The 118,054-nt window shown below is 36.9% G+C and overlaps 3 protein-coding genes and 1 pseudogene across 3 annotated transcripts; 1 reads left to right on the top strand and 3 right to left on the bottom strand.

The window, feature by feature from the left end:
- Positions 1 to 16,928: 16,928 nt before the first annotated feature.
- Positions 16,929 to 19,679, bottom strand: LOC131161746 (auxin-responsive protein IAA13-like; annotated as a pseudogene).
- Positions 19,680 to 19,806: 127 nt separating this feature from the next.
- LOC131162345 (GEM-like protein 1) lies at positions 19,807 to 43,457 on the top strand. Its single transcript, XM_058118711.1, has 4 exons — positions 19,807 to 20,145; positions 20,306 to 20,407; positions 21,418 to 21,692; positions 43,015 to 43,457. The coding sequence occupies exons 1-4, from the start codon at positions 20,082 to 20,084 to the stop codon at positions 43,222 to 43,224; spliced, it is 651 nt and encodes a 216-aa protein (XP_057974694.1). The 5' UTR covers positions 19,807 to 20,081; the 3' UTR covers positions 43,225 to 43,457.
- A 182-nt stretch (positions 43,458 to 43,639) lies between these two features.
- LOC131162344 (chlorophyll a-b binding protein CP26, chloroplastic) lies at positions 43,640 to 46,575 on the bottom strand. The gene is made up of 5 exons (XM_058118710.1): positions 46,045 to 46,575; positions 45,803 to 45,887; positions 45,605 to 45,655; positions 45,302 to 45,422; positions 43,640 to 44,210 (listed from the first exon to the last, which is right to left on the bottom strand). The coding sequence occupies exons 1-5, from the start codon at positions 46,280 to 46,282 to the stop codon at positions 43,815 to 43,817; spliced, it is 891 nt and encodes a 296-aa protein (XP_057974693.1). The 5' UTR covers positions 46,283 to 46,575; the 3' UTR covers positions 43,640 to 43,814.
- A 223-nt stretch (positions 46,576 to 46,798) lies between these two features.
- Positions 46,799 to 89,518, bottom strand: LOC131162347 (glycine-rich cell wall structural protein 1). Its single transcript, XM_058118712.1, has 3 exons — positions 89,170 to 89,518; positions 48,109 to 48,283; positions 46,799 to 47,085 (listed from the first exon to the last, which is right to left on the bottom strand). Exons 1-3 carry the CDS (start codon positions 89,315 to 89,317, stop codon positions 46,989 to 46,991), a joined length of 420 nt encoding a protein of 139 aa, XP_057974695.1. The 5' UTR covers positions 89,318 to 89,518; the 3' UTR covers positions 46,799 to 46,988.
- Positions 89,519 to 118,054: the final 28,536 nt, after the last annotated feature.

The raw sequence follows: 118,054 nt of genomic DNA, 5'->3' as shown, positions 1-118,054 counted from the left end.
TACTCAATAAGCCCTCAAGTGATAGATGAATCTCGTACTCACACAGTTCATACAAAAGTTTACCAGCGAAGGCCCCAAGGATAAGGAAATCTACCCGCCCATACAAATAGTTTCCCTCTGCCCTAGTACGTTATGCAACCTACTACTACATCTAATACTTACTAGGGCACTTGCCTTTCTTAGCAAGCCCTCGAACGAAGAGTCTGCCCACCCAAACGTAACATGTTCTACTAGTAGAAATACTAATAATACCATAATACATTATTCTATCTGTCATTTCTCTATAATTCTCATCTGTTCATGTTCTCAGCTTTGTCATTTCGAAGCGTTTCACTTTAGGTGGCTCTTTTCCATTTTCCATTGTTCATATTTCACATTTCATTTTTGTTTCATTCATTTCCATTTTCATTTCATTTCATAACATACCCAACATCTTTCAACTATTTTACCCAGCATCTTTTAATTGTTTTATCCAGCATCTTTCAACTATTTTACCCAACATTTTTTAGCTGTTTTACCCAGCATTTTTAGTTATTTTATTCAACATCTTTCAGCTGTTTTACCCAACATCTTTCAACTATTTTACCCAATATCTTTCAACTGTTTTACATTGTTACATTAACACTCACATGCAACATATTTCATATTACATTTTCATACTCAATTCATTTCCTATATATCCTGCATCTCATACATCTAACATATTTCCACACAGAATTCTTATTTACTAATGTCACACTATTTAGCAGTAAAATTTATATATATTTCCTATAAAATAAACCAACCTACATTTAACATTTATATGTTGAAAATATACTTTTCATTTCTTACATAATTATTTTGAAAATATCTTTCACTTCCATCAGTTCAAATTCACATATACGTATCTAATAAAACAACCCTAGGCTCAGAAAGCATAATTTAAACGACTGACATTTTAAACTCATATAAAAACATATACACGTATATTCATAACATATTTTATTTCTCAATTAATTCATAAAAATCTAGTTTAATATATATATATTCTCCCTTATCTGATTTCTTGAACTACGCCAACAGGAACCCTAAAAAGATACTTGCGGCTCTCACTCGAGCTCTGAATAAAAAAATCTTAATTTCATTAAATCTACCCTAAATAAAATACTATTTTAATATTTCCTAAACCCATAAATTCCAAATAAATAATTATACCTTCAAATATAACAAATTTACTTAATTCCCCAAATCTCACTCTCGCTTTGGAGTGGTGCCTAGGAAACCCAAATTGAAAATTTACTCCACCCAAATTGATGACGATCGTGACTGGGACCCCGTGGTGGTGCTCGATCATTGATTTAGCGGCAGATTTAAGGAGAAATTGAGAAAATAGGAAAATGTTACCTTACCCCAAGAATGGTGTCTACGCCATTCCCACGACAAATTTGCTCTAGTAAAAATGTCAGTGGCGGAGTTAGGAACCCAATGGTACCTTCCGTTTCCCGATCAGCTGAGTATCCACCGAGAAATGAAGAAAGAGAGAGAGGAGGACGGAGGAGTGGCGTGAGAAATTTCAAAGGGGGACGCACCTCTCTATTCTTGAAGGATCTTTTAGATCCTTCAGGTAACTAACCTTTATATAAAATATAGTATATTATAATATTATATTATATTATTTAATTAATAATAATTATTAATTTTAATTTTAATTTTTTGGATCACTACACCTTAGGCGGTCATCATGGACTTATTCGGGCTCTACTTACCACCAAAGAACCCGTTGAACCTATTTTGGAGGTCCTTCCATATAAATTTCAATGGTATTTTCCCCTTTAATCTCTCTAAAATGATTTTCTCTCTAATATACTCTTCCTAATCTCTCTAATGAGACTTTCTACTGGTCTCCTAAAGATCACCTAACCACAATTTATTTAGGATTAGGGTGTCTCATAAAATCACATACTTCCAAACATACTCCTAGAGACAAGGAAAACTTTTCACAATTATCCTAGAGGGTATTTGGAGTCTATTCTAAGCAAGAAATGCTTAGAATAAGTTAAAAACACTAAATTAAATCCACAAAATTGGTCTTTAATCCTACAAACATGGAATTAAAGCCCACAATTGACACAAATGTGCTTTGGTTCTCCCATAAACAAAGGAATATATGTTATTCCCAAAATTTGAGGAGAATACCAAAGCAAAAGAGTGCACGGTAAATTAGATATCAACACTAATCTTAATTTTAATTTTTTTGGTGAGACACAAATAGAATGGATGTGATCTTGGTCTTGACATCTCAAACATGCGAGCTCATCCCTAAAGCTTCATTTTCTTTAATGCCATAATAATAATAATAATAATAATAATAATAATAATAATAATAATAATAATAATAATAATAAAATAAGAGAAAAATACTAATTATAATAATTATAATTATCATTATTAAAGGTAAGAGATTAAGTGGACGATGCATTGTGGATCCCATACTATATGGATTTGTGTCATTATGGGAGGTATAGCACAACTCTCTTTATTGATGAACGTGACACGCTCGCACTAGATACAACAATGTAGGATGGTTTTTTATGGGACAAGTTCACTTGGTAGACTCTCATTGAGCCCACACTAAAAAGGAAATTGTGTTCTTGGTCTAATATATGTAAGCCTATTTGTGAGGGTGGTTTAGGTATTAGGGATTTTGAGGAAGTGAAAAAATCATTACATATGAAGTTTGTGTGAAGATTGCTAACTATGGATAATCTGTGAACTCAATTCTTTAAAACCAAGTATTTGTATAATAAACACCATTTGAGAGAAATGAAACCAGATTTTGGAGATCGATTGTTCGTGTGATACCTGAAGTACTAGAGCATGTTCGTGTTCAAATTAAAGAAGGGACAGCCTCTTTCTGGTTTGATGGATAGTTAGCCTTTGGTCCCCTTTGTGCTAAGGTTCAGGAAATCAGAAACCATAAGCTATGAACACGAGATTGTTGGGATAGATATGGGTGGAATGTTGATTTATTAATGGATCTGTTGGGTGAAGATCAGGCTAAGGACGTAATGAACTCTACTATTTTTTGCAAGGAGGGTTCAGATATAGTAATTTGGGAACCTTCAACAGATGGGAAATTTACCACGGCAAGTGCTTGGGAAATTATAAGGGAGCGTAAAGAGGAATTCTTAGTTGAAAAATGGATTTGGCATCCTATGTTGCCAAAAAAGGGTGTCAATTTGTATGTAGAAGTCTTGGTTTGCTTGTCTTCTGATTGATACTCGTATTAAAGAAGTAGGTGTTCAGATGGCCTCTCGGTGTGATTGTTGTTCAAATTCCAAGATTTAATCTCTAGACCATGTGTTTTGCACAGGATCTTTTGCTCAGGAGGTATGGAAACAATCAATAGTTTCGTTGGGTGTTTGTTGTATGGCAATGAATACATGGAAAGTCAGAGTTAATGTCTGATTTAGTTATGTAAGATGGGTCTCACAGTTAGGCATTTTGGTAGGTCTCATACCTAGTCTCATTATTTGGAGACTTTGGACTCATCGATGTAGAGTCAAGATGGAATCAATTCATGATTCGGTGAGAACTGTGTGGCTTGATATTAAATATTGGTTGAGATCCATTCTGGACAAGTTAACTAAATGTGCACCTACTTCTTGCACGGATATTGCAGTCCTTCGTGCTTTGGATATTCAAGTAAAAAATGTGAGGGTTCGTCTTCCTTTCGTAGTTAGATGGTGTAAACCTAGGATAGCTTGGGTTAAGTTGAATGTGGATGGAAGCTGTAGAGATAACCGAGGTATTTGTCATGGTGGAGGCATGATAAGAGATAAAAGAGGTTTATTTAAAGCAACTTTTTCCTCATTACTGGGTTATGGAACCAATAATATGACTGAATTGAAGGCGATTATTATAGGGATTAATTTGTGCAAAGATCTCGGATTTGATCAAGTGGAGATTGCATGTGACTCTGCTTTGTTGGTTCAGGGGATAAATGCTGGGAAGTGTTCGGCTTAGAACTTATGGGAATTGTGGGAAGAGCTTGTGCTAGCATTGAGAGACATATAGTACAAAGTGGAACATGTCTACAGGAAGACAAATAAAAGTGCGGGTTTCTTTGCCAAGCAAGGTGAATCTGGTATATCTCAATCATATAGTTGCCAGGATGATCTTCCACTGCAAGTTAGGGAATGATTCGATTAAATTTGTTGGGATTTCCTTCCTTGTGCTCGTGATGCTTTGTGCTATCTTCCGAAGTTTTGTTTGTTTTCCACTTATAGTTGTTTAGTTCTTATTTGTTTGTTTGATTGCTAGTCATTGGTTTATTGGTTGGAGTTTGATTTTGTTGTCCCCAACTCCCAAGGTTGGAACCACGATATTCTTTCGTCATAAGTGAGGGGTTTTCTAATAAAGATAGGAGGTGACGTCCTCCTTTTCCAAAAATTAAAAAATTAAAAAATTAAAAAGGCCCACACTACTATTCCCAGTAATAGTCCGCCACATGAGCCCGTATCATCGTGGTGGTGGCTCTGAGCATAACTCCTCTTTACTAGGTTACAACGTAAGCCGTAATTGTCACGGGGCTCAAGAAAGAATAGGATTGCTCTTGCCCGTATGCACACATTGTCGCTCAATATTTTTGAGTTTTTTCCCAGTTTAACGTTTTTTTTAAATATATTAAATAATATCCTATTTTGGAAAGTATTTCCCAAAATGACTCTGACGTAATCTCGCTACTTGGAGTAGCGAGATTTAAACAAATCTTACAACTCCAAGTAGCGAGATTTTCCTGGGAAAGATGGGCGTGTGGAAAATCTCGCTAATTCATCCAGCGAGTTTTGCTTCTGAATAATAATGGCTCTCCACTCACCGTTGGACGCGTGGCAAATCTTGCTGGATGAACCAGCGAGAATTGCTTCGGAATAATAAGTGCTCATCCACCCGCCGTTGGACGCATGGCAAATCTTGCTGATTCATCCAGTGAGATTTGTTTCGTCCCTTACATAGCCGTTTCTTCTTTCTTCTGTGCGCGAACAGAGAGGCTGACATTGCAGAGAGACAAAGAGGAGGAGGTGCAGGTGACTGTTGTGTTGCTGAGGCAGAGGGTAGAGGCCGGACACGTTGCAGGTGACTGTTGCCAAAGTGAGTCTGCTTGAGGAGTTCCTATATAAACAGAGGATGGGGTAAGACTTCCACCCATAAGTATTTGTTTACAAAATTAAATTTAAATTTGCTAGGCATTGATGGTGAAACCCTAGGAGAGAGACGAAAATAGAGAAAGAGAGAGGGCTCAAATTTTGCTTCAGTTGCATTGTATTCAATGGCAACAATCTTCAAAAGAATTAGTTTATTAGGCTTTTGTTTTGTCAATGTGAAATTTTTTTTTTCTCTCAGATTTTGTTTGTATTTGTGTATGCCTTTCACTGCTTGGTTTGCTGCTTAAATGTCCACTGATTTGTTTGGTTGCTGAGAAAATGTGCAAAAGAAAAGTGGCTTATCTGTTCATTGTTGTTTAAGAAAATAGGCTAATAATACTATGAGCTGAAACACATATATAATCTCATTAAATTAGTTTATTTGTGGAATAAAAGATTTGGAGGCTCTATCAATCTCATTTCCAATATTTCAATTTGATATACTGATTTCAAATTTTTTATGTTATCACCGATTTACAAATGAAATCTTTACAATTGTTATTAGTATTATTGCTATTATCAATTTGAGTGGTTATAAAATTTGAAAACCCCCATTGACATTTTATTACTTTTTCCCACATAAAATGGCGAATTCGTTGCAAAAAAATCAAAAGCTATTTTATATTATAAGAGTTGAAAACAATATTGTCAAAGTTGTTTATTAGCATATTTCTAAAAGATTGTTTTAGTCACACAATGCTAATATTTTTAATTATACAAATATTACTATTTAATTTTTCAAATTTGGAAATAAACTCAAATTCAATTGATTGTATGCTTGTAATTAAATTTGAGTTTGACTTCAGTACAAATTTTTAAGTCGCACATTTAACTTGAACTTAACTAATACTATTGTTGTTGTTACTATTGTGACTAACTAAATCCGAGCTATAAAATAGAAAATAACTCATTTTTCATCTTATGTATAAATATATATTTTGCATATTCAACCAAAAATTTTCAAAAATCCCCATTAATTTATGGAGACTTTCACTTACTTTTATACTTGCTTGGGGGAGTAAGGAAATTTGGATTTGGATTTTGGTGAATTTGAACAAATTTTAATATATTTTGACATTATATTTTATTCAAATCCAACACAACTCCAAATTCATACCTTTTCCAAACACAGGATTAGTTTATATTTTATAAATGAACGTCCATTCTTAGGAACAATATATTTTTTAATTTTTATAGTTGATATTTTATGTGTTAAGTAAATCTTTAGTATTCTATTTATATGCATACACTGCACAAAAATATTATTTTCAGAATTTTATTTCCTATGTAATTTAATAAAATAGAAAATAACGTAATATTTTTTTAATTATCTAAATTTTATTCAAATTAAAAATAAAATATTTGCCTCAACTAAACAAATTCAGTTTTTTTGATATTTAATATACATTTTAAAAACATTTAAAGGCCATATTTTTATAAATCATTACATAAATAAAAGCAAAAAATAATTTTTTTAGGTCAACATAAAAGTCAAATTTACTCATTAAATGACATATTTGTATAAAAAGCAATGTCCAGCCATTTATCATTAAGCATAGGAATATATAAGATTAATTACTTCATGACGTATTTTGATTAAATGCCGGCATGAGAGACCAAGTGAATGGTGGAAAAGTGATTGCAGCAGTTCTTCGACAGTAGAGGCAGTGGAGCACGAAGTGTTCAAGGCTAGTTCTATTAATCATGAGACATGTACATATACATGAACATGACACATGAATAATTGAGAATTTTTTTGACCAAATTACCATAATGAGCCTAATAAATATACACACATCTAGTAATTGATCGTTTGTTGTTGATCTTAGTTAGATTTGAGTGGATTTGAACAAGATTTAATATGATTTTATATTATATTTTCTCCAAACAATTAATATAATGTTCGCGAACATAAATTGTAGATTATATAAATTTCAATAAATTTGAATGTAAAAGCATATATAATTTCACTTGAAGATACACAATTATAAATTGATGCATGGTAATAAATTTATGTTGCAAAAATATATTAATACTTATTTTATTTTATTTTTTTTGGGGCAAAAATTAATAAGTTTGTTATATAATTATAATTTTATTTAACTCACCCATTTGAATAGGATAATTGTTTTATACCAATTATTTAATAACACCCTATCTCTATTCCTTATTTAAATGTTGAGTATTCAGATTGTTAACCTAAGCAATCACCACAACTTATGAAGTAAAAAAAAGATCCTGGGTATATTTTAAAAGTTCAAGAATTTTCCTAACTTATGAAGTGATATAACATTCTGACATGTATATATAAATTATATATTTTTATGATAAAAAATATTATTACCTTATCTTTCGAGAGACCTCGGATTTGAATGTGAATTTGCATTGAATTTAAATAAAATGTAATGTAAAATTATATTAAAAATTATCCAATAACATCCAAATCCAAATGTAAGGTCTGAAATTTTTTTAACGAAATAAAGACACTCTAAAATCTATATACTAAAAAATTTAAAAGCTATAAAAGAGTTTAATGATCATAATAGAGTTATAAGATGACTAAACTTAGTGAAATTAATTCTTGATTACTATAAGTAACACATATCACTTATATATACAATTTTGTTTTGCGTAGGTCTTTTTTAATTTTTCGAGCGCCGATCTAAATGGCAGGAAGTTCAAGCAGTGCTCTGGTGACGATGTTGTTGTATATAGGGGGGGACATCATAACCGGAGCAGATGATATTAGTTATAGTAGTCTGCCAGTTCAATCAATTCGAATTGGCCATAAGTGTAAATTAAATAAATTATATACGAAGATATATAAATATTTGCATATTGATCCAGATCATGCATTGCGGGTGACCGCAAAATACCCATTGCGAGGGTTCAATAATATAGTCATCTACAAGGTTGTTCCCATATCTGATGATTATGGTCTACGCATTGTGTTGGACGCATATTACATAGGTTCGACATATTTAACGGTGCTATGTCGAAATCATTCCTCAAATGGGTGTAATCGCGACTAGGCAGCCAGAGGCGCCTGCCGAGTATTTGGATGAAGTCGAGGAAGACACTCAAAAAACACGTCATATTGATGTGAGCGCGGAGGTTGGTGGTCTGCCTAGTGTCGATTTTAACGAATATCCGGGATCGTCGTTTGAGCCGTCGGCGTACGAAGCACCTGTTCCTGACACGTATCCGCAGGGAGGATGCAAAGAAGTCCCGATAGAGGGTCCAACATGGTTGTTCGCCATTGCGAACGACGCATTGGACGAGGGCATAAACATTACGAACGATGTTCATCTTGAAGATGAAGACACGTATGTGCAGGAAATGAGTGAAGGGTTAAATAAGGCCCCCAGTGATGTGAACCCACCTCCCCGTGACACGGATGACGCAACGTTCGACGCCCAATTCATGGACGAGCCTCCGATGTATGATCATATGGACTTAGAAGGTGCAGATTTAACTGCGGTGGATGAGCTTCCTATACACGTTACTTGTTGGGATGAATCCTCTGAGCTGAGTGGGGGGATGCTCTTCGGGTCGAAGGATCAGTTGATCGTGGCAGTGCGAATGTATCACGCTCGAACCCACCATAGCTTCCACGTCGTGCGATCTATCCCAGATTTATGGGTTGCTAGTTGTAAGGACCACGATTACGGATGGAGATTGCATGCAATGTATCGGATGAAACAATGATTATTCGAAATCACTCAATATGGTGGTCCGCACACGTGTCTGAATAAACTTCTCTCGTAGGACCATAACCAAATCACATCGTCCCTCATTGCTAGGGAGATAGTGAATATAATAAAGGGAGATGTGTCGACGTCCATCGCCACATTGAAGGAGTTTATAGATCGTCGCTTCGGTTATTCGATCTCGTATAAGAAGATTTGGTTGGGCAAACAGAAGGCAATTGCCCAAGTATTCGACGATTGGGAGAAATCCTATCAAATGTTGCCGAAGTGGATGGAAGCAATATGCGCATACAATCCGACGACTATAGTCAGGTGTAGGTGGACTCTTGTTCCAAGTTGCGAGAACACCACAACCTTCGTATCCATATTTTGGTCGTTTGCAGCATTTATTCAGGGTTTTCGTCACTGCCCTCCCATCATATGTGTGGATGGGACACACTTGTACAGTAAGTACAAGGACAAACTCTTAATTGCGACGTGCCTGGATGCAAATAGGCAAATATTTCCCTTTGCATTCGCTATTGTGCAAGAGGAAAGCTTGGACACATGGAATTGGTTTCTGTGTTGTCTTCGTTCCATTACCGACAGGGACGAAATTTGCCTTATATCAAATCGACTTTCAAGAATTCTCGCTACAGTGCAGCGCAATCCTGATTGGCGACCACCACGTGCCCACCACCGATTCTGCCTTCGACACGTGGTGAGCAACTTTAATACGAAAGTACGAAGTGTCAATCTTAAGCGAATGGCTGGGCGAGCGGGAAGGGAGCATTAGGTGAGAAAATTTGACATGTGGATTGAGAGGATATTGGATGAGGGTGGGGAGCTAGCGAAGTCGTTCTTCGATTAGATCCCTCCTTATATGTGGACTCAGTGCCACGATGGTGGAAAAAGGTATAGGAACATGACCACTAACCTTGTCGAATGTTTCAATGCCAACCTGAAAGGCGCTCCTAGCCTTCCCATAACGACCCTTGTGCAACTAACATTTTATCATGTTGCACATTATTTTAATAGCTGATGGGAGGCTGCTTGTAATGCAATATGTGGAGGAAATGCATTCACTCCACATATATTGCTAGCGATGGAAAGAAGGAAGCTGAAGGCGATCGGACATCGAGTCACGGCGTTCAACTAGTTGAAGGGTAGTTTTAGCATCACAACTGCGCAATTGGGACCACAAAAGGGAATAATGTCCAAACTTTGAGCATCCAGAGACGTGAATGTTTGTGCGAGAAGTGGCAAGCTTTACACTTTCTCTACTCCCACCTTCTCGCCGCCTGTGCGGAGACACGGCTAAACGCAAACCAGTATGTTGAGCCATGTTGGAGCACTGCGGAGCATTATGTAACATATGCTGCGGATTTTCATCCGATTATGCATGAGGCATATTGGCCAGCATCCTCATTATAGAATTTGCAGACAAATCCTGCATATGCTCGACATAAAGGTCAGCTTAGGAGCTCACGTATACACAACGAGATGAACGCACGGGAAGGTAGGAAGAATATCATGTGCAGCATATGTCGTCAAGAATGACATAACCACACGAGGTGTCCGAGAAGGACACAACCCGGGGATGCAGCTGAACCTTTGCACTGACCTATCACTTATAAGTTAATGTAGAGTCCTATTATTACCTTTAATTGCCATAAAAATGGCGAAGGAATGATTCGGGCTGCTGCCATATGTCCACACTTCATGCCTTATTGCATCCCACATACTGACCCCATTCAGAAAAAATAAAGATTCTATGTAATGACCCGAAATTTAAAATGAAATTTAAATAATAAAAGAAAGGGGAAATTGAAGTCGGAAACAGAAGGAAGCAGTCGACGACATTGAACTTTGGAAGGAATAACGGAAAGGGGATTTGCAGGGCTTCATCGACGAATACAGGGGATTCGTCGATGAAGACTGAATTTTGTCGACGAAGGAATACCGAGAGGGGGTTTCGAGCCGACTGAATTTCATCGATGAAGACTGAATTTCATCGATGAAGACTGAATTTTGTCGATGAAATTAATGAGAATTCATCGACGAAGGACGGGCTCGTCAACGAAATCCCCTGTTCTATAAATATGAAAATCTGGGTTTTAAGCTTCTTTAAGAAGCTAACTCTCTCCTCTCTCTCTCTCTCTCTCTCTCTCTCTCTCTCTCTCTCTCTCTCTCTCTCTCCCCTTCGGTTCTCCCTCTTTCTTTCGTCGATTTCGAGCTAGATTTACGCCGGATCGACAATTCGAAGTCACCACGACGCTCCTGGGGAAGGTCTCTCCAAATCTGCTGGAGCGGATCGTTGGTGAAAGCGAGTTGGAAATCATCCCTAAGTTGAGGTAAGGCTTTTTAAGCCAAATTTGTAGTTGTGACAGTTGTGGAAAGTGTTATACGCTTAGAAATACTAAAGTTTAATACTGAGAGTTTTCATTTTCAGGGGTATTGTGCTGAGAACCCTGTGGGTGCGGGAAAGATTTTCTTAGGGGCTTTTTAGGAATCAGGTAAGGGGATAAATTAAGTTAGTTCGTTTTGAGAAAACGTATGTAAATATATATATATAGCATCTGGTTTCAGAAAAAATGAATATGTTTATATATATGATTTATATTTGGAAAATACTGTGAAATGATCGTATGTTGTATATGTGAAAATCTGTTAGTGTGGCATGAGTATAAAAATATATGAGATACTGTTTTCTGGAAATGTGATTATGATACGGGTTTTTATGATGGAAAAATTGGCGTACGTGCCGAGATATTTTTATATATATATGATTTACCGGCGTACGGGCCGTACTATGTGGATATGTTTGCCGGCGTACGAGTTGTGCTATGTGGATGAGATTTACCAACGTACGGGCTATGCTATGTGATTTGATGGCATATGGGCCGAGCTATGTGATTTGCCAGCGTACAAGCAGTGCTATGTGATTTGCCGGCGTACGGACCGAGCTATGATAAAATGTGTAATACCGGCGTACGGGTCGATGATTTTCATGATACACGTATATATGCAAAATGATATGATTGATGTGGAAATAAATAGTATGAGATATCTATGTATCACAGTTTTAGTATATATTATATGATATCAGAACCTAGTTGGTTTGGTCTAAGCTAGCACTTGCACGGTACCGTTGCTATGTGTCCATGGTCTTCGTGATCATGATATCTGCGTTAACGCCGTTGTACAGAGTGGTATGAGATTGGATGGTCGATATGATTATTTTAGAGAAGTGTGCTATTATCGCCCCTAGTGTATGGACCAGGTCTAGCAGACCCATCGGACCTACAGACTACTGTTTGACTTGGTAGTGGTCGGCCAACCATTGTCAGGTCCCGCCTTCGGGTCACACAACCTAGTCATGTGGGGATAATACATGACAATAGCCAGCTAACCTACCAGAGATGTTTTTATATTATTATTATGATATGAGATGAGATATGCTTATGAAATGCAGTATGTTCTGTCATGTTTTGATATACATATGTTTTTCATAGATTTGATAAACAGTACTGAATATGATATGTATGGTATATGTAGAACAAAAAATACTCATGTTGCCAGGTATTAGTTTATTTCCCTTACTGAGAGGTGTCTTACTCCTTCATCTTATAAATTTTTTAGGAGCCCCTGATAGGAGAGCGGGAAAAGCCCCGCTGACCTAGTGCTGGATATTTGCCATTTTTGAAGGGTAAGTTTCTTTTTGTAAGGATAGTTAGATTTGGTGGGAAATGTCCCTAGATTCATTTTGGGATGTATATATGGAAATATTGTGGATTATAGCAACTCTGGTATATTGTAATATATGGTATTGAGATGTACATTATTGTATGTTTTCTGCTGCTAAGGCTTCTGTTGTATGTTCTAATTTATCCCTGGTACCCACGGGTCCAGGTGGATTGTGACCTACTGAACTGGAATATTGGAAATGTGTTATTGATATTATTATAAAAAAAAAATGTGGAAAAATGAGCAGGTCGTGACATTCTGAATGTTCCAAAGAGGCCTTGTACAAAAGGCTATGTTCAAAGGATAATAAATTAATTTATTCAACCAATTCGACGCGGCTAAGGGGAAGTTTTAGCATCACAGTATGGATAGTCCATAATTTGGAACTCAGTAATCTCTCTGAGTTCCCTCATGTCCCTATTATTGTTATAGTGATTATTTAACACTGCTGCCTTTTTGCAGGATTGATCTAGGGCCGTCCGATTCCAGTGTATTGATGATGGGCGATCGTCACCGATCCAGTCGGGCGTTGACCAATTCGCACACTGACGTCTTATATTGCCGAGGGGGCACACAGGTCGTACACGATAGGATAGGCGCGGACCCCCGCATTGTTGATTGGATGCGAAAGGCGGGCTTCTATGGGATATGCCAGATTGGCCATATCCAGTTGGATTGGCATCTCGTGACCGCCTTGGTGGAGCGATGGAAGCCGGAGACACACACGTTCATCCTACCACACGAGGAGGCGACTATCACCCTCGAGGATGTGGCGGTGTTGTTCGGGCTACCGATTAATGGGAGGCCCGTCACTGGTCGTACTACTGGACCAGTACAAGAGGGGGGCACCGGTCAGGGGGGAGCATTGTGCCGCATGTGTGAGAGATTGTTAGGGGTGGTGCCTCCCAAGGGTGAGATGATTGGTGCCTGCATCGGCATGCCATTTCTTGAGGGTGAGATGTTTCGCTAGCTCCTGACAGCTGCAGATGATCATACAGTAGCATGCCACGCATGTGCCCACTTGCTGCGATTGATATGTGGGACGCTATTCTGCGACCTCTCGAGGAGTTATGCACACTTGATGTTTCTTCCACTCCTTTCGGAGCGAGCAAAGATATGCCAGTACAGTTGGGGCTCTGCAACGTTAGCGTGGCTTTACTGGGAGATGTGTCGCGCTACTGACGTGTCTCACTCACAGATCAGAGGAGCACTCCGCTTATTACAGGTTTGGGCGTGGGAGAGATTCACGTCTGTAGCTCCTACGCGCCGGGGTGTCCAGCGTCTTATTAAGAGGGACCAAGACGGTCACTCGATTGACTCAGCCTCACTCACATGGAGGTAAGTAACTTCATTCACAAAGCATTCGTCGTATGAGTACTACGAATATTAATTCGCAGTACGTACTAGTCATCACACCTGTTCACTTACGTATTATTTTGTACAAGTGGAGGGATCAATTGTTGGCACCAAATGTTGCGCAACATACGCTGCCTTGGTACAGGTTCGAGTTGGATATGCACCGGGAGCATGAGGTATAGTCTCATTCAAGTGTATTCATCAGATATCCCTACACACCTCTCAAATTTTGCATATGTTTACGCGCAGTTCATATGGACGCCCTATACGGATGACATTTTTGTCGACCTACCGGTTGATTATGCAATTGGGAGGGACCTCTGGGTAGCCCGAGTGTCACTCATATGTTTTCATATTATCGAGTGGCATATCCTTGACCGAGTGATGCGTCATTTCGGCTTTCAGCAGGGCATTCCAGACCACTTTTAGACGTAGGGGGTCAATGTATGTGGGGACGACCTACACGAGATTGATGGCCGTGGTCGGCGGAACACGGATTGGGCTGCCGAGCACGTGATGTATGTGACTATGTGGGGGCATCGACGGGAGTATATCATACAAGGAGTGGAGGCGGACGGTCCAATGGGTCCGGGGGACCCATATTATACGTGGTATAGGTCCATCACACAACGCTTCATAAATAGGACGACGGTGGTTTACATGAGCCTCGTAAGAATACTTTAACACATACCTAATTTTTTACCGTTTATGTTAGGTTGTCAATGTGGTAACCACTTTTTTCGTATACTGCAGGCGGACGTACTACACCAGGTCGACCTACTCTCTTCAGACCCCGCTATGAGCGATTTAGCGAGAGTAGGTTTGGACATTGTCTACGAGGACGGGCGATAGGTCCTTACACCATGCTAGGCCCTGATACCACGAGGAGGTCGAGCAGATATCTCCAGTCGTCCGTCGAGTCCGGCCTTCTCGCCGCCCGTTGTACAGGCGGAGTACGTATTTGGGTTGTCCGTACCGTATACCCTATTAATAGCCATAAATATTGCTGGCCCGTCCAATAGACAGGCGGACGCCCCGTCTGACTCTGCTGCCATCCCGTTGATATCATACCTACTAGACGACCCTCTCGATAAGGAGGAGGTGGATGCACCCGCGTTTCCACCTCGGACTCATCTAGAGACTTCATACTACTTAGCTCCCCGTCCGCTTCGCATGGAGATAGATGATCCAATACCTATGGGTGGAGATGATGGACATGTAGCACATCGATGAGCCCGGACGCTAGACACGGAGGAGCAGCCAGGAGAGGGCAAACATAGACGGTAGCCACCCCGACACCGAAGACGACCTCCCTGCAGCACCGAGTAGGAGATCATCGTCGTATTATTTCACTTGTACATCATGTATATGTTCATTCTTTCATTTGTACATCATATATTTGTTCATTACTTCATTTGTACATCATGTATTTGTTCATAATTTCATTTGTATAGAGGACCCATATGTAAAGTGGCAAGCATCTATTTGTTCATTTTTTAGCTTGTATAGATTGTTGTATTAATTCTTATGTACAGCATTAGGATGTCCATTATTTTAAATGTATAGATGATTGTTCTATTATTTCATTTGTACAACATTATATTTTCTCCTTTTCTTCCCATCTAAAGAGCATCGTTGTATTATTTATCTATAATTACAAATATTTATTCATTTCTCACAGGATGAATATGTGAATGAAATTTGGTTATGACTGGTGTTAATGAACATTTCGTATTGTTTCCCACAGATGTATACATGAAACTGGTGAATGTAATGTTGTGAACATACTGGTATCAATTGTGTTAGATGAATGTTTTCTTTGAACAAGTGCGTGGATGGATATGCTCAATTTTTAAAGGGGACTCTGCCGAAATTTTTATAGTAATTTGATAGGTTGAATGTGTACGAAACTGGTGAATGTAACATTGTGAACATACTGATATCAATTGTGTATGATGAATGTTTTCTTTGAACAGGTGCGTGGATGGATATACTCAATTTTTAAAGAGAACTCTGTCGAAATTTTTTATAGTAATTTGATGGGTTAAATGTGTACAAAACTGGTGAATGTAATTTTTATATGCTCAATCTTCTTAAAAGATATATTACTTTTGTAATAGAGCTCCTAAGTATAAAACTAAATTGATTTTTTGAAACCTTAGCTTCTAACCTTAATCTTTGTTCAACTATCCTTCACCGCAGTTCCATTGCATGACTTATAAGCTTAATTGCACAGTAATTATTATAATTGTAAATATCCTCTTTATTTTTGTTTATAGGTATTGAAGTGTTTTTTCTCTATTCATTTGACATTTTCTTGATTTTTATAATTGTGTTAAATAAATTAGTTAACATATAATTTCGTATCATCTAGGCATATCCAAACTTTAATTAAGATACTATCCAATCCTATAATTTTTCCACTTTCCATTTTTTTTATTGCAAACTTAACTTCGTTAACACTAGTTTTATGAATAAATCTCATATTTTAACATTTTCATCATTTCTTAATTCCAAGTTTAAGTTTTCTACTTGAGTTTCATTAAATAGCTTAGAAAAAATAACTTCTTCATCCTTTTTTTAATGTCTTTTTTTTCCCCTTAACTAACACACTATTGTCCTCACTTTTTATACATTTTACATCACCTAAGTTCTACTCTTTCTTTCTCTTATTCTGAAAAATTTAAATATGTCTTGTATCCATAATTTTGTGTCTAATCTAGTATATAAATTATTAAATAATCTATGTTTAACTTCACTAGTGACTTTTTGCATCTTTTTCTCGCCTTTTAATACTTGTGTAATTTGCAAACCCAACACTATGATTAATTATCATTTCCTTTTATAACTGCAGTGAGATGTGCTCTCTCCCAATCCCCCAACTTTAGGGTAAAAGCTATAATGATATTTGATATGACCCAGAGCCTATTTAATACAGTTTTGGAGCTAGCGAAATAGAAGTATTCCCATTTTGGGGTAAAAGTAATTTCATACATGAAAATTACTGATAAGCTAGTCGATAACAAACTAGTTAAAAAAAATAAAAAGGGTAAAGGAAGATAAAGAAAACCACACAAGCTTCTTTGCTTTGCCGACCATCAGTTTCTTGGAATCTTGGAGCTGAAAATTAACAAATAAGCAGACAGAAGGTGGGGGTCAGTGTCCATACAAAATTTTGAATGCCAGATGCCAGTGTAATTAAAAATTTTAGGTACCAAGTCCATTAGCTTCCGATGTCTTCATGATTCTAAGCCTCTTCACTGTGTTGAGGAACATCCTATATACAAACCAAAAAACAAAAAAAAAATATATATATATTGTCAGCATTTACAAAACATCTAAATTTCCAACTACAATATTGTCTTTTCTTATGATGTTCTATTTGAAATGCACTACCCATAGGTCTCTACTTGTCCAAAGTACCTAGGAACTTGAATGAAACAGGCCTTAAAAGCATGGTCCAAAATGTTTAACATTAGGTTACTAGTAGTGCAGCTAGTGCTCCCACACCTAGAAATGTTGCTCGAAATAGACTATTCAATTCTTCCACGGGGCTAGCCTTGTCATTTGATATCATTCCATTTGGGGCTTAGTAGTGCATATACAAACATCAGGCATAAATATGTGCATATATACACACAAAGACACATTCACAAAAACATATATACATAAGTGTATATATATATATATATATATATATATATATATATTGCACTAGTATAATCATTTAGAATGAAATGAAAGGTGCATACTTCCAAGGAACATCTCATACGAGCATCCAGTCCCCCTCCTTATCTTCATAAGTGAGCACAAATTCGGATGATCCATCAAAAAGCTTGGAGGCCTTTCTTGCTTGCTCATCCTCTCCGCTTGAACCTAGTTACACAATCATAATTACATTTTAAAACTATAACAAAATTATCTATGCAACTCATTACTGTCCTAGTCCTACTAGTTTGACTTTGAGGTCAAAATGTTTATATCATCTTAAACCACTTGGTTCTAAAAGCTAGTCATTAGATTGAGGTGCAACAATGATTTAACAATAGTCTCACATCAAAATTTTTAAGATCGAATTAATAGAAAATAAGTAAATTACACATTACTGATATAAAATATAGAAAATAAAGATTAAGCTCACGAATGGAAGTGATGCCCGTGGTGGGATTAAAAAACATGTCCTCCAGTGCTTGGGCTAAAGTCTCATAGCAAGCATGAGCATTGAGTTCCACTTTCCTCCATATTGGCAATCCATTCATGTTAACCTTAACAAACCCAAGATGTCATTTTTTAATATTATTGTTCTTATTGCTACCATTGTATACTTTTTTCTTTGAAGTATCCTTAAATTTATCATCCTCGCATGTCTCATCTTCTTCAGAGGTCAAAGTCTTTACCTGGTTAACCAAGTTGTTCATCCTATAAGCCCTTATAGGCGGTCATCCCACAACCTGACTGCTCCCAAGGAACAAAATTAATTATAGTAATGACTAATGAGTAATATATTAGTTAAGACATGAAGAGAGAGAATAAACAGTGACATGAAGCAGCAATTATCCCAATCTTTTGGTTTTAGCCATTATCTCAATCTTTTAACAATCCAAATTAATGGTGGCAGATCCTCATGAGTTACCCTTTTGAAAGTTAACTAAATTTGAATGATTTCACAGTAGCAAGAAAGAGACGGTGTAGGAGAGAGGGACAATTTCTCAATTACACGAAACTCCACATAAAAAATAACTCTAGATGATTAGTTGATATATGTTGTGACTGGTTGCCGAGAAGATTAATTTTGCAACAAAAATGGATTAATATTTTAATAAATGGGTTTTTCTTTGCAGGTTTTGAAATCTGGGAAAATTAGAAACTTTACTTCGGTATTTTACATATGAAAATAATCAAGATTTTATCCTTTACTCTTTATCATTTCAATTTTCTCTACAATTTAAAAAAGGACGGTTAACCCTTAATAGAAGAAAATCGAAACACCCATATCAGTAAAATAAAAATGATATTAGAATTTATAGGGAAAATGGTAGAACAGAAACAGAGAGAGAGAGAGAGAGAGAGAGAGAGAGAGAGAGAGAGAGAGAGAGAGAGAGAGGATAATAGACGAACAAATCCAAAATAGGAAATGTCAGAAATGCGGAAATTAAAATCTTAACTCCATCAAAGGGAACAGGATCACTAAATCTCATTGTCAGAGAAAAACAAATGAATAATGGAAAAAGAAAACATGAGAACGAAAAGAGAACCAAAAGAGAAGAAAAGAAGCGTTATGCTTCTATAAATATTTATGCTGACAATGCCAGCAGCAGTAACAACTTCTTGGGCAACAGAATCAGCAGCTCTTTTTGTACCAAAAATAGTGGCAATAGAAGAAGCAGAAGCTCTGTTTGGAACATGTTAAACTATTTATATATTAATTATTTTTAATTAATATTTAAATATTTCTTAAAATAATAGAAGATTTTCCTATTTTATATATATAATTAGTGTATATTTATAGTGTATGACTAAGGTGTACTGAAAATCTTGCTAGTCCAAGTAGCGAGATTTAAATAAATATGGCTACTTGAAGTGGCGAAATTTAAGCAAATCTTGCTACATCGTGTAGCGAGATTTAAATGCCAGCCTCAATCTGGTACAAACACGCGGCAACCAAATTTCACTACTTCAAGTAGCGAAATTTGCATAAGGTCATATACGTCGGAAATCTCGCTACTCCAATATTTTTTGTATATATATTTTTTTAAAAGTAAAACTGGGAAAAAACTCAAATATTTTTTTTTTCCGGTTGCTCAAAGCAAACTACTCGCTTTTGAGGATTTGTCTTTTGTCTTTTGGGGATTCTATTCGTATTCTGTTATGTGCTGGTGGTGGCTTTGGCTTTGGGAACTGGCATCCACCGACGGCCGGCCAATTTATGTTCGGTGGGAGGGAAGGAGGGAGGGGTTCTTTTCACACTTCGGCCGGCGCAGAGACTTGATTCGATTTTAGCTGCGAATTTTAATTTGAAGAGTTCTGAAGATAGAAACACATAACTGATGAGCTTCAGCTTTCTCTGAGTCCTTGTCACTCCTCCGTCTGCTCCTACTCCGACAATATGAGCTCCTCCTCCGCCACCACCAACCCTTATGTCTACATTTCCCCTGTTCCCTCCGGAAACCGTCCGTAGTTTTCTTCCTTCCTTCCTTCTGTCTTCAATCATATAAGCTGTTGTACTTGCAAATAAATTACTTCTTCATTTTATTAGTTTAATTTAATTTAGTGATGTAACTGGGTTAAAGAGAATTTCAATTTTCTGAACGACTCTTATTGATGTTGCAGCTCCTGTGGACACCCTGTGTAATGTGATGGGTCGGTTAGGGAAGAGGGTGGAAGGTGCTACCCGGAGAGCCGAGGGCCTTTTTGACAACGTCTGGCTTCATCGTATGCTCTCTCTCTCTCTCTCTCTCTCTCTCTCTCTCTCTCTCTCTCCAATGAAGGGTTAATTACGTCCTTCTGTTTTTGTTGTTTATGCGAGGTTCTCATTCTTTTATTTTATTTGTTCCTCTTATACTTTGAATTATCGGTCTTTTATCTCAAGTTGCACTTCAGATGCTTCCAGTCATTAATCCCCAAAGCCTAATAAAATCCTCAATCTTGATTCTTGAGCAATGGTAATCTTATGAGGCTGCTCCTATCATTTTTGTACCCTGTTTTTTTATTTTCATTGGGCCGCATAAACAAAACATGTGGTTGTAACTTGTAACTGCAACCCTCGCTGGTTCTCAGGTTATTTTGTGGGTCTTCAACTTTTGGCAGCCTATTGCCGCAATACTTTACTAAAACATTTTCATACTTTCTTAACCTTAATATCTGATGGGATGATTCTTGGAGTATAAGTCTGAATATATCTGTGTAACTATTGAGTAATTTAAAAAATAAAAATAAAAAATCATAATCTCTTTTCCTTTGTATCAATTATAAATATTCTGTGATTTGAACTTGTGACCCTCAGGTTTGGATATAATGTGGTTACCATTGACTTGCTGGGTCAGTCTCACCCTTTGAGTAATTTTAATTTGATCAAAGGACAAAATGAACATGGATTCACTAGAGTTTTCAGCTTGTATTCAGTTTTGGGAATATAACTAAACAAGTTCCTATTTTTTAGCATTTTATTTTATTTTTCCTGATTTTCAGAATGTCACTGGATAACCAGAGTAGCTTCATGCCCCTTTTCTTTTCTAAAGTAATCTAGCAGTTTAAAACAATGGCATAGGCTTAATTGGCTAACACCATAGCGTGCATGTCACTCATTGATTGTTGTTGTTTCTATTCCTCTATGGGATTATCTGTTTGAGACTTCTACAAGATTTTGATTCCCAAACTCAATTGTGATTATTTTTTTGGGGGTGGGGCTGGGTGCCCCGGGGGGGGATGATGTTTCAATACAGTCAAAACAAGTCCTAGCTTGACAGACGCTGCAATGGCAAGGCTTGCTCAGGGGACAAAGGTCCTTACAGAAGGAGGCCATGACAAGGTCTTCCAGCAGACATTTGGTATCTTGCCAGCAGAGAAGCTTTTAAAGTCATATGCCTGCTACTTCTCAACTTCATCTGGGCCTGTGATTGGGACACTGTACATTACTACTAAAAGAATTGCCTTCTGCAGTGATAATCCCCTCTGCCATGATTCATTCCTCGGATGGAAGGATTGGACGTATTACAAGGTATTCTATCATCTGCTTTTACCCTTGCTAATTGCATAAATTAGTGAAATCTTGCGAGCCAGCACCAGCACCAGCCTCCGCATGCTAATTTATTATTCAAGGCACACAACACAATTTTTATGAATTAATTAAAGCCACCCCCAAGCTTTCAAATTTAAAATGCCATGTTAGAATTTTTTTTTTTTTGAAATATTCGAACAGCAGATCATGGGATTTAAACTTTGTATCTGCTTTGCAAGAGAAGGTATTTGCTCCTTATATTAAAGAGAATATTACTCAATAAAATCATCATAAGCTTGGCACACACTTGCTCCAAATACTAGATATTGTCTCCAATTTGAAAATCTTCAAAACTATATTAGTCCAAACTCATTTTTCCCCTAATTGTTTGCTACTCTAAATCTGTAAAATAATTTTGGGTATACAATGGGGAGGTGGCCCATCCACCATCCCAGACTTCTCCTGACCTGTCGCAAATGTTTGAACTTGAGATCTGGACTCTGTTAATACATCAAGTAACATGATAGAGTTATCTGTTTCTTGAAAATAGGTAAAAAGAATATATTTACTCAAAGGGGAAAATACATCAAGAGTGTATGAAAAATAAAAATACATGATAAAGTGCAGCATTCTGAATCAGCTTTTTGAGAATGGGAGAGTGAGGCAGCCTAAAGAAGATATACAGGAAACCTCCTCATTCCAACTAGAGAAAGGCTGTGCAGCAATTGAAAGATTCTTTAACTTGCTGATAGATCTCTCCAGAAACAGGACAACTGAAAAAACTAAGCTTGCATCTCTCCTAGGCCAGCACCAGCAGCCATTCAAATTAGAAACTGTAGCTGTTTTAGGCAATCTAAGCTCCATATCAAGAGAAGGGTCATTCTAGGACAGCGGAGGACTCTTTGGGTGCCAGTTATCATATTAGATGGAGGTGGTTTTTCCATTACCATAGATGTGTTTAACGCATGCATACATTAAATTTCTTGCTCTTAAGATATTCTTCCGTGCCCAGGAACAATTTGGAGAAGGCTCAACACCCCAAATGCTCCTATCCTTTAACATAAAACTGTGCCTCTAGGAAACACAAAGCAAGGATTTATAAGTACATGTATGCCAAACGAACAACAACAAACCAAGCCTTATATCTTCTTCAATTTCTCCTTCAGCTTGCATAATGGATCCAAGACATCAAAATCTACTATTGCTATTACTTTATTAACCATCAAGTTTAATCTTTTCTCCAATATTCCCCCTAGTATGACAGAAATAGCATTTCATATATTCTATCTTATTTCTACTTATCCTAAAGCCTCTAGATTCTAAAGCTTTTCTCCATAATTCTAGCTTAGATTCTACTCCACCCCTAGTTTCATTAATCAAGGCAACATAATGCAGTAGCATCACTCCATTCTACTATCAATGTTAGATCAAGGCTGCCTTCAATGAAAGGTTTACATTGGACCAGCTGACCTTGTAGCTTCTTGGATTCCGGATTTTAATCTGTTTATTCTCATTGACAACTTTTCTTGGCGAAACAGAGCTGAACCTCAGTATCTTTGTATACTCAAAGACAGACTTTATTAGCTTGGGATGACCTGCAATGAAAGGTATCTACAAGTCCCAGATGAATTCTTGAAGATATTTTTTCCACAAGAAATGTGCAGTCGATTTTTATTCCTTTTTAGTAACCAAGGGAGCCCTAGATACTGAACTGAAAAAACCCTTCTAAAACTCTAGGAATGTCCAGAATTTTCTGCTTCTCAGCTTCTGAAATCCCTGAAGTAAAGATCTCAGACTTTGAAGGATTGGATTGCAGGCCAGAGAGAATAAAAAAAGGAATCACAAGCATTTTTAACAATCCTTACACGACCAGAGTCACCACAAGCAAAGATAGGAAAATCTTCTGCAAGACACAGAATGGTGATTCTTTGCTTGCTGCATTGTCTGTGATACTTGAGCTCACTATGAGAAGCAACCCTTTGCAAGATTCTTGTAAAGACCTCTGTCGCCATAAAGAACAAATAGAATGTTTGGATTCCCAAATCAATTGGGATTTCTAATTAATGTGTTAAGATTCACAAATGATTTGGGATTTTTATTTAAGATTCAACAAAAGATTATTACAAGGGCTTTTAAATTACATGAAAAACTAAATGTTCAACAACATTTTATTTAACCATTAATGTCTAAATTATCTTTATTTGTACAATAAATAATATTTAATTGATTTATGAATTTCATTTATATTAACCTAATATGTTTAATACACATATTATATTAGTACTATAGCACCTCATAGACAAAATAGATCTATTTAATTTATAATATATTAGTCTATGAGGTGCTATAGTACTAATATAAGCTGATTATTAGAGCAGATATTTAGGCACCAACCCAGACAACTACATTATAATGCTGGCCTCATCTTCACTAAGCACATTCCTACCCACAATCAGCTTACCGATATCTTCACCAAAGCTTTGGGTCGTGAACCCTTCCAAGACTTATCAGTTATCACGCAAGTTGGGCATTACGGATCTCCATGCTCCAACTTGAGGAGGAGTATTAGAGAAATATCTTCACCTTCCATCTATAGATTATTGTACAATTATTAGAGCAGATATTTAGGCACCAACCCAGACAACTACATTACAATGCTGTTGTACGTGTTCTGCGGTACATTAAGGAATCTCCAGCCCGTAACTTTTCACGAACAACATGACAATCAATTTCTATATGTTTTGTACATTCGTGGAAAACAAAATTCTGGGCAATGTGAAGAGCTTCTTGCTTGTCACAATATAATAGCATAGGCTGGGAATGTGGTACACCAAGATCATTTAAAAGAGTTTTGAGCCATGTAAGTTCACAGGTAGTGGAAACAAGTGCTCGATACTGAGTTTCGGCGGAGGAGCGAGAGATTGTAGTTTGTTTCTTAGTGTGTCAGGAAATGGGGCTAGTGCCCAACTGAATGAAGAAATCGGTGGTGGAGCGGTGAGTGAGTGGACAACTAGTCCAGTCCGAATCAGAATAGGTTGAGACTTGAAGAGTGTTGGCAGTAGAAGAAAATAAGCCTTGGCCTGGAGATTCCTTAATGTACCGTAGAACACGTACAACAGCATTATAATGTAGTTGTCTGGGTTGGTGCATAAATTGGCTTAGAATGTTGACTGGAAACACAATGTCGGGATGAGTGATGGCAAGATATATCAAACGCCCAATGAGTCATCGAAACGAGCTTGGATTAGAGAGAAGATCACCATCAGTATTATTGAGCTTGAGGTTTTGTTCCATGGGAAAGTTGGCAGGACGAGCACTAAGATGACCGCTATTAGTAAGGATGTCCAGAGCATATTTTCGTTGATTAAGAAATATGCCAGTGGGAGAGCGGGGAACTTCGAGGCCAAGGAAATATTTCAATTTGCCAAGATCCTTGAGTTTGAATTTTTTAGCAAGCATGGCCTTGAAATTGCTATCAGAGAGATCATTGCCCGTTATGAAAATGTCATCAACATAAACAAGTAGAGAGTAAAATACTGACCTCGAGAGCGGGTGAAGAGAGAGTGATTGGCCTGAGATTGGGTGAAACCTTAGCAAGTTAAACAAAAGATAATTTAGAGAACCAATTGCGAGAGGCTTGCTTAAGACCATAGAGTGATTTCTGAAGACGACAAACACGAGTCTCCCCCTGTGTGCAATAACCCAGTGGAGGGGTCATATAAACCTCCTCATCGAGGTCACCGTGGAGAAAAGCTTTGTTGACATCCAATTAAGGAGATGTCAATTCCGAGCTGCAGCCACTGCAAGAACACACCTAACAGTAGCTAGTTTAGCAACAGGAGCAAAAGTGTAATGATAATCCAAACCTTCTATCTGAGTGTAGCCCTTGGCCACCAAGCAAGCTTTGTGTCACTCTATGGATCCATCAGCCCAAATTTTTGTTTTGAACACCCACTTACAGCCAATTGGTTTTTTTTTGCTAGATGGAAGGGGTTGAAGAAACCAAGTATGATTGGTTTCTAAGGCTTGGATTTCAGCAGTCATGGCATCACGCCAATGTAGGTGGTGCACGGCTTGAGAATATGAGGTGGGGTCGGGATGTTAGGACATAATAGAAAGAAAAGCCAAATGATGATTAGAAAAATGATGATAAGATAAAAAAGAGGAGAGACAATGAACCGTACCTGAGGAAGATCTTGAAACTTGTGAAGTTGTGGAAGACTTTGGTAAAAGAGGGCAGATATAATCGTCCAAGTAAAGGGGATGTGTGACAGCTCGTTTTGCCCGTGAAGAGATCGGTGGAGGGGGTGGTGGGGAAGAGGGCCAGGGTGAGGGTGATGATACCAAGGGAGAAAGAGGGAGAGATGAGGGACTTGGGATAGGTATGTTTGGTTGGGGAGGTAAAGTGTAGGAAGGGTGGATATCAAGAATAGGAAGGGGAAGGATTGGATAAGATGTAGGATTTTGAGGTATGATTTCTTCAAAAGTAACATCACAGGAGATGAATTTTTTTTTTTTTTTTTCAAGATCGTATACACAATAAGCCTTATGATGGCCAGGATAGCCTAAGAAAACACATCGAAGAGCACGAGGACAAAATTTATCGCGATGTTGGCGAGCGGTTTGGGCATAGCACAAACACCCAAACACTCGCAAGTGTGTATACGATGGTGGTTTTTGAAAAAGGAGCTCATAAGGTGACTTATGAGTGAGGCTGGGTGAAGGAGTGCGGTTAGTTAATTAAATAAGTGGTTATGAGAATGCATTCACCTCAAAAAGAGATGGGAAGATTGGCTTGAAAACATAAACACCGAGCCACATTAAGAAGATGGTGATTTTTACGCTCGGCAATGCCATTATGTTGAGGTGTATCCACACATGTGCACTCGTGAAAAATGCCTTGATCGTGAAAAAAGGTTTGAAGTTTATTGGATAGAAGTTCTTGACCATTATTTGGCGCACATGCTTAATAGTGCAATTGAATTGATTTTTAATCATACAACAACAACAACAAAACCAAGCCTTAGTCCCACTAAGTGGGATCGGCTATATGAATCCTTTTCCGCCAATTTATGCGATCATGGACCATTTCTTTGATAGATTCAAAGATATTAAATCCTTGCTCACTATTTCCTCCTAAGTTATTTTAGGTCTACCCCTACCCCTTCTACTACCCTTCACAGTAATTAAGTCACTCTTCCTCACAAGTGCACTATGTGGCCCACGTTGTAAGTGTCTATACCATCTGAGTCGTCCCTCCCTTATCTTATCTTCTATAGGAGATAAATTAAGGAATTGATTTTTAATCGTGGCGCAAAAATTTTTAAGGCTAGTGAAAGTATCAAATTTCATGTACATAAGATAGACCCATGTAGTAAGTGGGTAGTCATCTACGATTGTTAAAAAATAATGTGCACCAGAATGTGAAGCTGTAGGATAACCGCCCCAAATGTCACAGTAAGTCCGATTAAAACAAAATGTGCTTTATTTGTATTCAAAGAAAAAGGTAAACGAGTGTGCTTTGCTCTAGCACAAACATCACAAGCCAAATGAGAACAAGAAATATTTAAAGTTTTTGGAATACTTGAAATAAAAGGGTAACCAAGACGTTGATGCCAAAAAGTAGGGTCAGGAACACGTTGAGAGTGGAAAACTGAGGTGGAGAAAGGTTTATAGTGGTAAAGTTCATCCTGTACTTCACCCGTTCCAATCAGCCTCCTTGTTGATAGGTCCTGAAAAACACAAAAGGTAGAAAAAAATATAGCAATACAATTGAGAACAGTGGTGAGTTTGCTGATGGACAATAAATTAAATTTAAATGAAGGCACATAAATAACATTAGAAAGAGAGAGATTAGGAGAAAAACGCAGAGTGCCAGTATGAGTTATAGGAACAATGTCACCATTTGGAACCTTAATGGGGCATGACTAATTAAGAAGTTGAATATTATCAAGAGAAGACAAATTGGAAGTCATATGATTTAAGGCACTTGAATCAACAATCCATTCAGTATTAGAAAAAGAAGCAGAATGACAAGAGGCAAGGTTACTGGCAAAATTGGCAAGGTTGGTGTTCGAGGGCGATAAAAGATCCAAGAGTTGACGGTAGTGTTCGCTGGTGAGGCCAGGGACAGCAATCTCATAAGAAGTTGAAGAACCTGTGATAGTGTTTGCAGCCATTGAAGAACCATATTTTCCTTCGGGTGTTCTACGAGATTGAGACTTGTTGCTGGGATAACCGTGCAGCCTATAATAGTGGGCTTTCCAATGACCATCACGACCACAGTGGTCACATTTTGGACAACCACGCCCTCACCCCTTGCTATCAGGAGGATGAGAAAAATTACGAGGAACCGCCATGGCTGCAGATTTTGTTGGAACACTAGAGATATGAAGAAGGCGCTGCTTCTTTTCTTGATGCAAAATTGAATAGAGCTTGTTAACAGGAGGTAAAGGATCCATGGCCAAAATTTGGTTACGAATTAAAGCATATGAGTCATGTAACCCCATCAAAAAATGAAAAACACGCTCAGTGTCTTGCATTCGGGTTAATTCTTTTAAGACACCACTAGTGCACTGTGGTGTGGAGGCAAGCATGGCGAGTTCATCCTAATGACCTTTAAGTGTTGTAAAATACACAGAGATGATCATGGAGCCTTGGGTGAGAGTAGCAATGTCACGCTTCAACTTGAAAATTCTAGGATTGTTGCTTTGAGAGAAATGATCCTCAAGATCCAGTCATACATCACGGGGGCAGTCATGATAGATTAGACTGTGAACAATGAATTTATCAATGGAATTGAGGATCCATGATAAGATCATATCACTGCAACGTTCCTACAATTGAGTTTTTGTTGAGGAAGACGCTGGTTTGGGGAGTGTACCATTAACAAAACCAAACTTATTTTTGGCATTCAAGGCCATTTTCATGGCCCTCTTCCAAGTAGGATAATTGTCATCATTGAGAAGGGTGGAGAGAGACTAGGATGGCACCTGGGTGATCGGCAGAATGGAGAAAATATGGAGAAGACACATTCGGAATTGATGGGGATGTTGGATTGGAGGAGACCTCTGGAGATGTGATGTTGGACATGATTGCAGAAAAAAAAAAAAATTCAAACGGCATTGAAAAAAAAAATATACGTAGAGAACCTGCTCTGATACCATGTCAAAGTTGAAGGACTCTTTTCTATCTCAAATATTCAATGTTACAGTTTGTATATAATAAATGAGAAAGGGAACAAGATCCCAAGAATAATTCCTAGAATAATGCCTAAATATCTACTCTAATAACTGTACAATAATCTATAGATGGAAGGTGAAGATATTTCTCTAATAAGAGCAGTAACTCTTAGGAGTTTTAATCTTTTTTTCACAAATATAAAGTAGACGGAGAATTTTGAATTTTACTTAGGTCTCTAACTGCCTGCTGCTTACAGAGATCATTAACATCCAGCATCCAGAGTTCAATAGATTCATGGGATAGTTTTAGGATTTTTACTATCCCTAAGCTTAACTTGGACATTAGATGGCCAGCCCTTTTTCTTCCCTTTCTTGGTAGCTTGAGAGCTCTCTCCTCAAATACAACAATAGCACAAGAACCAGTCTCAGGACAAAAGACTGAGGCTTAAGGTGAGGGGTTTTAACCCTTAAGAGGGGAGGTGTAAGCCTTTAAGCCTTTTTAGAATTTTATTTCTAGATAAAAATATGTAAACAAATTATATATATTTTAAAATAAGAAAAATTAGGAATAAAATGTAAGAAAAAAATCACATATAATTTGAAAAACTTGTTAGCCATTCAAAAAAAGTACTAACTTGGGTTCATTAAGTAAATCATGCCAAGAGAGAGGTATAACATTACAAAGTTCAAATTATTTTTTTTCCAAAATCTAAGATGCAACTCTTCATCCTTTTTGGACGGGTTGAGGTTCAAGAGTTTTAGAGATTAACCCATGTTATGACATTCCTTTATTTTCCTAACCAATTCTTAGTTGAGATTCGCTTGCCTTAAATGCGTAGGCATCCCTTTTTGGGATTTGGTATTTTAAATTGAGCCTCAAGGAGTTTTAGGCATGCCTTGTCTTGAGTTGACTCTTAAGGCAAGTCTCAGCCTTTTAGAACATTTCTCAACACTAATAGGCTTTGCTTTAAGCCCCTTAACTGAACATTCAGAAGCATTGTCATTTGCAGCAGCCTTAATTCTTCCAACAATTCCTACAAAACTATCAAAAGCAGATTTATCTTTGTTGCTAGTTTAGCAATGGGAGTAGATTTCTCTAGAGTCTGTACCAGCAGAGGCCCAGCAGCATCCTTTTTTTTATCAATTGCCTGTACCAGCAGAAGGCTCAACATCGTTATCACCCTATCTTTGGGAGCTTGGCTTTCAAGCCTTGGATTTAGATTTGTGTGGATTTGAACAAAACATAGTATAAATTGCATTGACTGTCTTCCAAATCCACTCATATTCAAATCCAATGTGTGAAATCCATGCTCCCAAACACTATCTCAGTTGAATCTATACCAGCAGAAGGCTCAACATCTTTAGTATCTGTTAGTGGTTGTTTAGTATGTTAATAAGTGTGAGTAAGGGTATTATGGTAATTTGTATTGTACTTGACATATATTATAAATAGAGTGAGAGACCTACCATTGAGGTAAGTTCTTCCATTTTACATAATTATTCAACATGGTATCAAAGCAAGATCTGACCTAAACCCTAATTGCATTACCGCTGCCAAATCAAACCCTAAACATCATAATACCACGCAGCCTGCTGCAGTAGAAAGGTCATCGGCATCACCAAAGTCCAGGAACAGCTTCAGCAGTTGCGACAAAATACTGCAGTAGCAGAAAAAATCCTGGATGCTGCTGTCCTCTTCAACACCTCAAGAAATACGTCATATTTTGCAAAACTAACCACATAGCAAGCCACAGGACCTGCCGATCTTCCAGCCCTCAAAATTTCATAGCCAGAGGCTACCCCATGCGCCCCCCTGCGCCGGCAGAAAGCCAGCAGTGCCTACCCAATGCGCTGGCGCGTGAGACTTTTTTGAGCAGCCATTTTGCTCTGATTCCCTCCCTAATGCCTTGAATCCTTCCTCACACCATAATACCAAGTTGTTTGTCATCTTTTTTGTCCAAAGGTATCACCCTTTTCAGTTGTTCATGTGCGGCATTCCAGAAATGTTTGCTTGCTGATGCCTGAAGCTGTTGTTCAGTAATTATAGAGTTCATTGAGGCCTGAAATAGTTATATTGCTGTGTTCTTGATTCGTTTTTTATCTTGTTCATTTTGTGTGCTTGTGGTTTGCTCCAGTTGTCAAATGTTGTGTGTTGGGATGGTGTCCATGAATTCCAGGAAAATGTTGTTCGCTGTGTACTTCAGCTATTCTACTGTATAGAAGCTGTTTGGTACTGTTACAGCTGCATGCTGGTTTCTTGGGGATCTGCTTAAGTCTCTTGGAGCAAGGGCAGCATTTATACATTGATTTTGTAGGGTTGTGGCACTGCTATATCCAGTTGTTTGTGACTCATTCGTGGTTGAATCAACAGTTGTCGTTTGTGTTTGGTTCAGTTGGTCTGAAAATTCACTTGTAGTTTGTTTTGGTTGGTCCAGAAGTTCACTTTTGGAATCCCAAGAGCATTTTGTTTGCTGTGTATTTCTGATTTGCTATTGTATCAAGGTTGTGTGTGTGTTGGGATGGCATCCTCAATTCCCAAATGCGTGTTTCCATTGTTAGGCATTTGTTCAGGTGAACAACGTACTATAAATATCTCGGAGGAAGAGAATTCAAGGTTTTTACAGTATCAAACATCCCAACAAGCATCTCATCACACTGCATCTTTTGCTCAGAAGGGTAATCCTACTTCTCTGGTATCTCTCCCAATAGTCCTTTGATTATCAACTCTGCTGCTGCTGACCATGTGATAGGTGTAACCAACTTCTTTTTTTGCCCTCCAATGTTCTAAAAATCTACCTCAAGTTACCCTTGTTGATGGGTCCACGACTTTAGTAAAAGGGATAGGAACAGTAAATCCTACTCCCTCCATCTATTGTTCTTTTATTTTATACATTCCTAAGTCCCCATTCAATCTTATGTCAGTTAGTAGGCTTACAAGGACAATAAATTGCTCTGTAACCTTCTTTCTCGATTCTGTGATTATTCGGGATCTGAAGACGAGGAAGACAATTGGTACAGGACGTGAGGCTCGTGGACTCTACTACTTTGAGTCGTTGTCTTCTCCCATTGCCTGCACAGTTGCTGCTACACTGCTTCAAATCCATTATCGCCTTTGCCATCCACCCTTGGACAAATTAAAACAACTAGTTCCAACCTTGAGTTCTGTGTCTAGTCTTGAGTGTGAGTCTTGTCAGTTCGCAAAACATCATCATGTTCCTTTTTCCTCCCGAGTCAACATTTGGCAGATAATCCTTTCATGCTCGTCCATTCTGATGATTGGGGTCCGAGTCGTGTCACGTCGAAATTCGGTACTTTGTTACATTTGTCGATGACTACTCTAGGATGACTTGATTGTTTTTAATGAAAGATCGTTCTAAGTTGTTTAATATCTTTTGTGCTTTTTGTTCTCAAATAAAGACTCAGTTTGCTATGCTAGTCAAGATACCATGTAGTGATAATCCTGAGTACTTCAGTATCCAATTTAGTACCTATATGACTAATTTTGGTTTGATCCATTAGTCTTCTTGTGCCCATACTCTACAACAAAATGGAGTTGTAGAACAAAAAAACAAACATATTTTCAAAGTCACTCGTACGTTATTGTATCAAATGAATGCCCCCAAATTTTTTTGGAGCGCTGTTGTGCTCACTGCTTGCTCTCTTATTAATAAAATGTCATCCTCTGTCCTTGGTGGTAAAATCCCATATTCAGTTATCTTCCCTAAGGCTCCTTTGTTCTCCCTTCCTCCTTGTATATTTGGTTGTGTGTCTTTTGTCCATCAGTTAACTCCAGGAATGAATAAGTTGGATCCTCATTCTATCAAATGCATTTCTAGGGTATTCCTATACCCAAAAGGGATATCAATGTTATAGCCCTACTTTACATCAGTTTTTGTCTCTGTTGATGTCACCTTTCTTGATTCCTTGAGTTTTGATGACCTTAATGAGTCCCTCCCTCTACCTTGTCTTCTAGATCCTAATCTAATATCTATACCCAATCCTCCAACATCTTCATCTAGTTTGAGTTCTTCTTATTGCTTGGATCATCCCAATTTGTAGGTATACACATGGCAACTCAAGGGAAGAGAGCCTCCTCTAGCTTCCACATCTAAGCCTTCAGTTCCCTTGTCAGATGATGCTATTTCACAAGATGTTGACCTGCCCATTGCTGTTTGAAAAGGTAAACGTAGTTATACCCAACATTCAATCTCTAATTTTGTTTGTTATGATTTCTTGTCACTCATATTAATTTTTTTTTAGTACTTTGTCTTTTGTTGGTCTACCAATATCTATATCTGAAGCCCTGTCCCTGGGTGGAGGAATGCAATGATATAAGAGATGCATGCTCTACAGGATAATGATACTTGGGACTTAGTGCATTTTCCTCCTAATAAATTTGTGGTTGGTTGTCGTTGGGTGTACATTGTGAAGGTTAATTGAGATGGTTCCTTGGCTCGATTGAAGGCCTCCCTTGTTGCTAAGGGATATACTTAGGTGTGTGGCTTGGACTATTTAGATACGTTCTCCTTTGTAGCCAAACTTACCTCCGTACGTTCGTTCGTCTCCTTAACCACTGCCTATAATTGGCTTCTACACCAGTTAGATGTGAAGAATGCTTTCCTATATGGTGATCTTCAAGAAGAGCTCTATATGGAGGAACCACATGGGTTTGTTGCTCAAGGGGAGTCAAGCTTAGTGTGTTGGCTCAAGAAGTCACTATATGATTTAAAATAGTCTACAAGCACATGGTTTGGTCGCTTCAGTACTGTAGTACTTGAATTTGGCCTTCAACGATGTGTAGTAGATCATGTTGTATTTTAGCGTCATACTCCATTCAGAAGGATTTTGCTTATAGTGTATGTGGTTAATATTGTGATTACTGGTGATGATGATCAAGATATTCAAAGCCCAAGGCATTTCTTGCAGATTAAGTTTTAGACCAAGGATTTGGGACCATTGAAGTACTTCTTGGGTATAGAAGTATCAAGATCTTGTACAGGAATTGTCTTGTCTTAGAGGAAGTATGTTCTTGATCTTTTAGATGAGACGGGGCTATTAGGATTTGAACTTGTTGATACACCCATGGATCCTAATAATAAGTTACTGCCAAATATGGATGATTTGTTGCCTAACCCAAGACGGTACCGAAGACTTGCTAGAGAGTGGAATTATCTTACAGTCGCTTAACCTGATATGTCCTTCACAACAAATGTTGAGTCAGTTTCTTGATTCCGGAGAACAAGTCACTGGGATGCAATAATTTGCATTTTGGGATATCTCAAAGGTGCACTAGGGAGAGGTCTCTTATATCATGATCGGGGCCACACTCATATTCATGGATATACAGATGCAAACTTCCAATAGAAGATCCCCAACTCGCTACTATATCTTTGTTGGTAGTAATTTAGTGTCTTGAAAAAGTAAGAAACAAACTATGGTGGCTAGGTTAAGCGCTGAGTCAGAGTATAGGGCTATGACACACACTACATGTGAACTTGTTTGGTTGAAGAACATGTTGAAAGAACTACGTTTTCCACATTCTCAGCCTATGGAGTTAATGTGCGATAATCGAGTTGCTATTCATATTGCCTTTAACTCGATCTTCCATGAGTGGATAAATCACATTAAAGTTGATTGCCACTTTATTCGGGAGGAATTTGTACAGAAGCTCATAACAATTGCTTTTGTGAAATCTGAGTTTCAACTTGTTGATTTATTCACTAAAGCCTTGGGAAGTGCTCGTGTGAAATTCATTTGTAACAAGCTAGGAGCATATGACATATATGCTCTAGTTTGAGGGGGGTGTTAATAAGCGTGAGTTAGTAAGGTTATTATGGTCATTAGCATTGTACTTGACATATATTATAAATAAAGGGAGAGAGCTATCATTGAGGTAAGGTCTTCCATTTTACCTAATTATTCAATAGTATCAATTGAATCTGTGCTTGTAGAAGGCTCAGTATCTTTATTTTCTATTGAGACATTAATGGTGATGCCAATATCACTAGAAGATTTAACTTCTATGTTATTAAATTCAATGTCGGCAACATCAGCATTGATAACAAAAGATCTAAATCAATATTACTTCCACAACAATAAAAATATCCTTCTAGAGATTCCTTTGCAATACCAATCCCAGCTAAGTCATAATCATCATCTCGCTCTCATCATCTTCATTTGATATTGAGAATGTATTAGAAATAGATATTGATGGAGCATGTCGTTTCTTTACTATCCATTTATGCTTACTCCTACACTTGTCCAAATGCTCAAAGATAGGACTACACTTGGATCATTTCGAAGTTTTCCAGGCATACTCAAAATCAATAGTAGTTGTATCTTTCTCTGGATTCATCAACTCAATTTGATTAGGCATATTCTCATTGATATCAACTTCTACATAGATCTTTGCACTTGTGAGATTTTTTTTTTTTCATTTGCCTAGTATATGCATCCACATACAAAGGATTTCCAACTGAACTAGCTACATAGCTTAATCCATTTGTAGTCTAGTATATTGAAGGAAACTTCTAAAACCAACCCATACATGAGCCTTTTTCAGTTGCAATTTCTCCCTTCAGCTAAGGATGCCGGTTTGACTGAAAAATAGTAGTGCTACCAATAAACTTAGGGCCATTCACTAAAATCCACTCCTTATCTTCAAACTTCAACATTTAAGCATTTAAGAGCCATGTGATAGTTGATAAAGAATAAATCTCCACTATTCCTACTTCCAAAATTTTTTCACAATGTTCTTTACTTTTAGCAGGGGGTTTATGGGGACCTTCCAGAATTCTACCATTCAATTTTATAGGCTGGAAAAACTGCATTTCAGATTTCTTTTGTTTTTCATTATCAAATAGATTGCTTCAAGTTATAACCTTACCCTTTGATTGGAAGATGAGTATGGTTAAAATGGATAGGGTCATTTATGACCTATTTATATAAAATATTTGGCCCATTTATAGTTGTACCTATTTAGGCATAAGTTAACCTATTTACCTATTTAATTTTAAAGCATGTGAAACCAATTGTTGACTATTAGATGAAACTTATAACTATCTTCAAATATTATTATTGCCACATCTTTTCGCCATCTTTTGAAGGTTGTTCGATCCATTACTTGATTGAAAAATATATAAGTAATTATGTATATGCATGCATATTAATTGGTTTGCATAATCGAATCAAATCAATTGAGTACACTGATAATTGCTTAACTATGTATATGTTTGAACCTATGTGTCAATAATTACAAAAATTATATATGTATAAATTTACAATTTATACTATTAATTATTATTATTATTATTATTATTATTATTATTATTTTAAAAAAAACGCAATCTTTATTGATATGCCCTCACTTTTGGCGGAGGAATACCATGGTTACAAGACAAGCATTGGGAGATTACAAATAAAGAAATTAAAGTCTTCCCAAAAACAACACCAACAACCAATCAAACCAGGACTACAAATCCAAACAATGCTAAATAAGAAACAAATCTAAACACGCTTATTAAAGAAATAATAATAATAAAATAAAATAAAATCAAAAAATCAAAACCCACCAAACAAAAATCGAGAGGTTGAACTAATGACGAAAGGAAGTGAGACCCAACCTATCCATTCGAAGGATACCTTTCAGAGAACGTGGTAAAAGATGTTGTTCTTCATAGATGACATTGTTTCTCATTTCTCCTTCTCTAGCAAGAAAACCAGCTGCACTATTGTCTTCCCTATATTTGTGGATCACCATAGAGTTCACTCCTAGCTCCGTCACGAGGTCCTCCCAAAAATCCCAAAGATACCACAAGGTACATCTACCTTTCTGAAACCAATCAATAACAATTTGCGAGTCACTTTCAATAATCACATTAAAATAATGAAGTCGTTTGCATAAACGAATTCCTTCCAGATTTGCTTTTAATTCTGCACTATTGTTCGTACCATTGCCAAAATAGCTTGAAAAAACCACTTTCACCATGCCATGGCAGTTCCGAATAATTCCTCCACCTCCTGAAGTACCCGGATTGCTCCTACAGCTCCCATCACAATTAAGTTTTATCCACCCTATTAAGGGTTTAACCCACGAAATAATTTTTCCAAGCTTGGTGCAAATTGCCTGATGCTGAATTTGAAACTCCTTCAAAATCGTAATGTCCGACATCTTCAATTTTCGAAAAGAATTAGAGCTCTCAGCTAAAGAACTAACCCAGTATCGAATACTTCTCCACGTCTAATCCGCACTTTAATAAACTCCTTCCATTCTCATTTTGCATCTTCAATTCCAGAGGCACCACGTAATCAAACACAGAATCAGTCTGATTAAAATATCTTTAATAGACGATTTTTGAGTATAGTGGAACCAGTTTGCATTTCTGTTTTTCCAAGGAAGGAACCGTTGGAAAGGAAGCTCCAGCACCATACTAGCCCGACACCAAACCTCTGAAGCCACCTCGCCTAAAGAAAAAATGTGATCAGTGTTTTCCTGACTTCTCTGCACGCAGCAATCACAAGTTGAAGCCATCGATATTCTTTTGGCCTGAATTCTATCATCTATTGCCAAGCTTCTGAATCAGGCTTTCGATAAACACATTGAGATTCTTTTAGGCAATAAAGAATGTCAAAACTAGTCATTTCATTCAAAATTATCACTTCTGCTCCTCATTGCCTCCCATGCCATTTTTGTAGAGAAATTACCATTAGGGGCAGGCTTCGAGATGAATATATCCTGATCACTTTTACCAGCTGGCACATAATGCAAGATTTCCATTGTTCTGTCGGCCCCAATCAATTCCAGTAATAAATCAGAGTTCCAATTATACTATTAATTATGTAATAATTATATAATTTAATTTCAAAATGGTAGCTATGCAAATATTATAATTACGTATCTGTATTATTATAGACATATCTTACCCATTCAGTTACGTAATTATGTACATGCATGCATTCATATTAATTTGTTTGCATAACCAAATCTAACCAATCATATACACTCGTAATTGCATAATTATGTATACATAATTTACAAAATTATGTATATAGATTTCCAAATTATAATGTTGATTTCGTTATTAATTATATAGTTTAATTTCAAAAGGTAGTTGTACCCAATACTATAATCACGTGCCTATCTATAAATTACAAACATATCTTAATCATCCAATTACGTAATTACGTACATGCATGCATATTAATTAGTTTGCAAAAACGAACCTAACCAATTGTGTACACTTATAATTACATAATTACATACACTAATAAGCAAAATGAACCAATTATGTACATATAATTACGTAATTAACAAAACTATCAATATATTACAAAATTGTGTACATAGATATCTGAGTTATATAATTCATTACATAAATATGAATTTTAATTTCAAATGATATATGTGACTAATACAATAGTTACATATATATCTATATAATTATGAACATATCTAAACGAATAGCATTCATTACATAAATATGAATTTTAATTTCAAATGATATATGTGACTAATACATTATTTACATATATATCTATATAATTATGAACATATCTAAACAAAATTAGTTACGTAATTACATACATGCATACATATTAATTAGTTTGGAAAATCAAACCAAATCAATGCGTACATATTCAAATGGAATTTTCCATGATTATAAAATTATGTCCATATGTTTTAAAATTATAATATTAACTACGTAATTATGTTGTTTAATTACATAACTACATAACTACAGACCCATTGTGGTCCGCCCCTTCCCCAAACCCCGCATACACGGGAGCTTTGTGCACCAGGCTGCCCATTTTAATTACGTAACTACATAATTTCATACGTATTTAAACCCAACTAGTTATGTATGCATATGAACCAAGCCAATTAGATGTTGGGCATGTGTTTTGCTCAAAGATCCAAATTTTTTTTTTTTTACCATGCGCTCGTGGTAATCTATTAGTTGTTTGATGTTAGTAAAGGCCATTGGTTAGTATCTTGAAGCTGTTTTTGTGAGGCTGTGGCAGTGGTATATGAGTTTGTTGATGGTTTATCCGTGGTAGTTCGATGGTTCATCTTGTTTGTGGTTGCTCCATTTGTTCTAGTGCTATGTAATGTGTACTGGTTTCTTGGGATTGTGTCCAAGTTTCTTGGTGTTGTGGCAGCCTTGTATTGATTTATTTGCGACTCGTTCATGGTGGGTCATGTTATTTGTGGTTGTTTTGATTGTTCCAACAATTAATCTTGTTATCATTGGTCTAAGTTTGTGAGTGTAGGGATGGAGTTTGCAAATCCCAAAAGCATGGTTCCCCTGTTAGTCACTTGTTTGAGTGAACAATGTACTGTGACTATATCAGAGTAGGATTATTCAAGATTTCTACAATATCAATCGTTTCAACAAGCATCTTCCGTCCTTGGTGGTATAATTCCATCTTTAGTTATCTTCCCTAAGGCTCTTTTGTTCTCCCTTCCTCATATATTCGATTGTGTGTCCTTTGTCCATAAGTTGACTCCAGGAATTATTAACTTGGATCCTCGTGCTATCAAATGTATTTTTCTAGGCTATTCCTATACTTAGAATAGATATCGATGTTGTAGGCCTACTTTACATCGATTCTTTGTCTCTGCTGATGTCACTTTTTTTGAGTCTACACCATACTGTCCTAATTTCTTGAGTTTTGTTGACCTTGATGTGTTCCTTCCTTTGCCTTTCCTTCCAAATTACAACCTATTATATATATTCAATCCTCCTAACTCTTCATCCAATTTGAGTCCTCATCGCTTGGATCATCCCAATTTGCAAGTATACACACGGTGACTCAAGGGAGGATAGCCTCCTTGAGCTTTTGCTATTGCGCCTCTAGTTCCATTGTCAGATGATCTTACTTCCCATGATGTTGATCCTCCTATAGCTATTTAGAAAGGAAAACACACTTGTATCCAACGTCCAATCTCTAATTTTTTTTGTTATGATTTATTGTCACCCTCGTATTATTGTTTCATTAGTATTCAGTCTTCTATTACTCTTCAACTATCTATTTTTGAAGCCCTATTGCATTCTAGGTGGAGGATTGCAATAGTTGAAGAGACGTGTGCGCTACATGATAATGATATTTGGGATTTGGTACTTCGTCCTCTTGATTAGTCTGTGATTGGTTTTTGTTGGGTGTGCAATTTGAAAGTCAATCCTAATGGTTTTCTAGCTCATTTGAAGGCCTGCCTTGTTGCCAAGGGATATGCTCAGGTGTACGGTTTGGATTATTCAGAGACATTCTCGCTAGTTGCTATACTTGCATCAATACGTCTATTCATTTCAATATCCTAAAGCATGATTTGACTGATTTAGTGTTGTAGTACTTTAATTTGGCCTTTAAGTGTGTAGTAGATCATTTTGTATTTTATCATCATACCCACCCAGAAGGATTTTGCTTACTGTGTATGTGGATGACATTGTGATCTCTAGTGACAATGATGGAGGCATTCAGGACCTAAAGCTTTCCTATAAAGTTTTAGACCAAGGACTTGGAAACATTGAAGTACTTCTTAGGTATAGAAGTATAGAGGTCTTGTATAAGAATTGTTTTATTATAGAGGAAGTATGCTTTTGATCTTTTAGATGAGACGAGGTTGTTCAGATCTAAACCTATTGATACACCCATGGATCCCAATAGAAAGTGCCAAATATGGGTGATTTGTTGCCTAACCTATGAAGGTACCAAAGACTTGTTGGAAAGTTGAATTATCTCATAGTCAGTTGACCATATATATCGTTCACAACAAGTGTTGAGTCTGTTTGTTGATTCCCCTAGAACGAGACATTGGGATGCAGTAATTCGCATTTTGAGATATCTTAATGTGCACCAGGGAGAGGTCTCTTATATTAAGATCAGGGTCACATATTCATATTCAGGAATATGCAAATGTAGATTGGGTCGGGTCACCTTCTGACCGAGTATTTACAATCGAGTATTGTATCTTTGTCGATGGTAATATGTTGTCGTGGAAAAGTAAGAAACCAATTGTGGTGTCAAGTGAAGTGTTGAGTCAAAATATAGGGCTATGACACACACTCTATGTGAACTTGTGTAGTTGAGGAACATGTTGAAAGAACTAGGTTTTTCACATTCTCCACCTATGTAGTTGCTATGTGATAATTGAGTTGCTATTCCTATTGCCTTCAACCTGGTTTTCCATGAATGAACAAAACACATTGAAGTTTGTTGCCACTTTATTCAGGAGAAATTTGTATAGAAGCTCATTACAACCACTTATGTGATGTCTAAGTTTTAGCTTGCTTTGTTTACTAAAGTCTTGGGAGATGCTTGTATGAAATTCATTTGTAGCAAGTTAGGTGTGATACCCCGTGGAAGAAAGGCTTAAAAAGATTAGATGTTACTACCCATATCAATAAGGTACACCTTTCTTTTCGGGAGCCTTCCCATAAGAACTCCACGGTTAAACATGCTCGACTTGGAGTAATCTTGAAATGGGTGACCTTCTGGGAAGTTTTCTCAAGAAGTGTGTGAGTGAGGAAAAAAACACACTGAAAAGGATACGTGTTGGTTTGTGGGGCCAGTCATTAGTCCGATAAGGCTCGCTCCCTCTGTTGTCTGGTCCAGGTAGAGGAGGAGAGACGCAGTGCTCCCTGACAGACCCAGGTTGGGGCGTTACAAAATAATATCAGAGCAATTACTCAGTCGGAAGTGTGATGAGATTCACATCATCTGAATTTGGAAATGTGGGTTCGCAATGAGGACATTGCGTTCTGTGAGTGGGGGAGAATGTGATACCCCGTGGAAGAAAGACTTAAAAGGATTAGATATACTATCCATATCAACAAGATGCACATTTTTTTTTCGGGAGCCTTCCCATAAGAACTTCACGGTTAAGCGTGATTGACTTGGAGTAATCTTGGGATCGGTGACCTTTTGGGAAGTATTCTCAGAAAATGTGTGTGAGTGAGGACAAAACACACTGAAAATAACACGTGTTGGTCTGTGGGGCCAGTCATTAGTATAGTCCAGGTAGAGAAGGAGAGACGCAGTACTCCCTAACGGACCCAAATTGGGACGTTACATTAGGAGTATATGATATATATGCTCAAGGTAGTGTTAATGGTTATTTAGTCATTTAGCATTATTATTATATGTGAGAGTTTTGTTAGTAAATTTGAGTTAGTTGGGGTATTATGGTCATTGGTATAGTATTTGACACATATTATAAATAGAGAGGGGGAGACCTATCATTGAGGTTTGGTTTTCCATTTTATCCAATTATTCAACAATAGCAAATGGTTCGTAGAATGCTTAGATAGAAACCAACTTTGTTGCCTAGTGATCAAATTTTCATTTGTTATTTGTGATTGATATATCTTTTGTTTGAGGCAAATTGACTTTTTAAAATTATGTACTTGTATCATTTCCCAATGATCAAATTTTTCATTTGTTACTCATGATTGATATTTCTTTTGTTCGAGACAAATTGACTTTTTTAAATTGTGTGCTTGCACCCTAGTTTAAATTTTCAATTTGTAACAGAAACTAACTATATACTTGCTAAGACGACAAGCCACTGTTTTAATGGCAATTTAGCAAAATAGTAAATATTCTTTGCTATTAGAAGTTATAAACAACAAATGCACAAAGAATCGAGTTTTCTCCATATGCTATTGACAATGACCATTGATGAATGAGGCGTGCTGAAACAAATTAAAAATTTGAGAGCGAGACAGTACAGGTGGAAGTTTGTTTCAGTCCCTTTAAAGCACATATATATATATATATATATGTGTGTGTGTGTGTGTGTGCCTCCAAAAGTTGGTGCCTTTTTGTAGTGGGCACATTTAACAATTTCGGGCAATGATTTTTGGATAGTTGAGTTTGTTTTATCCATTCTCATTTGAAAATTTTAGAAATTTTTATGTATGCTGTACTTTACTGGCATGCTCTCCTACTTCTGTTTTGGGGTATGGGGGAATTTATAAGTGGTGTAGGCACGGGAACAGTATGTGGAAAGCTGAAATTTATAATTGGTCCAAGGAGTGGTTTGTAGGCGTGGGTTTTGTGTAGATATCCTTTTGCGAAGTTATTGCTTTTAAGCTCTTATCTGGATTTGCAGCAGACTTCTGAAATGCATCATTAATGTGTAGGTCCTGGTACAACTTGATCAGTTGAGAGCAGTGAATCCTTTGACAAATAGGTTGAACCCTTCGGAAAAGTACATTCAGATTGTGACAAAAGACGGCCATGAACTTTGGTTTATGGGGTTTATATCCTACAAGAAGGCAGTTGAGAATTTAAGCAGAGCTCTACAATATAGCACTGGTGGTGAACCTGCTGGGAGAATGCGGCAGCACTAAGCTTCAGACCCAATCCATGTTCAATTTATTTCCCGGATTAGCAGTTAAACATCAGGTTTATGGATCATGGGGTTCCAATGGTCAGGCATATCTCTCTCTCTTTGAAATGACCTAGACAGACCATAGCGCTAGTATTGGACTGTAATATTTGCCAACAATAGGATTGGTTAATACTCTGTTTGGACAAACCATATATATTTAAATATATAATAGCATATATATTTTTGAGTAAATGTTTATGGCAGTGCTCCCTAGGTAGCTAATCCCATATAATTTTTTTTGTGTCAGCTCTGCAAATTTGAATTGACTGATGATTGAATGTGGTTCTAAAATATCATACAATCTACGGTTGGCTTGTGATAGGAAATAAACGCTCATGCAGACACACCATGTGTTTCGTGCAGTTGGGATTTCATTTTCATGATGGATGAAGTGCAGATTAATTATAATTAAGAGTTACTGAGAAGTTTACAGGTTTACATGCATACCTAGATAGGTAGCTAGCTTCAAATTAAATGAAAGGAAAAGTTCATGGATGGAGGTCTTTTGAGAGATCTGATAAAAAAGGAGAATGGATGAGATGAGAGAGTTCAGAGGGTGGGAGCCCTCTCGACGGATCCAGAAATAACAGTGAGCAAGTTGTTGGCAAAAGGATCGGATAGATGCTTGGCCAAGTTTTCAACAGGACCTTCACCAGTGACGTAAGCTTGAAGAAAGAAACCGAGCATGGCGAACATTGCGAGCCTCCCATTCTTGATCTCCTTCACCTTGAGAATAGCAGCTTGGTCAGGGTCCTTGGCCAGCCCCAGCGGATCAAACGGACCTCCTGGGTGAAGCTTGTCCTCCAGATCCAACCCATTGGTGATTCTATAGTACTCGGCCCCCCCAACCAGAACAATCTCCGCCGCCACTGCCACTACCAGATTGATTGGGATGTTCTTTCCGAAGTAATTCAGCGTGTTTCCATCTAACAGTAAGGCTCCAGTCTGCACCCATGAGTTTTATTTTTAACATATACATATAAATATATTCATACATGCATGAATCTTTCTATATATATATATATCCACAAGGACGCACGCTCAACTAAATATACATACAAACACACATATATCAATTATATTAAAATCCTGCCATTTCTAACTTAATACTAATACATATGTTACTTGAACCTAATTGGTAACATGGTTTGAAAGTTTTTGCAAATAAATTGAGTGCTATCATAGATTATAAGCAAAAGGATTGTTCGGTATATAACCTATTTCAGGCAGCAATGTGTTACTCGTGCAACATGATGGAAGGATGGAAAATTGATGATGGTTTGTGCTCAGGCGTGATATTGCTACTGTTTTTTTTTTTTTTGCAAGTTTGAGTTAAATGTCACGATTTAAAGTTCATGCAGTAAATTGCAATTTAGTAAATTTCAAGAATTACATGTATAATTCATTCTATGTGAAATGAATTAATCTTTTTGAGATATACGAAGGTAAATCTTTCCATGTACAATTTGAAATCCATCAATTAGAGATTGCTATATTAGTGTTTGGACTAGGTGCGGATCCATATATGCCTCATAATGGTCCATGGTCCTCACTCAATTAACAAAAGACTTACATATATGAAATTAGGCTCAGAGTAGCAAGTTTTTACAATTGTCCACTCAACTTGCTGTTATATAGGGTATTAAGTACGATAAACAAAATTTGTGGTCTATTTCAAAATTTGTGAGAGAGAGAGAGAGAGAGAGAGAGAGAGAGAGAGAAATCCAATGGTAAGTAGATACTTTTTCAAAATGAATATAGTGAAAAATTGATTCTTTTTTGAATATATGTTTGGATTAATAATGATTTGAGTAAATTAATACTAAAAATAAATAACTGTAAAAATTTAATCTTACAAAATATAAAATGAAAAATGCATTATGCACGAGTGCCTCACGCCCCACTAAATGCATCTCCATAGAGTGGGTTTACGAGGGTTGTGTTATATAATGCATGGGTTCAAGTGTTACTCATGTTACTGTTTCTTGCAAAGAAGTTGAATTGGAATGATTTAGAGCGGGGAGTGGGAGGGGTACCTTGAACCAGACTGCTTCGGGACCGCAGTTGGCGCCATATTTGTTGAAGGCCTCTGGGATGATGAAACCAGCTGCTCCCAGCATTGCCCACCGAGCATGAATCAGTTCATATGCCTGATACCTGCATTCATTTTTTCATTCATACTTTGTATTTTTTATTTGGAGTTAATATAATATATATATATATATATATATATATATATATATATATATATCCCCCCCCCCCCCCCCAACACACACACACACACACACACACTAATCAAGAGATGGACGACCATGTTTATGTGTAGCTAGCTTACTCACTTGGCGAAGTCATCTGGTTTCTTGCTAAGCCCAAATGGATCGTAACCGTAACTATACAATTCTCACACACATACAAAATTAATTAAGCAGGTAACTTAGTTCATGAGACGATCAATACCATAATTAATTAATCATGTAATTAATTAATATGGAATAATCTTCAGTTAATGTACGCAGCGTTGTGCGTATATATCTTACTCTCCGGGTACTTCTCCGGTTAGGTACTCTGGAATCTCCGACCGATCCAACAGTCCTTCCGGCAAGAAAATCCTTCTGTCGGGACCTGGATTTATTAAAAAATCAATTAATTAATTAATTAGTTAATTAAAATTACTTAATTTTAAAAAACGGCTGTGAATATGTATCATGTGAAGATGAATTAGAGTTAATAATAATAATAATATTGAGTTATGGGGGGATGGGGTGACGGGAGTACGTACCATACCACTTGGCGAGCTCGTCATCAATGGCAGGAGAGGCGGCGGCGCCAGGTTTCGTCTTGGGAGGAGGTGGGGGCGCTTTCTTCCTAGAGAAAAGTGCTTGGACTTGCAGGGTGGTCTTTGGGTGGGCATGGGGGCTGCTGCAGCCACCGTTGAAGTAATTGAAGTTGAGAGGGTTTCCCATCATTTCCGACACGCCGATGGCGGCAGCCGCCCTCGATGCTGCCAGGGAAGCCATCTAATCTAATCTAATCTTATCTTAGTTTAATTGATAGATGAATGCAACGTTAGTCTGGAGGGGGAGAGGGTACTCGCGCAGCGGTGGTGAGAATTGGAGAGTGTAGCGTGTGGTGCGTGTGTGTGGGGCTATATATATATATATATATATGAATTAATAAATGTGTAATCTGATAGTGGTGTTCTATAGGGCAGGGAGTATGAGGTGGCGGATGATGTGCTGACGTGGGAGATTTCAACACTCCTGCTCAGGTATTGTGGGTTTGGAATTCGGATAGCCCAATCTCTCCCAATCATCCATTATCCCCTTTTTCCATTCATTCCCCATATATAATATTAACGTCCACATGCTCCTGCATGTTTAAAATTATTACATTTTTCACATATCCAACACTCGAACACTACTTATAATTTGCTTTCAGTTTTACACACACACACACACACACACACACATCTGTGGGTCATTGGAGCAACATAAGTGGCAAACCTTAATTCCAAAATACGCCCCTAATCAAAATTTAGTAACACCCGAGCATCTGAATTGAATAAACCCTAGACCCATCCATAATCCATAATAAAATTAATTAAAACAACGTACAGTTTCTGCAGTTCCTGCCTGCACACAAACATATTATATATGTATACATATAAATACTGCATCACGCCTTTTTTTCTTCTCTGAATTAATAAAGCAAATTGCTACATCATCATCTTCTCCAGTACTTGTCAATCTCTCTTGAAGTTGCTCGTAGCAGCTTCCTCGTATTAATGACAATCTCATCAACCACAGCACTCATCTCCTCCCTGACACCATTCAAAATTCAATATTCAACCAAACAAAATCAACAATGCAATTCTATGAATTTTTGTGTACTACATATCATACTGGAGATGTTGATCAACAACGCCTAAACATTTTTTTAAAAGTTAGGTCTGTTGACAGTTAGATCCCTTCACTGGGGTTTCATAATAATAATAATAATAATATTATTATTATTATTGGACCAATGTCCCTCCCACCTGAATAATACTTGTTGGAATAATGTGCCCTCTTGAGGATTTTTTTTTTTTTTTTTTTTTTAAAAACTGAAAAATTTGCAGCATACTTTATAATTCAGTCCACTCAGCCCCTATCAATGCTTTCGCCTTCAGGATGATTAGTCTATGCATCAACAATCTGAACTGCCTTTCCACCCGCTGCCCTATTTTACCAAAACGATTGTACAGCCTAAGCCTCTCTATTCTCCAACATAAACAGAGGAAACCACCAACCAAAGTTCCCCAAGCATAGTTTATAGAAGATATGGGCATTGATTGTGAAGGGGGCAATTTACTCCATTTAAAAGATATGGCCCTTTTCACAAAACCCCAATAAGATTGGCTTACCGTGGCTAGCATATAATTGGAAGTTCTTTTTTTTTTCGCGAGGCATGAATAAAGAATCAAAATTTCCACAAATCATGTATCATAATCAGGATGTGTGATAGAAAAAGGATTATCTATAGTAGTCAAAAAATTCACTGTAGGATAACATATTTGTATTTGTTTCTAACTATAAATTTTTTTTGTAATTAGCATAAGATAATTCCTAATGTGGCTTATACAATCTTTAAAAGAATGTGTTTCATTTTTTCTGCATTTGTTTCTTCATTGCCAGTGACTGATAAAATATTTATAAATTTTTAAAAATATGTGCATTATTTCATGTCATTTTTGCTAATCTCTCCAGTATCTGATTCCTGAACTTCAACACTAGGATGCAATGATGTGCAGAAAACCTTTGAACGCAAAGAACCAATGCAAACATAAATTTAAATGTTCACTTACTGGGAAGGGAGATTTCCTGGTCCATGAAAAAACTTCCCAACATTGGAGTGCCTCTTATGCTCATCATGTGCGACGCCCTTCCCCAAACCATAACCAAATCCCAGTCCAACCCCACATCCAGCACCAAGTCCAAACCCAAATTGCAGTCCTGGAATCCCAGGACCAAAACCTATACCTGGTTTAAAGAGCCACTTCAGCATCACAGTTCTACTAGCAAACTGTATTTTCATCAAATATTACATTAAAAATTATCCAATATACAACAAAAGCCATGGTATCAATACCAATCTAATACAACAATTCCACAATATTGAGATGAGGCCCTTGTATGTGTATCATATTTCTTCCTGCCATTTTAAAAGTTTTCTATTCATACAAAATTTCCAACTGGGGAAAAAGGAACAAAAACAAGAGAAAGAGAGAGAAAAAAAACTGTTAGGCCTGGTATGCATTATTGGCCCACATCCTAACAACTTTTAAACTTTTAGCTTAAGTGGTAATCTAACATGGGATCAGAGCTGGTTGTCAGGAGGTTTTGGGTTCTAATCTTGTCGTCTGCATTTGTTATTTGCTTGTTAAGAATATCTTATTCAATACAATAGCCGTTGTTTATCATTTGTTTGTCCCTCCATGTACTGTTGGGCTGCACGTGCAGCCAAGTGCTAAGGCTTGATATAGATTGTTAGGCAACATCCTAACAGCTTAAACTTTTAGATAAAATGGTAATCTAACAAAACATTCAATGTAATTTAGAGTGAGAGTGAAAATATAGAGAGGACCTGTTAAGAGTGCAAATTGAAGAGTGGTAACCAACCCACAAAGAAGGTGGGACCACGGAGGAGACCCCGTGTGACTCTCTCACTATGCCAACATGGCCCTGATGAGAAAAAACTGAAGGTTACCATGACAGGAATGGAAAACTGGAGTAGGCACTATGGAACTCCCCACTATCCTCTTGAACCACCACCTGCCTATGAATCATCAAGAGGCCCAATATTTTACGGCGATGGTTTTTGGTTTTCTAGTGATATTTTCTGGTTTTCCGGCGATGTTTCTGGTTTTCCAGTGACGAAGTCTGGTTTTCTGGTGATGATTTAGAAAGTGTTAAATCTGATTTTGCATCGTGGTTTTCCATCGTTAATGCATTTTTTTATTTATTCCGGCAACGGTTTTGGTCAACATGGTTTTCTTTCCGGCGTTGGTTGAGTTGCTATAAAGGTACCTTTTAGTGCTTTTGTTGAGTTACCTTTTGATGTCATTTGATTTTTTATTAGAATTGATGGTCTTTCCGCCAAACCGTTTAAAATTTCATAACTAAAAGTCTAAAACCTTAAGGCCTCAAGCCCAGCAGCCCATAAAAGCAGTGCCCAGCCCACTGCACACGACCCGGCCCACGCTCACCAGACACGCACGGTCCGCACGGAGAAGCGGCAGAAGCAGAACTGCAGAAGCCCACATGCCAGCCACAGCTGCCACACGGCCCACACGGTCCACACGGCCACAACTCACAAGCAGCCCCTGCCCCCCTCGCCCCTCTCAAGTCTCAAATCCTCACTTAGGGTTTCATTTTCATCCTTTCCATTTCCAGCTACGCAGGACGCAGACGCAGCCACATCCCAGTGATCGGTGATCCCACGACGTCGAGTCGACGGTGATTCCCATTGCCGTCGCTGACTGCCACCCACAGCTGAGCCACGGCCACGACTCACGAGCGGTGTAGACCAGGTCTAGAGCCACCATTCCCTCGCGCTCGCGGCCTCACCGACGCCCGGTTATCTTCGTCTCTCGCCAGCCACTTGGCCTCGGCGGCTCAGCCCTGCCCCTCGCCCAGTCTTCCTTAGTTCCTTTGCAGTTTGCACTTGCAAGCCTCGCCCAGTTGTCCCCTTTGCGGCTTGCAGGTACTTATCATTTTTTATTAAAAGTTATGGTACTAATTACTAAAGATTACTATCTTTCTTGATATGATCCAATAAAAAAAAATTTAAAAATTCTTTGATGCACTCACTAATAAATGCACAAATATGTATGAATTGCATTTATGTCATATAGGCAATCATCAATTAGTGACCTTTAGAATGAAAAATATACTAATTTGAATTTTAGCAGGTAAGGGTGAAATAAACAACAAGTGCCTTATAAGAGTTTTTGAGATCAAGTTAATGAGTTAAAAATTATATTTTCTTTTCTTTCTTAAAATAAAATCCAAGTTAAAATGCGTTAATAATAAACCCCAAGGGTTGAATAAGTGAATATAATTTTAGATATCAATAGTTTTTGGGAGCATATATTTCTAGGCCTTGAATTTGAATTTGTGTTGATTTGTAAGAAATTTAATACAATTTTGCATTATATTTTGTCTAAGTTTACACAAATTCAAATCTAAGACCCGAAACTCATAGTCTCAAACGTAAGATAAATTCTTGGGAATTTAATTGGCACATTTTTTTAAAGATTTATTAAAGCCTAATCTTTTCTTTTTAAAAAAAAAAAATGATTGTTGGATAGTTGACATATATCTACGAAGATTTGAGTTTGTTAGAAACTTAATTTATATATTTATGAAAGGGCAAGCTTACCAACTTTGATTAATTGACATCTAAAGGTAATTTTGTCCAAAAATTTTTGTACCATGTGCATGGTTAATTTCATTAAAAGTTTAGCATTATTTCTTAACTGAAAAGTTTTAGTGTCAACTAAAACATTTAATCTCATTTCATAATTTTTTGCAGTGCATTACAAGGATTTGGGAAAAAAATGTCTCAGTCAATAGTGAATTCAATTGATCAAAATGATGAAATGAGTGAAGAAGAAGTTCAGTTGCCAGATTCATCAAACACAGAACCTACAAAAGAAACAACTCCATAAGTAAAAAGAGCTAGGAAAAAAACATCTAGTATTTGGACAGATTTTGAGTTGATTGAAAGTGGAGATAAACAATATGCCCAATGTAAGTATTGTCCTAAGAAATATTTCTACCATAGTAAGAACTTTGGGACATCAAACTTACATTGTCATACAAAAAAATGCATGGGAAAGAAAAATAATGATTTGAAACAAATGCTAATGAGTCAAGGTGATGGAAAGTTGTCTCTGCATACACGAAAACTTGATCAAGTTGTACAACGTAGGAAGTTGGCAATGGCAATTGTGAGACATAATTTGCCATTTTCTTTTGTTGAGTATGAAGGAATTCATGAATGGGCTTTAGAATTAAATCTAGAGACAAAATTTGTGACACGAAATACTGCAAAAGCTGATGTTATGAGGGTTTTTTTCAAGGAAAAAGAGCACATTCGTGAGCTTTTATTAAATAATTCTAGTAGAATTTCTCTTACTTCGGACTTATGGACTTCGTTAAATACTGATGGCTATTTATGTTTAACTACACATTTTGTGGATAAAAATTGGAAGCTTCAGAAGAAAGTATTGAGTTTTTCAAACATGCCTCCTCCACACACTGGTTTAGCACTTAGTAACAAAGTCATGGACTTATTGGTGAATTGGGGTATAGACAAGAAGCTATTTTCCATAACATTGGACAATGCTACATCCAATGATTGTTTTGTAGAGTATTTGAAGTCTAATCTGAACTTGAAAAATGCTTTGGTAAGGGAAGGAAAATTTTTCATGTTCGCTGTTGCACTCACATATTGAATCTCATTGTCCAAGATGGCCTAAAATTATCTCATTTCGCTGTGGACAAAATACGAGATTATGTCAAATATGTGAAGCATTCACAACATCGAAAGTTTAGATTTCATGAATGTTGTGAAAAGGTGAGTGCCACGTGTGAGAGGATTTCGCCAAGATTGTCCTACTAGGTGGAATTCTACATATATAATGCTTGAAAGTGCTTTATACTATAGAGATGCTATTTGCCAATTCAGGTTTAGTGAGGAGAATTTCAAGTTTTGCCCTAACGATGATGAATGGAAGGAAATTGAGAAAATTGCTAGTTTCTTGAAGGTTTTTTATGACTTGACAAATTTTTTTTCTGGGACATCTTATCCAACTGCAAATTTATACTTTCAAGGAGTATGGAAGGTACAAGTAACTTTACTTAATGCGGCATTGGGTGATGATGTCTTTTTAAGGAATGTGGCTACTCAAATGCAAGGGAAATTTGACAAATACTGGTCAGATTATAGTAAAATTTTGGCAATGGCTGTTATTTTGGATCCTCGTTTCAAGATACAATTTGTATCTTTTTGTTTAAAAGAAGTGCAACCAATGTCTTGGAAAGATCGAGTAAACGACATCCAGCGTGAGATGCATTCACTTTTTGATGAGTATGTGAAGCACCACTCCCCTTCAACTTCTAAGAAAATGCCTTCCTTTGAAGCAACTATTAGTCATGATCGTGGTCATATGACACCTATTGCAACATCAGTTGATATGACACTAAAAGTAAGATTTTTTTTTAAGTACAAATTTTATTTTACTTTTATTATACATCTATAGAATTTTTATATTTCTATTGTTATATACTTGTTTTTAGGGTTTTAAAACTTTTTCTAAAGAAGATGAAGAAGCTCCAATGTCAGAACTAGAAATGTTTTTTAGAGAGAGGATGGTAGATTGTGATAAAGAATTGGATATTTTGGACTTTTGGAGGAGTCATGAATATAGGTATCCAATTCTTTCTCGAATGGCAAGAGATATCTTATCAATTCCAATATCAACTGTTGCATCGGAATCAGCATTTAGTATTGGAGGAAAAGTGATAAATATGTCACGTAGTTCTCTTACGCCTGATAATGCTGAAACTATCATTTTAACTCGTGATTGGCTGTATAGTCGAGGAGGTATGCTTATTTACTTATATTATAATTACTATGTATTATGCAATATTTATTTATTTATTTATATTTTGAATTTTGAATGCAGTTGAAGATTTTGTAGATAAGGAAGAACTTGCTGAAGATATTGCTCAAGCTGAAAGAGCAGGTCGTACCTCATCTAGTGTATCATCTTGCTCTGTTTGACTTTATTTGAATATTACTACACTGGCACAGGCTGTGCAGCTAGTGCTTCTATTTATCTTTGAAAATTATGTAGTCAATAAATTATTGTTTGTTTGTTGTTTTAACTTGTAGTGTTGAATAAATTATTTGTAAATTTTTTTCCCAGTTTGATAACTTGTAACTTTTGAGATGCTAATTAATAAGTTCAATTTATGTTATTTGATTCATAACTTAAATTATATTTTGAATTCTTTCATGATAGGCACACGAGGAGAAGAAGATGAAAGCTTTGATGTCACAAATGAAAGCATTTCAATTAATTCAATGCATTCAAATGATTTTGAAGCTATTTGAAGGATGGATTGAGATTTTTTTTTAGTTTGTTGATTGTTTTATTTTGGGAGATTCACACGATTTGACAATAGTTGTATTTAAAGAAACTCACATGCTATAAGAACAATTATAATGTTTAGATTTTAGACTCACACGAGTCACACAGTTTGAGTTTTTATTTTGAGTTGGATTGAGATTAATTTATTATGTTTTATTGCTTATAGTTTTACTTGCATGAATTAGGAGTTGTTAATTAGTATAAATGATTGAATGATTGATATAGTTACTAAAAAAGTTAATACACAAACTAATTGCAAGTTATCATATACAATTTAAATTATTATGACAAAAATAAATTATTAATAAAATTATATTTGAGAATGGCGGATTATCCGCCCATCCGCCATGAATTATCCGACCCAAAACCGCCTAATCCGCCATTTAAACAAGTCAAATATGGATTATGATTTTTTCACCTGATAATCCGCCTTATCCGTCATGGATAAACCGACCCGATCTGCTTTGCCAGGTCTAATTAGTCTTCCTTCTCTCAGGTATGCTCAAAGTTTCTGTACATATCCATTTTGATCAATATAATTTACATTTACTGATTTAAAAAAAAAAAAAACACAAGAGGCCCAATATTCAAGGTAGAGCAATTAGGGGAAGAGGAATCACCAATTGAAATGGCACTCAAGTGAATTAAAAGTCCATTCAACAAAAAAAAAATACACTACTTTTATACCTTTGCTTTACTCCTAGTCACAATCATCAAAGGGTTCTTTCAAAGATTGGTCAACTCTCACCTTGTTTTGCAAGAGCCCAATATTTGTATAGTTTGAACCCAGTACCAAGCACTACATGAGACAGAGAGACTTGTAGGTATGAAAATCCAATTTGAGTGCCAGTAGATTGGCGCTGTCTAAGGGAAATGTGAACCAAAAGTAGGAGTTTTCATGGGCTAGGTTGGGTCAGGTTAAACCTAAAATTCCTGTTAATCTGATCTTGCTGGTTTGGCAAGAAGCTAATCCTAAGTCGAGCTATTAAGGATGTAGTTGGTTCATTTTGGATTAACTTGAATATTGGGCGGTTTGGTTTGAATGGCGGTTTAACTTATTTTAAGGCAAAGTAGAAAAAGGGAAAAAAGAAAAGAAAAGAAAGGAATATTTTTTTTTAAGGCATCCCCAGATATAATAGTCTTGTGCCCAACTCCGATGAGGTATTCTTCACTTTTGCCCACTGGTCTCATGAGTTTGTACTATAAAAGGCGTCTCACATAGTTGGAGCCCAAACCCTCCATTAAAACCCAAGATCTCCCTAGTTCACATCCGATATGGGATCGTGACAGACTCTCCCTTCCAATCTCTAACATCATCATTAGCATGATTTCCCTAGTACACATCTGATGTGAGATCATGACAGACTCTTCCGTCCAATTTTTGATGTTCTCTTTAGTGTGATTTTCCTAGTACACATTTGATGTAAGACCGTGATAGAATCTCTCATCTGATCTCCGACGTCTTCGTCAAAGTGGCTTAGACCTCTGTGTAGGATCCACTCACATGATAGTATCCCCAGGGCGGCTCTGATACCAACTGTAACGGTCCTAGACCCAACTCGGGCAAAATATTATTCTCTTTGGCCCACTAGCCTCACAAGTTTGTCCTATAAAAGGCGCTTCACATAGTTGGAGCTTAAACCCTCCTTGCAAACCCAAGATCTCCCTAGTACACATGCGATATGGGACTGTGACACCAGGCCACAAGGCTCCGCGCGCACAACGGTCTTGGACCTAACTCGAGTAAGGTATTGTTCTCTTTGGCCCACTGACCTCACAAGTTTGTCTTATAAAAGGCACTTCACATAGTAGGAGCTTAAACCCTCCTTGCAAACCCAAGATCTCCCTAGTACACAAGCGATATGGGACTGTGACACTGGGCCAGCGCACGCACGCGCGCACACACACACACACACACACACACCCACACACGCACACACACACCCACACACGCACACATAAAGAGGTAGTCCAACTTGGATTGGGCGCACGCACACACACACACATAAAGAGGTGGTCCGGGTTGGATTGGGTTGGGTTGGGTGGATTTGACGCTAAACCAACAAACTGAACTATACAATCGTGTTATACAAAATGGGAAATCGCCGACCAACCCATAAACCATTTTATCAGTTTTTAATCAGTTTGGTCTTGGCTAAAACTTATGACTTCAGCAATGTCCACAGTTTTAAAATTCATGAATTGATGTCGAGTTGCGAAGTGATGATCTAGTCAAACTATAATTTAATGGTTTGATTTGGTTATTTTACCTAATTTTATACTTTTAAACTGCTATTCAACATGTTTTGTTCACATGAACCACCAACGCTTAGAGATTAGTTGATGAAAGTCTCAATAGGCCTAGAGCCATGTTGCTAACATAAGTTAAGAACTCAGTCCATGACAAGCAACAAATGTGAGTTGAAGTGGCCTAATGGGCTTTTGAAAAGAGGGGTGGGCTCCCCCATCTTTCATGCAAACAATATGCGACAAATCCACTCACAAGTGACAATGGGTGTTGGTGACTTGGTGTTACATAGTTGCATTATTGTAGCAGTGTATTTCCAATTGTCTCACATTGTTTAGGAGAAATCAGTACATCAATCCTCTTTTATAAAATGTATACATCACCAAAGGAAAGAGGAAGTTCAATAATCTACCTACTTAGCCATGGCACGTAATTGTTTATCTGTATTAACTATATAGGGGATAATTGGTCAGTTTTAGCCAATACCAATTATTGAACCGCAAAGTTTGGTTTCTTAGATTACTGAACCGAAACCAAACTATAACCAACGATTTTCTTCTAATTGGTTTAACAATTCTTCGGTTCGATTTGAATAATTAATCGATAATCAAAATCCTCCAAAATTTTTCTAAAAGTTCGAAGGGCTCAACTACAAATGGAGAGTCAACTTGACACACTACATGAAAACGTGTAAGTTGAAACATTGGAAGACTCAACCACACTATGGGAGTCAAATGTGGGCCACGCATAATAAATGCAAGCCTAGCTAGTGGTTGTGTTGGTAATAAAGGGAAGGGGAGAACTGATATTTATAGATGAGGGAGAGAATTCAAATCTCCAGCACATCCGATATAGGACAAGTATAGATGGGGAGGTTGGGAGCATTGAGCAATGAGTAAGTCGTTAGCCCGTCAGCATGAGAGTTTTTCCTGTTGTTGTTGTCCCACATCAAAAATTTGTGAAAGAGGGGAGTCTGTCCATGTTTATAAAAGCTAACTGTTTATTATTATTATTATTATTATTTTAGATTTCTATTCTTATAATTAAATTTAAAAAAAAAGTTAAGAAAGTGAAGATGTATTTGTTTATTCAAAATTGAATTTACAAGGAAATTATTAATAAATATAAGATATATTAATTTTAGTTAAACATTATATTGTAAGATAGTATTAACACTTAATAAGAGAGAAGAACACTTAATAACCTTTAAAAATGGACAAAAATAGAAGTCCAATAGATTTTTTTAAACTAAAGGGGTACACCGTTTATCATGCAAAGATTGTAAAGTTATTTTAGGTGAAAGTCAACCACACAACATAGAGTCTTGATATTAGATATATATATTAAAAAATAGAAGAAAAGGGATAAAATAAACTAGTGTATGAAAACTAGGTGGTGGAACCTAAAGAGAGAAAATATAATAAAATTTAAAGATAAAATGAACAAAGATGGGGATTGGACTATAGAGGATATGATAGATACAAATACTCCTTAGAGTAGATTAGCTAGCTCTATTAAAAAGATAGCAAAAGAGATTTTAGGTGAATCAAGAAGAAAATTCTCAAATAGCAAATAAATTTGGTGGTGTGATAAAGATGTCCAAAAATCCGAAAAGACAAAGAATTTGGTATAAAACGTTGCAAAAGTGTAGAAACATGGATAACTTTGAAAAGAATAGAAAGGCGAGAAAAGATGCAAAAAAAGCTATTAGTGAAGCTAAACACAGATCATTTAATAGTTTTTATGATAGATTAGATACAAAAGAAGGGGAAAGAGATATATTTAAACTTGCTAAAGTTAGAGAAATGAAGAGTAAGGACTTATGAAATGTAAAATATATAAAAAGCGAGAATGATATTGTCTTGGTTAAGTACAAAGACATAAAAGAGAGATGATGAAATTATTTTAGTAAGTTGTTTAATCAAAATCAAATAGAATGCTTGAACTTAGAATTGACAAATGAGGAAAAGACTAAAAATATGAGATTTATTCACAAAATTAGAGTTAACGAAGTTAAGGTTGCACTAAAAATGATGAAAAATGGAAAAACTATAAGACCGGATAACATCTCAATTGAAGTTTGGAAATACTTGGGTGGTAACATAATTATATGATCAACTAATTTATTTAACACAATTATAAAAACTAAGAAAATGTCAGATGAATGAAGGAAAAACACTTTAATACCTATATACAAAAATAAAGGAGATATTCAAAATTATAATAACTATTGTGGAATTAAACTTATGAGTCATAGGATGAAACTGTGGGAAAGGACAGTTGAACAAAGATTAAGGCTAGAAACAAAGGTCTCAAAAAATAAATTTGATTTTATGTCTGGAATATCTACCACAGAAGCTATATATATTTTAAGAAGATTAATGGAAAAGTTTAGGGAAAAGACGGGAGACTTGTATATGGTATTTATAAACTTAGAGAAAGCATATGATAGGATACCTAGGGAAGTTCTATGGTGAGTTTTTTTTTAAAAAAAAATATGGAGTAGGTATACTAATGTCATTAAGGATATGTACGATGGAGTATCGATGGAGAAACTAGAGAATTTCCAATCATCATAGGTGTACATCAAAGATCTACTTCGAGCCCTTATCTTTTTGCTTTAGTGAGGACCGGCTGACTAAGAGCATTCAAAATGAGGTTCCATGGTGTATGTTGTTTGCAGATGATAGTGTATTAATTGATGAAACTAGGGGTGGAGTAGAGACTAAGTTAGAATTATGGAGAGAAGCTTTGGAATCTATAGACTTTAGGATAAATAGAAATAAGACAGAATATATGAAATGTAATTTCAATAATAGTAGAAGGAATATTGGAGATAAAGTTAAACTTGATGAAGAAATAGAGCACTTGTAGATTTCGATATCTTGGATCAATTATGCAAGCTGAAGGAGAAATTGAAGATGATGTAATGCATAGAGTTAAAGCTAGTTGGGTAAAATAGAAAAGTGCTTCAAGTGTGCTTTATGATCATAGAATACCATTAAAATTTTAAAAAAAAGTTTTATAGGATGACTATAAGACCAGCTATGCTATATGGATCAGAATGTTGGGCGAAAAAGAAATAGAATATCCAAAAAGTAAATGTTGTCAAGATGAGAAAGCTTAGATGGATGAGTGGTATAACACTGAAAGATAAATTCAGGAATTAACATATTCACGGTAAGTTAGGTGTAGCTCCTTTAGAAAATAAGATAAGGAAGGGACAACTTAGATGGTTTGGGCACTTGCAACATAGGTCACATAATGCGCCAGTGTCGAAGAGTGAGTTAGTTACTAGGGTGGCTAGTAAAAGGAGTAGGGCTAGACCTAAAACAACTTGAAATGAGATAATAAGGATAAAATCGCCCTGAACTTGTCAAAGAAATGGTGCATGATCACATAAATTGGCGAAAAAGGATTCAAACAGCCGACTCCACCTAGTGGTAAGGCTTGGTTTTATTGTTGTGTTGTTGTACAGTATTACTATATATTTTTATAAGATATTTTGATTTTTTGGTTTTCGATTCAGTTTTGGGTTGGAAACCGGAATCGAACTGAGAATTGAAATTTTCCATTTTCAAGAACTGAAATTAAAACCGAAAATCGAAAGATCGAACCGAAACTTATCTCAGTCCGATTTCGGGTCAATTTTGCGGTAAATTTTGTACACCCCTACAACTATATATTCTTAAAATCAAAATTTTTAAATAATTAACAAATAAATGTTGACATAATATCTACATTTTAATTAATCGAAATATAAATCAATTCTTTTGGTATTTTTTGGTCCTCTAAAACCAAAAAATAAAAAATAAAAAAAAAATGTAAAACTATAAGGTTATAATCTTGTTTACAATTTTTTGATGATTTTTGTACACCCTTAGTTGAGACACATTTTTGTGTTCTCCTGCCTTCACAATCCTTCCTAGATCATCCTAGCAAGGAGTTATCACCCCTAGTCCCGCCAAGGCATGTGCTTCTCACCCAAAAAAAATTCCAGACGATGTATGATCATATGAGAGCTTTGGTGGAGAATGTTCAAGACTTTCTTGAGCACCAGCCCTTCAATGAAAGAGAAGGTAGCTCATGGCCTTCAAAATATCCACCAATGAGAAGTGGAAAATTTCGTGCCGCCGAAATCCCACAGTAGGTACACGCCAATCAACCTAAATAGCCACCTCGAAAATGGAGCCTGAGGAATGCAAATGGAGAGCCACAAAAAAAGCCTTGAGATTTACTTAGAATCAAAGAAGAAGATGAATGGAACCCCTTTTCTAGGGAAATAATTGAAGCACCCGTCCCTACATGATTCCAAATGCCGGTCATAGAATCCTACAATGGTACTACTAACCATGTAGATTATTTGGAGACATTCAAAGCCATAATGGCCTTCCATGAGGCATCGGATGCCATCATATGTCAAGTGTTATACATTAGGCATGTACTAGGGAGATCTTGGCTATATAAGGATGGTTAAAGATTAAACGTTGTGAGGCACCTTTTTATGAGGCAAAACCGTGAGGCTTATTGGTCCAAGGCATACAAGAGTTGTATTTGGCATCAAAGGCACCATAAGTAATGTGGGTAGATCTTAGATGCAAGTGCAAGCCCCACATAGAGGTATGGGCTAGTCTAATGAAGGCATCAGAGATCGAACGTGGGAGAGTCTATAATGATCCCACATCGGGCCTATACTTGGTACTGCAGACTAAAACCAATGTCAATGACAAACTTCAAAGATTTTAGCTCCCTATTCTTGGGGTCATTTCATGAGTAGTATGCAAATGAAGAAAACTTCCTTGAGTTTAATGGAGATCAGTCAAAAACCTAGACAATCTTTACAAGATTACCTAACGCACTTCAATTTTTAAGAACTCAAAATACCAGTGAGAGTAATTGTGGCTACCTTAATGTACAATTTAATTTCGACCAAGTGTAGTTTTGCCCTATCAAAGAAGCAACATAAAATGTGCCTACACTCTTGAAAGAAGCAAAAATATATTGTAACGCAGAAAAGGTATAACAAGCTCGAAAGGAGATCGAGCTTGATAAAGAAGATGCGAAAACAAAGAGCTAGGGACCTGCCGAAGCAACCGTAGACGAAGAATAAAAGAGAAACAATGAGGTCTCCATGTAAGGAAAGACCACTAGAGAAGAGGTTTGAACACTATATTATTCTTAATACCTTTTGGGGTCCAATCCTAGTGTACACTTGCAATGATCCTATAATTCGGTGGCTAGGCCCCCCAAGCTCAAGGTCCCAAGAAGGTCGCTATTAGTTCAACCATGACCACGACTAGAATACAGAGGAGTGTCATCACCTCCATGATCTGGAGGCCTACATCCAAAATGGGACCTTGGCTCACTTTGCCTAAGGAGAAAAGCCACCTGGGGATTGACCTGAAGATTGGATCAAAACCTCAAGGACCTCTCTCACCCCCAGTAGGTGCCTAGGTGTTGGTTGCTACTATCACCAACTACAACGTGATGAGGGCCCTAATTGAAAATTAGAGTTTTACCGACACATTTTGTAGCGACCCAAAAATTCGCACAGCGGAAGATCTCAAATATATTTACCAGAGTACTAAAGACCTTTATACCATAATATCTCCAATATAAAATATTATCATCCTTAAAATTCTAAAACATTAAAAATACAGCTAATTTAAGATCTATTCTAAATAACTCTTACTATCCCACCCACGCTTCCGCTACGCTACTCTGATTTCAGCTAGACTCCTCAAGGTATTTGAAATGTATGAAAATGATTAGGTGAGACACCTCTCAGTAAGTATGGACTAGATTATTATTAGTGTGTGACTAATATGAGCTTCACAATATAAAAATAATTTAATAATATTATTTTAATAATAATTGCTTTATAAACCGTAGGTCACATATATAATTGAATATACGAACTCTTCTCCAAAACATCATTTAATCCTATTAATTGTCCACAATCACATAAATATATAAATATGCATAAAAGGGCTCCTTTTTGGTCATGTCATGTTTAACCCCCATGACCAGGTTGTGCAGTCCGAAGACTAGACTTAACTGGCTAGCCAATCAACCAATCAGACTAAATCAAATATTATGTCTGTAAGATCAGTTTGACTACCACATCCTAGTCCAGAAACAGACGGGTACAACCCTACTCATGCCAAACTAACTATCCACTGCCAACACTTCCACAACAGTGTGGCTGCACTAATATTCATCTGTAACTACGACCACCAGGGTTCTTAAGACATATAATACAATTTATGCAATTAAACAGAATAATATTCTGACCATTTCCCTAAGATCAAATTTCTTAATAAAATCATATCAATATTTTCTATAAATCACATAACAAGTATAATCCTGAAAAAAAAAAAATCCCGAATTTACTCAAATATGCAATAAAATAAAATAAACTCAGGTTACACAATTTGAATAATAATTATAATTTCATATGATCAATTCCACATATTTAATTTAATTCCAATATACTCAAAAAATCCGATATAATCAAATCCCCGCAGTTTAATCTAACCCAGACATATATTTAAATAACATACATATAATTAAATTCATGTACTTAAATTTAATCGAAAATATTTTAAAATAAACCTTTCATAATCTAGTCCACTTACAAATATACTTAAATATATACATTTTATGAAAATCTGACATAAGGTAAATCCACTTAAAAATACACTTAAATATATATACATTATATGAAAATCTGATATAATCTAGACCACTTACACTAGCTTTGGATTGGTTCCTACGATGTACAAACGATAAAATTTTCTCAGTCAAATTCTTGGTGGGCGAAATTGGAACCCTGGGATGTTTTCTGCTCTTCAATTGATGCAGGTTTTGCTGAGAAAATTGAGGAGAGAGAGCGCACGAAGGGGGAGAGAGAGAGAGAGAGAGAGATCTAAGAGACGTGAGAAGGGGGGGTTCTCAGGAAATCAATTTCTCCTGAAACTTCCTAAAGCTTCAAGAGAACTTATATATATTATATTATAATCTTATAATATTATATTATATTATATTATATTAATATATTATTATATTATATTATATTATTTAATTTAGATCTCTCAAGTAGCCAAGTAGGTTAAGGCCTATTTACTAGCTTTTTGTCACGGTCCCACATCAAATGTGTACTAGGGGGATATTGGGCTTATATGGAGGGTTTGTGCTCCAACTAAGTGAGGCGCCTTTTATAGGATAAACCCTTGAAGCCAATTGGCAAAAGCAATCAATATTTTATCGGAGTTGGGCCCAAGACCATTACATTTGGTATTAGAGTCACCCTAGGGGTATTATCATGTGAGTGGATCTGTCCTGGGAGTACTATCATGTGAGTAGATCCTACACAAAGGTGTAAGCCACTTTGACCAGGATGTCAGAGATCATATGAGAGAACCTATCACAGTCTCATATTAGATGTGTACTAAGGAGATCATGCTGACAAGAACGTCAGACTTTAAACAAAAGAGTCTATCACAGTCTTACATCAAATGTGTACTAAGGAAATCATGTTGACATGGACGTCAGAGATTGGATGGGAGAGCTTGTCACGATCCTACATCGGATGTGTACTAGGAAGATCTTGAGCTTATAAGGAGGTTTGGACTCCAACTAAGTGAGGCGCCTTATATAAAATAAACCCGTGAGGCCAGTGGGCCAAAGCAAACAGTACCTCACGTAAGTTGGGCCCAAGACCGTTACACTTTTGTACACGAGATAATAGAGAGCCATAGCTTTAGTAATCTCATTAGGATTCAGTCCTGCAAAGCCACTTCCATGGTTGACTTCTTGGTAATGAAAATTTCTTGGGCATATAACTTGACTTTATGAGACCATCTCTGAACCAGGTGAGAATTGTGACCTCCATTTATCACCTAATGATGAAGATCCTAATCCCCAAAGGTGGGGAGAACTTGGAGGGGGGGGGGGGGGACAAGGCCATGGGTCGCCAATGGCACTTCATGGAACTAAAGGGAAAGGGAGCCCCGATGTGGCAATGACAATAGAAGAACTCAAGACACCATGGAGGGTAGATGACCTTCAAAACGCAAAGGAACTTGAGGAAGTTATGCTTGATGTTGTAGACCCAAGAAAGATTTGTACAAATAGAGACATTAAGGCTAAAGATAAAAGGAAAATTAATTAGTTTTTCATAGAACAGTACTGATGTCTTTGTGTGTTTCCCAGATGAAATGCTTAGGGTGAATTTGTCAATCATTACTCATGGTTTGAAATAGCGGTAGCATGTAGTGTTGCATAACAACGTGTACCAGGCTGGAGTAGTGGTGCTACATAAAGAAAAGTGAGTGTAATGACCATGAATTTTTTTTTCAAGCTTACACAATCTTATGTATGTTGGTATATTTGCATGTTTCAAGGTCCTAAACCTTCTTTAAAAGAGTCATAGTGTATTTTGGGACCTTGAGTTCAACTTACTAATATTTTTTAGTAAGGGCAAAAAAATTCTACATTTTCTATATTTCCACATCATCATTAATCATACACATTGTGAATTAATTAATAAAACAAAATACAATTACACACTCCATTAACCTATTAGGCACATAAAAACATTCAAATAGACAATAAATTAAACAAATTCTATAGAATCGCATGATCCTACAATCTAGATCGCGATCCATGGCTATGATGGAATAGTGGTTGTTACAAAATGGTCATATGATCCATAATGGCTGCTACAACTATGATTTTTTTTCTTCCCACTAATTTAGCAATGTGCAACGATATCAAAAACCCAAAATATTGTTACAAAATTATCACAACCACTATTCAAAACCATAGTCATTACACAATAGTTAGGAATAGATCCAATGGCTAGTGAAATAGGAAAACATATTTTTGCTCAAGAAAGGAACTAAGCCATCACCAAAGAAGTCTAGAAGGTCCTCAGTGCAAGGCTAGTTAGGGAAGTTAACTACTTGGGGTAGCTCTCTAACAATGTCTCAGTAAAGAAGGCCAATGGAAAATGGCAGATGTGTATTGACTTCACCTATTCAAATGAGGCATCTCCCAAGAATTGGTTCCCACTACCAAAGATCAACTTGGTCAATGCAACCTCATAAAATTGCTTCCTACAATTCATGGATGGCTACTATGAGTACAATCAAATCCAAATGGCACGTGAACACAAGGAGAAGACGTCTTTCGTGGCTAAGCAAGGAACATACTGCTGTGGAGCGATGCCTTTTGGCCTCAAGAATGTCAACGCAACATTCCTAAGGATGGTGTCCCGTACTTTGCAACACTAAATTGGGTGAAACATGGAAGTTTATGAAGATGACTTGTTGTCGAAAAGCCTTACCCCGAAAAATCACATCTTATACCTAGCCAAGATCTTCGATCTTGAGGCAGTACCAATCGAATTTAAAATTTTGATAACTGTGTCTTTAGGGCATCCTTGGGCAAGTTTTTAGGCTTCCTAGTTATCCACTGAAGCATTAAGGCCAACTTGGAAAAGATTTAAGCATTATTGGACATGAAACCACCTCGAAACCTACATGAGGTTCAAAAAATCTACATTCAGTCTCCATTTTATAGTGAAGATGTATGATCTCAAACTCTTTCCTATGTACGGCTCATCCACTATGTGAAGTAACTTCGGTTGCTGGCCTATAACAAGCTCTTGAGAACTCTTGTTGGTTGTTGAGCTCTTTTAGGCATTGAAGTAGAACTGAATCACGTCAAGTAGCTACGCCCAATTTATTTTTTAATTGGCGGTGACGAAACCACGCAAATATTCCTCTAGTAATTTGTTGAACATCTTTGTCTGTCCACATGTCTATAGGTGGTCGCTCAAAAAGATATCAAGTTGTGAACCGAGGATTCTGAAATTTTTTGTCCAAAACTTGGCAATGCAGCTTGAATCTTGGTCACTGATTATGTCTTGGGGAACAACCCAATATTGAACCATATGTTTGAAAATAAGTGGGTTGTCTCCTCTTCCAAATAGTACTTTGGTGTGGGTATAAATGTAATGTACTTTGAAAATCTGTTTATAACCACGATTATAGACCCAACTTCTCAAACTCTCAACAGGTTGTGATGAATTCAAGTGAGACACTTTCCCACGATGTCATTGGTACTAAAAAGATATCCAGTAGCCCTGCAATCTTCTTCCACTACACTGCCTTGCTAGTAAGTGACACAAGTTTAGGTATGCCCAACCACCTCGTCATGCATGAATAGCTAGTAATACCTCTACTCTAACAATGTCAAACTGCAACGCCATCCTGGATGGCTTGCCCACATGATGTCATGACAGTCTCTTAACAGTTCTTCCTCAAATCTCCAACTTAAGGCACAAAGGGTCAGTTACCATGTGACATCAACAATCTATCTTCTAACCAAAATTGGCGTACTTTACCCTCTTGCACCAACTTCAAGAGGTTTTGGGTAATTGGATCGTTGATAAGGTTCTTAATGCACTCTTGCAATGTCATGGTAACCTTACTGTCAAGTGTGTTGCCATCTTTAAGGCAGCAAACTCAGCCTTCCAACTCAATGCATCTTCGACTTGATTCATCCACCCCGCCTTGTTCTCAAATAATAAATCAAACTCCACTAGGCATTCTTGCCAATAAGCCTGCTTGGGTGACAATCAAGGCTGTGTAAAGAAGTGACAGATAGCCAAACTATCTATTTTCACCACAAACTTCAACCCAAGTAGGTAACTCCACCACACATGAAAGCAATGTATTACCACTAGCATCTCCTTCTCTTGAGTTGTGTACTTTCACTCCAATTCACTAAGCTTCCCACTTTTGTATGCAGCAATGTGTCCATCTTGTAATAGGACTCCACCAATTAGTTCGATGCATCTGTCTATACCTCAAAGGGCTTTACGATGTTCAGAAAAGCAAGTACCAAATCTAGCATCATGGCTTTCTTCAAGTTGTCAAAGGCTCCCTAGCACTTGTCCAATTTCATCTAAAAACCTTCTTTAGTAGTTCTCCTAATACGGCAATTATCCTTTAGTACACCTCCACGAACTTGCGAGAGTAATTGGTGAGTCCAAAAGAAGAAAGTAGCTCCTTCACTGTTGTTGGGATTTTCCACTCTTGAATAGCTCTCACCTTCTCCATATCCCTCTAGATACGACATTGCAATTGCTCAATCACAAGACCAAGGAATTTGATGCTACTCTGTGCAAAGGAGCACTTCTTTTATTAACATAAAGGTTGTTCTCCTTCTGCCGGTTGAACACCTTCCATAGATAATATTCATGCTCTCCAAATTGGAACTATAGACAACAATGTCATCTGAGTATACCATGCCAAACTTGTCGTGGTACTCATGACATACCTAGTTCATTAGTGTACAAAATGTTGCTAACGCATTCGTTAACTTGAAGGGCATCACCGAGAATTCATATACCCCATAACACGTTATACAAGTAGTCTTCGACTCATCACCATCTGCTGTCCTTACCTAATAATAGCCTGACCACAAGTAAAGTTTAGTGAAGTACTTGGCATGACTTAACTAATCAAACAAATTATCTATCGGTGGAATAGAATACTTGTTGCAAGCAATCACCTTGTTGAGGATGTAGTAGCCCACACACATCCACATGTTCCCATCATGTTTCCTTTGAAACATCGGTGCTCCAAACTGTGCTCTACAAGGACGTATATGGCTTACTTCCAGTAACTTATCAAGTTATTTTCTTAACTTTGCTAACTCCAAAGGCACCATTTGGTATTGGCCCTTTAGTAGGAGGCTTCACTCCAAGTAACAACTCGATCTCATGCTCCACACTACATTGTGGAGGCAAGTTGTTCAGTAGCTTGTCTAGCATCACAACTTTGTATTCATCCAATGCAGCTTCGATGGCAGTAAACAGCATGCCTGCTCACCCCTTCTCAAAATCTTGGTCTACTTCTTCATCTACCACCAATGGGGCAAAGAATGTCTGCTCGTCCCTTCTCAAACCCTTCTTCAGTTGCATGGCTGAAAGAAACTTCTCCTCGTCCCCTTTCCCTGCAACAGCTTGCACCATGCAATAGTGATCTCCTCTTAGACAGAGGGAACTAGGAAATAGCACGGTATCGCCTTATTCTCCCTCAAGATTTCCATTCCAAGTATCATTTGGAAATCATCCATCAACATCGTTGTGAGACTATTATTGGTAACCTTGATATCCACCATAGCGCAGATGCTCTTCCCATTGATTTGTAGATCCACAAACATGAACCCTTTTGCTTAAGTAACTTTAGGATTTAGGTTCTTTTGTTTGCCACTCTTAATGCGTTGAGTAACCGCATTGCACCTATTCTTAGGGTTTCCTCCTCATCCTCATCATCCTTTTGTGCCCCCTCCTTAATGGAAGCTTGCAGGACATTGAGTGATGACTTGTGAGGGCATTTAGCGACCTTGTGAGGGCCTTGACAACATGTCATCTTACCCTTACCATTGGATGTGTTAAACGATCAAGAGTACGAAATTTCTTTTGAAGTTGAGGCCTTCGCATGGGCTCCCTAACTTTTTGGTTTGCCCTTCTTGAAAGACTTTTATTGTTAAGTGCCACTCTTTTTGGACATTATTGAACTTTCTCCAATGTAGTTAGTCAAGCATGGCAACTTGTGCGAGAGGCAAGTCTTAAATTCTTTGTTGGTGAAGTTCTACCCTTGCCCATGGTTTCAACCCATCAAGAAAATGGAACAATTTGTCTTTCTATGACATGTCTCGAATATCCAACATCAAAGCAAAGAATTTTTTCACATACTTCGTGATTGTGCCAGTGTGCTTAAGGTTTCATAGTTTATGTAGAGCATTGTACCCAACATTCTTAAAAAAGAATTGTTCCTTGAGTTCTCTCTCTTCAAATATGCCCAACAATCAATCATAATGTCCATTTTGTATCTCATCATATTTGATATGCCACCATAGCTTAGCTTCACCACTCAAGTACATTGTAGCCACCAATACTTTCGCTTCACTAAGTCGATTCTTGCTACACAAAATTATTGTTCCATGTCAAATAAGAAGTTTTCCAACTCCTTTGCATCACATGCAGCCCTATACACTTAGGGCTCTGGCACCTTTGTTCTTCCATACTTTATCCCCATAGAAATGGAATTTCCCATAGCATGAACCATCAGGTTCATCTTGATTTTCAAATCTCCCAATTGGATCTATAAAGTTTTTGAAGTCCTCTCATATTTCCATAATAGGACCTTGTTGATGTTTTTGTGATCCCTCCAATGCATCAATAAGGTCAGCAAATTTTACCATTTGCATGGCCACATTGTTGATTGTCTTAGCCTGCGCCTCTAGGGCCTCAATTCTCTCGGTATTGATTGGAATGGTCTCTTACCGTTGCTTTACACAATCCCATAAGAAGGCAACTAAATTTATGAAGCAATTAACTAGCCTTTGATACCAATGATCACGAACCAAACACTTCACACCTTGTGAAGGGTTGTGCACTTGTGCATCACTAGCTAAAGCATTCTTCCTTCAGAGATTTCTTCCTTGTGGCATAAAGTTATAAAAAGTAAATTTGGACTTGATGGGAATGGGTGGGATACCAATTTGGGTATTAGATGTTCTTTGGAGAGTCCTTGGAAAGCCATTTCTCATATTTATTCCCTTTTTATTCCCTATACTAAATTTATATAGGGTAGGGGTTATAATATTCATTTTTGGAAAGACCTGTAGTTAGGGAATATTGTTTTGTCCACCTCTTTTCCTCGCCTATTTCGATTAAGCTCAGAATAGGATGGATCTTTTCTTCTTTCATTGTGGAACCAAGTGGTCCTTTAATTTCTTGGGATTTTCACTTTAGGAGACCATTGAATGATAGAGAGTTGGAGGAGTTATCGTCCTTGTCAATCTTGCTAAATAATTGTCGAGTTTATTTGGAAACTGATGGTCGTTCTTGGTCCTTGGATCCCTCAGGGTTCTATTCTTGCAAATCTTTCTATGGGTTTTTGACTAGCTCTGGTTTTCTTTTCATCTCTATAAAACTATCTGGAAGGCCAAAGTTCCCTTTAAAATCAAAGCTTTTATCTAACTAGTTGTGCTTAATAGGATTAACACCAATACTTGCCATAGATAAGAAGACCTTTAAAGGCTCTATCTCTGGACACATGTGTGCATTGTTTTAAATTGCTTTGAAACTACTTTACATCTTTTTTTATACTATGATTTTTCTTGGAGGATTTGGAACAAGTTATTTAATTATCTTGGGGAATGTCAGGTTTGCCTAAAGATAGTGGAGTTTTTGGCAATTCAGCTTGTTGGTTTTGGCAGGAAAATGGAGGGTAATGAGTTAAGGAATTGTGCCTTATTTGCTGTCCATTGGGGTTTGCGGAAGGAACGAAAAACGCGCATTTTTATTGGGAAGATGTTGTCTCTTTTATTGCTTTGGGAGAAGATTCAACATTTGGCTTCTCTTTGGTGTGTGGGTAATGGGAACTTCATGGGGATGCATTTTTGGGATGTTCAACATAATTGGCTTTCCTTGTTGAATTGATAGAGCCTGCTGATTTTTTTGGGTTGTTTCTAATGTTCCTTCTTGTTTTTTTTTTCTTTATTTTCCTGAGGTTACCCAAAATTTTGAAAGGAGAAGCTTTACTCTCTCCTTGTACATTCCTATTCTATCAATGAAATTCTTTTGTTAGTTAAAAAAAAAAATTGAAGGATTCTTTAGAAGAAGAATAACCATTCTTATTGAATTTCAAGAGACACAATTACAAGATAAATAGAAGAGGAAGGCCACAAAATCAGCAAATCAAATCACCACAAAATCAGCAAATCACTGAAACTACTAGAAACTGAAATAGTAATTTCAAATTTTAAAAAATAGAATTTCCTAGTTTATTCCCTAGAAATCCGACAACCCCCCCCCCCCCCCTCTCTCAAGTTGGAGCGTAGATATCTATCATGCCCAACTTGTTTACAAAGAGCTCAAAACTAGGTCTGAAAAGTCCTTTGGTGAAGATATTGGCTATTTGTTGAGTAGTATGAACAAAAGGAATGCAAACAGCTCCACTATCAATCTTTTCTTTTACAAAGTGTCTATCAATCTTTACATGCTTCGTGCGATCATGTTGTACTAGATTTTGACCAATACTTATGGCAGCTTTGTTGTCACAATACAACTCCATTAGCATGTTCACCAACATCCACAACTCTTCAAGAATTCTCTTCAGCCATAGCATCTCACAAACTCCATTAGCCATAGCCCTATATTTTGCCTCGGCACCGCTCCTTGCAACCCCATTTTGTTTCTTGCTTCGCCATGTAACCATATTTCCCCAAACATAAGTACAGTATCCTTACATGGATCTCCTGTCAATAACTGAGCCTGCCCAATCTGCATCAGTGTATGCCTTTATGTTCTGCTGTGTGGTCTTCTGGAAGAGTAAACCCTTGCTTGGTGTAATTTTCAAGTATCTAAGAATTTGATAAACTGCCTTAAGATGTTTCTTGTAGGGTGAATGCATAAACTGGCTTACCAAACTCACAGCAAAAGCAATATCGGGCCGTGTATATGATAAGTAAATTAACTTTCCCACCTACTTTTGATATCAAGTTGTATTCACTGGATCACCTTCCTTGTCATCTCCAAGTTTCTAATTGGGATCTATTGAGTGTCTGCTAGCCTACAACCGCTCATCCTAGTCTCCTTTAGGAGGTCAAGGACATACTTCCGATGGCAGACAACAATCCCTTTCTTCAATCGAGCAACCTCGACTCCAAGGAAATACCTCAGAGATCCTAAGTCCTTGATCTCAAATGTTGAAAGAAGGGAGGTCTTCAATCGGTTCATCTCAAGTACTTCATCTCCGGTGAGAATTATATCGTCTGCATACACAATCAATATCGCTATCTTCCCATCCTATGAATGTCTTATTAACATCGTATGATCACCTTGCCCTTGAGTATACCCCCGACTTTTAACAAACTGAGTGAATTTCTCAAACCAGGCTCTTGGTGACTGTTTTAACCCATATAAGGACTTCTTCAACTTACACACCTTTGTGTCAAACTTTTCACCAAATCCTAAAGAGGCATCCATGTACACTTCTTTGTCCAGGTCTCCATTAAGAAATACATTTTTTACGTCCAACTGTTGCAGAGGCTAGTCACGATCAACTGCAAGTGACAAAAGAACTCTTACAGAGTTTAGCTTTGTGACTGGGGTGAATGTTAATCAATGTCATGGGTCTAAGTGAATCCCTTGGCAACCAATCGAGCTTTATACCATTCTAGAGAACCATCAGATTTATACTTGACTGTAAAGACCCATTTGCACCCTACAGTTATCTTTCCTCTTGGTAGATCAACTAACTCCCACATGCCATTTTTTTTCAAGAGCTTTCATCTCCTCGAAGACAGCCTTCTTCCCCTCGGGAACTTTCAGAGCATCCTGCACAGTATTAGGAATCTCCATACAAGACAATTGTAAGGTAAAAGCATGAAAAACGGGTGAGAGATTTTCATATGACACATAATTGGACAATGGATGTTGGGTGCAAGACCTCACACCCTTCCGGACAAGTAATGGGAAGTTCAGAATCATTGAACTAAGTACTGGAACCAGACTCGGGTTTAGAACTAGTGGACTCAAAACTCGAAGATGAAATGGACTGAACATGAGGTAAAGACTCGATGAGGACATTACCTGGAGGGTTTACGGATTCTGGACAATGTAAAGGATTGGAAAACCCTTTCTTTCGAGTTGTCCTCAGTCGCAAGTAGACAATGTCAAATGGTACCAACGTTGTGGTGTTTTTTTCTGTTTCTCCTTCGTTAGTCATTATAGGATCATGAACATCATGAGATGGCACTATAGGAAGACCTGCCTTTTCAGTATCTAAAAAGCTCAACTCACTTTCTCCTGGTATAATAAAGCTTGGGTTTTTAGGTTGAATAATCAAAGTTGGAGAAGGATCATTTTACGAGTCTTTAGTTTGGAAAAATTCATGAAACATATCCGAATCTTTGTTTTGGTTTCCCCCCTGAAGATGAGGCGTAAAATAGGGATGTAATTCAAAGAATGTAACATCCGTGGTAACAAATATTTTTTTGGAAATGAGTTCGAAACATTTATACCCCTTTTGAGTGGGAGCATAAGCAACAAACACACATTTTGTGGCTTAAGGTTCAAGTTTTCCTCGATTATGACTATGAACAAAAAAACCAAATATTTTTAGTGGTAAAGAAGAAGACAGCCGATTTGTTGGATAAAACTTATGAAAAACATTAAAAGGTGTTTCAAAGCTTTAAACCTTATTAGGCGTTCTATTTATGAGATATGTAGCAGTAAGAACCGCTTCACCCCAAAGATACTTAGGTACCTGATTGGTAAAAATCAATGCTTGAGCTACTTCCAATAAGTGTTTGTGTTTTTCTTTCAGCCAAACCATTTTGTTGCGAAGTGTCAACACGACTTTGATGAACAATTCCTTTTTCAAGAAAAAATTGACCCAAAATGTTTTTGAAATATTCTCGACCATTATCACTCCACAATATTTAAATATTTTTTTTGAATTGTGTTTGTACCATGGTGAAATTTTTTTTGAAAATTGTTTCCACTTCAGATTTTTCCTTTATCAAATAAACCCAACTTAATCTCGTGTGATCATCAATAAAAGTCACAAAACCATTTTTTGCCAGAATACGTAGATGTTCTACATGGGTCCCAGATATCACTGTGAATCACAGCAAATGGTGTAGTTGGTTTGTAGAGTTGGGTGGAAAAGGATGCACGATGATGTTTAGCAAACTGACAAACTTCACATTGAAAAGAAGATGGACTTTTATTTCGAAATAAATTGGGAAACAAGTATTTTAAATATTGAAAACTAGGATGGCCTAACCTATAATGCCATAACATAATATCATTATATTTGAAAACAAAAACAGAATTTAAGCAAGTACTTTGACATTGTGTACTCAAGTTAGGTCCATCGTCAAAATAATAGAGTCCATCTTTTTCCTTAGCACTGCCAGTCACCCTCCCCATGGTCAATTCCTGAAACTCACAATAAGAAGAGTAGAAATTAGCTTGACATTGATGATCAGAGGAAATTTTACTCATGGACAACAAATTGCAAGACAAATTTGGAACGTGGAGCACATCATGGAGAGTTAACAACGAAGTGAGTTTGATAGTTCCTATCCCGGCAATTACCGAGAGTGAACCATCTGCAATTTTGACCTTTTTATTGCCTGCACACGGACTATAGGATGAGAACAATTTGGCGAAACCAGTCATATGATCAGTTGCGCCAGAATCAATTATCCAAGAATGAACAGAATTAGGAATAACACCTAAATATGCAATAGCAAGAAAGTTACCCTTCTTTACCAAAGAACAAGAAGGAGTTAAGGACAGTTTTGGAGATTGAAACAATTTGTATTGGTGCTCTAATTGCTCGCTGGAAAAAGGGACTGCATCCGAGTTGGTAGAAGGCTCCTGAGTCTCTTCAGCAATGGCTTGGTAGGCGTGACTGTCATGTTTGGATTTTGGCTTCCAATTTGCTGGTTTACCAAGAAGCTTCCAACACGTCTCCTTCATATGCCACGGTTTTTTGCAATGCTCGCACCATGGTTTCTTACGCCCATTGAGTTTTGTAACCGTGAGATAAAGGGCTGAAGTAATCAGCAGATACGGACTTGGGTGGAATAATGGGATTGAGTGGAATGGTTTCGGAAGTACCGGAAGAGCTGGTAGGATTTCTTTGGGTGCCAATCATCGCCAACTTATACAACATCATTATAAGAAAAGAGCACAAGGCTCTGATACCATGAAGGATTTTTTAGAAGAAGAATCACCATTCTTATTTAATTTCAAGAGACACGATTACAAGATAAATAGTGTAGAGGAAGGCCACAAAATTAAGGCGGCCACAAAATCAGCAAATCAAATCAGTAGATCTCTAGGCTAGAAAACAGGAAACTGAAACTACTAGAAACTGAAATAGTAACTTCAGATTTTAAAAAATAGAATTTCCTAATTTATTCCCTAGAAATCAGACAAAAATTATATTGTGATTTACCACGAGAATGCATTCACAACAATTGAATGCAAAGTAAGCAGAAACAGTAAACAATTCATGTGAGCAAATGACAATCACGCAGTAAACCTTGAGGCAACATAATTCATTAACACCACCTCTGTAGGCAAAGTGTGTTTAGTGAGGGAGGCAAGTAGGCTAAACACGTTTACAAGTGAGTTTTACCATGATTGAGGAACATTCACCCTCCCCTAAAGAGCTTTCTATGCTATTCTAGCTCTCGCACTAGGAAACATACAACTAAGTGAGCATTCATGCTCCCATTTTACATTAAGGCATTGACATACTCAATAAACAAAATATATACTACTACTTACATAACAATAACTCATCCCATGTACACAAGAGAAGTACTCAAAGGCAAGCTTTATGCCCTGAATAAGCTTGGCTCATGACACTTGGCCATTTGTCTATGGAATCTTTTCAAACCCACCATGGAGCAAAGGAAGCATCTAGTGGTCTTTGTAGACTATTTCACTTAATGGGTAGAGGAAAAGCATTGGCCTGAATATCCAAGCAAGCTTATGAAACCTTTATTTTGAGATTTGTGATTTGTAGGTTTGCATAACACATACCATCCTCATGGACAACAGGAAGCAATTCAACTGTCCTTGGCTCAAGAAATTCTGCATAAAGTTGAGCATCTGCACCTTACGCACATTAGCAAATTATAAGGCAAGCTAACACGACCAATAAAGCAACCTCTATGCATTGAAGAGAAGGATAAGAAGTACATCGAGAAATAGGCAGAGGAGCTGCCCATAATCCTTTGGTCTCATTGAACAACCAGCCATAGAGGAGACACCTTTGAGTTTGTCATTGGGTACTAAGGCAGTTATACCAGTGGAGATTGATGTTTCATCCCCAAGGACCCAGACTTATAATGCAGAACACAACAATGATTTGAGGGGGAACATAAACCTCCTCAATGAAGCATGTGAAGCTGCAATTAAAACCATGACATATTAGTGAAGGATTGCACATTATCACAAGGAAAGACTCCAAAGAGAAGGCTTGGTGCTCAAAAATTCACAGGCATTGCAGACTAGAGTGGAAGATGGAAAGCTCAAGGCAAATTGGGAAGGCCTTTATTGGGTTCTAAAGATAATCCACCCAAGAACATACCAACTTGGTACCTTAAGGGCAGGCTTATGACTTGGAATTCTGAAAATTGGAACAATATTTCTGGTGAGCATTGAGTGTTGAATGACGATCAAGGAGAGAATCCTAGATGAAAATACATAGAAGCTCTTGAGTGTAATTCGCTATATGGTTGATCAATAGTCGAAACTTCTATCTTCTTTTTCAGTATCTTCCTGGACAAATTAAGTTGTGGTTCATAGTCAGAATTAGCTACAATCAATTGAATAGTTGATCGTGATTTATTATATAAATCCTACCAAGGGTCTACAGCCCTATTTTGGAGTTGATCAATCTTTTTTTTCTGTATCTTCCTATACAAATTGATTTGTAATTCATCGTCGGAATCAGCTACAGTCAATTAAATAGTTGATTGTGAGCCATTATATAGAACCTCCAAATGGCCTACAGCCAGCTTTTGGAGTCGATCATCATTTATTATTGAATCTTCCTACAGGCCTGATTGAATTGGAAGTTGACTATGATTTGTTATTAAATGCTCCCAAGGGTCTGCAACCCAGTTTGGGACTTAATCGTGATTTATTCCTAAATCCTCCCAATGGTATCTAACCCAATTTGGGAGTTGATCAAGAATTATTACAAATTTGATTGTGATTTGTTATTGAATTAGCCCAAGGGCCAACAACCCAATTCGGAGTTGATTGTGATTTATTATTGAATCCTCCCAAGGGTCTATAGCCTGGTTTGAGAGTTGATTGTTAATTTGTTATTAAATCCTCCCACGGGTCTGCAGCCCGGTTTGGAGGTTGATCATAATTTATTATTGAATCCTCCAAAAGGTTCTCAAAATCTCCTAAGGGCTTGCACCCCAATTAGGGAGATGATCATGATTTTTTATTGAATCATCCAGAACCTACAACCTAGTTTAGGAGTTGATTATAATTTGTTAAATGAATCCTCCTAAAGGTCTGCAGCCTGGTTTGGGAGTTTATCGTGATTTATTATTCTTTGATGCAAGAAATGGGCAACATTATTAAATCTGAAAAGTGGAGTACATCATTCAGAGGACAAAGAGTCCTCCCCAACTAGCTGGAAAAGCTGAAGAAAAACCATAAAGGATGAGGAAAATAACAAAATGGGGAAAAGAAAAAAAAACGCACACGCACACACACACACACACACTATAAAAAAATTCATTACAAGAGCGCTGCCTTCTAATTGCTAGCAAGGTCAGACAGCGGTAGACCCCTAAAGAAACCCAAGGAGTGCACCCACATGGAGGCTAGGAAAAATGCTCTTATCTCGCTTAAGTTGTGGACAAGTAGAAATTTCTGAAAATCCTAGCATTCCTCATCCACAAGGTCCAAAGGATGGCAAAAACAGCAGCACACCATACAGCTTTGCCAGTTCGCCATTACTATTTTTTCCAAATCCCCTGAAATTAACCAAAAGCATATCGTGAATTATTATCAAATCCTTCCAAGGGATTCGCAGCCCAGTTTGGGAGTGGATTGTGATTTGTTACTAAATTCTCCCAAGGGTCTACAACCCAATTTGGGAGTTGATTGTGATTTGTTATTAAATTTTCCCAAAGGCCTATAACCAAGTTTGGGAGTAGTTGATTTATTATATGCAATCATGATTCATTTTGAATCCTCTCAATGGTATGAAGCCTAATTCGGGAATTGATTGTTGTCTGTTATTAAAACCTCCCAAGGGTCCGCAGCTCAGTTAGGGAGTTTGACTATGGTTGTTGTAAGAAACCTCCCAAGGATCTGAAGCCTGATTTGAGAATTAATTTGACTATGGTTTTTATAAGAATCCTCCCAAGGATCTGAAGCCTGATTTGGGAATTGATTGTTATTTACTGGAGTATTCTCCCAGAAGGCTGCAACGCAGGTTGGGAGAAGGTCCAATTATGAAGATCACATGTATAAATTTTTATTCTTATATACAAGGGAAGGGAACAGAGCAACACCTCTTCATTAATTGAAAATATATAGATATAATATATATATATATATATATATTGCAGTAGGAGGTTGTAAAAAAAAAGGCATAAAAATATCCATAAAGCTACTCCTGAGGAAGCAACTCCCTGATTTTGATTGTGTCCTTGTTGTAAATAGAGATGACACCCTGGACCTCAGAACCACCACCAAAGGAGTCTGAAAGGCCCTTAGCCTCAGACCAGTCTCAAAAGCTTTAGCAAATTAGTCACGGATGGAGCATCCAAGCCCTACAAGAACTCCTTAGAGATTGCCCCTGAATCCAATGAAAGAAGGGCTGGTCTCGTGCACAGATCAAACCATTCAATCCAGTATTCCATGGAAAAGTTCCCAAGTTCATAAAGATACTCTTGGTTTTCTTGAACTGCTCCACCACAGCCTTGTCAGATTTTACTGGAGCTGCCTTAGCCTTAACCAGCTACTCCCTCACAGCGCTATCTCCTTACTCACCTTTATTGGCCTCTGGCGGAGGTCAGCGAAAGCTGCAGACTCATGATCCAACTTGTATGCTAGCTTTTATCTCACAGAGAGAGCTTCTCAACCATTCCCATGAGCTTAGCATTGTCAGAGAACTGGAATTTCTTTCGGAGGTCATCCCTCTCCTTCTCCACCTTAACCATGCACTTGAGGATGATGGAGAGGACTGGATTGACCTACAAAGGAAGACACGTCTTGTGTTAGAACAAACAAACCTTCCCAAAGAAAAGACAGAGATAAAGAGAAATGGAAGCCTAATAACAGTGAAAAGGTATTGGCAACATGGAACTTAAACCTCTCAAAGGTTCGAGTCAGAGAAGCTCGAAGAGGCATGGCAAACCACCCTTTCAGTCGAATTCGTTGGTTTGCAGAGATGCAGCAGCAGAGGTGGCAGGAGTTGAGTTGGGTGAAAGTGCACCAAGTTGGGAGAATCCACCTTGGCTCAAGGCCTCCTAATCATCCTTAAAACAAGCGGGAACCAAGCTCCCGAGCTTGACCTGCCAACTGCTCCTGATGCCTTCTAATGAGCAGCCACCTCTTGGAGGATGGCAGCTTGTGTGGCACTGTCAAGCAGCTGGTTTCACTATCTCCTTTTGAAGATCAATTGCAAGAAGGAGATTTAGACCTCAAAAGGAGAGAACTTGACGTCATCGATGGGCTCCTTCCAAATGTCACTCACCAGCCACTCTTCTCAAAAATAAGGAAATGTTTGGCCTTAGAAAAACAAAGTTGAAAGCAGAAGAAAATACCTTAGACCATGTGGAGGGCACAAGACTGAGCATGCCTACGCTGCTCAATGAAGAGGACCTCAAAAGAGAAAAGGAGCAACTGTCTCTTCTAACATCACCTTAGCCCTTCCAGTCATGGATAGACCTCTGGCATGAATTTCCTTCCCGACTACAAAATTACCACCACCCCGTGATTTGGAGTAGCATTTAAGGAGAAAAAAATAACAAAAACATTTCACAATGAGGTCAAACTTGTACTCATGGCAGAGGAGGGGAACCCATCCAGGGTTCCAAAGTGATAGGAAACATCATAAAAGTTGCAAACATCTATAAGCAAAGGATAAAGTTGGAAGTGAAGACCTACCTAGAGAGCATCTTCATATACACCGCTTTCCCCAGGGGATAGCAAGCTCTCTCCTTAGGCTCAGATAAATGATTAAGGAGTTGAGAAGGGACATGGGAATCTTTGGTTGGCTGTGGGATATCCTTGGCTTCCAAGGCACAAGGTTGGTAGAGAGGACCACTCAATTCCTCCTTAGAGAGTCCCTTAGCTACTGGAGATTGGAGTCTCTACCTCAAGCTCCAAAAGGATCTTCCTAAAAGGAACCATGGCCTTCTTGCTCTTGTCCTTCCCAAGGCAATTCCCATATGTAGTGGGATTCCCCCTTAAAGGAGGAGTGGCAGTAGAATGCCCCTTTTTGGTGATGGCCATACAAAACAAAGGAAAGAGAGGAAAGGAAAAGAAAGGTGTCGTAAAGGGATTGATACTGGACCTAAGGAGTAGACCATCCAAAAGAACACTAAAAAGAACACCAAGGAAATACTTGAGAGAGAGAATCTGGGAGAAAGAGGATCATCGAAAAAGATGGCAACGACGCAAAGGAGTACTAGTGATAGAAGATTTGGAGGACGATGATACACTAAAGGGACTGAGGAGGTGGAGCAATGAGAAAATCTTAAAGGATATAGAACTTAGCCTATGTATACTTAGCAAAGGGAAAAACAACATCACTATCCCTCACACACATAGCGCAAACCGAGCACCTAGGGATTGCCAAAGGCAATCAACATCCTAAACATGTGCACTCTAATGGTCATAAAAAGCATATATGACATGATCGGATCCTTGAGACATACCCTACCAAAATGAACAGACCTAATTCCACCATATGTAGCACACAAATAAGAGGATCAAAAACCCCGTGCAGAAAACCCATGTAACTCCAATTCTCGATCTCAGCACCCCAGAACCAGGTTATCTCAACTTAAAGGTATGTCGCCTTGGCTCCAAAAGTCGAGTTACCTCTAACTTGGAATATGCTAAACTCGAAATATGCTGACCTCAACAACTAGAAAGACAATCGAGGAGACCCCTAATATTCATGAGAAGGTAGTTAATGGGAAAGGAACCACCAATAAATGCACTCAAGTGAGGTAAATCCAATCAACACAACAACTGAAAAAAAAAAGAACACACACACACACTACTCCTTTTATACCTTCTCTCTATTTCCATATCACAAGCATCAGACGGTTCTTTCAGAGATCCATTCCAGTAACATTTTTATCTTGTTTTGCAAGTTTGTTGAACCCAACATCTGCACAATACAAACTTGGTACCAAGCAATGTGTGAGGAGGCACTATAGGTACAAGAAGCCAACTCAAGCACCACCAAGACGTATTTTCTGCTCTGATAGCAAAGACCAAACAAAGTCATCTATCAAGAAACCAACACGTCATTCTTTTAACTAAAGGGACTAAATCCTATTTTGTCATTTATTCAATTAGTCATATCAATAACCAAATATATGTTCAAAATTGGACGTCATGTCGTTCATTAACTCAGTCCATATCATCAATCTTTTCCATGTTATTATAGTCGATAACGTAACGTATTATACATAACTAAGTAATCAAAATAGCAAAGTTATAGATTTAGGTCAGGATTGCATTCTGAAAGTCTGCCAATGGATGACAATATCCATTCAAATAAAAAAGTGGCCCGGTGCATGAGGCTCTTGGCAGTAAGGGGTCTAGGGAAGACAATTTGTTGTATACAACTTTAACCTCCCATGTGAAGAGGCTGTTTTGGCAACTCAAATCCATGAGATCTAAGTCATTTTACCTGCATGCTAAAGCACTGCCACAATTCAATCCAAAACTGAAGTTCAAGCTCGGTGCATAAAGTTCGGAGAATCCCAAAAGGATGAAGGTGCTAGATGCAGCAAGTAAAAGTAATTGACAAATTCATTAATGGAGGGAACTTGAAAAAAAATGGGATGTTGCATGTCTAGATTGCTCGATTTCCAATCATATGGGTTTATTTGAAAAAAAATAAAAACAAAACGTTTCGAACACCTTTTTTTATAGCAAAAGAAATTCATTAGATAGAGAAAGAATGTACAATCAAGAGAAAAACATCTTAACAAAATCTAAGAACCCCCAGAGGAAAAAAAAAAGAAAAAGAAAACCAAAATGTGTAAATAGCAGCAAAAGAAAATCAGCACGAAGAAGAGAATGTCAATGAGCTGAACATTTGAAAAACACAAACCCCTTGAAGTTTCCATTACCCACACACCATAAAGAAGCAAGAAAATGAACCTTCTCCTACACCAACAAATATGATTTCTTCTTCCTTGAAAAAACATGCAAGTTACGTTCCTTCCACAAAGCCCAAAAAACTGCAAATAAAGCACAATTCCATAATGCAATTCCTTCTTTCTTCCTACCAAACCCAACAAAAGACATTGCCAAAAAGTCCTCCACATTCCTTGGACAAACCCAACTCTTTCCAAATAATAATTGAATAGTTTGTACCAAACCTTCCTTGCAGAATCACAATGCAAGAAAAGATGCAGAGCAGATTCTGAGCAATCAAAACAAAGCACGCATAATCGGGAGAGAGAGCCTCTAAAGAGGATGTCTTGCTCTCCACTTCGTACGTTCCTGATCATAATGAAACTTCTTTCACTATCAAAAAAGATAAACCTAGTGGTACCAGGAAGATGATTACTGACATCAGCAAGCCATGCTGCTGAAGTCAGCACTATACAATAAATTAGAAAGCTCTAAGTTAACTCCATCTGCTAAATGAAAGTGTGATATTTTAGGGTTAGAAGCCCTAAGCCAGCCCACAAACCCTATTCTCAGGTATGTTGCAAATATGAATGGTTTGCATCTGGGGTCATTCCATTATCTGTCTGCTGTTTTTGTTGTAATTTTTCTTTTTCCAAATTGAAAGTTTCTTTGTTTTCAGTTCTAAAGATAAGAAGCAACATACAGTGGGTTTATCCTTTCTTGGAAAAGGAAGAAAGTTTTTGCTGCCTTATATACAGAGTCATGTTTGTCTTTAGGTAAATGGCGGGCCTCACATGGCTGCAATCCAATAATGAAGATGCTTAGCACTGTCCGCTTGCACATGTGCATGTAGCACTGTCAGTGTACAGCTCTTGATGACACTCTTATCCCTTCACATGTAAACTCTCTTAGTCAACTGGACCAACTATTCAGTAGGTCAAACTACTGCAAGTCTTGCACAGAGGCCAGCAAGTATGATCCAATGGGTGTCTTCAAAAGGTGCAATCTAGGCCATTTAAAGGTAACTGTCAAATGGGATGGTGCAGATTTAAACTTGGCCAACTGATATAACCATGTGAGGATGCATAATTAGGCTTATAACTAGGCAACAAAATCAGCATTGTAAAACTAATAAAATTCTGCAAATAGAGATAAATACTGCAATTGTTCTTTTCTAGCAAATTCTTCTTATTTTCTTCTGTAGACATTCCCAAATTATTGTTCGCTGCTATGATAATTAATTTGGAATTGCATCTTGATTCTCCTCAAATCTTTGCGGGTCAATTCCATCTGTTCAAACAAGTGGACAATAATTCATTGTATCCTGGATCTAGAGAAAATCTGTTTGAACCTGGTGCACACTGCTTATGGTGGTGGAGAATTAACTCTTAAAGAATGAGACATACTTAACAAGCTTTGAACCCACTTTCTGCTATGGAAAAATTTTCTAGTAATTCATCTTTCCCCATACCATTGTAGTAAGAAGATGACTCTTCTTACTACACTCAAATTGGCAATCTTATCAAATTGGTAATTTTGAGGGAGGAAACTTTTAGCCTTCACAAAATATGCATATCCTTCCTCCAACATTGAAAATGGTTTATGTTCTCATGAATATTCAAGCTGAATGAAGCAGAGGAAGAGAGTTTACAACCCACACACAACTAACAAATAGAAAAATGATAATCTCATGTGTCATGCTCATATTCACAACTCTATGTCGGATGATCTATTTCACACGTATCAACACATTGCTACTGCACAAGAACTTTGGCATGCATTTGAAGAAAACCTTATTCATAAGCAAACCACAAGAAAGAAGCATAAATAAATATAATAATTTCAAATTGTTGACTCTTGATCCTCAATTGAACAAAACATGAACAGAGTTAGTAGAGGATTAGTGTAATGGTCTTGGGCCCAACTCCGATGAGCCATTGTCTGCTAGCCCACTGGCCTCAAGGTTTTGAGCCAAAATCATCCTTACAAGCCCATGATCTACCTACTACACATCCAATGTGGGGCCTAACATGCTCTACCATCCGATCTCTGATGTCCTCTTCAGAGTAGTCCACACCTCTATATAGGATCCACCACATGATAGTACGCCAAGGGTGGATAAGGTCTCAGACCCAACTCCAACAGGGTATTATCTACTCTAACCCACTAGCATCACAATTTTATCCTATAAAAGGCGTCTCAAATAGCTAGAGCCCGAATCATCCTTATAAGCCCAAGACCTCCCTAGTACATAACCGATTGGGGGTGTGATAGCTAGCAAGGAGCTTATAAAGAGCAAATATGAAGCATTCTTTGGCATTGCCTCTGCAATACATGAATGGAAATGAGACAATAGATTAAAAAGACTAATATGAGTTCTATTGAAATTGACAAATAACAAATCACTAACCATTGAGATGTGCTACTGTTGCGGCTGGTACTACTAATACATGGAAAGATTAGATTAAAAAGACTAATATGACTTCTATTGAAATTGACAAATAACAAATCACTAATCATTGAGATGTGCTACTGTTGCGGCTGGTACTACTAATACATGGAAAGATTGCTCCAATACCATTAAAAATTATTGATTTTATGGCCGTATTCGAAAAACTGAAGAACAATCATTAACTACTGAGTGTTGGTGCTGCTACAACTACTAATAATAATAACAATAATTATTATTATTGTTGAGATGATTGAAAATTGAGGGTGCATGAAATGACCCTATTTGTATCTCTTACCCCCTCTCTCTCCCCCTCGTGATACTATTCCTCGCCCCCCCCCCCCCCCCACTTTGTGCGTTTGCTACAAAGAAGATTGGTTAGGTTATGACGAGCTAAACGATTCAAATTGAAGGAAAATCCTTCAATCTGCATCTAAACAAGGGCAAGGGGAGATCATCTTTGCTCGTGGTGGAGAAGAAATATGTTCGGAACACATAGGTTAGATTATCGAAAGAGGTTGTTTCCTAGCTTGTCCAAGGATTGTTGGTTTTAGGTCAAACGAAGGGGGTTTTTGAAGTTTTCGTAAGGGTGTTACAAATTATGGGTCGTTGATTAAGGGGACGAAGGTGGGAAAGTTCCCAGAGTTAGGGTTGGGTTGGAATCGTGGAGGCAGATCATGCTGGAAGGTAATATAGATGGAGGCATGGGTTGCAATCGTCAAGCCCTCTCCAGAGATCGAATTATGGCAGCCATTAAGGAGGATAGGTGTTGTAGGTGTTGCGGTGTAGTTCAGATGAACTAGGCTAAGCTTCCAAAGTCAGCACCAATTGCCGTTAATCTGCCGGAACCAACAATGGACAACCAATCATCAAACAGTCAGCAACCTCCGAAGGTTGCAATCTTCGTCAACCAGTTGGATTTGCTTAAGAAGGTAGCTAGGGTTTCGATAGAGCAGTCATTCATTTCAAAGGCTACTACGCTACATTCTGGGGGAGGAAGCAAAGAGGTATGGACCTAGAGATATGATTCTTGTTTTGGACCTAGCCCAACTAATTGATAAGAAGGGTATTTCTTTTTTATGTAAGCTGAGTCATTTACTTGAGCAAGCCTAAGTTGGGCTCTAATAAGGAGTCTAGGGCAAGTCCTCATTCCTTGGGTCCTATTCAAAAGGTAAATGGTGAAGGTCAGGATGCTGGACGGGGAAACGAGGTATCAGACAAGTTAGAGCCAAATTTCAAGAATGGGAAGGACAACATTTCAGTCTTTAGTGCTCAGGAAACAAGAAGTGGGAGGAACAAGGTTAAACTTCACATTCAGATTCTAGCACTCCAAACTTTAAGTTGGGCTGATCAAACTCTGGTACATACCCAATCTATTAATCATTCGGAGCTAAAACTAGATTATGGTATTAAAAATGTAAAAAGGGCGGAAGAGTGCTCAAAAAATGGAGAGGTAAGATGTAAAACTCCAAGAGCAATCATGGGGTAGATTGATATCTTGTGTCCGAATTTTGATAGATTTGAGGGTAGTAAGGTTTATCCTCACTTTTGACAGATTTGAGGGCAGTAAGGTGTATGCTCACTGGAAGTTAGATTGTATGGGCATTGAGATGAGGAAGGTGTTTGATGAGAAGAGAGAAAATTTTGGTGCGGCAAGGACAAAGCTTTAAAGGAGAGACTCTAGAGGAGAAATTAGCATAGTGGAAGACTCTCTTACAAAGAAGGAGGCCGGGTCCAGCAATGGAGAAAGGAAAGAAAGAGAGGTTAAGAAATGGGGTCAAATTTCAAATTCATAAAGTGATGATTCGAGTGAATTTGCCTGTGATAGGGGGTTATTGTTGGATGAGATTGAGAAACAATATGGGTGCACTTCTGATTCTTGTGACGAAGTAGTGGATTTATCTTATCTTCATCCTACCCTGCAGAAGGTTTGGAGGGAGTGTCTAATTTTGAAAATGATAGTTTATTCAACAATTCATAGCATGTGGATGGAATGTTGCCTAATGTGGAGGAAATTCCTAAGGAGGATTTAGAAGCTCAAGATCTTTTGGATAATTCGAATTTAAAGTTATGTGATATTGGAGGAAATGAGGTTCACTTGGATGGTGGCAAAATTTGTAAAATGAAGGGTTGAATAGAATTAGAAAATTTGAAGAGTTCAGTAAATTATGATAGAAAGGGCATGAAAAGGGGTTTCTTGGTTAATTTTATCTAGTTTCATGCTGTGATCTTTGGTTTTTTTTTTTTTTATTTCTTTCTTTTCAAATTTTTTGGCGAACTCCTTGTCCCCACATGCTGTATCTTCTTTTTTCCCTATCTAATATACTTTCTTTTATAATAAATAATAATAATCATTATTATTTCGCACTAAGGTCATGATTGGTTCCTAAAATACTTATTCCTAGGAATAAAATCAAATATAATGATAATGTAGTGAAAATAGTGTAAGGATGCAATAATTTATAAAGATGTCACTCAAGAAAAATTATTTGTTATTCTATCAAACATGGAATAGAAATGCGATAGACATTTCCATAGTGAAACCTGGAAATAGTATTTCTTATCAATTCCTTGTTATGAATTCATAAAAATTTTGCATTGTTATTTTTGTGATAACATTTTTTTTTTTTTTTTGCATAAAGCTACTATCAAATTCTCCTATTATAACCACTCTAAACTTCATAACAGGGTTTTGATTAACAGCCATTCATTTTCATCTTTTTTCTCATTGTAATAATTTTCAAGTAAGTATTGTTGATAAACAAAGAATTGTATTAGAAGAGAGAAGAATGTAGAAAAGAAAATGAAAAGAAGAAAAAGCAACAATAATAAGAAATCCTCCCTTTAGATCAGTAAAAACTACTCAAACTAGTGACAATGATCACAGAAAAAATTGAAAACAAATCAATGAAGGAGAGCCAACCAATCCTGCTGCAAGTCTTCCAAAGAAACATGACAAAAATATCCATTTGCCAACACCCACAACAAGGCAAGATGAACCACTCTACTCCAAAGCAAATTGTTAGTGGTAGCCACACCTTTGAAAATTCTGCCATTCCTCTCCAACCAAACACACCAAATAATAGCCATAAAAACCACAAAGCTCTCCTTTCCTTTTCCTTGCCAAAACCCCTAAATGTAATAATACAAAAAGCCTTCAACCTAGAGGGGCCACCAGATTTCACCAAATATACCAAATAATTTATCCAAACAACCAAAGTGAAAGAACAATGAAGAAACAGATGTAAGCAAAGTCTCTTCACTCCTCAAAAAAATGACACAAACATGGGGTAACACAATCTTATTAGGCATTCTCTTCTGAAGCAAAACATTGGCATTGATTCTTTCAAGTATCACGGTCTAAACAAAAGCTTTTATTTTCTGAGGAGCTTTAGCTTTTCAAATCAAAGAATAAAAGGGAAAAGGATCCATAGTACAGTCACGAGTCAAATATGAGAAAAAATTCCCTAGAAAGATCTAAGCTCCAAACCCCTTTTATCACTCCCCAAATGAGCATGGGAAGAGTCAAGCAAACTGGGGTAACACAATCTTATTAGGCATTCTCTTCTGAAGCAAAACATTGGCATTGATTCTTTCAAGTATCACGGTCTAAACAAAAGCTTTTATTTTCTGAGGAGCTTTAGCTTTTCAAATCAAAGAATAAAAGGGAAAAGGATCCATAGTACAGTCACGAGTCAAATATGAGAAAAAATTCCCTAGAAAGATCTAAGCTCCAAACCCCTTTTATCACTCCCCAAATGAGCATGGGAAGAGTCAAGCAAACTGGTCAAATGAGCCAACTCATGAATCTCTCTTTCATTATTTCTCCCAAAATGGAAGCAGGAAGAATACCCATCCTCTTGCTAAAAAGGAAAAGCAAAAACAAGGGTATCATGAAGATTAGATAACCAAAATAGACAGGCAATGCAATAGCCAAAGGCATCTCCCCACCCAATGGTCCTCCCAAAAATGAATTCACTCCCCATTACCCACCAAGTACTAGACTTTAGGAAGGAAATATCAAAGATATGAGACACAAACTTTCAAGGACTCAAATAAGTAATATTGACTTTAGCTTTAGCTCATTCATTTTCTAGTAGATCAAATTTAATGCACATTACCTTATGCCGAAGAGAATTAGGTTCAAAAAGAAAGTGCCGCAACCATTTCCCCCACCAAAGAAACATCTGGACACCAAATAACCAAGACCCAAATCTCCCTCCCTTTTAGACCTACAAAAAGTCTCCAAACCTACAAGATGATCTCTACAACCCTTGCCCCCACTTGACCACAAGAAATCTCTCATTAATTTCTCAAGCCTCTGCACGAAGAGAAAGAAAATACAAAGGGATGGAGGGAAAATATGTATGGATATTGGATAAGAGTAATATGACCCCCTAATGTGAAAAACGCTTGTTTCCACCCATCCACCCTCCTAGCCAAACTCAAAACTAGGATCCCATAAAGAGTCAACATTGGGATTACCACCTTGGGGGACACCTAAATAGGTAATAAACGAAGTATGCGATATTTTTAAACTTTTTTTGTGCGGGTATTACATATTGTGGGCTGGCGTATATGGTGTACTAGTAACTTCAGAGTAATATTGGAAGGATGTACCATTGGCATTTCTATTAATTTCACGTGAAATTCATGCTTAGTTTTCGTTTAAGAATTACCAAACATCCTTTCTGTCTCTGTTAGAAGATTATTCTGAAAGCAGGAAGGATAATCAAACACGTTTCATGTTTTTAGGATTATGGAAACAGAAACATTCGGAAACTAAAACAAAAGAAACTAGAACATGAATGGGCAAGGTTGCTAAAAGTCGGCGAGTCCACCCACTTCAGCTGAACCAAACTATTTCGAATATTTCATTTATGCAGAAGAAGAAAGAGGGAGGATTGCGGGCAGAAAGAGGTTTGAGGTTGTTCTTTTCTTCTTCTTTTTTTGTAAGTTCTGAACACCAGAGTTTCCATTTTCAAAGCAACCAAACACATGTAAGAAAGAAAGTGGGAAACGATTAAATAAGCTGGATACCTCCAAGTAGGCCGGCGCCGAAACCGACACCGCAGCCCGCGCCGAAACCGAAAGCAGGGCCGAGCTTCCCCAGTTGCTTGGACTTCACTACCGGAAACTTCCACAGCAACCCCTTCCCCTCCCCATCTCCCCCGTTTCTGCCCTCCATCTCTCTCTCTCTCTCTCTTCTGGGTTTTGGCCCTTCCTGTTTCCGGCCTGCTTTCCTCAGCTTGGCTGGAGTGAAGGAGCTTTAACCTTTCAACATGCTTCGTCTTTTCTGTCTAATTTCTGAATATATTCTTTTCTTCAAACAATCACTTGATCTGCCCCCACCCCCACCTTAGGTAGCGCTATTTTAAATTTAGCTTCCGTATGAATTTCCTCAATTTCCTTTTTTTATACATATATATTTTTTTGTTTTTCTTTCTTTTTTCAGGAAAAAAAATTAGTACAATAAAAAAAATTAGTACAATACGAAACCAAATATCTGATATCATGAACTTTTCACCTTTTAATTTTTAAACATTTCTTCAAAAATACATATAATAAATTAGGTTATACTATTATGATATATTCCAATTTTAAAAAATGACACATATATTGCAAATATGCTTGTATTATTTCAGGTAGGCCTCCCCAAAAATAAAGTTGAAGCTCTGTCACTACTTTCATTCTAATTTTATATTCCCATTATTACAAATGAATGTCACATTTTATGTGAGAAAACTCCAGCAATTTTTTACTTACTAAAGTTTTTGAAGTCAAGTTCATTACATTTCAAAATTTGTAATACCATAAGTGAATATCTTGATTCTATAATACAATTGTTAAATATTTTTCCATTGAAAGAGAATGATTTGAAGTTCATTGGCTCCATGTAATTTTTTTAAAAAGAAAGATATCTTATGTGGATTTAGGGTGTTACTTTTTATAAATAATTTACGGTGAAAGTAAATAAATCTCAAATATTTTATATATCAAAGTACTAAACAACTTTATAATAACAATATCTCCAATATCAAAATTAGCATCTTTAAAAATTTCAAAACATTAAAAATATAACCAATTTAATATTTATTCTAAATAACTCTTTCTAATCTCGCTCGCACTTTGCTACGCCACTCTGATTTCCAGTATGGTCATCAATGTATCTGTAATGTTTGATAATAATTGGCATGAGACGAAGTTCAGTAAGTAAGAGAGATTATATCAGTGTATAGCTAAGATGAGATTTATTGTATCATAATTTTGTAATAAATATTATTTAAAACTATAGCTTCAAATCTACATTTAATATATATATATATATATATATATATTCTTTCAAAATTATCATTTAAGCCTATTAAATGACTCTGTTCACATAAATATATAATGATCTATAAAAAAAAACTCCTTTTAGCCTATTAACTATAGGCCCTATTCTTATATATAAATAAATATATACATATATATGTATATATAAATACTTTCTCTTATACCTGCTTTATAAACATCTTTCTTTACTCTAATACCACAATTGAAACTTTTCCTCTGGGGCTTACACTCGTGGCAACAACAGGCACCTATCAGAGCACTCGCTGTGAGTGGGGGTTGACTGTCCTAAACCAGCAAGCCCCCGAGCAGAAAGCCCTACTTCGCCACAATCATTCATAAGCGAGAGTTCCCAGAAATTGGGGCCCCACGCCCCTTTGCTCTGATACCACCATTATAATTTTAAAATCTCTCTTAGGTCTGTTAACTGTAAGTCATGTTTAGCCTCATGACTGAATTGTGCGATCTAAATACTGAACTTTACTGGTTGGTCATTCAAATTAAATCAAACATTATCATCATTAAGTGAGATTTTCTCTATCAAGTAGTGGTCAAACCCAGGTATGCACTTTGGAGAAATTCACTAACATATAAAACTACTCTCTAAATAGTGTGGATGCACTCATGATCATCTGTAACATCATTTATAAGCTACGGTACCGAACATCGTAATCGTCGAGCCATCAAGGTTTTTTAAAATATCTTATTATAAAATTTATGCAATAAAAAATAGTATTGTTATAAAAGGTGTAGAAAAATAAATAGGAAAATAAATAATTAGAGATAAGACAGAAATTTACGTGGTTCGGCTATGTCTACTCCACGGGCAGATGAGATCAAAACTTCACTATCACGGAAGGAATTACAATATGATATGGAATCGGCCTTGTACAAGATATCTCTATCTTCTCTTTATTCTCCTCTTCTTTCTATATACCCCACTTACTTCAAGCATGCAAGTGAGTATTCAAACATGTAATGTTTATACAAGCATGTAAAGATATATCTTACAAATGTGAGGGGTAGGGTGCCCTTTTATAGGGCAATATGGATACTAATGCATTTATTGGGGTGGAAACCAAAGTGGTGGAAGATGGGGTGACATCCACATTTTTTATAAACTATTTTTCGCAGTACTCCCCCTTGAATGTCACTCATATAGTAACTACTTCTACTAAGATCTTTAAAGTGTCTTATTCCGGTGAGATGAACCAATTTCTTGAATATTGTAGTAGGCAAATTTTTGGTGAACAAATCTGCAAGATTATCACTTGATTAGATCTGCTGAACATTTATATTACCATTCTTTTGGAGTTCACGTATATAGAAGAATTTTGGAGAGATATGTCATGTTCTGTCACCCTTTATATATCCTCCTTTTAGTTGAACTATACATGTAGCGTTGTCTTCATATAACACTGTTGGAATATTCTTGATTGATTGAAGATCACAATTTGCTTGTATATAAGAAATCATTTATCTAAGTCACACACATTCTTTACTAGGTTCATGGATAGCTAGTATTTCAGAATGATTTGAGGACGTTGCTGTAATCGTATGCTTTACTGATTTCCAAGATATAACAGTTTTTCCATAAAGAAATACATATCTAGTTTGAGATTTAGCATTGTGAGAATCAGATAGATATCTAGCATCTATTTGTCCTACTAATTGAGATTTAGAATCAAATGAGTAGAATAAACCAAAATTAGATGTACCTTTCAAATAGCGTAGAATGTGTTTAATTCCATTCCAATGTCACGCGAGTAGGAGTAGAGTTGTATCTTGCTAATAAATTTACAACAAATGCAATGTTGGGTCTTGTACAATTGGCCAAATACATTAGAGAGCTGATAGCACTTAAATATGGTACTTCAGGACCAAGTAAATCCCCCCCCCCTCATCATGAGGTCGAAATGGATCTTTCTTAACATCAAGTGATCGCACTATCATTGGAGATCCCAAAGGATGAACTTTGTCCATATAAAATTGCCTTAATACCTTTTTGGTATATTCAGATTAATGAACAAAAATTCCACCATTTACGTGTTCAATCTATAGGCAAAGACAATATTTTGTCTTTCCTAAATCTTTCATTTCAAATTACGCTATAAAATAATTAGCAGCTTTAGTGAGCTCTTCAGGAGTCCCAACTAAATTCAAATCATTTACATAAACAGCAACTATAGCAAATTCATATTCTGATATTTTAATAAAAATGCATGGACAAATTGGATCATTTATAAAACCTTCTTTTACAAGGTACTCACTTAATATATTGTACCATATGTGTCCAGATTGTTTTAATCCATATAAATAACATTGGAGTTTAATTGATTATAAATTTATGAGTTTTGTTTTAGGCAATTTAAATATTTCAAGGATTTTCATATAAATTTCATTATCCAACAATCCATATAGGTATGTTGTTACTATGTCCATAAGACGCATACTCAGTCATCCAATGACTGCTAGCCCAATTAAGAATCTAAATGTGATTCCATCCATTACGGAAGAATATGTCTCCTCATAATCAATTTCGGATTTCTGTGAGAAACCTTGTGCCACAGGCCTTACTTTATACCGAGTAATTTCATTATTTTTATTTTGTTTGCGCACAAATACCCATTTGTATCCAATGGGTTGGACATCTTCTAGTGTCTCGACTACAGGTTCAAAAACTTCTCTTTTTGATAGAGAGTTTAATTCTGATGTGATAGCTTCTTTCCATTTTGGCCAATCATTTCTATTTTGACTTTCATGAACAGATTTAGGTTTAGGATCCTCATTACTTATGGTAATATCCATAGCTACTGCATATGCAAATGTATTGTTGACAACAACTTTATTTCTATCCCGCATTTCTCCTATGTAATGAATTGAGATCTCATTATTATTTTCAGGTACCTGTCCCTTTTCAAGGGATGTTTCTTCAGGAGTTTTCTCTTCAGGAGATTTCTCTTCAAAAGGTTCCTTTTCAAGAGGTTTTATAATAGGGATTTCATTTTTAGGAGAAATGGGTTTATGAATGTTGAATGAATTATCCACCTTTGAATGTTTACAGATTTCAATTTTCCCCTTTTGGGAGTTTTATCTTTTGCACCAACAGGCCTTTCACACTTAACTTGTGGTTTAGGTTCATTAGCCGACTATTGTCATTCAGGGACATCAATACGTACTCAAATATTTGCAACAAGTATATATAAGATTTTAGTATGACCTTGGTATTTGCAAAAGAATCTGGTAATTGATTTGTTATCCCTTGCAAATGGATAATTTTTTGAACTTCAAGTTCACTTTGATTTGTGTGAGAATCTAAATGAGATAAACTCATGACATTTCATGTGATTTCATGTTGGCTCCCCCTAATGTAGGGAATACTACTTCATTAAAATGACAATTAATTTCCCTTAAGAACAAGCAGTACACAAGAAATCAATTGATTAAAGAATTTTCTGGTTCTTTAGTGAATGGTCATGTGAATTTTCAATGATTCTTCGCATCATTACATCTCTAGGATGTCCAAGACAATCATGCCAAAGTGTAAATGTCACGCCCCAAACACAAAATTAATTGATTAAAAAATCTTCTGGTTCTTTAGTGGATGACTATAATTATAGTGACCCAAACCCAAAAGGAGGTCCCTAGTATGCCTTTCCATAATTGAATTAAAACAATCATCAAAAATACATCAAACCATAAAACACTTTACCAGAGTTCTAAACCACCATAGTTACATAACTATCTCCAAATATTAATATTACATCCCAAAATAAACAAAACATAATAAACCCAATATCTTGCAAGCACTTACAGTAAACTATAATATCTAATCCTAGCCCCGTAGCTCACTAGGCTTGATTTCTTATAGGTCCCAAAAAGTTGAAATATTTATTGGGGTGAGACACTTCTCAGTAAAATGGATTAGATTATCATCAGTGTGTGGCCAACATGAGTTTTAATGTGAGCATAAGACATTAATTAATTTAACTGTAATTGAAAAGGCATTTATAAACCGTACTCACACCTATATAATTAAAAACTACATATATTTTTCCTTCATAACATAGTTAAGCTCAATAGATAGCCCCATTTCCATAAATCTACAATTATGTATAAAATAACCTCTCATTTTGGACTAACGACATGATTAATCTCATGACAGGTTGTGCGGTTCGAAGACTCGACTTAACATTTGGCCGGCCAACCAATGCAAAGTCAAAATATCCTATTTGAAGTCTGATTTACCTCCCACAACCTGGTCCGGACTCCAGGAGGGGTACAACCTTACTCAGGCCAAACCGACTGTCATTGGCCAACACTTCCACAACAGTGTGGCTCCACTATACTTTTCACTAGCTACGGTACCAAGCATCCACTGGTCCATCAAGGTTCTTAGAACATACATTGCAATTTACATAATAAAATAGAAAACACGTTCATAATTCTCATCACATAATTCACGAGCATCCCTCCCTATCGTTCTCAACAATAACTTTCTCAACAACCACATGATCAGTATATCACCGTGAAATTCGCAATTTCTGCATTATTCTCGACATTTCAAGAACTCGGTATAAAACAAGAACTCAGTATAAAACCATAATTTAGTATAATAAACCACAACTCGGTATAAAACCCCAATTTTCGCCATATAATACCATAACAATATCCCACATGTTTAATTATGCAATTAAAAAAATCATACTTATGCCACACTATTTGAATATAAAATCATAACATAATAAATTGCCCGGGAAAAATATGTTTTGTTGAAAATAAGGATATGATCATCTTTAGGATTTAGTTTAACTCAAAATACATGTTTTGCAGAAAATAGAGATGATCACCCGACTCACTTTAGTTTTCCCCAAATACGAGTATAATAAACAAAATCAACATTTTCTTACGCCTGATTAACTCAGAAAATCATATATAATATTTCTGTAATCACATACTTCAGTTTAATCGGTTTAGTTTTCAAAATAACTAACATAATTTAATCCCCTTACCTGTTCCTAAAAATCTGCCTACAACATTCGAAGGAAATCCTAACTTCTTATCCTGGCCGAGGAGAGAGAGAGAGACGCTTGGAGAGGAGGGAGAGAGGATCGAAGAGCGCGAGGAAGACTTAGGAGAGCTTATGAGAGAGAGAGAGACACGTGAGAGAGTGAGAGGAGAGAGAGAACCCAAAAACCCTAAAAGGAGAGAGTGAAATGTTTTATTTAAAAAAAAATATATGAAGCCTCCTCCACTTAAAGACCCTCGACAGTTTGGTCTCTTGCTAAACCAGTTTTCCCGTGTTCTTATATAAAAACTCTCGGTTGTTTGAAATCGTCGACAGTTTCCCTAAGATTTTTGAAACCATCAATGGTTTGGTCTCATACCAAACTGTTGCCCCACTAAACCGTTGACGGTTTTTCTAAGATTCCTCAAACCTTCGACAATTTGGTCCTATGCCAAATCGGGTCCTTAAATCCTCCCCTCCTTATAAAAATTTCATCCTCGAAATTTTCTAATCAACATTTATCACAACCTCTAGAGTATCTCTAAAATGTTCACTCGACTTTAAAAAGAGCCGACAGCCACCCACATAGCATTCTGTCCCAAATTTATTAATAACCCTCACTTATGGCGGAGGAATACCGTGGTTACATAAAAGCTTCTGGGAGATTACAAAAAGCAAATAAAAAACTCTCCCAAAAACTACTCTTAACCAAAAACAGAAACAAACAGTTTAACTAACAAACCTAACTAAACGACCTACTCTAAACAAGTTTATATTCAAAAACCAAACACTTACCTGAACAATTACACTTACCTAATTAGCATTGAGCCTCGTTGAATAAATGTGGGTACCTCTAACGTATTTTCTCTTCCAATCCCCATGAAACTTCCTCAATTGCATGATTACGCTATAATACTTTTACATCCAAATCTTCTTGGTCTGTAGCTCCTGCTCTTTACGGTCTAGAATCTGAACCGGCACTTCATCATATGATAAGGTATCTCTGACTTCCAATGACTCATAGCTTATCATATGCGAATGATATAGGACATACTTTTTCAGCATGGATGTAAGAACCCGAACTAAGAAAAGAAAAAAGAAGGATTATAACGCCCCAACCTGGGTCTGCCAGGGAGCACTGGGTCTCTCCTCCTCCACCTGGACCAGACAACAGGGGGGCGGGCCTTATCGGACTGATGACTGACCGTACAGATCAACACGTGTCCTTTTCAGTATGTTTTGTCCTCACTCACACACTTCCTAAGAAAACTTCCCAAGTGGTCACCCATCCCAAGATTGCTCCAAGCCAAGCACGCTTAACTTTGGAGTTCTTATGGGAAAGCTCCCAAAAAGAAAGGTGCACCTTGTTGATATGAGTAGTAACATCTAATCTTCTAAGTTTTTCATCCATGGGGTATCACATTGCTCTGATACCATTTGTAATGCCCCAACCTGGGTCTGTTAGGGAGCACTGCATCTCTCCTCCTCCATCTGGACCAAACAACAGGGGGCAGGTCTTATCGGACTGATGATTGGCCCCACAGATCAACACGTGTCCTTTTCAGTGTGTTTTCTCCTCACTCACACACTTCCTGAGAAAACTTCCCAGGAGGTCACCTATCCCAATATTGCTCCAAACCAAGCACGCTTAACTGTGGAGTTCTTATGGAAAAACTCCCAAAAAGAAAGGTGCACCTTGTTGATACGGGTAGTAACATCTAATCCTTTTAAATCTTTCATCCATGGGGTATCACATTCTCCCCCACTTATAGAACGCAACGTCCTCATTGCGAACCCACATTTCCAAACCCAGGCGATGTGAATCTCATCACACTTCCGGCTGGGTGTTGGCTCTAATACCTTTACTCATATCAACAAGGTGCACCTTTCTTTTCGGGAGCTTTCCCATAAGAACTCCATAATTAAGCGTGCTTGGCTTGGAGCAATCTTAGGATGGGTGATCACTTAGCAAGTTTCTCAGGAAGTGTGTGAGTGAGGACAAAACACACTGAAAATGACATGTGTTGGTTTGTGGGGCCAGTCATTAGTCTGATAAGACCCGCCCCCTGTTGTCTAGTCCAGGTGGAAGAGGAGAGATGCAGTGCTCCCTGGCAGACCCAGGTTGGGGCGTTACAAAATGGTATCAGAGCCAACACCCAGCGGGAAGTGTGATAAGATTCATATCGCCTGGGTTTAAAAATGTAGGTTCGCAACGAGGACGTTGCGTTCTATAAGTGGGGAAGAATGTGATACCCCATGGATGAAAAACTTAAAAGATTAGATGTTACTACTCATATCAACTAGGTGCACCTTTCTTTTTGGGAGCTTTCCCATAAGAACTCCATAGTTAAGCGTGCTTGGCTTGGAGCAATCTTAGGATGGGTGACCACTTGGGAAGTTTTCTTAGGAAGTGTGTGAGTGAGGACAAAACACACTGAAAAGGACACGTGTTGGTTTGTGGGGCCAGTCATTAGTCTAATAAGGCCCGCCCCCTGTTGTCTGGTCCAAGTGGAAGAGGAGAGATGCAGTGCTTCCTGGCAGACCCAGGTTGGGGCGTTATAAGGAAAAAGGTTTGGCATAGGACCAAACCGTCGACGATTTCAGGGAGCTCAAGAAAACTGTCGATGGTTTCAACCATTGAGAGTTTTTATATAAGGAAAAGGGAAAATTGGCTTGGTAAGTGACCAAACCGTCGATGGTTTCCTCCAAGCTAAGCTTACTTAAGTGAGAAGCAAGCTTAAAATTTTATAATTTTCATATCTCTCTCTCTCTCTCTCTCTCTCTCTCTCTCTCTCTCTTCAAATTAGGGTTTCACTCTCTCACTCTCTCTCTAGCCCAGGATATCTCCACACGTACTCTTCGGTTCTCTCTCCCTCCTCCCGGCTTTTTGGTCCTCGTTCTCGGCCGGTTAAGAAGCTAGGGTTGCGTTTTCCAAAGTTGTAGGTAGTTTTGTAGGAACAGGTAGGGGATTAAATTATGTTAGTTATTTTTGAATTGTGAACCGATTAAACTGAAGTATATGATTACAGGAATACTATAGATGATTTTATGAATGAATCGAGTATATGAAAATGTCGATTTTGGTTATTATAAGTAATTGGAGAAAACTAAAGTGAGTAGGGTAATCATCTCCTTTATCCTATAAATCATATATTTGAGTTAAATTAAACCTAGAGATGATTATACCTTTATTTTCAACGAAGTATATTTTCCCCTGGGCAGTTTATTATATTATGATGTATCGCTCAGATTGTGTGGCATGAGAATAATTTTGGTTATTAAACTTTTTGGAATTGTTGAAAAGAATGCATAAAAGTGTGTATGGTGCTCTATTGAGCCGTGATCTTGAATACGTATATGGTGCTCTATTGAGCCCACGATCTTGAATACATACATGGCGCTTTATTGAGCCAGCGATCCTGAATACATACATGGTGCTCTATTGAGTCGGTGATCTTGATTACGTACATGGTGCTCTATTGAGCCGGCGATCTTGAATACATATATGGTGCTCTATTGAGCCGGCGATCTTGAATACGTACATGGTGCTCTATTAAGCCAACGATCTTGATTACGTACATGATGCTCTATTGAGCCGATGATCTTGAATACATACATGGTGCTCTATTGAGCCAGCGATCTTGAATATGAACATGGTGCTTTATTGAGTCGGTGATCTTAAATATGAATATGATAGCTTTATACCGAATTATGAATATGATGGTTTTATACTGAATTACGAAAACGAGATCATGTTACTGTCTTTACAATGTAAATTATATGTGATTTATGGAAAAAGGGGCTATAATAAGCCAAAAGTATGTCATCAAGGAAATTAAGTATTTTCAGTTATACAAGTGTGAGTACAGTTTTCAAATGCTATTTCACCTACAGTTAAATTATGAATGTTTTATGATATCACTAAAACTTATGATAGCCACACACTGACACTAATTTAATCTGTCTTACTGAGAAGTGTCTCACCCCATTATCCAACTCATTTTTTAGGACCTACAGGGAGCCTAGCTTGCTACGGGGCTAGGAGTAGTTGTTAAAATGATTGTAAGTGAAAACAAGACACTTGGTTATGATGTTTATGTTTTAATTTGGGATGTAATATATAACACAGAGACACTTATGTGTAACTAGGAGGGTCTAGGACTTTGGTAAAGTGTTTTGAGGTTTAATTATCTTCCACTGCATGTTTAAATTGAAATTATGGACAGGGACACTCAGGACCCCTGTTTGGGTTTGGGTCGTTATAGTTATGGTATCAGAGAGATATATGTAGGAAATAGTAGCACTCCGGGCCCCATCAGGTTTAGGGCGCTACAATGGACACGTGAAACATATCATGGATCCTAGACAACGTCGGGGGTAAAGCTATTCTATATGCAATTGGGTCAATCATCTCCAGTATTTCAAATGGCCCAATATACCTAGGGCTTAGCTTACCCTTCTTTCCAAATCTCATAACTTCTTTCATCGAAGCAATCCTCAGAAATATCTTATCCCTAACATCAAACTCTAGATCACATCGGCGAGTATTAGCGTAACTCTTTCGTCGACTTTGAGTTGTTTTAATTTTATCTCGAATGAGTTTGATTTTCTCAGAAGTCTACTGTATAATTTTTGGCCTTAAAATTTTCCGTTCCCCAACTTCATCCCAATACAAAGGAGATCGGCACCTCTAACCATATAACGCTTCATATGGTACCATCTCGATATTGGCCTAGTAGTTATTATTGTAGGAGAACTAAACCAGTGGCAAATACTGAATCCAACTACCTCCAAAGTCCAGCACACATGCCTGCAACATATCCTCTAATATCTGAATCATTCTCTCTGACCGTCCATCAGTCTAGGGGTGAAATGTTGTGCTAAAGGTCAGTTGAGATCCCAAAGCTTTCTGCAAACTTTTCCAAAATTGGGTGGTGAAAAATGGATCCCTATCTGATATGATGGACATTGGTACTCCGTGCAATCTAACTATCTCCTGAACATATAACTCTACTAGTCTATTCATGGAGTAGTTAACTTTGATCGGAACAAAATGGGCAGTCTTTGTTAGACGGTCAATAACTACTCAAATGACGTGTTGCCCATGAAGTGCTGGTGGTAACCCCATGATGAAATCCATGGAAATGTACTCCCACTTACACTTAGGAATGTGAAGTGGTTGTAATGGCCCTGCTGGTCTCTGGTGCTCAGTCTTCACTTGCTGACATGTCAGGCACTGCTCCACGAATCAGACAATTTCTGTCTTCATGTTGTTCCACCAAAAATACTCTCACAAATCCTAATACATTTTGGTGTTCCCCATATACACTATATAAAGACAGCGATGAGCCTCTTCCATAATGATTCTTTTAATCTCTGCATCATTGGGTACACATAATCTGGCATGAAACTTCAAAACCCCATCATATGAGATGTTAAAGTCCACCCTCAGTCCATTCTGTACTTTACCCATAATCTTCACCAACTTTGTATTTTTCATCTGAGCGACCTTAATCTTTTCCAGCAAAGTCAGTTGAATTACTAGACTGGAAATGAAAGCCTTATAGTTTCCCTCCACTACTTCCACACCAAATTTCTCTAGATCCGTCATGATTTGATGTTGAGTCACCAATGCTGAGACTGATGCATTCCTGAACTTTCGATTTAACGCATCAGCTACCACATTAGTTTTTCCTAAGTGATAGTTAATGGCACAATCATAGTCCTTTATTAGTTCCATACATCTCCTCTGCCTCATATTCAACTCCTTTTGAGTGAATAAGTACTTAAAACTTTTATGATTTGTAAAAATCTTACACCTTTCACCGTATAGGTAGTGTCTCCAAATCTTTAATGCAAATACCACTGCTGTCAATTCCAAATCATGCATCGGATAATTCTTTTCGTACTCCTTGAGTTGCCGAGAAGCATATGCTACAACCTTCCCATATTGCATCAATACGCACCCAAGCCTTTTCTAAGACGCATCACTGTAAATCACAAAACCACCATTTACTAATGGAATGGTTAGAACCGGAGTAGAGACAAGTCATTGTTTTAATTCTTGGAAGCTTTGCTCACAATCATCAGTCCACTTATACTTCACATTCTTTCTCATCAACTGTGTTAGAGGACTTGATAATTTAGAAAATCCTTCCATGAATCGACGATAATACCTTGCCAGATATAGGAAACTCCTGACCTCATGAACATTATTCGGTCTCGCCCAATCCACTATCACCTCTATCTTACTCGGGTCCACAGAAATACCACCTCTAGATACCACATGTCCTAGGAATGTAACCGTCTCCACCCATAATTCACATTTCTTGAATTTGGCATAAAGCTTCCTTTCTCTTAGCACCTGGAGTACCAACCTCAAATGATTCTCATGCTCCTTAGGACTCCTCGAATAAACCAAAATATCATCAATAAACACCACCACAAACTGATCCAAATATTTATGGAAGACCCTGTTGATAAGATCCATAAATGCAGTAGGAGCATTAGTTAGTCTGAATGGCATAACCAAGAACTCATAATGGCCATACCTGGTTCGGAAAGCAGTCTTTGGAACATCCTCTAGCTTAACTTTCACCTGATGAAACCTGAATTGAAAATCGATCTTGGAGAAAACATGTGTTCCCTGGAGTTGGTCAAACAAATCATCAATATGGGGTGGCGAGTACTTGTTCTTAATTATTTAGATCATATGATATGCATGCACACATTAAACCTAAATAATTATTACAACTTAGAAAATTATAAAAAAAGTTTTCAAGTCTTCTGCTCCTCTGATTGTCCATGGAATACGCCTTGAAATATGATCATTGGTATGCATTCAAGGCTTCCATATTACATCTCTCATTTGTGCCTTCTACATTATAAATCTGTTCAAAGACTAAACGCACACATAAGATGTCATGATTTGTCATAATAAAAACAGGGATCAGACTCAAAAAGTCAACAATTTCGCCCTTTTCGATGATGACAAACACAGGAGCAAATTTGGGTTAGCCTGAAACAGCTCCCCCTCACATTATGCCTAATTCAAAAAGATATTCAATATAATTCAATTCAAACATGAAGACTTCATCATTTTCCAAATTATGCATTTAAGCTCATAGGTTTAATGTGTAGTTTATATATTGAAGCTTTCTTAAAAAAATACTCAATTAAGCACAAAGTTCATTGTAGAGACCTAGAAATAAAATAAATAAAGGAAAATAGGAAAAGCGGAATTTTGGCTGGAGGAGAAGAAAACTGGCGACGGTTTTCTGAAGGGGGAAGAAAACCGGTGACGGTTTTGGTAATATACTGCGGCTGGGTAATGGGTAAACGTTAATTTCTAAGCCGATTAAACAGAAAACCAGCGACGGTTTTCTAGGAGTCCAAGAAAACCGGTGATGGTTTTGCAAGTTATAAAGAAATCTTGCGAGCCTCATTTGAGGAAAATAAAATTTTCTTCTCCCTTTCTCATTAAACCTATGAACCGTCTTCCTCTTCTCTCTAAAATTCTAGTATGTTTTAAGCCTAAATTGACAATCAGGAACCACCACGGGGTTTCTGGCAAGATTTTCTACAACCTAGGTGAAGTGGAATTTCAGTTTGGGGTTCTGGGGCACCAACCCAAAACCAAGGTAAGGATGTAGTTTGGGTGTTTATTGGTAGTTTATTTGGTTTAATGGATGTATAAGTTTAAGAATGTGAATATAGTTTTGGGGTTGAACTAAGGAATTGGAATTTTGTGAAATACAGGGTTATGGTGCAAAAGTTACAGGCATGAGTTAGAGTTTCGGCGGGTATTTTCCCAAGAACTAAGGTAAAAATGATAATATTTGTCTAGTTGATAATCAGTAGATAAACTAGGATTATGCGAGTTCGGGAAAAATGTGAATACGATAATTCTAGGAAATTTAGTTGATTGACTGGGGAATATATGTGTAATTTCAGGGCGTTGAAATTAAGAATGCCGCAAGTGGGGAATAGAAAAATAATAAACATTCCTCAGAAAGTCAGGTAAGGGAAATATGTTATGCCAGTTAAATTGAAAAGTTACTAGTAAAGCATAGTATATGATTATGAGTTACAGAGTATGATTTTTGAACAAGTTAGAGCGTGGAAATTATACAGTTTTAAAAATTTTATTTAATGAGTTTTATTTAATTGTGTGGCATGAGGAATATTGGAATATTATAGAATTTTATATAGATTTATAGAATTATGATTATATAGTTTTTACAGAATTACGATATTCAGATTATACAGTTTTGTTTATAGAACTATGACTATACAATATTTTACAGAATTATAGTTTACACGTTTATACAAAATTACGACATACAGTTTGCATGGTACCGTGAAATTCAGATTACAGAATCATGAATATATAGTATTTTACAGAATTATGAATATACAACGTTTTATAGAATCATGATTATACAGAGTTTTACAGAACCATGATTATACAGTGTTTTACATAACCATAATATACAGAGCATAGAACCATGACATACAAAATTATAGATGATATAGATATACAATTATTATAGCGTCATGGTTAATACAGTTGATACAGAATCATGGTAAAATAGATAGATATTATATAGAAATAGTATTATATAGTATTAGACCCTGATGGAATAGAGCAATTTACAAAGCACGGTACCGTAGCTATATAGTATAGACAGTGCAACCATACGTCTCAGATAGAGTATGGTATTGGAAGCCGATTGTGCCACAGGTAGGGTAGAGAGCTCCTTGGCATTTGAACCAGGTGGAGCTGGCCTTTCGTGCTATAAACATATATATAAATACAGTTAGACTAGCACTAGTAGGCCAACCAGTGTTTAGTCCCACCTACGAGCCGCACAACCCTGTCATGAGGGGTTAAATCAAAATCATGACATATAACCATCTAGGGAAGTTTTCAGAGCTATATACATATTCAGTATAAACAAAAAACAGAGATTCTATAGTATAGATAGAAGTATGTTTGACTAATTAACTCAGAATTACTGTATTTTAAATGATATAGATGTGGGTTAAAGTACAAATACTTTTACACACTATTTCATTTATAGTTTTAATAAAAGATTATGTTTTGCATATAAACTCATATGCCACACACTGATATAACATGTTTCTCCTTACTGAGAGGTGTCTCACCCCAGCATTATAACATTTCAGGTAATCCAGAGAGACGTGTAGGGCCGGCTCAGAGATAAAGGAGACGGCTAAGTCGACATAGTTCTGGGGTGGGTTTTGGGATGAGTTGTAGATCCCTTGGCATTTTGGGATTTTTGGGAAAGGTGTACATATATGTATATGGTGGATCTGTAGTACTCTGGTATTATGTATTTTGGGATATGATTTGGATAGTTATGTTTTTCCGCTGCATAGGTATTATACATGGAACACACAGTTTACCACGACACCCACTCTGGGCCATGAAGATGGTATGAATATGTATATAGGGTATTAGAGTTATGAAATATAACTTGACAGTGTAAATATATATATAAATGGTATGAATTTTTGGGTCGTTACATTCATTTTCCATTTTTGAAACATAAAGACAGGAGAATGAAATATAATTTTGCTCTTTAACCTTCTCCCCCTTTTGTCATTAGCAAAAGGGCCGAAATATCTCCTTTGAAAAGTAGACCACTTAAAAATGTAAAGCTATTAAAATATAAAATTTCATGACATAAACAAATTTTAGTAAAACAAGTCAAGAATGCATTTAAGCTCACAAGCAAGAGATAAAATTTAGGAATTATAAGATCATTCTTGCCATGAAAATTTTAAGGCAAATTCTCCCTTGGATATTGCTAATAAGTTCTGGGGATAATACTTGCTCAAAAAGAAACTTTAACATAAGGACTCAAGCAATCAAAGAATTTTCTGGTATACGTTTAAGAACAGTCCATAATATAACCAGAAAACCCAACCATATATATCCAAATTTTTTTTTTTGAAATTTTAGAATAAGATCATATGATAAATTTTAAAAGATTGTGGCAAGCAACAAGTTGTCACTTAAGTTTTTCAATAAAATCATCATGCTTTAAAGTACACAAGCCACAGAGAATTTCAAAATAGATCTAAGCCAAAAATGTTGGTGAGCATAACAAGATAGAAAGTTATTTTCATATGCTCCCCCTTTCGATTTGAATCCTAACTTAAATGCTTTTATCTACTTACACTGATACCAATGGTGAAAAATTCATTATCACATATAAGCAACATTTTTTAACTCCGCCTGTGATGCACTTAATGTCCTAATTTTTTCACACACAGCCGGTCCCAAGCCTGGGTTAAGGAGAAGGGTTGCGTTAGGTAGCTGACAGCCAGCGTAAAATTTGTCAAATCACTATGATATAAATCCTTACCGAATATTTGTTGGGGCGTCCCCTACGAGCGACGCGTTGCACTTGAACCACCTGGGTGAAGCGAAAAGTGGGCGAGGGTGGGCTAGGTCGTCGCCCCGAAGCGACGCGCCGTGTCGGCGCCCGGGTACGGTGTCAAATATGCAAGGGTTCCTGCATCATTTTGGACGTGGGCAGGTAAAGACGTTAGTTCAGGAAACTAGGATTAGATTAGCAACTTGGAATATAGGGACACTTACGGGTAAAAGCATGGAAATTGTGGATACAATGATTAGAAGAAGAATTAATATAATTTGCCTTCAAGAAACTAAGTGGGTGGGGGAGAAAGCTAGAGAAATCGATAAATCAGGATTTAAACTTTAGTACACTGGAAAAGAAAAACATAAGAATGGAGTAGGCATTATTATAGACAAAAACTTAAAAGATAGCGTTGTGGATGTAACTAGAGTAAGGGATAGAATTATAAAAATCAAAATGGTATTAGGACAAGAGATAATAAATATCATTAGTGCTTATGCTCCTCAAGTTGGCTTAACAGAAAATCTTAAGAGACAATTTTGGGAAGATATGGATAGTATTATACAAGGCATACCAGGGACTGAGAAAATATTTATAGGAGGAGATCTGAATGGACACGTTGGAAGAGATAATAAAAATTATGAAAGGATACATAGAGGATATGGATATGGAGACAAAAATGAGTCTGGGGAGATGATCTTAGACTTTGCTATGTCATATGATTTTAGTATAATGAATACTTGCTTTAAGAAGAGAGAAGTTTAAAAGTGGACAAAATAGAAGTCAAATAGATTTTTTTTTTTAACTAGGAGGGTAGATCGTTTATCATGCAAGGATTGTAAAGTTATTCCAGGTGAAAGTCTAACCACACAACATAGAGTTTTAGTGTTAGATATATGCATTAAAAAATGGAAGAAAAAGGATAAAATAAACCAGTGTAGGAGAACTAGATGGTGGAACCTAAAAGGAGAAAATATAATAAAATTTAAAGATAAAATGATCAAAGATGGAGATTGGACCTTAGAGGATGTGATAGATTCAAATACTCTTTGGAATAGATTAGCTAGCTCTATTAAAAAGATAGCAAAAGAGATTTTAGACGAATCAAGGGGAAGATTCTCAAATAGCAAAGAAAGTTGGTGGTGGGATAAAGATGTACAAAAAACCATAAAGACAAAAAGAATTTGGTATAAAACGTGGCAAAAATGTAGAAACAGAGATAACTTTGAAAAATATAAGGAGGCAAGAAAAGATGCAAAAAGGGCCGTTAGTGAAGCTAAACATAGATCATTTAATAGTTTGTATGATAGATTAGGTACAAAAGAAGGGGAAAGAGATATATTTAAACTTGCTAAAGCTAGAGAAAGGAAGAACAAGGACTTAGGAAATGTAAAATGTATAAAAAGTGAGGATGATATTGTCTTGGTTAAGGACGAAGATATTAAAGAAAGATGGGGAAGTTACTTTAGTAAGTTGTTTAATGAAAACCAAATAGAAGGCTTAAATTTAGAATGGTCAAATGAGGAAAAGACTAAAAATATAAGATTTATTCGCAAAATTAGAGTTAACGAAGTTAAGTTTGCACTAAAAAAGATGAAAAATGGGAAAGCTATGGGACCAGATAACTTTCCAATTGAAGTTTGGAAATGCTTGGGTGATAACGGAATTATATGGTTAACTAATTTATTTAATACAATTGTAAAAACTAAGAAAATGCCAGATGAATGGAGGAAAAGCACTTTAATACCTATATACAAAAATAAATGAGATATTCAAAATTGTAATAACTATCGTGGAATTAAACTTATGAGTCATACGATGAAACTATAGGAAAGAGTAGTTGAACAAATATTAAGGTTAGAAACGAAGATCTCAGAAAATCAATTTGGTTTTATGCCAGGGAGATCTACCACAGAAGCTATTTATCTTTTAAGAAGATTAATGGAAAAGTTTAGGGAAAAGAAGAGGGACTTGCATATGATATTTATTGACTTTGAGAAAGCATATGATAGGATACCTAATGAAGTTCTATGGTGGGTTTTAGAAAAAAAGGGTGTATGTTGTAGGTATACCGATGTCATTAAGGATATGTACGATGGAGTAATGACTAGTGTAAAGACTATAGATGGAGAAACTAGAAAATTTCCAATTACCATAGGTGTACATCAAGGATCTACTTTGAGTCCTTATCTTTTTGCTTTAGTGATGGATCAATTGACTAAGAGTATTCAAAAGGAGGTTCCATGGTGTATATTGTTTGCAGATGATATTGTATTAATTGACGAAACTAGGGATGGAGTAGAGGCTGAGTTAGAATTATGGAGAGAAGCTTTGGAATCCAGAGGCTTTAAGATAAGTAGAAATAAAACAGAATATATGAAATGCAATTTTAGTAATGATAGGAGGAATATTGGAGACAAAGTTAAACTTGATGATGAAGAAATAAATAGCACTTGTAGATTTCGATACCTTGGATCTATTATGCAAGCTGAAGGAGAAATTGAAGATGATGTAATGCATAAAGTTAAAGCAGGTTAGGTAAAATGGAGAAGTGCTTCAAGTGTTCTATGTGATCGTAGAATACCCTTAAAATTGAAAGGGAAGTTTTATAGGACAGCTATAAGACCAGCTATGCTATATGGATCAGAATGTTGGCGACGAAAAAACATAATATCCAAAAAGTAAAAGTTGCTGAGATGAGGATGCTTAGATGGATGAATGGTATAACATTGAAAGATAAATTAAGGAATGAACATATTCGTGGTAAGTTAGGTGTAGTTCTTATAGAAGATAAGATAAGGGAGGGACGACTCAGATGGTATGGACACTTGCAACGTAGGCCTTATAGTGCACCTGTGAAGAAGAGTGACTTAGTTACCGTGGGGGGCAGTAGAAGGGGTAGGGGTAGACCTAAAATAACTTGAGAGGAGATAGTGAGTAAGGATTTAATATCTTTGAATCTATCAAAAGAAATGGTCCATGATCGCATAAATTGGCGGAAAAGGATTCATATAGCCAACCCCACTTAGTGGGACTAAGGCTTGGTTTTGTTGTTGTTGTATATAAGCAATATTTTTTAAAAAATTTACTTGATAAAGATTTGGCATTTCATCCAACCAGTAAAATCATTCTATAGAATTTACATACATCAGAAAATTGAAATTTAGTCCTACAAGTGTGTTCATATATTTAAGAACAATCCATATCATAGTATAATTTTATAACGAATAGGATATAATGTTCATGGATCCACAAAAGATTAGGACTCAAAAACAAAAACAATGATGCACATTCTACAATAAAGCTCTATTTTGATTTCTAATGATGGGGCATAACTCCCATGTATACTCTCAAGCATACATAAGCTCATTTACGGCCAAGCAAGATTTTCATTTAAAAACATTCATCATATGTTCATTCTTTATAATAAAACTTAGCATGTGAGAGATTATAGGCATTTAGCACACAAGGTATTCCAGAATACCATCAGGACTCAAAGATAGAAACAATGAAAGAATAGTGCATATGAATTCATAGGGCAAGTGATTTTAAATCCTTTTTCATAAGGATGGGGCTTAAGCTCCTTTGTATATTTGCATGCATACATGAATGCAATTAGTTCAAGGATGATGTTCATTTACACGCACTCATCATATATTCATCTTTTCAAAGGATTTCAGCATGCAACAGATATTAATCGTTTAGCATATTCCCATAACATATTGCATTTTAATTAGCACATGATAGTCAATCAAGACTATTTTAAAAAAATAATGTAGTTGCAATTTAGTTGGGGTTCAAAAGAAGATAACACAACTCAAAAGAGTGTGTGTGAAATGAACACTACCCCTATGTCATGTAATATTCCTTAGTTACATGGATTTGAATGTTATAACATGATGATCAACCATTTAGGTCCATAGTGAAATTCATAATCCAAGGATTAAGACCAAATAGGGTCCATGAACTAGACTTTCCTAGGTACATAGAATGTGTAAAAATCAACATAAAAATTGTACATGTTTTTCAAATATGCATATACTGTTTTAAAATTCAACATGTACCAACTTATTAAATTATTTTGCATGTCTAATGATATTTATAAAAACTAACTAGCATGCAATAAGATTCAAAGCATTTTTATTTAGTATGTAACGACTATAAATATTCAATAATCACCATGTACATGCACTAGTTTAAGTGACCATTTTAAAATTAAAGAACTATTGTTCAATAAGGTCACTATTTTGATCCTTCATAAGACTTGTAAAAGATATTTAAAATTTAAAATAAGTCTTATAGAATTTTAATTCTAGTAAACTAGCTAGCATGTATGTTTATAAATGATCATACAAAATAACATGTAACACCTAGTCAACTACCAGCATGCAATTCACAAAACTGTATCAGCCATGTAGATGGCGTTCCAGTTCAAGCATAAAGGTCAAATAACAAATCATGCTAAAAGATATCCATTCATCAGATAATATAAGCATGAAACAAGAATGGACATATAGAATTCAATTCAAATAGCATGCGATCTATTTAAACTCAAATAACAGCTTATGTTATAAGTTATCCATCCATAATATAAACATTTAGGACAGATGAATATTTGCATCCAACTCAAAGGATCATAATTAACCATCCATCAATTAATGTAACTTTAAAACTAAGAATGGATAGTTGGCGTTCAGCTCTCAAGTCATCCAATATAAATGAAACAACAAAATATTTCTAAATTAAGCACAATACACTTGATTGCACATCGGATGAATTTTATAGAACTCCTCCTTAGCCTAAGCATTATTATCTTATGTTCTTAGATTTTCATTTTTAATGCACTACAAAACACTAGTTTTTAGTGACGAAAGTCTTAGTGACGGATTCAATTTCGTCACTAATAGTGTCATATTAGTGACGATTTTTAAGAACCGTCACTAATAGTGTAAGCATTAGTGACGGTTTTAGCAACCGTCACAAATAATTTTGTCACTAAAAACTAGTTTTCTTGCTCAAACTATCGTGGGAAACCATTTTTCGTGCATAAATTATCCCGAGAAACTATTAATGACGATTCTTTATATTAGTGACGATCTGAATCCGTCACTAAAAGTCACTTATTAGTGATGATTTAGTAACCATCACTACTATTATTGTATTAATAAATAAAAATAATTTATTTAACACTATTAGTGATGATTTAGAGAATTCGTAACTAATAGTCTCTTAGTAGTGACAGTTTTTTAAACCGTCATTAATATTTTTTATTTAAAAATATAAAGATAATTTATTTAACACTATTAGTGACGGTTTTGAAAATTTATCACTATTAGTTGGTTATTAGTGATGGTTTTTTAGACTGTCACTAATAGTTTTTTCATATAAAAAAATATAAAAATAATTTATATAACACTATTAGTGACGGTTTTGAATATTCGTCAACTATTAGTTGATTATTAGTAACGGTTTAAAGAACCTTCAGCAATAGTTTTTTATTTGAAAAATATGAAAATAATTTATTCAACACTATTAGTGACGGTTTTGGAGATTCGTCACTAATAGTGTCTTGATTTTTAAAAATATAAAAACAATTTGGTTAAAAATATTAGTGACGGTTTAAGAAATTCGTCAACTATAATGGGGTATTAGTGATGATTTTTTAAATTCGTCACTAATAGTATATTTTATTTAAAAAAAGAATTTATGTAACTAATACTAATGGTTTTAGAACCGTCACTGATACCCTCTTCGCACAATTTCGCCAATCTCCCGCCTTTCTACTTTCCCAATCTCCTTTTTTCCCTCCTCCTTTCGCTTTCTACGTCGATCTCCGTCCTTTCGGATTCTCTCCTCCTTTCCTCCTCCCTCATTTCTTCTTTCGGCCTATGTGTGTCCTCTCCATCCTTCCTTGCGGTCTCTGTTGCCGTCATCGTTGCTTCCCGCCGCTGTCGTTGCTTTCCACCGTCGCCATTGCTTCCCCACCGCCGCTGTTGCTTCCTGCCACTCGGCCAGCAGGTTCTTCTTCTTCTTCCTTGCCCAGGCTGCACTTCTATTTATGAACTTCTGATTTGTTGATTGAATAGCAATATGTTCAATGGAATTACTGAAAAGTGTTTACACAAAATATTTTAAATATTTGAAAGTGAGCTTATCCGCCTCTGTGCCTTACAGCGAAGCCTCTTCTAAGTTACCCCCCAAGTCAACCACCATGCCAGAGCAATTGATGCCCGCCTTATAATGTCTAGAGCGAACCACACCAACGGGGTAATAACAAGAGCGATTCATGCCCACGTCATAACTCACCAATAAATGGTGTATCACCCTCGGGTCAAACTCCTTCACTATAAATAGGGACTCGAAGAAGAGGATAAGGTATCTCATTCTAAACTCTACTTTACTGTTGTATAAAAAACCTCTCAAGCCAATCCTTGACTTAGGCATCGGAGAGATCCCCCTCGAGTACACCATGGTTCCTCCAAGCCTTACTTATTTATCTTTTTTCAGGTGGTCGTGATCAGGGAATCATGAAGGTCATTCAATTTTTGGCTGCAACAGTTGGCGCCATCCGTGGGAACTTCTTGAGAGATTTTTTCTTTCAATTATTGATTATGACTACATCAAATAATTGAAGGTCAATGCATTGGCTCAACTGAGATCGTCCTAAATGCCGTTATTGGACACCTAGATATACTCGACGCCGTCTGATCCATCGTTGATCGTGACCCTATCTAGCGCAAGCTCTTCATTCACAGCCTTGGATGGTACACTACCATTAAAAACCTCCGCGAGCTCTTCTCCACCTACGGTGACCTCGAAGAAGCCGTTGCAATCCTTGGCAAGGTCACCAGGAAAAGTAAAGGGTACTGTAACGACCCACTATCAAGCTATATAACATAACTCTGATATCCTATATATATACACATAACATCATAAGGAACTAGAGTGGGTGCCGTGGTAACCTGTGCATTCCATACATACGATGTAGAGACCCAGAGAATTTATAGTAATTCAGAAAAGGGAAATTTCACAAAAGGGGATAGGGTCTTGTCGACGAATCGTCTTCTTGGACTCGTCGACATGGACACATGTCTCGTCGATGAGAATTTACCAAGAGGCTGTTTTTAGGGCCTAAATTTCGTCGACGAGGGCACCATCTTCGTCAATGAATCGCCTTCATGGACTCGTCAACGAGACGACTTGGCTTTTCGACGAGGCCACGTGGCCAGCCACCTATACATATGCAAAAGATAGGTTTTCAGCGAAAAATTCGTATCTCGCTCACTTTCTCTCTCTAGAAAACAGGTTCTCTCACTTCTCTCTTTATTTTTGTCTCCGATTCTCCCCTGTTCGACGATCAGAAGCTACCACGGCGATCTTGGGGAGATTCTCTACAACCTAGCTGGAGTGGAAATTCAATTTGAGCAGTTTGGGAACCATCTTAAAATTTGGGTAAGTGGATTTTTAAGTATTTTCAATATTACCAGTATTATTTGGAGCCAGATTTTGTATTCTATAAGAATATACTAGTATTTTATGGAATACATTTGGAGTGTCATATTTTCAGGAATAGGGTGTTTTGGGCCCCTATAGTCATGGGTTGAGGACCCCAGTAAGTATCTATTTGGGAGCCTAGGTAAATTATAGTTCAAGAAATTATGAAAATGCAATCTTAGGAAATATGAGTGTATTGATTTACTGGAGAATTTGTATATGTAAATGCAGGTTTTTGGGTTGGTACACCGAGGGTGTGAGAGTTGAGTGGAGGCCAGCCTCCTAGTTAGATAGGTAAGGGAAATATGCTATGCTAGGAATTTTAGAACGTTTACCAGAAACTTTTGTATATATACCAGTTTATTATTTAGTTTTTCCAGAATATTATTATTATATGTTGAGATGCAGATTTTAGAGCATGGGAATTTAATTACTTAATTGTGTGGCATAAGTTCATAACAATTTAGTGTAGTATTTATATAGTTTTACAAATATCATGTTTTACAGTATATTAGTAGAAAATATCAATACACAATTTCTAGAAAATATGATTTATAGTATTTTTCAGAATGCCATGACTTCAGAACCATAACACTCAGTTATTCAGTTATTCAGTCAGATATTCAGATTATGTAGATTAGTTTAAAAATGTTATGGTTATTTTAAAATCATGGTAAAAATAGTAAGATAATTATAAGTATCAGTATTAAATAGTATCAGACCCTGATGAATTATTCAGTCAGATTCAAATAATAGAGCATGATACCGTTGCCTTTTCAGATCAGAGTGCAACCACATATCTTAGATAGTGTGTGGATTCTGTCTACCGTGCCAGGATAGATTGCAGTCTCCCCAAAGGTCTAGGTTGAGATGGCCGTTTTGATGAGGTAGAGACTAGTTATCGTGCCCGAAGAGATTGCAGTGGGTCGGATTGATGATTGGTAGAGTTTCAGATTAACTTACCTGGTGGGCTAACCAGTGTGACAACCCGAATAATAATGAGATTTAAATAATAAAGAGGAAGGGAAATAGAAACAGTAACAGAAAGAGGAAGTCGACTTCGCATTCGTTGATGACAATGCACTTTGGAAGGAATAACCGAGGGAAATTATTTGAGCCTCGTCGACGAACATAGGGGATTCGTCAACGAGGGTATAAGAGGACCTTGTCGATGAAGACAAGATTCATTGACGAGAAGATACCGAGAGAGGGTTTTGGGGAAGTCTGAAATTCGTCGATGAAGGTGCAGGTTTGTCGACAAAATTTCTACAAGACTTGTCGACGAGGTGACGTGTCTCATTGATGAATCCAGTCCTATAAATATCAAAAACCTGGATTTAAACGTCAAAATTTAGAAAAATCTCACACTCTACATATCGATTGGAGCTGATCGTTGGTGGAACTCCGTTGAAAATTATCCCTGAGTTGCGCCAAATATGTATGAGATATTTGGCGCAAGATTGTATTTTACGTATGATTTCGACACGAGGCCATTTTTATGAAATGTTCAACGCGAGGCCGTATTTATGAAATGTTTGGCGCAATGCCGTATTTATGAAATGTTCGGCGCAAGGCCGTATTTATGAAATGTTCGATGCGAGACCGTATTTATGAAATGATTTCGGCCCGAGGCCGTATTTATGAAATTATGAAAGATGCTATATTATTACGTATTATATGTTATCAGAATCCGGATGTTAGTTTAGTTCAATTCAGGAGCACGGTACCATAGCTTATAGATTAGATATCTATGATCAGATTGGTGCTAACTACCCCATGAGGAGGTGCGAGATGGATAGTCGATGTGACTTTCAGTAGAGTGTGGACGTCCACCTGGCAGTCCGGACCAGGGTGTGGCGGACCCGTCATACTTACAGACATTTTTGACTCAGTAGTGGTCGGCCAGCCATTGTCGAGTCCCGCCCTTGGGCTACACAACCCGTCATGGTGGGTAATACATGACATCAGTTAGCTATTCATCCTGGGTATGTTTTCAGTATTATTAGTTATAACAGACATTTCATGATTGTAAAGCCCCGAACCCTTAAACCCGTGTCCGGCGCGTTATACTTGATAAAATCCCTGATAATCCATAATCTGTAATATACGCAGCGGAAAACATAACCATAGTCTCCACATAACATAATACCAGAGTTTACTAATTCTAACTACCAACCATAATAAATTAATCATTCACCAGTATTCAAATATATACATGTCTCCAAAACATTATCCACTAATACCAGTAAGTTTCACAACTATCCTTTCATAACTGACTTAAAATATAAAGACATAAAACATAAAATATACATATCAGAATTAACATAAAAATATACCATTTTTTTCTTATATCTTCCAAAAATGTTATAAAATCTCGAACTCTCAAAGCTCGATCCTGAGAAATCCTGAAAAAAAGATGAATTCATATTCGGGTGAGACACATCTCAGTAAGGGAAGAAACCATATATTAAAACAGCTTGTGGCCAACATGAGTTTATAAATAACATAATATTTAAAATTTGAAAATCCTTAACATAATTTTCGAAATCATTCCCTGATCCTAATCAAACATATGCAAATGTTTAACCCACGAGATTACCCGAGGATAGGGGTGATTACCCACCCATACAAGTAGCACCCCTCTGCTCTGATACCTAGGCAATCCTAAGGTCACAATTAAAACATACCAGAGCACTCACCTTACTCAGTAAGCCCTCAAGTGTTAAATTAATCTTGTACTCACGCATTCAACAATAGTTTACCGGCAAAGGCCCTAAGGATAGGGAATTCTACCCGCCCATACAAGTAGGTTCCCTCTGTCCTAGTGCGTTATGCAGCTACTACCACATCTGAAGCTACTAGTGCACTCGCCTTACTCAGCAAGCCCTCAGGCGAAAGGTACGCCTCGCCCAATCATAACATGTTCTACATACATACATACTTCTAATATCATAATACATCATTCTTTTCTATCATTATACATTCATGCACATTCATTCCTATTCATAACTTAACTTTGCATTTCGTTTCACTTTAAGTGACTCTTTCCCATTACATCATTTACCTTTGTCATTTCATTTCATTGTCATTTCATCGTCATTTCATTGCATAACATTTCATTTCATTACTTCGTACTACAGCTGGTTTTTAGCCATCATCAGTTAGTCTACGTAGAAACGTGCTAAATCTGCTAACATAGCTCATTTTAACTGTCATCAGTTAGTCTACACAGAAGTGTGCTAGATCTGCTAACATGGCTCTCTTTCAGCTGTCTTACATTTACATGGTTGCATTTAACATACACAGACAACATTGTCCATATCATATTTTATTTTAATTGCTTTACTTACTTAGCCTGCATCTCATACATTTAACATATAATTTGCATAGATTCTCATGCCACACAATTTAGCAGTAAAATTCATACATATTTCTCATAAAATAAGCCAACCAACATTTAATGTTTATATACTAAAAATACCTTTCATTTCTTACTTAATTATCCTGAAAATATTCCCACTTTCATCAGTTCATTTTCGCATATACATATATAATAAACAGTCCTAAACTCGGAAAAAATATAATTTAAATAGTTGGCGTTTTACCCATACCAAAATATATACATGTATATAAAACATAATTTATTTTTCCATTAAATTCATAAAAATTCTGGTTTAATATATATTTTCCCCCTTACCTGGTTTCTTGAACTACGCCAACAGGGACTCCAAAAAATACCTGCGGCGCTCACCCGGACCCTGAATCAAAAATTCCTAACTCTAATAAATTATTCCTGAATAAAATATTATTTAAATATTTCCTAGGGCTATAATTCCTAAATAAATAAATATACCCTTAAATTTAGCCAAATTGCCAAATTTTTCAAATCCCACTCTCGCTTTGGAGTAGGGCCTAGAAAACCCCAATTGAAAAATTACCTATGTCAAAATGACGACAACGACGATTAAGACCCGGTGGTGGTGCCTGATCGTCGATTTAACAACAGATTTAACCAAAAATTGAGAAATTGGGGAAAAATTACCTTTCCCCAGGAGCAGTGCCTAAGTCGTTCCCACGATAAATCTGCTCCAGTAGAAATGTGGGTAGCCGAGCTAGGAACCCAACAACACTTTCCGTTTCCCGATCGGTTGAATATTCATCGAAAAATGAGGGAAGAGAGAGAAGCGGAGACGGAGGAGTGGAAGGCGCAGGAAATCAGTTCAAGGGGGGGGGCGTGTCTCAGATGCCTGCAGACTTCTTCTTCTTCTTTCTTCTTCTTCTTCCTTCTTTTTACTTTACATATATTTATATATATTTATTACTTTAACTTATCATAATAATGTTATATGATATATATATATATATATATATATATTATACTTTAACTTTTATATATACATATATTAAACTTACATATATATATCTTTATTCTCTTTTTTTCTTTACTATTATTTATTTAATTCAATAACATTTAATTAATTCATTAATTAATTAATAATAATTATTATTTTTATACTATTTATTTTTATTTGTTTATTTAATACATTAATTTAATAGTGTTTAATCACTTAATTAATTAATTATTATTTTTATTTTAAATTTTTTTTTCTCGGGTTATTACAATGATCAATATGAATTATTAGAAAATATGAAAGTATATGATTATTCCACCATGTTATGA

The sequence above is a fragment of the Malania oleifera genome, chromosome 8 (genome assembly GCF_029873635.1).
Source record: "Malania oleifera isolate guangnan ecotype guangnan chromosome 8, ASM2987363v1, whole genome shotgun sequence".
NCBI lineage: Eukaryota > Viridiplantae > Streptophyta > Magnoliopsida > Santalales > Ximeniaceae > Malania > Malania oleifera.
The sequence above is the reverse complement of the archived record's forward strand: the minus strand, read 5'-3'. Positions and strand labels throughout refer to the sequence as shown.

Excerpts from the sequence above, each read along its gene's own strand:
- LOC131162345 (XM_058118711.1), top strand. The coding sequence starts at position 20,082 with ATGAGCTCCTCCTCCGCCACCACCAACCCTTATGTCTACATTTCCCCT. Across the intron at positions 20,146-20,305 it reads CCCTGTTCCCTCCGGAAACC|CTCCTGTGGACACCCTGTGT; the intron begins GTCCGTAGTTTT and ends TTGATGTTGCAG. Across the intron at positions 20,408-21,417 it reads TGACAACGTCTGGCTTCATC|TCAAAACAAGTCCTAGCTTG; the intron begins GTATGCTCTCTC and ends GTTTCAATACAG.
- LOC131162344 (XM_058118710.1), bottom strand. The coding sequence starts at position 46,282 with ATGGCTTCCCTGGCAGCATCGAGGGCGGCTGCCGCCATCGGCGTGTCG. Across the intron at positions 45,888-46,044 it reads CGAGCTCGCCAAGTGGTATG|GTCCCGACAGAAGGATTTTC; the intron begins GTACGTACTCCC and ends TAATAAATCCAG. Across the intron at positions 44,211-45,301 it reads CCGAAGCAGTCTGGTTCAAG|ACTGGAGCCTTACTGTTAGA; the intron begins GTACCCCTCCCA and ends TCATGGGTGCAG.
- LOC131162347 (XM_058118712.1), bottom strand. The coding sequence starts at position 89,317 with ATGGAGGGCAGAAACGGGGGAGATGGGGAGGGGAAGGGGTTGCTGTGG. Across the intron at positions 48,284-89,169 it reads CGGCGCCGGCCTACTTGGAG|GTATAGGTTTTGGTCCTGGG; the intron begins GTATCCAGCTTA and ends TCTTTAAACCAG. Across the intron at positions 47,086-48,108 it reads CCAGGAAATCTCCCTTCCCA|GGAGGAGATGAGTGCTGTGG; the intron begins GTAAGTGAACAT and ends GAATGGTGTCAG.